Source organism: Haliaeetus leucocephalus, unplaced genomic scaffold (genome assembly GCF_000737465.1).
Source record: "Haliaeetus leucocephalus isolate CR32 unplaced genomic scaffold, Haliaeetus_leucocephalus-4.0 Scaffold450, whole genome shotgun sequence".
NCBI lineage: Eukaryota > Metazoa > Chordata > Aves > Accipitriformes > Accipitridae > Haliaeetus > Haliaeetus leucocephalus.
Window position 1 is genome coordinate 20,504,457 of NW_010972886.1, and position 144,179 is coordinate 20,648,635.

Genomic DNA, 144,179 nt, shown 5'->3' on the forward strand with positions numbered 1-144,179 from the left:
CTGTCCTGCGATGACTGCCTGCGTGGATGTGACGGGCAGCTGCAATGATCATTGTTGCGTCCGACCTGCACACCGGTGCAAGTATTTAGCATTTTGGTCTGCCCTTACCTAGCTGCTTGCTCTCACCCTCCAGGCCGGCTCCTACCTCGTCCCAGCGCAGGGACGCTGTGGATCGGGGCTATCTCACGTTTTCTGCCTACGAAGCAACAGCCGTGATACCGGAGGTGGGCTGGAGCCCCGGGAGGGTGAAAGAAGGCAATAAATTGTAAAATAGTAACAGCTCTGAGCTCATCCAGGATTTCCAGAAATTGCTCTAATGCCAATAATTAACAGAAATAATGCTGAATAAGCCTCCCATGTGTCGGAGCTCGAGGAGTAAAGGACTTCACTGAGCTGGAACCCAGGAGAAAGAAATATGGAGCTGCTCTTGCATGTTATTCTGTAATTAGGGCTTGCTGCAGCTTTGTCCCCGTCCCCTGCGTGATGGAGTGCACCCATTTTCCCTCCGGTGATACGAATCGAGGGGAACAGCCACCTCCCAAGTAGTCCCTGCTTTATAGATATAAACAAAAATAAAACAATAACTTGATTCTTTTAAGCATGAGGGGGGAAAGAAGGGAGAGAGAAATGAATATGAAACAGAGAGCCCAAGCATTAAATCAGGGGATGAAATGCCTGCCAATGTTTTTTTAAAAACAAACCAAGGAAATGAAAGGGCTGCAAGCAACCACCATACCGAGACAATAATCGCTAATCAAGTCAAAGTTTCACTCTAATCAGTTCAGTTGTTAAGGGGAAAAAATAGAGCAATGCTGGGCTTGGAGAATTACCATTCATTACTGTCTCCTGCCTGAGGATTTCATCAGCAGAACTGAGCCGCCAGGCTTGGGAGGAGCCCTGCTCAACCGGGCTGGACCTTCCCACACCTCCTCCCACCATGCTGGACTCGGGACGAGGTCGTGGAAGGAAGCTGTGACCACCAAGGGACATTTCCAACCAGGAGGAGATGACCAGATGTTGCCACTAAAAAGCAAGTGGTCTTGCCTGGCTTTGCCAATGCCTCGGTGAGGGGCCAGACCTTGGCCGCCACATGCTGGGCTGTGCAGAAGAATGAGGGGTGTAGGTGCCATGGCTTTCCCAATCGCTGCCTGACCCAACCTTTGAAAAATCCCATTTAAGGTCTTTTCTGGAGTAAATCCATATTGATTTAATAAGAGATGCGGATGCTTTCACTGCTGAATCCCACAATCTTGGGAATTCAAGTAGCTGTTTTGAGAGATCAGCTGGAAACTTGCAAAGACCAGCTTGCACTTTCTTTTTTTTCAAATGGCCATGACCAGCACAGATGGGCACAGGAAAGGGCTCTGACAAACAGAAAGACTTTTTTTCCCACTACAGAGGAGCATAGGCTGAGGGAGAAGATGTGAATACCAGTGGCAAAAATGCAGGCTCCCAGCTCGCTCCGAACACCAGCCAAAGCGCTGTGCAGGCAGCAAGGGCATGCTTTTCAAAACCACTTTGGCAGCGTGACTGCCTCTGTGGAAGGCAAGGCAAGCTTTGTCATCAGTTCGAAGGGAAGGAAAACTAATCCAACAGAGAGTGCTTTTCAACATCCTAATCCTGTCCTGTCCCATGAGCAACGTCCCAACAATTATCTTCGTGGCACAGACGGTGACGGGGCAGGGAGACTTGCCTGCACCAGAAGGGGAATAATTTTCAGAGCTGTAATTTCAACATACATAGTTTCAACGCCCAGCCCCGTGCTTGGAGCAGCATCTGTGCTGTGCTCAACTGCAAAACTGCTAAGCGCGAGGCTCTCTTCGAAGCAGCACCCTCAGCTCTACTGCCAACTTACGGCATGTCCCTAGAGCAAGTCACCCAGCGTCCCTGTGTCTCTGGGTCCCTCTTTGCAACCTGGGGTACAAGGGACCAGAGACTGCAAAACATGATTGCTGCGAGGCAGGGAAAAAGTAAATTGCACAGACCATGCCAGGAACTGGAGCATTAGGCCTGCTGCAGAGTGGCCAATGGGCTGGGGAAGCACGTTAAAATGCAGCTAGCCCCCGAGCAGGTTTGCCCTGCCTCTAGCTGCCAGCAGGTCCTCGCATGTGCACACACGAAAGTTCACCCCTTTCCTTTCCCGCCCGCCTCCAAGATGAAACAGTCCATCTGGGAAGGCGGAGGACAAGTTTTTTAGATGTGGCTTGATTTATAAGAAAGAAAAGAAATTATTATACTCTCAGTGATTTACCTTCCCTGTGTTTTACAACCGGAATAAATTGCAATGCTGAATGTTGCTCTGGAGTTATTAGTTATCAGGGGGAGCAGCAGTGCCATGAATCTTGCCAGCTGGTAACTCATCCCCGTGGCACGTTGCAGAGACACTGTGCCGGAGGTTTAATTGGGGGCACGGTGGCTTGTTGGGGGAGGAAGGGGCAATGTCACAGGTTGGGAGTGTCAAGGGAATTTAGGGGTACGGCAGGCAGACTGAGACTTTGTTCACCTGTTGCAATTCCCTAGTTTGCCAGTCTCCTTTCTAGCTTTCTCTCCCCATTTCTCAATACCAGAATTGAGATTCCAGGCTGCAAAGTTTGCAGTCAGGCAAAACGTGATGACCCAGGGCTAGGTTTTGTAACTTACTGAACCAACACCAGAGGAAAGAACGAACCTGGCCTAAAGAGGAGCCTTGTACCAGAAGATGTCCTGGAATTGCCACATTATCCAGCAGCCTCTGGAGCGGTTTTTCACCTACCCTACTGAGCACATTAGCTAGAGGAAGGCATGCGTTGAGGAAGCCAAGGCCAGTTCCAAGTAGCCCACGCCCTAGTTCAACACCCCCCCAACATTACAGCCACCCTCCAGCCTGTGATGCGCAGTCACAAGCCTCCTGCTTGTTCCAGCATCCCGGCTGCAACAACCGCCACCACCAGCTGCTTTAGCAGCACAATGCACCAAGTCTTGAAATGGATATTTATGAAATCAGGGAAACTTCTTCTGGAGTCCCGTAAGCACGAGGTTAGCATTTTAGCCTGATGAACAAAGGTTCGTATCCTTTATGCAATTTATCTTAAGCAGAGACTCTCAACACCGGGCGGAAAAAACCCACAAAAGCTTTTGTAACAAAGGTGCTGGGGAGTGCAGCAGACTGAACTGTGAGCCCAAGAAGGTATCTTCTCATCTGTTTTTCTGTGAATTCTGCCAAGTACTTTGAAATCAGTAATAACTCGTTGCAGAGAATTTCAGAGCGATTATATCTTGTTCAGAAAAGTATTACTATCCTTTTTTATTTCTCCTGCATCTTTTTTGAGGTCTCTCAGTCAGAACTCAACGCACATTTCTGGGTGACAATGAGCTGTTGCATTAAAACATTCTATTTCCAGGGTTAGGATTTTTCCCTGCCATATGCTTTAAAGAGTGCTATATTTCCTGGCTTTTTGGATTATTGGTACAGGGGTTTCCTTTAACATAGATGTATCTAAGCTTCCTGAGCTGATAGGGTTAACTCAGAACACAGAAATGTGTGCAAATAGCTCAGGTAATTGCAATCTCCGTTCATCATTTTGCATTGGGCAAACCAAACGTCGTCTCCAAGCCAGGTGCTTCTTCACCAGGCTTTGGTAGACACCCTTAAAATTTCTGTATCTTCTTTAAAGTTGCCTATTCTAGGCAGCCGTGTGTCATCTGCCAATTTTGTTCCTTCACAGCTTATTGCTTTTCTAGATCATTAATGACTGTATGGCATAGTCCTGGATCTGGTACAAATCCCAGAGGCACGCTACCCTTAATTGTCTCCAGCCACAATTTATCTACTATTCTCTTTGATGCCATGGCCAGCAAAGCAGCAATAAAAGCAGTGTCCCAACAGAGAGGCTTTCCTCCAGGCTTGCAGGGAGCTGCAAAAACAACGCAAAGGCAAAGAGCCGCATTCCCGACAAAACCCTTCAGCGAGACAGATGAGCGGCTGCTTTCAGAGAGCTCAGCAGACGGAGGCTGGACTTTGAAAGACAAGAAATAACACGAAGAGTCAAAGGCTGCTATGAACCGATGGTGGTGGCATCGGTACCCCAACTTCAGGGGGGCAGACCAGGCTCAGCAAATGCAGCTGGGGTTTGATGCTGGAGGCAGATGGGCAGTTGAAAGCTGCAGCCTGTGCCCCTGTTAGTGAGGGTGAAGAAAGGGAGGGAGGTGAGGACTGGTGATAGCAGCAGGACAACTGGCACAACAAGGTCAAGGGATCTAGCCTGCGCACAAAACCCCAGGAGGAAAGCTCTGCGGATGGACGAGATGAGTGAGAGACATCAGAGAGCTAACTGAAGAGCCCATAAAAATCAGAGAACTGTGCACAAATATTCCCTGACTTCCCAAGGTTTTGCTTTTTTGCTTGCAGTCTGCAGACCAGAGCAAAAGTTCTCTGATAAAGTGATAATTTCCAGCCTAGAATTGGCTTACCAAGTTCTCGGTCTCAGTGCAGGAGCAGCTGTGCGCAGAGCACGGCGTCCTCTGCCAGTTAGCCCCTTGCCATTGCTGCTGGCTGTGCAGACCCTTTCCAAGCCATCATCAGCCCCGAATAGTGTGTTTAATTGTGCTGACTGGTCGCACGACATCGCTCTTCTTTCTTGACTGGTTCTGCAAAAACCGAGATTCAGTTTCCAATGTAGTTAATGCCAGACTACATTTTTATACGGATTTTTAATGGCTTTTCCATAGCGTGGCCTTCAGCACAAGCTGGAGCTCCTGCTTGCAAAGGCAGCAGGAGCAGGGCTCCCTGGGCAGCCGCAGGCTGGGAGACTGCAAGGAAGGAGCCCTCTCGTTCCTTGAGCTAAGGGACTTTCAAGGTTTCCCTCATAAATCCTTTCTTAGAAGTTCCCTATAAACACAACTTTGCCAGATGGGTCTTTAGCCCAGGGGAGACTCTTTTTGTGAAAACAGAATGGAGGTGGGGGCGGGGGGGGGGAGAAATTCCTTTCACCTCTATTTTTGGCTTTGGCAAAAACAGGAGCGAGCAATATGGTGCAATGATTATTTATTTTTTTTAAACCTTGTTTTCTGGCAGGAGTAATACCTTGTGTCTCTTGCTCTAGTTTAGATTATTGACCTGCTCTGTGCCTGCTGTCCAGCGCAGGTGACATGACAGCTCTGGAGGAATTGCTGTCTCGGTTAGAAATGCTTTGGCAAAACCCTGGCACCTCCTTTCCTCATGGGCTGAGTTTTGCCTGCAGAATAAAGCGCGTTCAGCACAGGAAGGCCTGCAGAGCTTCTCTAGAACAGCAGAGAGAAAACCAGTCAGACAGTAAGAAAGCGGAGGAGAGATTAGGATGTGCTCTGGGATAAAAGGAAGGCAACTAGCTTGGGACAGCACCAGAGACAGCCGGTACCCATCCAGTGACCCCATCCTCTGCTGTGCCCACTCCACCTGCCTTGGAGAAGAACCAGTTACCAGTCCCTTCTCTGCTGGGGTACATCCTGACCTCCGGGGAGTGAGGCCGTCCTTGGCCGCATTTGTCTTCGGCACCAGCATTTCTGCGGCAGCTCAGATGTGGCGTTGTCCCTCCTGGCTCCAAACCTTTCCTGCTGCAGACACCCCTCCATCACTGCGGAGGGCATGCTGTGACAGACGATACGGGTGCGCGGCGCAGCCAGAGGTTACGATGTCAAGATTGCATGTGCTGCAGGTATCTTCACTAGCAATTGAATTGGGAGCTGAAAGTCACCGGAGGAGGGAGTAATTAATGCAAATCCCCAGGGCTGGATCAATGCAGATACCGAGGCTTTTACAGTCACCCCAGAAGGTAAAAGCACTTACTGGCTTGCTTATTTCAAGAGTTCACGCCACAGAAAAGATCCTGAAATGCTATAAATACCTCCTGAGATGCTGGAGAGGCAAACGATGCTGTCAGCGTGACACGGAAAAGCCTGCAACAGGAATTGAGACCTGCAGAGCCTCTGCTCAGGGACGGGGACAGGTTTTCTCTGCATTTGTTTTGGTCTAGATTAAAAAACCCAAACAAACAAAACCAAAAACAAACAAATGTGTTTCTTCAGAACCAACCATACTGTCACTTTCTGCTAGATCCAGGCTATAGGCTACTGAGCTAAAATGAATCTCACGAAGAGCTTGCGGTGAGCGGCTGGAGCTGTCGCCCAGGCTGGGTACAGAAGGAGGATGCATGTCTGTCCTAAGAAGGTGATGGATATGGACACAAGACTCAGCTGAGGACCATTTAAGGGCCATAAAGCAGCCAGCGGTGCAGCTGACCTTGGAACTGGGATGTGCGGGAGAGATCAGCGTGTGCGACAGGAGGCAATTTTAGAGCCACAGCAAAACAGTGAGAAGGAAGAAGTCCTGTAGGCAAGGACATATTTGATTTCTATTATTATTATTATTATCGCTTACTAAAGGCAAACAACAGGCAAATGCAGCAAAGAGATGAAAGCACAGGGAAGAGGCAGGTTTCCCAAAACAAGGGTTCCTTGTGCGGCAGGGACCAATGCAACACCCATTTGCTATCTTCGTGCCTGTGGCTTTGCAAGGCTCTGCTATCAGTTCATAGCCTTCCTCCCCTCTTGATGTACCGCACCTGCAGAAATCATTGCGCGTGAGGTGCCACTGAACTCGAGCGGTGACTCACACACAACGACTGGGAAAAAACCCCATTTTTTTTTCCTTTTGAGTGATGATTACTGTCAAGAGAGTGACTCAGAAGTGACAGGCCAGCTTGTGTGCCTACTGTCTTTCGATACCTTCCAGGCTAAGAGTGGCCAGTTCACACATCAGAGAACAGAAAGATTCTCCAAAAACCAACACATGAGTTAGTGGAGGTCTGGAAAATCAAGTTGCTTTCTGTACTTTTTTCCACATCATTACCAGGAGGAAGGGTTATACTGACAGTAGCCGGCCTGTCTTGATCTGATAATGTCCACTAACCTCAATAATACCAGGGTGGAGAAATAGTTTGAGTTGCACAACAATGTTAGCTATGGCAGCAAGGCACGATGACTGGTAAAATCTCTCACCAGCATCATTGATGTGGTTGGAATAGGGGCAAGCTTTCAAGCACAAGATGGTCTTGTGTACCCAAAAGTCTGTCTGCTTTTTCCTGTAATTTCATCCACTAGACAGCAAACCTTAGCTTTTCCTACATGTTCCTAAACTTGCCTGTACTTACTTTCCGAGTCCATCGTGGTTACAGCAACATGACTGCTCTTCCCCCAGCAGCAGTGCAGACAGGTCTGGTCTTGGCCATCCTGCAGGTCAGGGTGTCTCCTTGGGATTGAGCTTTGCATCCACACAGATGCTGGAGCGGGTCAAGGCAGGTGCTGGCACGTGCACACCAGTTGCTGGTTAATGGGGCTGCCAAAGGAAGATGATCCCCACAGCTCACCTTGAGGATCTCCTCTAGGTGCAGGGAGGGAGATCATGGTGCTTTCTGAGGAGATCAGCACTTCGCCATCTGCTCAGGAGGAGACTGTGCATCCGCCTGAAAGCCTACCATGTTTCTTTTCTGTCAAAGTCAAGTGTGTTTAATTAAGGCAATCCAATTCAAGCTGGGACTGGTCAAGTTCTCCCCAAAGCTGCACAACAGTTACCAATGTTTTCATGGGATTTAAACTTATAACACAATAGCCAAAAACAAAGCAAGCTTTCTACGTGCTGTTACCACTACCTTTTTTGCATACAATTGAATAAATTACCTTTTGTTATGAAACATTAATCCTCTTTGCTAAATGGAATAATTCCCACCTCGGATGCAGTGCAAAGGCTGGAGCGCCCTCAGAGCAGACCCAGGGGCATCCTCTCATGCAGCGCAATTACCGAAGGATCAGGGGAGCTCATGCGCCCCGGGAGGAGAGCATGGACCTTGCAGGAAGGTCAAGATGTTCCCTGGTGCATCCTCACCTAGGGCGGACAGAGTGATTACGGGGGGGCATAGATCAACCTTCAGAGGAAACAGAGACAGGAGAGCGAGAGGGCAAGTCTATGTGGAAAGCGATTTATCACTGCTAATCACTATTAGTGTTACCAGAGTACCGAGAGCCGCTGGCCTAAGGGCCCCCCAGCGCCATGCACCACAAGAGGAGGTCCCTGCTCTGCAGAGCTCACGGTTCAGGTAGGTGGCACATGCAAAGGAAGAGCCATTCCATCGCTGCACGGGGGCTGGAGTGCAGTGACGAGCCTGTGGTGCGGGCAGGGTCCACCGATCCCAGCTAAGCACCTTAGCCTCAGCCACCCTTCTCTGGGAGCAGAGCGTTTCTTCCTCCTGCATAATTACACATCGGAGTTAATAATTACCCATCTAGAGAGGAGTTTTTCCCGTGTCTCCCTTTCCCTGGCATTTACAGGTTTGCTCTCCCCTAACACAAACCCACACACGCCTGGGTCCTGTGCCGGAGCCGAGTGGGATCCATCAGAAGGCAAACTCTGCAAATCTCTGTGCAAAGCGACAGCTCATGACAAAATGAAAGCAAGTATCTGTTCAGATCTGCACTTAAAACAATCCAGAGGGCCATTAGTATTCATCCCGCGTGATCCAGATGGAGTAATAGCGGCTCTATGAATAAAATTAAAATCAGAGAGCCAATGCTGCCTCGCACTTAGGAAGATGCTGCAGAGTGAAGGCCACATTACAGTTGGTAATGCCCAATGCTTCAGCAGGGGCTGGGCCCTCTACCCAGTTCCTTTGAACAGCCCTTTGTTTTAGGAATGTGCCTCTGCTTGCCGCCTTTCAAGGCAAGCAGCAAATTTGGCTTGAATCTGAGCCTGCCAGGGCATCACACGGCTTAACAACTCACAGCAAATGGTGAATCTATGATTTTTAAGGTATAACTGAGTTTTTAGGAGCTGGCTGTGGTGCAGGGACGGGTTGGCTGCTTGCGGCACTGTGCCGTGCCATGCAGACCGAGCGGCAGCCTGGCAGACTGTGCCATGCCGGAGTGGTCTAAGGGGCTCCAGCACAAGGGGGTGAGGAGCACTTCCCGAGGAAGATGCCTTCCTCACCTTGCACCTCTCGGCGAAGCTCCAGGGGCTTCCTCAAGCCTCCCCCTTCGTGCAGCAGCATGCACGAAACCCAGCTGCCCAGCTCTAACAAGTGGAGGAAGGGGTGCTCCTCCTGATGCTTGCAGAATGCAGAGGAGGGCAGGGCTACAGCAAGCCCAGCAGCCTGCAGAGAGCGTGCAGGGTCTAAGAGAAATCCTCTTTGAGCGGCAAGTGGGTGAAATCTATAATGTTTTTAACCAGGCTGCAAGTTTCAGACTATAGTTCATTAATTCAAAGAGATAGAATTGATATCCCTCCCCTTCCCATCGATGGAGTCAAAGGGTCTCTCCGTGTCTCCTAATGTGGCCATCGTATTCCGATAGCTCCGACTGCCTCTGCAGAACCGGATCGTTGCTTCCTCCAGGGACTCCTTGGAGATGCCTGTAACCAAACCACCTAAACTGCCACACGCTAACCCTATAGGCACCTGAACGTTACTCCTGTGGCCGTTCCATCTCCCTGCCTGACAGCTCGCAGCCGTACCAGCCTGTCTGCCGAGGAAACGGATCAGGGAGGAAAGTGCTGTGCAAGGAGTCTCCACTTTGATTTTAACGACACGGGGGCTGTGTGATTCAAAACACTGTTTTTTGCCAAGAGTCCCTGAGCACTATTATTCATGGTTGCTTATGAAACCCCTCATTAGCTCAAGAAGCTAATTGTTATTGTTGAAAAAATGAGCAGTGAATCTTCAGGCCTGGCGCTCTGCCACCCCAGGAACCCAGGCTTATTTACTGCAAGGCACGGCGTCCTTTTCTTCTGCAGTCAGAAAAACACTCCCCAACAAACCCATGTTTCTCCCCCCGCCCACTACCAACCGTTTTTCCTTTTTTCTTGCCTAATTTTGATACACAGGAACACGTAGGGTTGCTAGTGGATGCAAACCAGTACTTTGTGACTCGTTTCAGATAAACTCTTCTGGACAGTGGAAAAATTACCTCTAAAGTGCCCATGCTGGGGATAAAAACCGTCCTACATCAGAGCTTCTTGCCCATCTATGAGAGCGACTCAGGGTAGATCTCTCTTACCTTCCCCTATCAGCTAAGCCATCAGCCTGAAGAAGGTGGCATCACTCTGGGTTCAGAAGCGGCAGCCAGCATGACCACCAGTTAATAAATAGTACCTCCCATCTGGCTACTGGGAGAAATGAGGCTTCAGTCAGGAGGAAATTATTTTGCAGGTATTGTTTTGCTAACAATAGCAATTCCTGCTTCTGAGAATGCTATTTTGCTTAACACCACCTTTCTGCAGAGTGGCGACATGATGGAGTAATAGCCCTGGGATCAGTACGAAGGGGTCTGGCTGGTGACAAGAAAAACAGACAGCTGTATCCATCAGAAAAGAAAAAGAAAATACGTGCAAGGAAAATAAGTGCTCTGCATAAGAATCCCTTGACAACATGAGGTTTTAATCTTCAGGATTAAATGGTGTTTTGATTCCTTACTGCACAATAAAAGTATTTGCAGGGGAAAAAGTGTCTATTTTCTTCTCTGGAAAGAGAAAAGGTAGCTGGGCCTAGGCAATGCATTGCTTATTTGAAATAAAACGCAAGCATGTTTTGAAAAGTTATCTGGCAGAGGAGAAATCAAACACAAATCTTGCAATCCAGTGCAGAGTGCAACTGGCCAGAGCACCCCTCCCCTGGTTATCTGTCCTATATCTGCTTTCTGCTCAGGTGAGGGACAGTGGAGATCACTCAGCGGCTGCACAAATACTGAAAAATTAACTACTGATAAAAAAGTGGCAAGCCCAGCACAGGCAGCTTGCCCCGCACAGGGGAATGAGGGGCTGATCTTGCCCGAAGGACAGTGCCAGCTCTGCCCCTCCAGTCCCCCCCAGCTGCTGCTGGCAACCCCTGCCTGTCACCAACCTGAAGCCTTTAGAAACGACTTCCTAAAATTGTCCAGCAACCCGAGAAATCTAATTATTTGTTAACATTTTTCTGTGTTTGTTTCCATTTTACAGAGAGGGCCGTTGTATGCTGGGCACAAAGTGTTTATGCTGATGAATTATTCAAGTTCTGTAAAACTAGACATCATTATTCTCATGTGAGATAAAGGAGCGCTTGCCCATATACATGGATGTAGATATAATACCAGCTTTAAAAAGAATTACAGTTCTTGGTATTCTCCTCCCTAACAGAAAAACCCAAGATACAATGCTTTTTTCTATTTTCTTTTTTTTTAAAGCAAACACAAAGCCCTGCCAAGCACGCTCATAATAAGACGCCACTGTGTCCCGCATAGTCAGCCGATAGTAACTAACCCTTCATCCACCCGCATCGCTCATCAGCAACCCTCCATAACAAACCAGCGTGAACAACCACAGAGAGAAACGCAACCCTATGGAAGCTACGGAGGAGCTGCCTAAGGCTTTCTGGCTGCTTCTAGCTTTTTCACTGAGCTCTACGCTGATGCTTTATCTCCCTCCTCGTTCACGAGCCAGCCCACAAGCAGCAGCAGCTCACCTGCAGGTCTGCAGCAGCCTTAGCAACCTGACAAATGAGCAGTAGGCATCTGCAGCACCACGAGCAGACCCCCTGGGATAAAGCAGCAGAGCATGGCTGCAGCCCTCCGCAACCCTACAAAAACAAGCCGATACATGCCGTCGCAGTGGCACCGGCAATGTCGATCCAGCAAACCGCAGCTGACAGCCACAGTACCCAGAGCACCCCATCAAAGCAAAGCTGCATGGCAGCGGGGACCACGGCACCCACCCAATGCCCCCCCCGCTCGCAGCCTCCCACTCAAACCTCTCAATAAGCCAGGCTGCCTGTCAGAGGGCTAAGCTTCATTAAAAAAAAAAAAAAAAAGAAAAAACAAAATACTTCTAGAAGAGCACGGTAAATGAGAGCATAAGGGAAAGAGCTTATATTAAAAAATGGTAAGAAATCCTTCAGCTGCTGTCCTTTTCCCCTCTCCTCAGGGGTGATGGAGGGGGCCTGTGTTCTTATTGATCTGACCTGCGACACCCCTAGCAGAGCTTGTTAAAAAAACAGAAGGAGAAAAACAATGTTTAGCAACACAACATCTTGTTAACTTTGTAAGTCGGGGGAGCCTTCCCGCTTCTCAGCAATCATTCGGGCATCGCCTGCTTAAATAGAGCCAAACAGTATTGCTCTTAATAGGGTTATTAATAACTGTCACATTCCAAGAAGGTGAAATAATGTGCTTGCTTTCTTTCATAGATTAAAATAAACCTGCAGGGAATTGTCCGAGTCCTCCTACCCCCACCCTTTGTATCCCGAAGCCAGCGCAGAGGAAGGGCAAAGTGAGCGCACCATCGACCTGATGGTCATTTGGGATGGCCAAGCCCAATTGCCTTCACCAGAACCTGCCTTTCTAGAAGAGACAGGACTCGCTCTCTGACAACAAACACTGTATAACGATGCCTCCATTGTTGCTCTAAAAAAAAATGTATTTGCTGCTTTGTTGTAGTCATGCTTTTAGACCTAAATATAACTAAAAGCCAGAGAGAGGAGAGTGTGTTTAAGAGACTGTTCAGCTGCAGGCAAAAAAATCTCAGTCCCTATGTGTTAATTTAAAGTTTGAGGTTCTTACACGGATGCTGCTGAGACAGACATAGCTATGAGTAAATATGTCAAAATAATCTATCAAGTGGAAAGCCAGTCCCTGAGCTGTTCAACAGAAGAGGTAAATTACACAAAGATTATTACTAGATTTCCAAAATGTATTCCAAAAAGAGAGAAAGGAAAGAAAAGGACAAGGTTTGGGGGTCCTTATTAATGCTTAGACGGCTCCCATCCCTTTCTTGCTTTACAATATGTTCGGAAACAGTCGTTACTAACTGAGGTTCCCAACCTTTCTCACACCTTTTTAGAGCTCCAGGTTATATCGGAGCCCTGCCTTGCTTTCCTCTCCTTCCCTACTGCTGCTACCAGAGGAGTACGAACTGCGGTGTCTCTACATCTTCGAAACCGAGCAGAGACAAGTACGGACATGGTGCCACGCACGCCATAGGGGATGCAATCCTGTCCTTGCTGAGAAAAAGAGAGAAAAAGTGAGTGACCCTTCTTGTCTGAGCACTGGGATTCTTCCCTGAGTAGAAAGCAGCAGGGAGCTCATTAGCCACTGTTTCCCCAGTCTTAATCATTATTGCTGTCGCTTAGTCCTGCGGTACAACTGAGAGGCTGCAAAGCATGCAGGAGCCCTATTGCGCTGGGTGCTGCACCCAGCTGAAGGGCTGGGAAGCTCCTGCGTGGGCCATGGGGCTGGTCCCCTTCCCCTCTGAGCATCTCTGAACACCCATGAGCGTCTGCTTGCTGGTCTGGCCCCTGGGCTTCAACAGGAAGGATGCTGCAAAGCTCGATCAAGTTGTGCTGGGAAACCTGGATAAAAGCTACCCCCTCTGCTAGAGGGCTCTTAGGCACTTGCTAGTAGAAGTGCTAAATTAATCCATTTAATAAAGAAAAACCCTGCCTTAAAGAAAAAAAAAACAAAATAAAAAAATCTCTCTGAATAGTATTCCCCTTGAGGCTTACCAGTGCTTCATTTTCCATCACAAAAATAACGTACTGTAAAAGACTGATTAGTCAACCGATAATTGAGTTCTTAAATGTCAAAAACAATATAGTATGAATATTCAGCAGATCATGCCACTGAAACTTACCTGTTCAATCAACAATGACTAACAGTTTCTATCCCCATTGTTCTTTTCCAGAAATTATGTTAATTTGACTTTTCTGAGGTGATGAACAAGGCTCTCTTAAAACATACCATCTTGCAGGTTAATGTGTAATGTGCTGCTTAAAAGAAAACTGTTTGGAAGTCGTGCCTGACTTCCATCCCTTTGCATTAGCTTCATCTCGCAGTTCAGGTAGAGGGCCAATTGAATCAAAGTTGCGTCAAAGCAGACATAGTTAATATTTTGCCTTCTGAGAAGGAGAAAACCCAGCATGTAGATTGAAAAAAAAAAGTGACGTTTTCATGCTGCTTGAGGTTTAGTGCAGCCCAAGGGTCAAGGTCATGGCCCATTTCAGACATAATTTAATTTAACAGAGGAAAACACAGGCCACATTTAATCAAGGGATCCATCTCCGGGTTTTAGAGGGATGTGGGGTGTTATCAGAGCAGCCCAAACAGCTGGCTGCTCACTCTCCATGTTGGTACCGTTTCTACTTGCCACAATAGTCTAGATCCTCCTGAATACCCATTCTTGTAGCCAGAGGGGGTTAGCACCCCAGCCAGCATGTGAGCAAGGCTGGAAAGCAGCAGTGGCTGTGCCTGGCCATGGGTCTCCACCCCAATAAAACCTTTGGTCACTTCGGTCGCTCTGGTGCTTTCCTTCTATAAAGTCACCGGTGTAGCTGGGTCTGGCTGTGCATTTTCCTGTGGCACACTGGGGAGATGAGCAACCCAGGCCTGTGCTTTGGACACCGGCACCCAATACGCAATCTCTTGAGAAAACAAGGCCCTCAGAAGCCTGCAAATAAACGCGAACACCTAGGGTGCCGTGCTTAAAACAAAGAGCAAGCCCTGTCTCGAGGCAGCTCTTCGTTAGGGCCTCCGAGGACGTCTGGTGATGTTCCATGCGCCCTTTGTGCATCGCTTCGTCGGCTCCCCTTGAGCCCTTGCCAGGGCAGGGGGGGTCATTGCTTCCCCGTCTGGCAGCGCTGCCTGGTGAATTCGTTGTTCTCTCAAGATGCCCTTCACAGAGGGAAAAGTGTAAGCCTGGTGCACTGAACTTCTGTCACAGTTTCCCCACTTCTTGTTTGCAGGCAAGAGGACAGAAACACTTTGGCATCATCCAGAGATAATCTGGTGATCAGATGAACCTCCCCCTTGCCATTTACCTCCGTGGTTTCACTTTATGTTGTTCCGCTGTTCCAAATCTGAACATATTTACCTTCATCTTGCCCTCTTCAGGTTTTCTGTGCCATTTAGCTTCAGAGAACTTACCTTGTAGGAAGGAGCCTTTCTGGGAATAGCGGAAGAGCCTTGCGGTCGTGCCATAGGGCACTATTAAATAAAAGCACCTTCTCTGTCGTCGTAATCGTGATGGAACGGCTCGGGACGAAAACAAGCTGCGAGCATCAAATCTCACAAGGCTTCTCCAAAGCAAGAGCAGATACATCACAGCCTGGAATGCAACGTCTCAGTGTTCGTTTGGGACTGTTTGTTGTGCGGAGCCCCTGCAGGCTGTCACTGCTGCTGGGGATCATTCACATTGCTCTCGGCGGCCACTGGCAGAAACCTGGCACGCAGACCCTGCTCCGGCACAGCGAACGACCGCATGTTTAAAGACTGAAGGATTACGTCTTCCTAAGTGTGTTTTTAATTAACGCACAGATGTGTCATCCTAAAAGGGAGCTCGGAAGCCTGGCTCTCAGTTACCCAAAACCAGATTTATGGGCTCTATGTGAAGTGGTTAGCAAAGATATTTAAAAACAATCAGGCTCTCAGAGAGGCAGATTCAAGCAGCCCAGACTGCTCTCATTATGCTGGAGAATGGGAAAATAAAGCCATTAGGCTCACCAGACAACTAGGTTATTTGTACTATTTTTTTTAATGATTAGTTTCTTTAATAATGCCTTCTGCCTGCAGTGGGAGAAACTCTCTGGCGCGCTCTCACGCACCGAGTTACTGATGGATGACACTCCCATGTGACCAGCCAAACCCGATTTTAATGTTTCATGATGCTATTGAAATGAATAAAAAGGCAATTATCGTTTTCCTCCAGCAAAGCCTCGGATGCTGCCGAGCGCGAAGGGGCGCAGGTTCCTTTGTCCAGGACCATCACGCTCGACTCGTCCCCAGCACCTGAGCCCAGCTCAGGCTCCCTCGTACCCTGTGCCACGCAGGCAGAAGGTGAGAAAGCCCTTGAGCCAGGCCAGCTGGGAGGGAGCGGGCGAGCACCCTCTCCTCTCCTCTCCTCTCCTAAGCGCTCTCCCGTCGCCTCCCTTTAGCAAACCAGGACTCAATTTGCAGCATGCAATGCACCGCAAAATGATTTTTCCTTTGCAAGGCAGAGTTTTCTTCAAAGACGACGACTTTCACATAGATGAGGCAACTTCCAAAACTTCAACCTTTTAGGAAAAATAGAAAACTGGAAGTTTTGAGCATTTTTTCCCCCCTCAGTTCTTGCTAGCCCTTACCTAAGTCACTCGGGTGTGTTTGAGGCTGAACCTCCCATGCACGATGCGTTCGGAAGGCTTAGGAGAGATGAACATCCCGCAGCTGAAGCACAGGTGGCTGCATCTGGTTTGGGCCCACTCCATCCCTCCCAAACTTCTCCTCGTGGACCCCAACCTTGGTCTTGGTCCGCAAGGCAGCTGTCATCACCTAATGGGACACCACGTCGTGCCAGACCTGTTTATTGACTTCTCCATGGTCTGGACTGATTTCAGGAGCTGTGACTGCATATGATATATCAAAGACCTCCTCAGCAGCTTGCTCTGATGGGAGCCAGAATCTAGGGGGGTGTACTGGGGGGGAGTCTTCCTTTTTAATGCCATCATTTAAGGGGGGGGAAAAAAAAAGCCATCTGTAGAAATAGAATATAAAGGACTCTGTTATAACAGCAGTAATATTCCAACTGAGAGAAGCCAGAAATTCAGGTGAATTTCTTTCACTCTGCAGGTTTGCCACCTCGCACAAAATTCTCCATATTGTCATGGATATCACCCCGTCACTCATGTATTTCCTGCACGTCTCGGGGGGGGGGGGGGGGGGGAAAAAAAAAAAAAAAGGAAGGACTTTTTTCTTCCATGACAGGGTGAGAGAAGGTGACCTCTCCCACATGCACCGAGTTAATCACCATCGTGGCTTTCCTTTGCTGCCTGGACTGGTATCCGTAATTATACTAACATATTTTTCACGAGTACAATGGGAGAGAGTTTCGGAGGAACAGAGCTTCAACGGGGAAAAATTAACCGCCTTACTTCTGCCTGGATATAATGGTTGTTTATTCCTCCTGGCGGCACCGTAATTCTCAGCAGAACTGCCCGCAGAACAAGAGTAATATATGGTGCAAGCAACGGGCGGCGGGATCTGGCCCACACATAGTAGCTATTAAGTTAATTCCTTTTCCATCCTTACCCAGGCTCCAGAATGACAGCCAGATATTTTAGCAGGCATCCAGCCAGGCAGCAGTGCCTGCAGGAGAAGCAGGAGTTTGGCTGGTTTGTGCCCCGAATATTCCTGCGCCCTCGCTCCCGTGCCTCTGGGAACACCTGTCAGTCACTGGCACGTCTCATTGCAAACACAGGCGGGACTTTGCTCTTCTAACAGGCACCCAAAGGGATCCCCACAGTCTGGACATGCACACGACCTAAAAAATAGAAACCAACTGTATCTATAGACACCTCCATGGCCATTTCCATGGGTCGCCCGTGCAAAAGGGAGCTGGACGTTTTACAGACCCTGTGAACTCCACCACTTGCATGGGCGCCATCTGCTCCTTATGTTATTTTGGAGTGAAACTGTCTAAACCAACCAGGTAGCGATCACGTGTCCCTAAGAAGTTCCAAACGCTTATCCCTGAAACATATTTCAATTACTGAGGCAATTGAAATTTTAATTAGTAACACCACGGAAGAGTTTCTCAGTCGGCTGTGTAAAAAACATCCAAACCACCCAAAAATGAGACCCTTCATCGCTCCAACAGGTACCACCTTAAAAACTTCTGTCCTTTCCCAGCTTTTTAAAAAGCCTATTCAAGACACACTGGTGCCTAAGCCTGGCGCAAAGAGCAAGTCCATCACTAATGACTTTGATTTTCCCTTACGCAAAGCTGCTGAGCAAAGGCTGGCAAGCTTGAGTGTGGGGGCTAGAGCTCCAGGCTTGTGCAGCCCCGGGTGCCGGGGCAAAACACCCCCCAGCCTTAGAAACCTTCCTCTCAGGAGGATTAAAAACGGCGATCCCTATTTATAACGGGAGGCCAAGAGAGCAGCATCCCATCTCACCGACGCCGTGTCTGCAAGCACAGCTCTTTTTCGCCTGCTTTGATTTTTCCTGACTTATTTCTTTTGCCCGGATGTGTCATTGATCGCCTCGCCCCGGGTCCCTTTCCTCGCTCCCTATTGACAGGCTGGGGGCCAGGTTCTTGTTTTTGCCTTCCGCGGGTCTGCACACTGCCGCGTTCCTACCACAGGAAGCAGAAAACTAGTTTAACATCTCATTTATTTCGCAGATGAGAAAGTAATTCCCTGCTGAATGATTGTCCTGAACCAACAATTCAGAAAGCAGGAATTTACAGTGCCTGCCAGAGCCAGGAGTGCATTACTGTAGTGCTGTTATATAATGGAGCTGAAATATGTTTTTTTCCCTCCTGTTAGCCTGAAGAGAAAAGCCATTAAATATGATTAAGGTTAAGAGATTGCTAAAATTACAAACAGCCGCCATTCAATTATTTTCCTCTATAAAATGCAACACAGATTGGAGTTATTTCTCCGAAATGTGTTTTTAGAAAATAACATAACACAACTAATGTGGTTTGATGTAGCAAATCAGGTTTCAGATACTCCTCGTAACGCAAAACTAAAAGGTTCATAATTTAACTTAAAGTTCGTAACTTCAAGTCATCAGGTGCCTCCTGCATAAAAAAAAGTGTGTGGGGGGGTGGGGTGTGGTGTGTGGAAATCAATCCCACGCCAACTAATATTCTGTGGAGTCGTCTAAAGCCAGAGAGTCAATCAGTTTTATCACCCATTAAAGCAAAAGACAGAAAAATGCAACAACTTGGCATAACAGTCACACAATTTTTATGGAGAGTAAATCTCTCCAAGAGTTTCTATAATTTTTAATGCGACCTAAGGTGGGGGTGAGGGCTGCGTCTGGGCTCGGAGCCTTCTGCCAAAGCACAAGCAGTTCATAGAGAGAGCTGGTGGGCTGGCAGCGTGGCACGCAGGTTGAGGTCACGGGGAGCATCGGCTGCCCATTCCTCGCCATGCCCTGTAGTTAACGGACCAGCAGGCTTGCAGCGCCCTGAACAAGCTATGCTAAAATGTATTTTCTGTCAGCATCATACAAGGAGCTGAAATAATTGGAAAGTCAGAAAAAAATCTGGATGGGGATATATTAACGGCTAGAGACTGGTGGTTATTACGGTTAATAAAATATGAGGAATTGCATTATTCTGCTGAAAGCAACACAAACCCTGTGGGGTCCCTGGAGGCCGGCTCTGGAGCTCTTTCCGTCAGCAAACTTGGAGCGAGCTTGGCACAGAGGCCAGTCACATACAGCAGGAGGCAAAGCAGGAGGCGGCAGGGCTTGCCGGGCACTCAAGCTGCACTGGCTGCATTGCCAGCCCCGTCCCAGCAGCAGGAGAACCATCCTGCTCACCCGGCAGCATTCAGGCCTGGTGATTTCATGCATCAGGAGGATTCATTACCTTATAGATGCTAATTATTCACCTGCCAGCATTTGGGTGTCTGCAGGATTCACAGATTCCCACCACGGTTCTCATGAGACCCCAAAGAGCGAGCATGACACCCATAAAACCTATTTATTTCCGCTTGTCACAATTTACACATGAGGTCCTTTTGTAGCAGGTTGCAAAGGGTTAACGCATGAGAAATAGATCATTTGATGAGTAATTGCATGATTAGGACCCAACAGATCGATAATTTCTTATAACCGTATACATAATTCATTCTGCTAATGTGCTTATAATCATCTTACACGCACCCACCTGTATCTCACAACAGCTATTCATTGCTTTATCAACCCTACATAAACCAAAGCATGACAGAGAAAACAAACATAAAGGACACTTTCGAATCCATGCCAGGGCTCAGCTGAGCAAACACATTTACTAAGAGAAACCAGAAAACTCGTTAAAAATATTGGACCTCAACATATTGTCCTTATGAAGATGTTAGCAATGAGCAATTGACAGCTTCTCCAGCTAGGCAGCAGCTCAGCATCCCACTTCTTGCGGGAAACCCAAACCCAAACCTTGTCCATCTTCTTGGCAAGCCCTGGGGGTGTTCAGGACAGGTCTTTCCTGTCTAATTCCCTCCACCCCAAAACAAGCCTTCTGGGAATGCCAGCTCCCATCTACATTTGCAGTCCCTGTTTAGACAAGACCTCCATGAGGTCCACGCAAAGCGTTAAAATGAGCTCTGCCCGCTCTGTACGCAGGGTTTTAGCTGTGCGAGGGACTGAGAGAGCATTAAACGCAGGTGCTATATGAGTCCCATTCATCACGAAGATGAGCACGAGAGATAGGTCCAGCGTTACTGGACCCAGTTCTGCTGCATCTATCGTCCACCCGCAGTTGTCCCCTTCTCCCTGCAACGCTCCCTACATTAAAACGTCTGAGAGATTAATAATTTTATCCTGAATCAAGGAATTACTGATGGCCAGTGAGATACATCCCCCGCTAGTAAAGATAATACCATTTCTTGTAAAGCACACAAATCATGCTGCCATAATCAGAGCAGTTGGGCTTCCTATAGCTGCTGCTACGTAAACCAGGGCTGTGTATCTAATCCCCCTGTGTACCTGAGCACCGATAGCATTTCCACAGTGGAAGGCTTTGGGGCAGTGCCTGGGTTTTGCTGAGATACTGGTGTTTGTGTGGTGCCAGCTAGATCAGCTGGGGCATCCCAGTTACAGACTGGGAATTTCCAGTATTCAAGCCCAGCAACTTCTTCCCTTCCTTGCCTGCATCACCCTTGCACCCAACTCCATTCAGACCAGTCTGAAAACATCCTTCATCTCCCCTCCCTGTTGCTTGCTGCCTAAACAGCTATTCAATGCACATGAAATAGTAGATAACTCTTTATCTGACAGGTAATTAGCTGCAGAAAAAAAGCAAATTAAAAACAGAGACCACATTAATAACAATGCACAAGCACATATTTGTCTGGAGATGCACAATGAATTACTTTAATTTACAGAAAAAGCCTGGTTTATCTGCGAATGGGAAAAGATACATCTTCATTTCTGCTCTCGTTTGTGAATTTTATCAGCAGCTGGGGAGCAAGGCGAGGTTTCAGCTGCCCCCAGTCCCTCCTATCCCAGTCCCCAGTTTTGCCAGAAAGTGCCGTATCCACCGGTAGATGTTGACATCGTTTGTCTGTACCCATGCTAATGCTTCTGACGATAGTTGGAAAGGAAAAGAGTGGGTGCATCCTGACAACTCTTGCTATTTTGGGGAGGAAAAGACAAAAAGCAGCAGACAATGTGTAACCTTTGGCTGGCACTGTGACCCCTGGCCAGGTTGCTGGTGGGAAGGGGATGCTGCAAGAGGAGAGCAGATGGGGGTTGAAGTGCTCACTGCAACTCTGCCTTCCTTGTAACCGTTGTGACAAAACCCAGGGGTAAAAGCCATGCAAAGCAAGTGCTGTTACTCCAAACTAACTGTACAAACATTCGGGGGCAAGCTGCATTATGAAAAAGGGCAAAAGGAGATTTAAAAAAAAAAAAAAAGCGCATCATTGAGGCCTGGCATAGCAGAATTGCAGACAAAGCCGCAGGCTGGACTTTTCCTGGGGCAAGTGACTCCTCCTCGCTCAGGTGGCAGAAACAAGGTAGGACCATAGGTGAGCATTGCAATTTCCTTCAAGGCTCATTGCTTTTGACTTTAATATTTAATGTTGAATTTCAATTACATGACCAGTAATATTCACTTAATTAAAAGTACCATCCTAGCCTGGTGGACTACAGCTGGAAGGAAGGAGAGTAAAAAGAAGGATTAAGCATCACTTTGATGAGAAAGGAGCCTTGCCTTCCCATGTCCCAATGCCTTCCTCTCTCCCAGGATGCTGAGACAGTGCTGGGGTCACTTGTCCCAGGCAGGGCACCCCGAATCTCAGTGGGGTGATATAACTCAAGGAGGTGGGCATTCAGAGCACACCGGTATAATCTGGCTGTTGCTCTTCTATCCCTCACGCACAGGAGCTGCTCCTGGCAGTTGTTTTCGCTCACTGCAGTGTTGTCTCAGGCAGTATCATGTTCTTGGGCCGGTGACTTTTTCTTTTTTTATCCTTTCTAAGGGGGAGAAAAAAGCAGCTGGAATAATGGAGCTCCCCTTTGGCCATGGCCTGCACCGCAACAGACAGAAATACCACGGCACGCATCTCTTTACGAACCTGCTCCGAGCAAGGAAACCAGAGTGGATGTAAATCTCCAGGATGACAACAAGGACCTGAAGTATGAGTACCAGGCTGCTACCAGTGCTAGCCTGCCTTCACAAGAAGGGCTGTCCTACAGCAACACGAAGGTCTCCATTTCCGAATACTCAAGGCCATTTGAACCCAGAGAGTGAAAGTCAGCAGCTAATAAAAACTCAGGGACCTCATTAAGCCAGCGCTAACTGTGGCACGCAGCAAGCTGCCTGCTGTTTGCAGCATCCTGCAAAAAAGGAAAACACAGGATTCCAGAAAAGGAACTACCCACAAAAGCAAAGGAGAACCCAAAAGAGGAGCCGAGTTGCCCCGTGGCAATAGCGGGGCCCCAGAGGAGGGTCAGGATGCAAAGGCAGAGGGCTGGGCATGGGACCTTTAAAGCCTTTTTGCCCCAGGGTGGGTGGCTGGCACGCAGCACCCCACCCCCTCCAGCTTTTGATTGCTTAAGCATCTCTTTGCAAAGTGTTTATATCTTTTGCATGAATGTTTAATCAGATACCCTAGCACTCTTCCCAGCAGCTTTCCCCTGGGAAGCAGCCAGAACCGGAGTTGACAGCTCCCGCCTGCTTTAATGGGAAGGATTTTCTGGAAGGGAGAAGACAATTTGCCCCCAATGAGGAACCATAGCCACAGCCCGGACTGTGAAACACAGAGTGGGAGACAGGAGCAGAGGGCAGGGAGGAGAGAAGCGCTGTGGATGGAGACCCACCGCACCAGGTCTGCTCCACGCCTGCACCCCCGTGCCTCCAGCTGCCTCCTGTCCCAGGGTGGGTACCACTCCACTGGGGGGAGGGAGGGAGTGGAGGGATGGATGCCGTGAAACAGAGCAGCAGGTGTCCCCTCAGCTATCAGGAGGGAGGTGTGAGTTAACACCCTGCAGGGCAGGGCTGCGGGACATCCATCCCAGGGAAGGTGTATGAGGTCCCAGGGCAGAGGCAAGCAGCAGCACAGCATCGCTCCGAGTTCTCCTCCTCCCACTTACCCCGGGGCCTTCCTGGCTTATGGGAAAAACCATTACTGTAGGATTAGTCTTCCGTCTGATTCCCATCAAAGGCTCTGGTCACCGTGTATTTGCTTAATGCTAGACCTTTCAGGTGCCATCAAATTTAACATGGTTTGACAGATTTGGGATTAAACGCAAAAGCCAGACAAATCCATACTTTCATAGGAGGCCCCAGCGGATGCAACGGGACAGGCAGGATTAGGAAAAGAAAAAGAAAAAGAAAAAAGGGAAGAAGAGAGAGACAGAGACGCACACGAAATCTGGCTGCTTCTGCTCGCACCAGGAGTTTGTTGCCTCAGCTGAAGCAGAGCCCCTGAGCCGGCGGCTCTGCCTGCTCTCCTCCGTGCTCTGTGGGGACAGGGGTCCCCCCTCCCATCTCCTCCCAGCTGGGTGCTTCTTGCTGTTCTAACTGGCCAGATCCCCACTTTCTCCATCTCATTGTCTCCTTCAGTGCCCTGGGCGAGGTGGATGCTGGCTGTGCCTGCAGCGTCTCCCAGCCAGCACGCCGGCTAAGGCAGCGCCTTGCACAGGAACGGTTCTGTCTCCACGTGTATGGCTGGAAACAAAAATAATTAGCAGGCCTTGTCAGCTGCTTAGCCTTGCAGCAGCAGCTGGGGAATGCCGGGTATAAGGCTTGGGTTTTGACTCCGAGTTTATAAAACACTATCCTGCCTTAGCTGAACAGAAGCACAAAACAAGCATGTCTGAATTGCGTGTTTAATGTTTAATGGGGGGCCAAACTAGATAATCAGATAGTCCCTTCGGCCTTAAAATTATATGTATAACTGTGGAAAATGGTAATGGAAGATATTCACTCCCCGGTTTTACTTTTGTGGAAACCTCCCAAAGAGAAACGTTCCCCTGTGGTGCCAGCAATCAAGCATCCCGGCCAGGGGTGAAGCAGCAAGAGCTTGCGGGGACATGGGCTGTACCCCAATGCCAGCCGCACCACGCTGCCCTCACCGAAAGCCAGGGCGTGATGAATACACACCGGTCTAGGGGTCAGCACTGAGTCCGCAAAGTCTTTCCTCTAAGGCAGGGTAGGTTTATTTCTTTCCATTGCAGTAATGGTTACGGAAGGCAGGCTTGGGCAAGGAGTTCAGTACAACAAGGAGATAAGAATCTTATTTACTAGCCCAGGAGAACCTGAGATGTTTCTAAAATACCATTAGAAAAGAAACAAAAAATGTACTTTATCACTAAATGAAACTTTCTTGAGATTTTATAGAAACAAAATTTTGGAATTAACAGTTCTGCTTCTATCTTAGCTTTTTGTCTCACACCGTTCATGGGATCATCAAAACAAATGACAGGAGTTTTGTTTGGAAACTGCTGAAGATGGACATCCAGGTCCAAATCTTTTTTTAAATTTTGAAATAAGAGACATAAAGAAACAGAGTATTCATTCTGGTAAACTGAAAGAAACATCAGTACAGCAAATCCAGATTTAGTCATAGAGTCCTAAAAATAAATTAAATCAACATGAGCCTTACACCGTTCTGCCAGCACCGGTGGCCATCGTCCCTGCTTGCCATGGCAGCACTGTCACCCTGTTCAGGGCTCGGGGGGCCAGCTGACCCGCTCCGCAAGGCTGGCTCTGAGCACAGCTCCCTTCCTTGCAGTCCTGGGAGGTGCGTTGCCAGCTCTGCCCCAAATTAAAGCACCAAGCCGCTCCTCCAGCAGAGCTGGGACTAACGCTGCAGTACATTAGCGAAGCCGTGCCAGTTTTGCCATGTATCTGGATTATTCGTGCAAATCCCCAAAATGCTTTTGCAGCGTAAGTGAGGGTCCCAGTGCCGCAGAGCAGCCTGCTCTCGGCTACTTGGCAGCTCTTCCCATGCCTGGTGCTTTCTGTATTGTAAGAAACCCCCTTTGGGGGGAAGGAAAAACTCAGCTGTCTTTCATTATTTGCAACCCGCTGCTCACATTTTTGGCTCCAGCGGTGGCGGCTGTTAGTCAGTTTTTCTGCGCCACTTGCTTTGCCCTCCTGTCGTTCAGCGCCTTGCTTGGAAGCAGCAACTCCCCCCGGTTGCTTCGGCAAGTGCTGGAAGTGCCCAGATGCTGTTTCCAGCCTCCGAGAGGTCTGTCCTGCCCTGGTCACCCTAAGCCCCTGAGGCGGCAGGTGAAGCAGCCACCAGTTTTCCTTGGGAAGGAGCCCTCCCCACACCTCCATCCCAGTGGCAATGCTTCTGCAGAGCCGCGCCGCCCACGCCAGCCCACAGCCTCGGCAGACCTCAACCCTCCCTGAAATAATTTATCTGGAGTTGTAAACAAGCATGTCCATTCTGGGAGCAAATTGGAGCGATGGCCAGCCACTGATAGTAATTTCCAGTAATTAAATGTGAATTAATTGATTTACCGAGTGATGCACTTGCTTTATATATGGTGGTTTTATTAAGTAACTAAGGTTTACTAAGTAATTTCCAAGGCATATTTATTAGCACTGCATAAATCTGAGTAAACACGTTATTTTTAATTGGGGGAATAATTTAAAATTACCTTGTATTCAAGAGAATATCCAGATAGGGCTGTGGCTTAGGAGACTTTGCCCCTCACCGCCTGGCACCCTGGGCTGTACCACATCCCGTTTTATATATCCCAGGCAGTGGTACCTCATCTGCCCTTGGCTTACCAACTTCTGGACTGTGAACCGTCTCTAATACCAAGTCTCCACTCAGATTTATTTCCCACCAGGACATCCCTCGGTCGGCACAAGGACCATTCCCATGGCTTGTCCCGCTCTGCAACAAGCACTGGCACCAACACCACTGGCAGAGGAGCCATACTCCTCCATCCCCCATGTCACCCGCACTCCTCCTCACCTCCCCAGCTCACACAGAAAGACTCCAAAGGAATTTTTTTCTGTGTCTCACGATTAAAAAATTGGCTCCGCAATGCTTTATGCATGCATCTGTTATGCTAAAAAAACCATCCTTCCTAACCATGCCCACCTGCTGTCTTTTTCAATTTTAAGTATTTCTAAGTAGCAATCAAATCAGTATAATTTGTTCTTTATCTCAGAAAAACCATTGTGAAAGAAAAATGTGACCATTATGTTACATCAGGGAAAAATACAAGCCCTTTATTTTCAGCCTTCTCTCTGTTCTATCAGATCTCACAGTCGTCATTATGCCCATCGTATTTAATATTGCTCAAATGAACAGAGCTTTCTTTAATCACCACAACCTTTCTCCCTTCCCCGAGTTCCCCCCCTTCCCAAGGTTAAGGCTTTTTTTCTTTCTTTTTTAATTCAGATACATAAATACTCGTATTATGAATGCGTTAAGGGTTTCCAGGAGACAGCTCCGTGGATTTGTTTCGGGAGCTGGCTGCTATCAGCAGCATTACCATCAACTGCTATTGTGCAAGGAGCGAGGTGCCGGATCCCAGCAAAAGCAGGATGTGCCAGACAGAACCACCACCCACTGGCTGTTCCAGAGAGATCAAAATAAAAACCCGGGCAAATATTGACTCTATAATCAATTTCAAGACTAGGATTGACTGCTGAAATGCACCCAGGTTGCCGTGAAAACATTCCATTCTGTAGCTTTCAATAAAGCCTAGAGATTGGAGGTCAATGATAAATTATTATTTATAGACTCGCTGAAAAGGTAAGCAGAAGAGGGAGTCCATTACAGTTTAGATTAATCCCTTCACATGCCAAGAGCTGGCTGCGATGCGCACGTTGCGGCAGGCTTTAGGAAGATGTCTCTTTGATTTAAATAATGGGGCAGCGGAACTTTTCATCCGTAAAAGAACCACTAATAGGTGGAGCAGAGTGGCTGATTTTCAGTAATCTGATTTCTTGCATGTTTTTGTACTTGAGGGATAACGTGTGCTTATTTAGACTCCTTTCAGTTTATTGATTGTTCAAACATCTTCCAGGATCCCCCCAGGTGGGCTCTAACCACCCTCAACCCTATGAACACTGCTCTTGCGCACAGGACCAGCAATGCCATGTTGAACTGGAGCCCTGGCTTGATAAACATCCTTCACGTACTTCGAATTAGACATTAGAGGAGCTTCTCTGTGTCCCCCTGGACTGCTGCCTTGCTCAGCCAGCTAACTTTGTGCTCAGGTTGTATGAGATAGCTCCTGGGAGGGTGTCAGGGGGGTGATGGGGGGAAGCAAAGTTCCCACATTGGGGTTTGGGGTCACATAGAGGGGGACCACTGTGCCCCATCCCCGTGCAAAGAGGTAGCAGAGTGCCAACATCCCTCCTCCCAGCCACCACCGCTTGTTCTCACTCTTCCACGCTGCTCAAGGGACTTCTCAGAGGAAGGTGACAGCCGGTGTTGCGTGTCCCCTTCCCCGCCTCCCTGAGAATCGCGGCAGCTGGGGAACCTGCAAACACGGCAGTGGCCTCTTAGTAACACATCAGACCTACGTTATCTCAACAGACCCTTCCTGAGACACGGCCACAGGGGCTGTGTTGCCATCAGCACAGATGCGATGCTTTTGGCATCCCAGCACAGGAGGTCTTTGAGGAATCGGGTCTCAGTGAAACTTGTCCTCCAGCCTAAGGACCTTGGAGCAGCTTTGGTGAGAATTTATGCTAAAAATAAATACTGCCCTTTCTTTCCTTTTTCCCTTCCCAAATGCCAGCTATAAAAAATAAGAGCCATTTGCAGGAAAATCCCCCATCACAAAAGCTCCTCTCTCCCTCTCTCTCTCTCCCAGGAACAGAACGTTATCGCCGTTTAAGTGAGCTGTGAGCACATCTTCAATAGATTAGAAGAATGGCACACAAGGTTCAGATCATTAAACAGTAATCCAGGGCTGGGGGGTCAAGCATTTCTATTTAACAGCGTGCTCCTGTTGCCAGCTCTTTAGCCCGCTGAGAGATCAGTGCAGACTCGGCTTCTGAAGACAGAGATGTTTTGTTAGTGTTTGTCTGGTGGCCCTGCTTCTCTCAGTGCTGTGTACTCCAGCCCTGGGATATGCCATGCCCCCAGAAGGAGCTGGGGAAAACCCCACCGTTTTCCTTTGCACGCCTTTAGAAAAATACTTCCTTTGGCTCTGACCATGAAGGAGGGCATTCCAGCTTCCTCCAGCTCCTGCTCATTTTGGAGGCAAAACAGATGCAGACAGCAACCACTCATCCACCCCCAAGCCTCACATCATGGTCAGCCCAAAGAGATGCGCTTTCACCTAAACAAAACTGCAGCGTCTGCAGACCCCAGACCCGCTCTGAGGGAGCATTGCCTGGTCCAGGGGTTTCCAAAGGTCAAGTCAGAGTGGCACTCTGCCCCTGCAACGGCCAGGCTCTGAAAGCGACTGTGATTTTCCCGTCTTGACGCTTCAGCGTCCTACCTGAAAAACGAGGATAATTGTACTTTTATCCCCCAAAATATCTACTCACAGGAAACTTCAGGGCTTAGGCTCCCATCCTCACTAGAAGGAAAAGGGAGGAAAGGGATCCTATACTTCCAGCACACAATCTGGCCCTTAGGCCACTGAGATTGCTGTGTTTTCAGCAAACCAAACAGCAGAGCCTGTGTGATTTGCGGACCCCAAAGAAAGCACCCGAGGCGTTCGCTCATGGGAGGATCTACCACCACAACCAATAGAAAGGCAAGCAGCAACTGGGCTTCTCCCGTGCCAGGGCACAGCATCATCCTCCCCACACGATGCTGTTCTCCAAGGATGCCATAACGAACAACAGCCAGCCAAGAACTTTTTTCCCCTTCCAACCCAGCTGCGGTTCATACAAGCAGCAGTTTCTCCCCGAGCAAATGCTTGGGAGCAACCGTGGACTCAGCAGAGCCTGCCTGCTGTCTGAGGCCGCCAGCAAACCCTGTGTCAGCCATATGGAGGCAAACTGTTGATCCGCCGCGCCTGGGAGCGTGCCATTGGCAGCAGGCCCTGCCCAATGCTACGTAACTCTCCCAGCCAATTCTACAGCTTTGCATGGCAAAATGAAAACCCCCAACTCCAACTCCTTCAGCGACCACTTTGTGCTTGGGCTAAGGATGATGCCGATGCAGGGAATCAGGAGGACTGGTTTAATGCCCGAGGTGCCAGAGACCCTCTGTGGCTTGAAGCAAGCCACTTTTTGTTCCTCTGCATCTCGGCTCACCTCCTGCACGACGAGGGTGATTATGTTCCTAATTGCCTTTTAAAAATGTAAGCTTTTGGACAGGATGGTCCTAGTGATGCAGATGCCCAGAGCAGGGAGGCTCTGACCCAATTTGGGATCCCAGTAAGGTCACCCAGAGAACAATAACCATATTTCAGGTCTCATCCTCTGCGTAGGACAGTCAGATTATGGATTAGGGAGCTCTTCGGGTTTGCCTACGCCACCAGCTGTGGGGTGACTCGGCACACAACCCGGGCTGACCGCATGCTCCGGACTGAGGGGCTGCCGAGACCAAGCATCCCCTGGCCAGGACCCACACAGCAATCTGCTTGCTGCTTTGGCTTTCTGTTCCAGCACATCTTTCGCACATGCTCTCGCATCCAGCTCAGCTACACTTAGCAGATTCTAGTTTCCATAAATAAAAATTAAACAAACACTTAACGAGCGTCATGCATATTAATACCCTCCAGGTGAAGGTTAGCATGAGCTGTGATTGTGGCAAATCCGCATTTGATTAGATTGACTTGAAAACAGGGGAGATAAACAACCCACAAAAACCTAAAAATTATAGTAATTTATTCTTTTGACCTCTGTGAGTTTCTTGGTTTTATGCAACTTCAACCTCCTTCGTGCAACAGGATTTTTCCCTACTCAGTGCGCTTCAAAGCAGCAGGTGCTGGCACATTAAAAATGACTCCATTCGCCTCGCCTCTTGAATTGCTCACCACACGTACAGCGTGGCATCTGTATAACAAGTCAGAACTTTTGACTCAGCCATCTCGTAAAAAGCTCCTTGTGAAAGTGAGAGACTCGTTAGGAGTCCCTTCGCCAAGCCCGCAGCGGGATGTCGAGGCTGTTGGATAAGCAGGAGGTGTCAGGGATGGGAGGACCTGAAGCCTGATGCTTGAGCTGCCTTCTGTCACAAGTTGCGGCGGTTTATTTTGAACCGTGGTGCTGCTGGGGAGCCAGCGTGACGAGGCTGGTTCAGGAAGCGGCAGGAGGACTGCCCACAGCCCGAATACCTGCATCCGAGCAAGTGCTCTAAGCTACTTCTTCATGAACAGAGAAACACCCATGCCATATTTTAGATGCCTGCACCAAGACGAGACAATGTGCATCCCACAGAAGCATCCCTATCTCTTCCCTGACTTTAAACAAGTTCAGACATCGGCGTTGGAAACGCAGACCTCCAAGTCCTACTGACTGGAAACTCTTGGCTCAAGGAGCTTACAACCCAATGAGGCGCACGAGATGATACACTTTTTTGATGGGCTGCAGGATACACAGGCTGAAACAGCGGTTTGGATGGAGGCTTTCTTTCTGTAGAGCTTAGGTAAGTCCTGTCCATCCAGCATTCACGGTGTAACGGCATTTTTTTCCCCCTCTATAGATAGGGGAGAGTCTCTAACGGATCTATACCTTTGGGACAACCGTCCTATAACCCAGCTGGTTCAACTGAGGGGACCTCAGCCCAAGCACACATCTGGGGTAGTGCAGATGTTTTACAAGACCACTCACTGGATGGACAAAGAAGCTCCAAGATCCAAACTGAGTTTTTTCCAGCACAGCAGTCATTAATTCCCCCTTGCTCTAACCCAAACCCCAAAGGACATTCCAGCCATGTTGGAGAGCCAACAGCTGCTTAATAAAACTAATAAAGGCAACCTGGAAGGATCTAACATGCAGCTGGAAGTTCTCCACGGGGTCCCTGCTCTGCTGCTGAGCAAAAGGTGCAACCACTGTAGAAGCGCCAGCAACACTTTCCAATAGATGGGCAATTATTATTCATTCATTTCCTGTTTGTGGTGACAACGTTAATCACAGCGGTCTCCGGGAGAAGGATGCTAATGAAGATGTGATGCGGGCAGCAGAGTCCGCAGCCATTTCTCAATTCATTAGCATCCTGTCACTCCAAGGGGCGACCGCGGAGACCCACGTTCCCACCTTTCACCAAAACATGACAGGATAATAAAGCAACGCTATTTTCAGTCCTGGGGAAAAACCGAATGCGTTCCTTACGCTCAGTGGTTGGTACAACAAATGCCTAAAATGAAAGGCAAAAAAAGTAACAAAACCCCAGCAACCAAATGAGCAACGACGAAGAATCATCTTACAGCTCTGCTCACCTGCAGACAGGGTCCAGCAGCCGCGTTCCTTAGTGCAAAGCACCTCTATAGCCGTGGCGAGGAACAGCTAATTGTATGGAACGACCCTGAAAAATCTGTGTGGGCATCCAAGGGCAGGACAGATCCTGGAGGCTGACATCTGGGGCAGCTCATGGCAGCGGCCGATACCCTCGCACTGGCAGAAATGCTTTATTCATCAGTAAAGACACGGAAAAGAGAACAGGCATCAATGCACAGTGGGAGAAACTTGAATCTGCACAGGGGACTTGTTGACCCTGCATGGCATTTCAGTATTTCCCCTGTTAGTTACCCTACATAGTTAGTTACACAGAAAATAATCAGATGCCTTTTTCTAATTGCTGCCCGGTAGGGTGTTTCACATCCCATGAACCTTCTCTAGGACCAGAAGCACACAATGTTTTCACTTTATCCATTAAAAAAATCCCAACAAACCTAAAGTAACTACAAACTGATGCTGCTGCTTCAGTGTTTTATAAAAATGTCGAATACCTTAATGCAGGTGACACTGCAGCCACGCAGGTCGTGTGTGTTAACAGATCTCTGAGGGTCTGAGCCACTCTCCACCGACCAGATGAAGGCAAATCTCTCTTAATGTAGGTGCTCTACATCGTGCCTGATGAACACCACCTCTTCAGTGGGGCAGATTTATTCCAGCAGCTCGACATAATAAACAAGCCCATTTCACTGCTGAAATCAGAGCGGGCAATAACACCACAGTCTCAGAAAAGATGGAGTATGCCATAACCTGCTTTTAGGTTAGGAAATACAGTCCTCTGAACCATCTGATGGGCTCCCAAGTTAATGTGATAATAGATAAGCCAGGTTTTTGAACATAACTGCAAGCATCCTGCTTTGCAGTGTTCAGGTTTCTATACTATTTCTATCACCACGATATCTAAACTCAACTTCTATGTTCTGATCGGGTGCCGTACGTTACTAGCAAATATTCAGATGAGCCATGAAGCTCATGCAAGTATTCACTAAATCTGTGGAGAGAGAGAGAGAGTTTGTGCCGATCTCCATTCTCTCGACAGCGGTTTCATCATCTGGCCAGGAAATAACAGCAGCGCAGTATGAGCCATCACAGGCTCCAAAAACTGTGGGTAGCCAACAGCTGGCACAAATGATTTGTAAAATGTACCCCATCCACCCGCAAAACCACCTGTCCAATGGATTTGGGATAGACTATAAAACAAGGAAACATGCATTTGCAGACATTGGGAAGGAGTAACCTGATTTTCAGTTTGGGGCTCATTTTCACCTGGCTCTGTGACCCTCAGCAGGCAGGGAGAGCAATGAGCCACTTCTCTCTTGCTGTGGCAGAGCAAAGGTGCTCACCCTCCTCAAACAGGGTTTTTCAGAGACTCCAAGAGGCTGCTGCAATTGGGGAAGGTAACCTAAAGTCCTCTTTGCATGATGGGGGCCCTTGGAAAGCAGACCAAGCCTGCTGGAGTAGTAATGCAGGTCCGTGGGAACCCATATGCCCGCAAACTAGAGCATTCTGGTTAGGAAAATTAAATTACGCTTTTGGAAGGTGGAACAGTAGGCCTGCGTTCAAACAGCGGCAGCTGCTTTTTGCGAGACGCTCACAAGTGGTATGTTTGGCAGACACTGGTGTGACAGAGCAGCCAGGAGGTCCCTGGCCACGACAGCTTCCCGTGTCCAAAAGAAATCCCGTCACGTCTTTCCCTACTAAGAGTTGAAAAGGCTCCAGCAAAACGTGGCCAAGGATAAGGGCCCCCGGCACAGGTGCCGGCTCTGCGGCAGAGCTGAACAGGCAAGTGTTGGCAGCATCCGGAAAGCACCGCACGCCGCTCCCAGAGACCTCGCACTTCTCTTATTAAATTTCACTCCCTCGGATACCGCCTCACTTCCCTTTCAGCCTCAGCTGCAGCACAATATAATTTGAGCTGTGAAAATGCAGTCAGCACATCTAGCTGCTGCTGCCTGAACCATCCCCGATTTTGTCAGCTCTCCACAGCTGACAGCATTTCCTGATGTTAAATAGGTTTCGCAGATGAGTGGGGGCAAGCTACCAGGGTAAGGAATCACCAAAGGGAAAGGAAGACCGAGTGAGATGCAGAGAAAGCACGAAAGCAAGCGGGAGCACATCCCAAAGCCAGCCTGTTTTGAAGACATGACCGTGCCGAGACCTGCTTGCTTTTTTTCATGGTTGAGAGCAGAGCCTGTAGTTGGGGTAACGCTGTGCTCAGCCTAGCAAATTGCAGTAGCTTTTCCATCATTACTTTTTCCCCTGTTAAATCTAAGAGGGAAAAATATACCAACTGTATTTGATAAGAGCTACTTCCCCTGGAGAGGGCTGCGGGGAAACGCGCTCTCACAAACGAGCAAACAGAACTCCCCTTCCTTGTTTATCTTCTTTGTATTTTAAGCAAGGGCTGGGGAAAATGGAGTAATATTTGGCTGAATTCCCCATGCCTGTCAAAAACCAACACTTCATAAATATGTAATTGTGCCTATCTATCACCTGCTGGTGTTTTGGATTTCCAGGAGTCAGGGAATCATCGCTAACTTCTTCAGGGAGCTCAGTAATAAGCAGGAGGTAAAGCTTTGCCTTCCTTGATATTACTGCCCCAAGGATCCCAATTGCTCTCAAGAAGCTGGGAGCTCTGGGGACTTGGAATGCGGGAAGAAATTCAGTTTCAGTGAGTAAAATAAAATGGACCTTTTAGTTCAGCTTTCCTCCAGCATTTCAGGTAGCAACTACCTGAAGCATAAGTGACCAAAAAGGTTTTTTGGCAGAGTTTGCAGGTGACTAGCTATGTTTTCAGCTTGGCAGCACCGTCACTACCATCTCCATGGCGCAGGTGGGGAAACTGAGTCATTGCCTTTCTTCCTCATGTCTCTGGAGACCTCGCCTGGGTGGTACTCCTGAGCAGACATTGTGGAAGGAAGATGCTCTTACTCCTCTGCATCCTCTAGCACACACAGGGAGACTCCCTTGCCCATCACCGTGCTCCATCTGTGACCATGTTCCCTGCATCGGGCCACATTGCTCAGAGAGGGATGAAAGGTAGAAGTTCAGCGCCCACTCTCACAAAAGGGACCTCTCCTGCTCTGATGCACATTCCTCTTGAAAACACTCAAAAAAAAAGAAAAAAAAGAAAAAAATCTCATTCCCCCCCATCCTCCTCCTCCTCTCCTCCTGCTAGGCCAACTCGTACGAAGGTGCAGGTTCTTTTCCATATACTTTTTTTAAAAAAGACCACGCACTTAGATTTAATTAAAAGTATCTACGTAGGAATGAGATTAATTAATTCTCTTTCTACCCAAGAGCCCTCTCATTGTGTTCGCTTAAATGAGGTTTTAAAGTGTTGTCTCTCTGCCGTATCTGGGCTAGTTGTCTCCAGACAACACTTGGACTGTTATTTCAGCTCATGCTACGCCACCCTGGCTCTCTTAAAAGAAAATGAAGCGTGCAGGGCCAGCCCACTCTCTGCTTTGGAGGATATTAAGAATAAAGCTTAGGATGCATGTGGGCAGCTCCAATCTTCTGGAGAGGATCCGCTCAGCCTACCAATAGCCCATACAGCCTGGGACGCCAGCAGCATCCACTCAACACACCCATCCTCACATGCTCAACTTGGCATCAGCACAACCAGAGGATGCTGCGCCTATGAAGTTTTGCAAGGTTGGAAGGCAAGGGCAAGCAGGCATGCTGAAGACGAGGACTCAAAATGCAAAGAGAGAGCTGCAAAAGGCTTCAAAGCCTGGCTGGAAGCACAGCAGGGGAGATGCGGGGCAGCGTGGTCCTCTCCCGGCTGCTGCACTGCGAGAGACGATGATCAGTGAGAAGCACTCTGAGAAAGCGATGCGGAGGCAGCCTGCACAGCATCGCTGCCTCTGCCTGCTACCCACTACCATCAACCCCGACTGCAGCTTCTACATGTGATGCAAATAAGTAAATCAACAGCCTGTGAAAGGCCTGCTTTCCAACCTGCCATTTTTCTGAGCTGCCTGCACATTTCTCCACACAGGTCAAGCGCAAAGACGGTGAAGGGTGACAGCTGACAGAGGAACTCAGCGTTTAACCCTCCAAAATAAAAGAAAGGGAACAAAGCAGACGAAGAAGCTCTCCACCTTCGGAGAGGGAGGATGCGGAGAGGTGACCTCAAGCAACACTGCAAGAACAGACCTGGCTATTACGCACGAAGAGCGACCCACAGTGTGCTCCAGCCCATGCTCTTCTTTGCATCTAAATTCACCTGATGCAGAGGAAACATCTTCCTTCTAATTCAATGTCAGATGGAGCCAGTGGCACACCGTGCTCCCGAGGGAGCCTGGCTTCCAGCGGAAACCAAAGCAGAAGCAAAGTTATTTGCATTGATGCCAGAAGCCGTAGGGACAGCCCCCAGGAACACTGGGCTCCTGGGCTTACTTTGCTATTCCTGGCAGGTCCAGCAGCCTTGGCACCAGCCTGGTTCAGCTGCCTCCGCCGGGCACCGTGGGCAGGAGCACGCAAACCTGGCAGAGCTGAGAACCCTTTGCAGCAGCCGGGCTGCTCAGAGCTGTCCTCAGCAAAGTCGCCAACGGGCTGCAGAGCCCACGAGAGACCAGAGCAACATGTGGACCCTGTCTCCTCGGGGGTCAGTAATAACAGCAAAAGCTCACATGTTACCAGAAGAATGACAGAAAGAAATATACTGCGAACGGCACAGCAGAGCTCCCTTCAGCTCTCCTGCCTTTAGGCAGCAGCACTGAGCCGCCTGCATGAGTTACACTATTATTTATACCGAGTCTGAAACGATGTGGAAACTGCAGCACTGCGTTACCCCGTGCCCTGCTTTGGGTGTGTGGGGAACCACAGGAGAACATGGGTTACAGTGCTGCCTGCACTGACAGGCAGGGAAAGGGGCTCAGACCCCACCAGGTCCACCGTCTCTTTGGCACAACTTTCTTCTCCCTTCCCCCACCTGATTGCTTCAGTTTTTTCTTTCATGCCATTTTACAAGCTGCCAGTCTTCCCGCTGATACGCCAGCCTCAGCCTCCCACAGCCCAAGATTAATTGTTGGGGGAACAAGAGATTTCTCCTCCCGAACAAGGGGCTTCCCAGCCACGTCCAACAGTGCACCAATTAGGCTATTTACATTTTGAGTCAAGTACGAAACCATCCTGAGGCTCGTAAAGGCAGATGATCAGGGTGATCTTACTTACAAGCACATCTCTGTCAAAAGTGGGGAGCCAGACACTGTTGGCTGAAGGGAAGGGGCTAGCAACAGCACTGGCTGTTAGTGGGGATGCTCACTGATATTTCAGTAGAGAGATGGAAACACGACTACTTTTAAGAGACAGAAAACCACAACAAGTCTGTAATAAACTTGACCATAAAGATGCAAGCTGGAGCGTGTAGAACACCCTCTTGGTCCTTGTATCATTTACTGTGACGCCCAAACAAACACCTTCTGCAGGACACGACACTCTTGCTGCTCCAGGCTCTCCAGATCCTCCCTTCCCTTCCCTTGGCACACAGCTGGGCACAGCAGCAGCACCCAGGCTGTTTGTACACTGGGAGCACGACTGGAATAGGTACTGGTGAAGAAAATGGCAACAGCATACTGCGCCATCTGATGCATACACATGCAGCATCCCTCTCCCACTCCTCTCTTTTATCTGCCTTTGCCACCCGGCTTCAGGGAAGATGCTCTGCACTGGTGGGCAGGCACTGCACGGTGCCCCCACCACCCCCCCTTCCCAGGCATGGCCACGCTGCCAGGCCACCCGTGACCTTGGTGGGGAGCCCCACTTTTTCCTTCCTGGACAATAGGATGGCTCCCCAAGGCATACCCATTTTAAAACAAGGCATTTGCATCCCGCTTTCCAGAGGCGGTTCGTGTTTCACCTGAATTCCCTATGATAAATCCTTATCGGGAGTGCCCATGGCAAGTCTGTGGTGACTTTGTTCATTCACATTAGCTCTGCACAGATTAGCTCTTCGCAGCGCTTAGCCAGTTTATACAGATTTCTGATAAATGTTTTGACAGATTTTCCTGACTTTGGAGGGGGGAAGAAGAAAAAGAGTCTTTGCCTGCCCACGCTTCAGATAGAGCTTTAGACATGAAATATTCATTGCCTTTCAACCACGCGGGGTCAACAAACTGGTAAGCACTTCTATATCCCCAAATATTAGATCATTGTTCCTTCCAAGTCCCCGCTCCAGCAGTGGCTCCGGGGTCTTGCTTCCCTCATGCACCATCCCCAAGCCGCCCACCCCGGAGAAGACAGGAGTCCTCTGAGGGATGCTCTTCCACCTGCTTCTTCCTCTGCACCCCAAGAAGGACTGGAGGCTGTGCAGGGGATCTTTAAAACAGATTTGGGATGCCTAGGTAGCGCTTATCTCCTCCCGATTTCTGTCTCTGCAGCGTATATAGTAAATTCAGTAGATCACCTTTACCTTTGGCGCTGTCTCTTCCCTGTAACACTAATCTTTTATTCATCTCAGTTCTGAGTGAAGACTTTCTAGATAGTAAGGATGAGAATGAGAGCAGCGGGTATTTCGCCTTTCAGTCAGATATTGGGACTTTTGGTGCTGTCTGTGCACCACGCGCAGCCTCCCACCCGCACAGGACCCCGATGCCGGACTCGGGCTGGCGGAGGTCACAGCTGCATTGATAACGATGCAGGTTTCCAAGTTCCAGCTTCACCGATACCCTAATCTCTCCCTAGGAGAAACGGGGCTATGCAAAGAGAGGAGCGTGCCAGCCTGGCCTGAGCCACGGATTGCAATCTTCCTGTCCTCCCCAGACACCCTGGCTGGGGATGGAAATTTCCAATGTCCCTTTCATGCAACCGTTTACTCTCTGCCAGATTTATCTGCCTGCTATTAGCCTTCAGAGCTCTGATTTGTTTGCCTGTCATTTGGACAAATGTTGACGGGCAGAAACAAGCAAGGCTTTCTTTTTCCCCTCCCCTTTTCTTTTCCCCCTCCACACTCTCTACCGCCAGCGAGAGCATCAAGGGAAAAGGATGAACAACTGACCCATAAAATAAATACAAGGCTTACAGTTTCTGATGAAGATTAAATATTGTAGGAGTCATGACTAGATAAAAGCTAGTGGAAGGAAAAGCCTCAGACCTCAATAGAGCATTAAAAAAAAAAAAAAGCAGCATATATATATATTTGTATACACACACACACACGCACAAGAAGATGTCTTGCAAGTTTTATGGAGAGCTTGATAATCTGAACATGTTTCCCTCCAAGCAGACTCACCTCACAAGTGCATCTCAGACATGCCCCTGAGAAATTTCAGGAAAACAAGCAAGAAGCTGCACACTAACATCATGCTATCCCGCACCAGGAGCCGTCAGCTTCTGCCCCTGTAGCTGCACCCCAGGGATCAACCCCAGCTCCTCTCTGCTCCAGCAGCGTTCCCAGCACCCCATGACTGTGTGGGAGGACAGACAGCAGCCCCTGGGGTCAGGATCCCCATTTTGCTCACCTACGTATAGCCAAAGAGACAACCCTTGGAAGGAGGGCGGGGGGGGAAGCGCTATTGTCTCACTCTCTTCCTGCGTGCTGGAAGTGACTCGAGCCAGGCAGCAGCTCTGCAGGAGAGAAGCACATTGCCAAGGCTGGATGGAGTGAGCATGTATGGCTGCCCAGCAGTTTTGAGCAAGCTTGACATACGCAGGGGCAAGAGGAGAGCACTTCTCCTGGTTGACTGGACAAGCAAGCACAGAATGTACGAGAAAAAATTGCAAAAAATCTTCTTCATTTAACCCCAGGATAGACTTCTAGTTTAGAAGCCACGTTGTCCCTCACCTGCTGAGGGCTGGGGTGGGAGGTGGGCAGTGGCCTGTGGTGGGGAATCAGACACTCTAGAGACAACACCCTGGCTAAAAGAGCTTGAAGGAGGTGGCAAACTGTTCTCCTCAGGCAGAGTCACGAGATGGCCTCCACTGCAGAGCTGCCCATGTACAAATAATCATAATTCACACATGGTACAAACAGGCCGAGGTAGATAGCATGAATGCATTGACTACTGTAGTGCTGGGTAATAACAGCTCCTCCAGACCTCGAGGAATTTTAATGGGCATGCTCTGCACAATCTGCTTTCGACCTTGCTAGTCCCAACAGGGAAAGCCACTGCCCCAACTGATAACAACGTAAGGATTTTCCATTGAACATGCAAAGGCTCAAACATCCTCAGCAATTCCTGCTCCCTGCTCCTTGTTTCCCTTCGCTTTGCTGTGTAACTGCCTGCTAAAGCACTCCACCGACCCAGCTGTTGAATTTGGTGCTTGCCAGGCTATTGCAGATTTAATTTCCCTCCCACTACTTGCTGGTTTTCCAGATTATACGGGTCCCAGGTTTGCTTTTGTACATATACCCAGGCAAGCAACACACCACCGCCTGCTGCAACACAGCCACATGCAAACACAGTACCCAAAGGACCACAAGTACCTGATAAACAGGGAGGGGGGCTCTCCCCCCAGCTTCACAGAACCCCCCTGGCCATAGTACGCTCTCTCTCCCCCTCCTCCAAGGAGAAGCCCATCCAGACACCCCCCAAACCCTCTTTACCTGCAGAGCCTGATCCCAGCATGCCTCATGGGCTGCTGCTGCTTGGCTGAGCACTAAGTACCTGCAGGTATGGGTGGGAAGTGGCCCCAGCGGGGCAGGGGCAGGGGCAGGGAGGCAGGGCACCGCGGCACCGCGGCACCGCTCCAGCATCCCCCACACCATCATTGCCTTGGCTAATGCTGGTGGGGCAATGCTGGAGAGGCTGTTCCCACACCAGGGAAGACTTGGATTGCTCGCTGTGCCCAGGAACTGCCATTCACATGAAACCCCATTTTCCTCCCCTTGTACCAATCCTGCCAGTTTGCCTTAAGCGTGTGTGCATTTTCCCAGGGAAGAAGGCATGGTTGCTAGAACAGCACCTGCTCCAACTCTATTCACTTCCGCTTAAAGTACCCCAAATTTTAATACTCATAAGCGTGGGAGTCCATTCCCCTGGAAGGGTGCATCTGAGCATTTGCGGATAAACCTATGAAGTTGCTCAAAACCAGCCTGCTAACCATGGCACGAGCGAAACAGGTCAGGTCCCAGGGCACAGAAGTGCTGCCTTGGATGGTGATGCTGGCAAAGCTCTGCCCCTCAGCTGGTCCCGCTCCCCAAAGCATCAGATGTACCCCGGGCTCTCCAGCCAAGCAATTGGGCAACCACGAGCCAGAGAGTTAAAGCAGCGGCACAGAGAGAATTGGAGCTGCGCTCGGCAGCAAATTAGACATTTAAAAACTGAGGAGAGTGACTGGTGAAGATTAAATGCATTATAGATTTGCTGGAGGAGAGGCGAGTGAAAGAAAAGGTAGATCATTGACACCCCTCAGGCAACAGGGTGAAGATTTGTTTACGTACCGGTGTGTAATCAAGTAGGAATGAATGCAAGACACGGGGCCTTAATTTTTCATTTGCAATCAAGGCCACGTACACCTTTTCTTAGTCACGGAAAAACACTGCCATTCTCCTCGTTCCTGCTCAACAGCAGCATTACCCGGAGAAGGGAAAATTACCCAGACATAATCGGGCTGATTACGGCCAGGGAGTGGCTGGGGAAGGAAAGCTCCTGGGGCTGCAGGCAAGGGCTGCCTGACCAGCGGGTGCAGGCAGCAGCCTGGCTCCTCAGCAGGTCCAGGTCACCGTCAGAGCGATGCTCCAGGCACCGTGTCCCCTCCCGCCGGCTGGGAGCGAATGACCTGTGGTGGGTCACATGGGAGCTCTTTTGGAAGCATCACCCCCTTTACCCACTGCCCTTGGGTGCTGGGCTGGAGCACGGGGATGGATGAGATTCCTGTGATGCTGTACCCAGGCTGGATCTCGCTCCTGCTTTAAGAGGCTGTTTGCCGGTGCTGGGGGAAAAAATCATCCCAGGTTGTGTGAAGTCCCATGCTTGGCTTCTGGCTTCCCCAGATGCGTTGAAAGGACTTGAGGAAGAAGTGCTGATGCCAGGGTCCGGTCTGGGAAGCGTGGAAGGGCCTGCAAAACGTGAACACCTGGGGCATGGCATTAATAAGGGGCACATATGCAGAAACAGGACGGTGTCGGAGGCAAGCTTTGCCCCAGCCAGGGGGGCACTGGGCAGCATCTCCCGACCTGGCGGCAGCTGAAGGGGACCAGACACAGAAAATGGAAAGCTGACCACGAGTACAGAAATCCAGCGGAGAGGAGATGGAAACAGAGCGGGGAGCAAAGGAGCAGGGGAGGGAAAGCACGTGGAGAGTCGCAGGCTGGAGATTACCTTCTCCATCTTATTGAAATTCCTGTGCAACTGCCATTTTGAGGAGCTGCTGCCAACCTGTCGCTGGCGTGCAGACGGGAGCGGGGCTGCGGTGCTGGGAGGCAGCGAGGTGCCGGCCCCGAGGGAGGCTGGAGAGCGGAGTACAGAGGAGAGAGGAGGGTGTGTGATCAAATATTCCCTTTACTCCTGGCAGCCTTCCTATCTCCCGCTTGCTCGTTTCATGCGTGTCTGCTCCGAGTGTGCTCCGGCGGGCAAGGGGACGCCAGCCCTGCTCACCCTGCTTGTTGCGTCAAGGAGGCAGAGGCGAGGGCTCCCGGGGGAGGGATGGTGCTGCCGTGATGGATGCTTAACCCAGGGTATCCAAGCAGAAGGCTCTATACCCCACATATGAACTGTTAACAACCAGCCATCAACATCCAGGCGGTACAGGTAGCATTACAGAGAAGGAAAGGCAACAAGGGAATCCCACTTCTGTGCAATTTGCTGGGAAAGGGGAGTGAATCCTGCTCACCCCGAAGGATGCTGAGAGCAAGCAACCGGGGACTTGGGGGAGATGTGAGGGACGACACTGTTACTGTTGGGACACGAAGCAAGTCTTTGTTCAAGCCACTCAGAGGAAAACAGGATTTCCAGAAAGTGATGGGGGTCATAACGGAGCATTGGAAACCGGCAGCAGGTCTTTAAAATAGTCCCTACTCTTCCCCAGCGCTTTGTGTCTCCAGATCTTTTTAAACACTGGGGACTCCTTCCCCCTTTGTACTCTGAGATGGAACATGTTCCTTCCCTCACAGGGAGCGAAATGGAAGCAGAGAAGAAAGACTCCAGCCCGGCAAAGTGCTGAAGGGCACGAAAGTCTCTGTGACTACAGAGCTATTTCAGCAGGAGCAGGGGCTCGCCACCTTTCAGGGGCCAGGGCACGGGACAGCCTCAAGCAGCTCTACAAAGCCATTACCTGGGAGTGAAAGGGGGGGCAGACAGAAGCGGGTCTCGCTCCCAGCACAGTCCTAGGACAGGAGCGAAACCTCATGGGGCTGCTCAACACCCTCACTCTTCTGAAGGGGCTCGGTTCCCTTTTGAGCTGGAGGTCAGAGTTCCCCTCAAACTACACTCAGGCTGCCAGGCGCCGATGGATCCTGTCTGCCTTTGATTTTCTTCCATTGCTGGGTGAGGAGCTGCTGAACTGCATCTAACCACGTCCTTTTTCTAGCTATATTCTGTGTTCCTATTCTATCTGTAGTCTTTGCTCCTGTTCCACCTACATTACTCTAGGCCTATTACTTACAGTATTGCCGCTATCCTGCAAAACAGGTTAAGAAGCCAGAGTGGAAGAACACAGGCTGCAGGGTAGATAGGCAGAGCCACACGGGTTAAAACCGATATTAATTTAGCTAGGCCATGGCTGACAGGGGAAATGGATGGAGAGCTCTGCAGTCAGCGCCCGCACGTCTGTATGAGGCGTTGACAAGTTCTTCAGAGCAAAGCGAGGGAGTCCATCAGTCTGGCCGCCTCCAGGCACCTGAGTGGGAGTGGGATGGCGTAAAGGAGGGGGGAGGACAAGCCGGGAGGGGCAAGCGAGGAGCAGACCTTACAGGGGATGGGAAGACACCCTCACCGGACGGAGCACGGGGTCCCTCTGTTCAGCACCCCCCTGGCAGCAGAGGTGCCGTAGGAGCAGGGCTGGCGATGGTCCCCAGCTCGCGGCATCTCCGAAGGGTTTCTCTCTAGGAGAGCCTACACAGCGAGGGATTGCTCTGCTCTTATTTTGCTTCTTGTGGTTTTCCCACGTTCTAGCGGTAAAGCTGTCCTTCCCCCCGGTACAAATAGTTAGGCCTGCCGGAGTGCTGGGGCAGCTGTGGCGGTTTCACACCAGCCAAACCTCCGGCTGTCCAGACTCGAAGCAATGGCCCCCTCTGCCCACAGCCCTCCCCAATGGGGCTCTCCCTGGCCTCCCCTGCTTCCCACGTCGCCGGCACTTGGAAGACTTTGCTGGAGAGCCAGGCACCGACGGCACGGGTCTCGGGGCAGCCCCCGCGCCTCCTCCGCAGGCTGCGCAGCAGCCAAACACTGGCTGGGATTGCTCCAGAGGCTGGGGAAACTGCATTACTGCTTGGAGGGGCCACTGCCGCAATCAATTAGGCACGAGGCGTGCTTACCCCTGTCCCGCCAAGACAGAGACAGCCGATCGATGCCAGCCCCACCGCTGCAGGAGCTCGCCGTACCGGGATGGGGGTTTCGGGGGGAGGCTGGGGCTGCTGTTCGCCCCTCTGCCCTCAGCTGCAGAGCTCACTGGCTCTGCCTTTAGTTAGTTACTTAACTAAAGTTTGTTTATTTAACTACAGGCTTTTTATTTATTTGAAGTTTACCAAGGAGCTTCTGCAGTTTGCAAGACAGCAGGAGGGCATGCTGAGCTTTGCCCACCTGCAGAATCACCTTCCCTGTACCTTCCCTACAGGCTAAGAATCCACCACCCTGCTACCTACATATTCACATTTTTCAGGGAAGACCTTTGGCATGCAGCAGGGAATGCCTCTGCGGCTGCCTTTTGAAACAGGACAAGGCTAGTTTAAACTTTTATTGGCCAGTAGACCGAAATTATTTTCTCGGTTGTAGTAATTCAGATGTTGAAGTATTGGCCAGAGCATTGCTTTTTAGATGGAATTTGGTTTCTTCCCTTCACTGAAACCACACACCCAGCTAAAGTAGCATTCGTTTAAACTCCGCAGGGGGTAACGAGTGAGAGGGAGATAACCTACTGCAAATGGCTGGCAAATTGGAACCACCAGAACGATGGCCTTGGTCAGTGCAGAAGGCCAAGTCGCTCTGCCCAGGCTCACAGACTCAAGCAAAGCTCGTTCCAACTCACATACTGTAAACGTCGTGTATATGCTGGCTTCACAGCATACCGCTCGCTGTGAAGTTATGCTGCACGCACTCGCAAGACTTGATGCGCAGCCGGGACGCATTAACAGAAGGGCAGCTCTGGACCTTAGGGAGCCGGAATGCTGCTGGATGGGGACCGGCCCCAACATCACCTCCCACCACTACTTCCCTCCGACCCAGAGCGAGGACCCGGCACCGGGCAGGGGAGGACAGGGGACGGCGGGGGGGCCCGATCGATGCCGCGTGGAGCGGGTATTATCCCACGTGGCACGCCACCAGCTGCCGTCTAGAAAATGGGATTGGATCTTCAGAAAAAGCTATTAGCCCGTTGTCAGGACCCTCTGATGAGAACTGACTGGCCAGCGTGGATCGATCGATGCTGCCAGCTGCACGGTTGTGCCTCGCCCCAGCTCCCCGCTTCTTTTTTCAACAGTGAGTGTGTGTCAGTTGCTGAGCCCTGCATTCAGGTACTTTTTACCTGATGTAAGGTAAAGTGTCATTTATCACTAATTACTTCACATGGCAGAAGTGTTCAAAGCCTGGACTTTTAGCAACATCAGCGTGGCAGAAAAGGCAGTAATTATGCAAGTCAGACTCGGTTACTAATTAAAATAATTCCTCCCTGTATTTGCTTAAAAAAAAAAAAAGAATCCTATTACTTACCTAATAATTGTGCAATTAGGATCAAATGGCTTAGGCAGCTTGTGAAAACGTTAAGTTCAGGGCAAACACTACATTCTTATTTGAAGTAATGACCATTTTCTTAAATTTCATAAAAACATAGAAGTGCCCTCGGGTCTTTTTAATGAAAAAGGCTCAACAGCTGTAGGGTCACACCCAAAGGGAGTCGTTTCTGCAGTTGGTCACTAGGGATATTAGATTCACTAAGTCTGGTTTTTTTAATGATAGTCTTTTCAGCCTTCCAATCAATGTTTTTGCGTCTTGATGTCTGAAAAAATGCAAACCATTTTGTCAAGAAACAGATTCTGAATGTTACATTTATGGCTTCTCTTCATCTATTTGTATTGCCTAAGGAGGGCTAGAAGAGCAAAGAACCAAAGTGTCTAGGTACAAGTAGGAAATGGGAAGAAAACCTTCAAAAACCTGAAAGATGTGGACCACCGATAGGATCAATTTCAGACTTTGTTATTTTAACGTCTGAGAACACCTGAGGCCATAGGAAGCTCGTTAGAAGCTGAGACCTGCTTGGATGCTCAACGGCAAAGCCTGTTTGGCTGGCAAGCTCTACATGGCAGAGGACGAAAGGAGGGAGATTGGGTGTGAGATCCAGGACACGGGGAGAACCGCTGCAGCTTATTAAGGCCTAGCAAATGAACTCAAGGAAGTTTCTGAGCAGATTTAGTTCTCTGCATGGTGCGCAATAGCCGGACAAGTGGCTGATGCAATTGCTTGCAGTGTAACTGTACAGTGAGCTGTGGGATGCTGGCAGAAGTCTGCATTGCCTGAGAAGAAGGGTTAAGCCCCGGTCGTCCACGCAGACACCTCCTCACTCCCAGAGACGTTAACGCAGTAGAAATAAGAACCTTTTGAAGCTGCAGCTAAGTAAATCTGTGATCTTTGCAAGCAGCACTCCCTGTTTGGGTTTCTTTCCCAAACAGATGGATACTGCGGCACGAAATGGACAAGGTTATAGGCAGACGACTGGGGAAACGGCTGGGCCGTTCGAGGACGGGGATCCAAAGCCTCGGCAGGGGCCCTGCTCAGCACTCACAGAAGGGAAACAGCCTGAGAGCAAAGCAACCGCGTTGCCCTCGCAGCGCAGAGGCGCCGGCAAACCCACAGCTAACGAGGAATGGCCCAATTCGAGGATGGGATGAGCGAGCGACACGTGGCCATAAATAAATCATGAACCTCCAACACGCAGCTGATTTGTTCTCGCAAAAGCTGTGGCTGGCAGCAGTTTCACCAAGCAGCATTCACAACTGGATTCTTAATAGGCTATTAATGTTCAATCAGACTTTCACCCCTTCTACTCTGGAAAGGAGAAGCGGTCATAACCAAAGGCTCTCTGCCCTCTCCTCTGCCCAGCTCCTGCCGTGGCTGTGCTCTGCTCCTGGAGGCTTGGCTTTGCCACAGCATGCTGCAGATTGCCTCTGAGCATACTAAATTATTGAAAATTACTGCAACTGAGCAGCAGCAGCAGCAGGATTGTGTCTAGAGAGGGACCACAGCGTTAACCATGGCTCCAAGGCCTCGGGGAGGTGTGCCGACTCGAGCAGCACAACACGTCCAATTAGGACGTACAAAGAACCTCTCCCCTTTGCAACATGCAGAGAGGGATACTCGAGGCATCTCATGACAAACTGAGTGCAGAATAACTCCGGTTGTGGTTCAGGGAAAGGGGAACAAGGACTGGGTGGGAAAGCAATTCAACTGCATAGCTAATGCCATAACTTTGCTGTTGACACCACAAGGGTGTGATGCAATTAGCTCTGGCTCGAAGAGGAAAGCTTCACGAGCCGGCATCTGGGACCCGTGATTTTAAATTCTCTCATGCACTGAAGTAATTACAAAATCACCATGCTAACTATCAAAGTTACCTATGTTCATATCCGTTTCAGGGAAGAAAAAGAATAGCTGCTTTTTCTGGTTTGCCCTACAGTTTTTTCCTCAGTGTCATGATTTCTCCCAGAAAAATGTTATTTCTCACATAACTATATTAAATGCAGCGAGAGATGCTGGAGAGAGCTCAACACTGGCCTTCGAGCAGCAACAGCAGCCGCCTTCGGCACAGGAGCTCAAATACGTACAGCTCCTCGCAGTATAGTACAGTTTGTTTACAGACACTCGTTATGGCAGTGTATCTCTCAGTAGTATCTCGTCAGCGGAAAGCAATTGTTTTTCTCCTCCTCCTTTGTCCAAAACATAAAAGATGGATGCTTCTAATTTCAGCGCTGCAGCTGCCTCGTAACCTGATTTCAGGAGATGCGGCTAAGGGCAACGTTGGAGGAGGAACGAACGCCGGGTTCATCAATAGCTACGCTGAGACTGAGCAGTGGTGAAACAGCTTCTGCGTGGCAGTACTTGTCCTTGGGACTTGGTGTTTCAAGGCGAACAGACATCACATACTACGATTGGGAAATCCTGAGCATTTTAAAAGGAGATGCCAGAAAATCTGGCAACAGCCAGAACTGAATTGGAGATAGGCATGGGGCAAAGGAGGTCACATATTTCAGCACTCACCTACCCTCCCAGGATTTAAATATTTGCTATTAAAAGTTTGGGTACCGGGCTGCCCCCACAGCAGCTCGGGAAGATTGAAATACCAGTTACAGATCAATTTTCGCCTTAAGTAAACACCAATGCAGGATAAACAGCACTAGAAGATGCAATCGCAGCACTGCCGACCTCAGGCCGGACTTCTAGCTGCTCACAGCAAGGTTAAGCCTGGAGATTAATTAACCTGAGACGATATCCCTTATGGGAGATTTACAGCTATGGTGCTGGGCATGAGAAGCGGTGCCAGCATTTCGCTGCTCTAGGGGAAGACCCACAACCCATAGTGGAGCTCGCTGCCGTGTTGGAAGGGCTGCGGGCGGCGGGCAAGCCCACCTGGCAGAGCTGCGGCGGGGACCTCCCTGCACAAGGCAGCCCCTCTGCACCCTGTGGCATCCTCCTCGGCAAAGGATGGAAACCCGTTGTTGAAGAGAGGCAAAAAAGCTTTATCTAACGCACTGAAGATGGGGCAAGGCAGGTGCTTTGCAAGTGCAGACCTTCTCGTCATCAGGCACTCTTGCTTGGATCGTCATTGTCCTTGCCTGACTTTGGCAAGGAGCAAGGCTCTTCCCGTACCCTCTGGGTCGGAGCAGAGCATCCGCCGTCCCGGTCTGTCCGGCAGAGCGGGCAGGGGAGCTGGGCAGGGGAGGAGGGCAAAGCCCGTGGGCTGGGTGGGCAGTGCCGTGGTGTTACCCACTGAGCACCGTCTCCTCCTCCCGGCACCGCGCTGGTGGGTGAGCCGAGGGTGAAGGTCGCTACAATTGTGGTCTCCGTAACGGCAGGGGATAAAGAGTGCAAAATGAGCTTTAGTTTTGTAACATTAATTTTTTTTTATTAAGAAGACAGATATCTTATAGTACTTCTTTTCCTTTGTAAAAATGGTATACATGAACCAATACAAAATGTGAATGGGAGCAGATGGATATGTATTTTCTTACATTGTAACATCTTCCATGGACACCTTAAAACAGAACTGGCCTAAGGGGAAAAAATAAAAAGGCCAGGTGAATAAAGAACAAGGTTGTTTATCATCAGTTCTGCGTCCTTCATTTGTAATACTCCTTTAAACAAGGTTGTTCTTTCTTCACACTTCAAAATCCTAATGATCTAAAGCTGTACAAAGTAATACTCAACAATACATTTCAAACAGTGCACTGTATACTGAAGAAAAAATACATAAACCAATATACAACTAAAATTCGTAATCTCCTGTTTTTTATCCTGTTTTTTTTTTTTTTTTTTTTTTTTTTTCCAATGTGTGGGGCCGAAATTTTGCAATCTACCTGAGACGGAAAACACCAATCAAAACACATGAACCTGAGACATGTCAACATTGTAAGTCAAAGTTACATCGGTAACACTGCACTACGGTACACTTCCAAAACAAAGATGGGCTGCTCAAAACCAGGATGCCGATCCCGTGACCGATGACGGGTAAAAAAGCCCCCCCGAACTCCAACATGCTGACTGCTTCTCACCATGATGTGGTTTGGCAATGGTGCTGAAGGCTCAGAAAAGAGCTGCGCTCGACAAAATTTGCTCGGAAAAAAAGGGTATTTCTGCGAGGTTCTGCTCACAAGAAGGGGAAAGACGGAATACTGCTGGAGAATGGACTCGCTCTCTGCTGTCAGGCCATCCTATTCCCAAAGGACTCCCGCATTGTAATGGTTCTGCCAAAAACAACAATAAAAAAAAAGAAAAAAACCCCAACCCGCACGAAAACACTCCCCCCGAAACCCCTAAAAAAACCCCAACCTGACACTAAGATTAATGCTTCCCTTAAATAAATCAGCATACATTTTCCACATAAACACAGTAAAAAAAAGTATCGCTCGAAATCCAAGATTACTCACCAAAAAAAAAATTCAGCATGTATCATTTTAATACCGGCTTCTGATTGCAGTCTGCTACCTGTCACTTGCGATTCTAATTGACCTAGATTCTCCTTTTCACCTATGGCTTTGTAAGTCAGTTAGCACTGTCATTTTAGCACGAATTCCCACGTTTTACTTAGCGGGTAGAAAAAAAGGCAGTTTTGCTTGTCCGGCTGCTCTCCGGGTCTCCGCTCCAGCACGCGCTGGGGAAGGGGGGGAGGCGTTTAACCCGCCGCGTCCTGCAGCTGCAAAAGGAGGGGAGAGGACGACCAAAGCTGGGGGCTCGCAGCCTCCCACCCCCTGGCAGGGCTTCGCCTTCTCTAGCAAAGCAGGGAGAGGTCGGCCCAGGCAGGGAAGCGGGACGGGAGCGGCGTGCAAGGCAAAGGGCCAGAGCCAAAGTCCCTCCCGAGCCCGGCTGGGAGCAGTCCCCAGGCCCGCAGGGCCCGAAAGGTGGGCTCAGCATCCCTCCCGGGAGGATGACCCCCCGGTCCTGCTTCCCTGCCGCCAAAGAGCACCTTTGCCGAGCTCCAGCCTATTTCCTAGTCGCCGCCATCGAAAGCACCTGAAACACGGGCAGCCACAAACGGGTTCTCGCCGTTTGTTCATCCAAGCCTTTACGACGATAGAAGGAATGGGACATGGGCACACTGAACTGCAAGCTACGAAATCTAAAATGTGCTGGTTCTCTTCCGATGAGCTCGAGTTCTGAACGGAAAACGGTGACGAGAGAAAGAAAGAGAAACACCTTCAAAGAAACCCACCTACTCCAAGGGGTCGCAGCAGGCAACTCCGGAAACAGAACAGGGAAGGGGAAACGAAGAGCCACAGAAACCCGAAGGGAACTAATGCACAGAAGCCCCTCTTCTTCCCAGCCTCCCCCCGACCCGAACGAACAGAAATTAAACAAGGCACAGAATCTTCTGCAAATGACTTCACTAAACTAAATCCAAGCTGGACTTGGCCAAAAAAAGGAAACCCAAACAAACTGAGGTGTCGAACAGCAGAGTGTACTTTACGAGGAATATTTTTACACAGCAAATCCCGGACCCTCCCAGCCTCACGACTCTCCACCCAGTTGCTTTTTTTTCTTTAAAAAAAAAGACACAAGCTGGTTGCAACTTCCAATATCACTGTCTCTTTAGCATTTAAATAGGGCCAGTAGTAACCGTCCACGGTTGGACACCTCACAGAAACCAAGGCTGCTCTAGATGAAGTACTCTTTCTTTTCTTCGGAGTTGTTTTGTCCCCCTTCTGCATTGATGATGGCTGTGTCTGCGTCGGCCGCATCATCTGCTCCTTTGGCTTCGTGAGTGAAGTATGTACCTGGAAGGGAAGCAGGAGGTTGCATGACTCGTCGGAGGTCTCTGCAAGGTGCTCAGAGTGTGAGCAACGAAGCCGTGAGCGGAAAGGGAAAAAAAAACCCCAAAATGTAAAACACGAAAATACTAGGCTGGGCATGAAAAAAATAATGCCAGCAACAAGCCAGGCTGATGCCGCCCAGTGTGGGAGCTCCCTGCTTCGGCTCCTCCAGGAGCAGCCGGTGCTGGAGACCCCCAGGGCTGACCACGCACCGGACACCGATGTCCCTGCTCTGACCGGTGACGGTGCGTAGCTCCCTGCTGTGTCTTACTTGGAAAAGAAATTAAGTCACAACCATTTCCCCCTCCCAGAAGTGCACAACTATTGGTAAAATTGCATTTTATATGCTTTACCTAAAGGAGACAAATCTTTCACCCCCACTTTCTCTCCCTGCTAATGCGCTTTAGGTGGTGGTTTTTTTTTTTTTTTCCCTTTTGCCTCTTGCCTCAACGTTATTCACTCCATCCCGGCTGCGGTTGTGACCAGCCTCTCATCCTCTGTCAGCTTTTCCACATATACTAAATCAAGCTCAGGTCAATCAGGTTTTGCAGAGTGACTTCCAAATTTCAGTTTTAAGTTGCGTGCTGATGTGCTGGCTGCAAGCCTCGGGGCCAAGCCCAGCTGAGCTGGTGTAGCTCCGTGCATCGTTATACACGGTGACTGCCTGTAATACCCGGGACTGTAACAGGAGGTAGTGGGCAATGGAGCTCTTTGTGAAGAGCCAAGCATGCCCCATGATGTGAAACGCTGCTCCCGAAAGAGACTATACCTCGTTTGTCAGGTATCCTGCTGCCAAGGTGCCTTGGAAGGGATGGTGCCTCCGCCAGCACCGGCACCTGTAAGCCTCAGCAGCGGCACGTTGGGTTAAGTCTGTGTCTGGGGTAAACTGCTGTCCTCCTGTTCTAAGCCCCAGGTGCACAGAACATCGGTGGGCTGCTCCAGCCTTCCTCCTTCCCCCAATTCAAAGGGCTTTCGAGAGACATTCTTCCAGAGTAACAAAGGGGTCTCTCGCGTCAGACAGGACAACATCACGAGCAAAGAGACACACGTGCCGTGTCCTCTCATTTTCCAGTTTCGGTCTTTGTCTTACCTTTATGTCTGGCAAAATATCGCCCTAAAATGATGAGCAGGCAAAGCATTGCAAACACGACCACGGCCACGACGCCACCAACCACCGCATGGTCCACGCTCCGTATCGCCCCTTCCTCACCTGCACGAGAATCTGTTGAGATCAGAAGAGGAATAAGAATTTGGGACTTAATACAATGCACTCTGAAGGTTCTGGCTGCAGCTGCTCTCTGGATTGGAAAAGCCACCCTTGCGCTCTCAAAAGGAAATGGGGTAAAGCACGGAGCTATCTAGACAGATGAGTTCGGGCACGGGACCTTTGTCTGGAGCCGAACTGATCTGGCCGCTCAACTTGCAAGGTGTTTTCCACTATAAGCAGCAGCACTACGACTATGCACGTGGAAGACAACTGGGAGAGGGAGAGGAGAGGAGAGATGGGAGTCGGTGGTGGGTACCTGTTTTGGGCAATTTCCCTAGAATGCTCCCCAAATTTCAACCTCCCCAGGGGATGGGGGCACAGGGAATAGCAGTATGATATGGGAATATGAATCGTTAGCTCTGCAGAAACATCATGAACAAGTGCCCTGCTGAAAATATGTCAACTTCAGCCCAAAAAATTCCTTGACCAAAAACCAACCGGCCCAGCACGGTCAATGAGTTTGCAGCCGTCCTCTCCCCCAACCCAACAAGATTATGTCATTAAACACAACCTTTGCTGTTCAATGCAGTCCACGACATCCAGAGACACAACCTCTTAACCCAAACTATAAAAACCTCTTCAAAAGCAGATAGAGAGCAATAATGGTACAGTGCCTCCAATGGCTTTATTTTGTTTATTTAACTCCTCACCTTACAATTAGTTTTCTTTTATAAGTGCCTCTCCCTTAGGATGCCGTCACTCAGGAGAGGAATGACTTATTTGGTGGAGGAACAACTCCGAAATGAACCCAGAATGAGCTATAGCCATGTAAAATGAATGTATAGCAGTGTAAACAATTTTAATTTAGGAATGCAGCTACATCAACCCTCACTGCAATCCTAATGGCAACTGGGATTTATAACGTAGTAAAAAACAATTATTCTCCCGTTGATTAATACATTAACATTTTGGAATAGAAGCTAAACCATTGTCTCTTTTTTTTATTGAGTCAAGCGCGACACCTCCATTAAAATGATTTACTGGCCATACCTTACAATTTAAGCACAGCAGCAACAGAAACAGTAAAAATCTTTTAACTTTACATGATTTGTGAAGTCATATGTGAAGGATTTACCATTTAAATCTTTCACTACAAGAAGCACACGGCCTATAAATCTGTCCTGCATGCAGTTGCCCAGACACCTAAGAGAAATGCGTTTTGCCAGGAAGACTGAGAGTGCAAATGCAAGTCAATTTTTAAGAAAGATTTATCTCCGTCTCCCTCCAAAGAACAGAGCAAATCTCTGAAGCCTCCACCTCTAATAATATTTGAAGTTTATCGATCAAGCGTACAGATCCGTGACAGCTAAAGGTAATGGTGCTCTTTTGAGCTGCAACCTGATACAAAGCTTTCGAGCAGCAGCCCGGGATTTACACTTTCTATCGATATTTCCAATTCTGCTTCAAGATTAAGGACTGAGGGACCTAAGTAAATAACTCGTGACTGAGAGCACCATAAAGCGCCTTTTAATTAAAACAATTTAAGAAAAAACCCTGCCAGTGCTTCTTGGAGTAACTTCCAAAAAGCAGGAGCTCAGTCAGGCACAGGCAGTGGGACGCCTGGGCTGATTTGGGTCAGGGTGAGGGGCATGTTAAGGGATGCAACAGAGAGCAGCCCATCAGCGCCATGATCAGAAAGTCCCTTTCATCAGCTTAGCTGATAAGCTAAAAACTGGGGCCAAAAAAGATCCCCCTGCAAACCAAAAGCAACCCCTGCCACATCATCTACATCCCAGTCATTTCACTGCGGTAAGAGCATACCAGAGGAATCTGAGAGCGCGTTAAAGGGAGGGACTTTCTACATCATCTCCAGCAGAAACAGCCCGTACTGTGAACACTTCCCTGCATTTGCTGCTTTGGCAAGCAGCCGAACATCCCTGCTTGCCGATGGGAAAAATGCCCAGGGAAGCGCAGCAGTGTGCCAAGCAGACCACCTCTCCTGGGCAAAGACTCTGTTGGCTGCCCAGAACAGCAGCTGGGGAAAAATCAGCAATCCTGGTTGTTCTGGGTAGCTACCGCTCAAACACAGCCTTCCCACTGCTGCTTGTAGCTCGGTTAATCTGGGCCTTTAAGGACTTAGATCTCTGTAAAGCAAACGAACCCAGCTCATCCGCTGGAGCAGCTGCTTTAGACAAGTTCCACTCCATTTTTTTTTTTTTTAAGAAACTTAGCACCCAGTTCCACTCGGCTGCACTAAGGAGGAGACAGCAGCATCCCAGACTGGGAGGATGAATGTCTTGTTGACATCTGGAACAGCTGAGGGGAACAAACACACTGAGTTATGGCTCTATAATGTGCTTTGAGCAGGATTTTGCATCAAGAGGCATTTTTTTGTAATCACCATCAATTAAAGTTCTGGAAAGACAAAACCTTGGTGTGCTCCTCCTGGCAGCAGCAGCCGCTGTGCTGTCACACCGACCTGCAGCTGCAGAGCCAGCAGAGATGGGTTACTGGAAACTGTGCCGAAGCCTCGCACCCAACACATCCGTCATGGCTTCCCTTCCATTTGCAATCAAGTTGAGAGCAGGGAGACAGTGTTTCCCCAAGAAGGGACTTTTGCATAAAATGTGGCAAACCGTTCTGGCCAGAGTTATGATTTCGTCTACTGGGACAAGCAGGGCCATTTTTCTTAATTATTTCTGTTAAAAAAGACCTCTGCGAGGTGCCAGCCGCAAGTTTATTTTATGATGTGCATGGCTACATAGCTCAGCTTCAAGCTTGCACACTATGTAAAAATTAAATCACTTCTGAGGATGTCTAGTGGTTGCAAACCATCTAATATCAAGTCTGTGAGGCAGCTGACAGCGGTCTTAACTTGAAAGGTCATATATTGATATTTGTATTAGATCAGCAAGTAAAAGGAACAGCTCTTCTGCAAATGCGCGGGACGGGGATTCCCCAGCAGTGCTGTGTGCCTTAATTGCAGCAGCACTGCCCGACGACAAAAGAGATTCACGTGCTGACTTTCGCTCCTAACAACTTTTGACCTCAAGGCTACTCTATGGGGCAGAGCGATGCTGTGGCACACATACAGCCTGCTGCAGGCTGGGATCGTGGCATGGCTTGCTGGCGACAGGGAGCGAGAGCCTGCCAGCTCTGGGGACCTGCAGTAACATCCTAAACTCACCTCTGCAGGTGAAACGGGCAGGAGGACTGTCTTACAATAAATATGCCACATTTACAGGCATTAAAACACTTTGACTTAGCAAAATCAAATCTGCCTTGTATCTTTTCTGTGTTGCATCTATTTGCTCTCCAAAGAGAACTACTGACAATTTTTAAGAGAAACTCAAATCTTTGATAGGAATTTTTTAGGCCTCTCACGTATTTTTTCTTCTTTTTAAACAGGAAAGTAAAAGCGAGACACCTTGAGAGGCCAGAGACCACGACCTCCACAGCAAAGTCAGCGATGCCTGCAGCACTGCTAACGCTGCTTTCTCGCTCCAACTCTTAAATAAAGCTCTCCAGCGATGGAACTTCCCTAGGCAAGCTATTCCAGCGCCATCCCCTTTGCTAGATAGTGCTCCCTCAACACCTCCTCTCCACCTCATCAAACCCCATATGCTCCAAGGTAGTTACCCATGGTCAACCCAGTTCTGCCTTCCAGCACAGAAGGCAAGGCAAAGCCAGCAGCTTTGGAGCTTTTGGACAGAGCCCGTCTCCAGCAATTGTGGACACTGCTCCAAGCGAATCAGTTTGTACACTGTCAGTATGAAAGTGGCTGTTTCATTTTCTGTCACTCTTTACTTCTTTGGCAATTAAAAAAAAGTGTCGGGTCTACGGAGGAAGGAATCATTCCCTAAATTTGTGCCAAGGAGAGACTTGACCTTAAGAACCGGAATCTGCTTTAAAATGCTTTCTCCAATTCACAAGCTATTCCTGCTTCATATCTATGATTAAAAAAGAAATCACAACTTTATTACTGAAGAGGGAACAGACGAGATGGCAGGAACTGACAAAATGCCACATTATTTGCTAATCCTAATATGTTATTCTTCCTCAAGATTTGCTTTTCTCAGCACCAATTCAATTATAGATGCTACAAATCCTTCTGACATTTAATTCCCTCTTGTCAGAGAGTAGTAAATGTATACATGCAGAGCTTTCCCATTAAGATGTTAATATATATTGGAGCATGCTGGCCTTTAAATCGAATAATCAGAATTTTTCTATTAGGGTTTTGTTCCTGGTTTGCTTGCGGTTTTTTTGTGGGTGGGAGTGGAAGGAGGGAGGGAAGAGCAAGGAAAGGTGCAGACGTCGCTGCATGTTGTTCACAACATGCACACCTACGTGGCTACTCTGCAGCTACTTTGCACCTCAGCTGAACCTAATTTTGTGGGGTGGTGCTTTGCTTGATACCAAAGCACCTTAAAGGAAAACTGCAGCGATAATGGTACAATCCCCTTGCAGTAACTGAATATGTACAGAAAAAAAATCACTTTTTCTTTTAAACTGCTGTGACGCCTCCCCCAAGAGAACAGTACGGTTGTGCCCTGCAGTAGAGGGATGCCACAATTTTATATCATGTAGCACTGAACTCATCTGCGTGAGATGCAGACCTATATACAGCAGCAGAGAGCACCATAGTCCCATTTCAAGTGGTGGCCAATAAAAGACTTTGGTGGCTTTAGATTAGTTTTTGCTTATTATTTTGACCAACTGCTCACCTAATTGACAAAAAAGAGATTATACCACTTGAACGTGAACCCTGAAGTTTTCCTTTAAACAAAAAGTGCAATTCATGAAACGGTAGGTAGACAGAAAAGAAAGGCATTTTTTTTGACTGGTTCCTACTTGTCACCACACTAACGGAACTTATTCTGAGAGTCAGGAGTAAGACGTAGCAGATGTTCAGTTGGTTATCTTCCATGGAAGTATTGTCAACTAACATCTGCATTTTAAACCTGGAGGTTCTTAGCTATAGGGTTTTTTGCGGGGGGAGATGCTTTTTAAAAAATAAATGTGTTAACGATCACAAGCTTTCTAACATTTTTGCAGATGTAATTGTTTAAAAATAGCTTTCTGTGGACTGTCTCATGAGTATGAAAAAAGCTGGCAGATTTTAATAGCAATATCCTAACAATGTGGGTCAGCGCTTACAGCAAGGTTTAGCAGATGGAAGACTTTTCTCCTCCCAACTACTCAAAAAAAATGTTCCACTCAAATCTGTTTTAACGAGGCCTCAAAATACACACATATCAATCTATCTATCCATCTCTATGTATACTTTAGCTTCCACTCTTTTTGTAAGTGACAGCATCTCAAGATTAAGAGAAAGACTAGGTTGGACCTGGCTGGCTGTACTAGCTAGTATTTTAAATCTCAACTATACCCACTCTAAAAGCTTCAGACCTATCAGGGTCAAAGCACTTTTAACTTCAGTGGTCAGCCAGTTATCAGAATTGGGCCCCGTAAAGCTCAAAAAGCCAGGTTTGGGATGGCCTTTGTGAAGGGAGCCCTCTGCACGCACAAGCATCCTCAAGTGCCCGAAGGCCGCGGCTCCTTCCCGTGACCTCCTGCATCAGAGCTGCCCGGCCCCAGGGCTGAACTTGGCACCCAGCCTTTCCGTCGCTTCTAGCACTAGTCCTGGGATCATTACTACTTCAAAGGGTGTCTCTCACCACCTTCCTGATGTGCTCCAGCACTGTTGCCTATTAAGGCTCTCCATCTCCCAATACCAGAGGCGTGAAGCAAATGCAGCCTTTGGAAATGTAGCTGATCCCATTTTGACTTGGGTAAGTGCGTGTTTTGATCCAACACCTGCTGCGTGGGTGCTCCTGGCTCCTCTCCTTGCTCCTCACCTTCCTTCCTGCTTTACGTTTTCTAAGCCAATGCTTTGTAACAGTTTGGGGTATCTCTGAACAGCCCTAAACTTGTTCTACGCACATTTGTGCTGTAAAAGCAGAAAATTGATGGAGATTTTTGTGAAAACATAGCATAGACGTTACTTTTGGCATATTTGGATTTATTGCTGCACTCCCACAAAAATTTATCTTCTATTGCTGGGTGCAAATTAATTTCAAGCTCTTGATGGAGGACAACGCAGGCTGAATTTGCATGTATGCATATGTGAGTTTATACCCACGAACTCCATTGACAGAAGCTACTGTGCTTCCCAGAGGTTAGCATAACATCTGCCTCAAGGCAGGGAAAAGAAAACCTCCATCAATTTCTCTGAAGAATTCCTAACTTGGCGACCTTTTCTGGGCACGTTGTAGGTGCTAATGGCCTTAAGTCACGTGTGTGCATCTGAAAAACTGGTAGCCAGCTATCCCTCTTTCCTATGAGGCGGGAAACTGAAAGGTAGCACTAATGTTTCCTCATGGAATTTGCAGTTAATTCTTTTGTGGAAGAAGTTTTTCAAATGATGGAGCAGCACTAGAAGTTGGGGTTGGTGGGGGGTGCTGGTGGGCAGGGCTGGGGGAAGAACGGGCTGTCGTTATTTCAGAAACACTATAAAACACTTATCCCCGATGTGGGAGGACAGAAATCACTGCCTGTGTATGACAGGATGAGCAATAACATTATTCATTACTATATCGCGGCATTAAGCCTGCTACCCCTACTCTACTTTATTGATGGACTGTTAAAGAGTAGCGTTAACCCGTTTGTCGTATTGTAATTGAATTTGGTCTAATTTAAGCCAGAGAAATGCGAGAAGTTCATCCTTCTTCAATCAATAGGCTCCCCTTCAGTGACCTGTTTCAAGATCGCTTCATAAAAAATAATGTGCTTTGTTTTAATAAATTTCATGGCTGGAACAGGTGCTCAGTGCTTCTTGGCTCTTTCTCCAGACCCCTCTCTGCTAGAAAATGGAGCCCCACTCGCAATCGATAGCAATTGATTCATCAGCATCCCCCCTGAACAAAGGTGCTAATCAGGTTTTGATTAGTTAATCAAACCCCATGTGAAGGCTACATGGGGCCGTCTTGATTGTTCCCTATTCTACAAGAGGTGTACCAATGCTCTCGAGCAAAGCAGAAAGCCCGCACTGCACCAGAGGGGACTGGGATACAGCTGTGCTGAATGTGGGTAACCGGATTACTACCATCAGAGCACACAGCAGTGTGTATATACGTCTCTCTCCCTCTCTCTCCGCATGTTTGTGCATACGCACGCTCACAAATTTATAGGAGTTTGCCCTAGTGATCCCCAGCACTGCAGGAATTCCATCTGTAAGACTGTGTCGGGCTGGACAAGCACTGCAGCAGAACACGAAACCCCACGCTGCAGGAGCACATGGCCAACCCTTTCTGTGCCCTGGGCTCTCTGTACACGAGGAACCAGAGGAGGTTTGCGAGTGGCACGGACACACACAGCTCAACCAGGAAAAGCGAACACAGCTCTGGAAACTAGCTACCTGGACGGAAGGCAAGGGATGCATTACTTAATTGCACAGTTGGCAGAGCCTCCGTTGAAGCATTTAGCGGGACAGGAGTACCTGAAAGGAACAGCACACTGAGCAAACACCGCGGGAGCACCAACGCGTTCAGCATACCACGATCCGCCCGGGGCATGGGCAAGCACCCCTGCATCCCCATGTGCTCGTGGGTCGCTCCTGAGGGCAACTAGTGCCCAGTCCCGCCGGAGCAGAGGGCAGTGTTCCCGATGGAGAGCTCAGCTCCAGCACTCACCTGGACCACCCATCTGACAGGCCAAATGTGACGAGCCCAGTCCGCAAAGGGGATCTTATTTGAGTTTCCCGGGAGCCTGGGCATGGGTGATGGGATGGAGGGCAGAGTTTTGTTTGTAGGAGACAATGGCCTGGGGCTCTTTCTCTAGTGACACTGGCATATTTGACTTGGTATGATTACCCTTTGGGTGTACGTAAGTAACCAAGAGAGCAACAGGCAAACATTTGAAATTCTTAGGGGGAAAAAAACCCCAATCAGTAGTCAAAATGGATGCTCCAAAATGGGTGTATGGTAGCACACAAAGGGTGCATGCTCATCTGCTTGCTGTGGGCAGCAGCTGTGCTCGCACTGCATTCTGTAAAGTTTGGGGGCAATTTGGATTTGCGTTCGCGATTCAGAAAAAGGGCCACATTGAGCTATATACTTGGGAGAAGGCACTAGCCATTCAACACGGTCACAGCTTCTTGGTGGCGTGCTGCAGGTGGCTGCGCCGCTGGCACCGCCCAGGGACAGAGGCGCTGGAGGGAAAGGCAGGCCTGCTAGCAGACACCCATTTTGAGGAATTCCTTTGTGGAATTGTTTCCCGTTCTCTTCTTCATTCACCAGAAGGTGTATTTTTCTTTAAAAAATACAAATTGAAAAAGCAATAAAGCTTGTCAGAGCAAAACAATTATTTCCCATCCACATCGTGATATTCAACAGACACCTAGTACTTCTTACCTATGAGATCTGGCCCAGGCCTGCAATAACAATTATTAGTATTGCTCAGGAGTTAGAACACATACTGAATTAATCAATCATTTCTAACCTCTTGGCCAAAGCATACCTATAGTGGCTTACAGGAAGAGATGCTGCCGATTTGATGGGGTAAAAGGCAAGCGTTTTACGGAACGAGCTGAGGACTCGGGGGTTTGCTTTTTTGGTGTTAGTGTTTGCTCCATATTCAAACCCCCAAAGGGAACAGCGCTGGACCACAACCCTCTGGGGCAGGGCTCTTGCCAAGGAGGTGGCAGAGGACGGTGGTCCTGCCCCACAGCCAAGCGCCGGGGCCCGTCCCTGCTGCGCTGCCCGCTCTGGGCATCTTTACCGTGCGATACAGCCGGCCGGCACTTGGCCTCGGAGACCGCTCGCAGCGGGCAAAATGAGCCTGCGGAGATGCTCCGAGAAGCGGGAGACAAAAAAAAAATCCAGTGAATTTCTGAAAACGCTTCGAAACACTGTGGCAAAACATGAAGATCAGAGGTTTAGACGATGCTTGTACCGCTGACAGGACCCCTGTTTTGAATATACCAACTGCATCTGCCGAAGATGCTTTTATTTCTTAATCTGGATTAGCGGTAATTTGCAAGGACCAGCTCTAAGGATGTATTTATGTAACTTCCAGTCCAGTGTGGATGAAAAGAGGTTCAAACCATTTACTTGGTTTTGACTCGGCTGATAAAGCAGTTACCTCCTTTTTAGCCCCAGTTTGATGCTTGTATTATGAGAAATCACCAAGCAGCCGAGATTTAGCACTGGGTGTGTTTTTTAAAGACGGTTTCGCACAATACACCAGAGCTGAGCGTTTTACAAACATAAAGTTTCAACTCAACTGGTCTCCAAATTAGTGTTCAAAAAGTTACAGCACAGCAGCTGGGAGGCAACCTGAAATGGGAAGTCTTGCCGCTCTGCACACCTCCAGCCCCGCTTTCAAGGGTGCCACGCAGAAATGGGTGCCCAAATCAAAAAAAAGGGAGGAAAATCCCAACAGAAAACAGCGGACAGCCAAGCTGCGAGACCGTGCACTGGAGGAATGGCTACGTCACAGCAACTATACAATGCAACATGGCCAAGATGCAGAAATCAGAGTGGAACCAGTATCTAGCGTAGAAGAGCAGCGGTTTACCTATGTACTAGCCCTTACCTGAGAGATCCCCATAGTCCAGCTCCTCTGCCGAATTGGGCAACTGAGTAAAGCCTTACAAGTAAAAACAAACTCATTTTTCTCTGCGTTTCTCGAGTGACAAAAAACAGCACACTTAAGAACTGAGGATGAATTTCTTGGGGGGAAAAAAATAATGCGTCAATCACTTGCCCCCGTCTGCCGGTTTGGGCAGAGTAACTTGTATGACAGAATTGCAATGATTTCCTTTATTACAGACAGAAACATTCCTCAGTCTACACTGTTGGCACACAAAACATGGAATCAAAATCACTCATTCATAACAGCATGCAAAGACCCCCAAACTCTGTCTTTTAGTCACCGGGGGGCAACTTCCCAATTTAGCCCAGTTTGATTTCGGTTCTGTATACACAGAGCAATGTAAAATTTTCTTCCAATTTTCCAAAGTTCAATCTGTTTTTTGGTCATGTTGACAAGCCCGGCAATTTATCAAGTAGCGAATATTGCGGATCACATTTCAAAACTGTAAGGCATCTGTACGTGCAGACTGCGGGCTGTATCTTCTGCAAAAAAATCAGACAAAAACTGTTTTTCTAATTTTCCCAAGTTTGATGCCTTTATGGAAAAAGTATCTATCCTCAAAGCTGATAAAGCAGTTAGGCGAGACATGTTCTCGTGGCCACAGAAGGCAGCCAATGCTGTGTGTCAAGCTGTTATTTCCTATTTTGTTTGAGAGTTTGAGAAAACATTGAGGGGTCCAAAGGAGGGCAATGCGTCTAGTTGAGTGAACTTCTCAGCACAGGCTACAGGGCAAAACGGTGTCTGGAGGTCACAGAGATTGAGCTATTTAAATGAGGGATAGTACAGCATTGCTATTCAAGGCTGGTACTTGCGATAACTTACTCTTGCTGCTGGCTGCTAAAGCAAGTGCATTATCGAAGGGGAAAAAAAAAAAAATCCCATGAAGATACACCACCATCACCGGTCATTTGGAAACCTGGCATTGTAAGCTCGCAGGCTGGTAAAAATGCTGACTTTCTTTTAAACAGCAAAGATGGTAATGCAGTATAGTCGATGTACAGGCTGTCCCCCATTGGAAAGCAGCGAGCAACACATATGTATATATCTATAATGCCGCTCCTTCAAAATAAAAGTAATTTTCAGTGACTGTTTTTTAAATATATCAAGTCACCTGGAAGCTACAGTCGGAATTATCTTCTGAAGCGGGAAGCCCTTTAGATTAGTGGCAAGACTTTTGTTTGTGCGCCGCTCTCGGATTTCAGGGATTCCCCCTTTTTTCCTATAATACAATATATCAATATAATTACAGTTGACTCACAGAAGCATTGGACATGCAAACCTGGGCTCGGAAGAGGAGCCATTCAACTTTTATCTCTCTGAAATTGCTTCTGTAGAGCCTTCCCTTTCACTTAAGAGGAACTACATTTTCTCAATAATGAAAAAGGGCAACGTTGCATTTTTTATGAAGCAAAAAAAGTCTTTTTCAAAAGAAAATTTAACAATTCGACAACTCCGTGTCTACCTGCATCTGGTATACTTCGAAATGCCACCGAACAGTATTAAAACCTGTTGTGAGGCATTTTAAATACATGATAGATTACTTCTTGATTTTTCTCATTAAACTTTCATATCAGCTATTAAAGCCCCTTCTTTTCACTTCTGATCAGAATGAATTCAGTCTGCCGCAAGTCCCGTTCAATAAATGAAAGCTAACTTTTCACTCGCCTATCATTTCCCTGGCAAATAATAAATCTTGAGAGGGTGCACCCAGCAAGCCGAGCCACCTCTCCTGCAGCCTGACCCAAGTGGGTTAAACAACGACACCAGCACACTGGTTAGTGAGAGATTTCTATCACCGGAGCGCTGCTTTGTACTGCTTCCGGAGCTACCTCCATTTTTTAAGGAAAAGACAATTTCTCTTTCCTATCAAGCTGTAAATAACCAATTAGGGATTTGGCCTTATGCTGCGTACTCTGCGGCGCTGCACAGAGACAGGTGCAGAGAGCTTTGTGATGTTTTATTCAACTGCCCCAAGGACTGGATCTGTAAAATATATTTAGGAATGTTTCTACTACTAGGTGCATTTTTAAGTAGGGCATTTTCAAAAGAAAAAAAGGCAGTGGGACAGGCAAAGCTGCTTGATAATTTCAGTGCAGAAAGTACTGAGGCTTTTTCCTTCTACGCTGTCGCATTTGGCGAGATCTGCAAGCCGAGGAGTGCTCTGGCACGGCTCAGCTTTTTGCTTCAGTCAAGTAAAACTCCTTTTCGGAGACTGAGCGCTATCGGAAAAAGCAACAAGAGCTTAACATGGTAGTGTTAAATGTTCTCGTACAAAACCCTGCTAAGGCTGCAATTAAAAATTCATATGGGCCTTCAGGGAAGAATTTCCAGCTTATAAAATAATTTACCTGCTATATTACGGGCAAGGCATTTTCTTGTCACTCTTCATTCACGACTGGGATGTTTTCCTTATTTTAACCTTCACTCCAGACTTCCTGCTTTGCCAGCTTCAGAAGAGATTTTTTTCACCCTACCTTTTCATGAGGACAAGCAGGAATTCTGCCTGTGCTGAGGCAGCAGCGCCTTCTTTCTGCCTCGGTGGGGGAGCTGAAAAGCAGCTCTGAGCTTCCCCATCGCCGAGCGCATGTACATACATACAGGGCTGCCCAAAGACAGCTACGCAGCAAGCGTCACTCCTCGCAAGGGGCATTGCCCGTGGTCTTGAAAAAGCATTTGGGAGCTATTTAATGCTCTTTGCTTACAACAGGGCGGGGTCAAAATTTGAGAAGAAGTGGTGAAATTAAGTCATGGCTTTTGCTGTAGCAGAAGACCGTCATGTATAAGGTCATGGCTGCTTATACATGTCCTGCTTGTGCAGGGGGCAAAATGCGAGCCAGGCATCTCACCCAAAGGGTTCCCCCAGGGGTAGCAGCCCTACAAAGGCTGAGCTCCCCAGCTGGCCGAGGAGTAGTGGCAGCTGGGAAATTAAAAACTTGGTACGTCAATTTTGAGGGGGAGAGGGGCAGGAAAGAAGAAAAGGAAGGGCATTGCAGAAAAAGTGCTTTCTTTCCAGGTTGAGCAGTGGCAGACTCTCAGAGACATTACTCTCCTGGCTCCACCAAGGTCTGCCCGTATTTCAGCTGCAAATAGGCAGGGAACTGTGATTTCAGCCCCGCTGGCACCCTGACACCATGAAGGGCAAAATGAGAGGGAAGGAGGGCTTAAGCTCGGTAAACCCGGCTTAGTGCGGTGCAGCAGAAGCACAAGCCTTCCTGCCGGCCATGACCATGCTGTTATTGGAGTTCTGGCAATGAACAGTGCAGAGAAAGGAGAAAGGGCATCAGAAAATTTACAGTTAAGCTCTCATTTTTCAACAAAAGAGTTAACAATGTTCGTGCTTTAAGTCACTCATGCATCGCTGCCGTCAACTCCATTCCAGAAGGAAACAGGAATGGCAGGGGCTTTGCTACCGCTTTGACATGCACACACATACAGGACTCCTTCCCCCCCCCCTCAGTCCTCTAGGATACACTCCAAAAAATTAAATGACTCAAAAATCCTTTCCCCGATTGAAGTATTGTGCTGGTTCCACACTAGCCTTACATTTTGTTTTCTTTGCTATCAATCTCTTTTTGGTTTTTTTTTGTTGGTTTTTTTTGTTTGTTTGGTTTTTTTTCCTTCCCCCAATTCATTTAAAATTGTTTTTGGAGAAAATCCATTTGGCTGTAGTTCATGCCCATGCATTTCTAGTCATTCACAGACATGCTCACTCCCATTGGACATTGGTAAAAACAAATGGCCAACATACAGAAACACCTGGTATACTCCATACACACTCCAGCAACACAAGCTTGGAAAGAAACCCCAGAGTCTTCACAGGAAAAGCACCCCACAAGGGCAAGCGCAGGGGACTTCAGAACAAACCAGCTGGGTTTTAAGGCAGGAAAGTTTGCGGCAGCTCGTCTGACTGCGATGGCTTGTCATTTCAGCTGTCAATCTCCTCGCAGCAGCAGTCCTCCCCCACGGAGGGAGGTAGTCCTCGAGTTAAAAACATGCTTTTTGTGGCTTTCCCCAATACAAGTAAAAATGATGAAAGCCATCGGGAATTGCATTAAAGAAAGGGGCTGCGCATCCCCTTCTGCATCACCCATGCTGCGCCACAGCTCTGCCTTCAGTGATGGTGCTGAGCCTTCCCAGCTTACCTTCACATCAGAGATTAACCCAAGCTGGGCATCAGATAAGGCTCACCAAGACATCTAGAAGTGACGTCAGAAGTCATGTCAGTGCCATGGCTGCCTGATCTTTCCCAAATTTAGGGATCAACATCCGTACCTGTGCATTTCTAGGGCTGTCTGAGAAAAACGGGAAAAGATGGTACTATTTTCTGATACCGCAGAGGCCACTATTCTTTTGCCTGAATACATCTACCTTTTCTCGGCAAATTCTAATACTAAAGGCAGAGTATTTTGGCCAAATTGGAGTAGTGCTGAAGACTCTCCCTCTACTCTGTCTCAAAGTGCTGCTAAAGTGGGACACCTTGCAACCACAGCTGCGTGGTGCAAAGTGCTCGCTACGACCAGAATCACGGGGCTAAGAGAGTGGAAGGGGGATGGCGCCTGGCTTCCTTTCAGGCTGAGCCCCGCATCTCTCCTGACTTTCCTGACCGCTCTCAGACCACTTCTAAGAAAGCGAAGCGCCAGGCTGGTACTTTGAAGGAGCAGTCGGACCCTTACCACCTGAGTGAGCGCAACTGAGCAGACCTGCAGGGAATTAAACTGTGCTACCATCTTCAGAGTCAGCTCTTCGAGGCTTTCCCCACAGCTTAACAACAGGGTGATTAACATTTTGCCTTCACCTGACTTTCATGAGTGTTACCGTAGTGCAGGATGAGACGTCTCTTGGACTTTTATTACCTTGCCATGACTTCCGTTGCAGTAACTACAAAATTACCGATGTTGAATCTTGATATTAAACAGACGTAGGGGGATCGGCAATGTATAGAAAACAGCAGTATGCCTGAAGGCTTCCAATGGTTATGTCAAGTGGGGAAACACATCCAAGTATGTAAGTTATTTGGGACAAGAACTGCATGTCCCTCCACTTGATACAGGGCAGCACTGCCTAACCGTCACTTTACTCAGTCCTCCCTCCATCACTGCCCAACATAGGCCTCATTGGGAGGAGGCAGGAAAAAGAGGTGGTTGTGCATTACGGATTTCTGTCAACAAAAGAAACAGTTGATTTCTCAGCATTAAAAGAAACTAAAATAGCGAACTCAAATATGGATTAGCCTTAATGAAAATTGTCAGAGGTTTTGGTTCTTTAGCTGAGAAGTGAGCTGGTGCCAAAACCCGGTATGCTCAACTTCCAGCCTGAAGTGACTATTTGGGCTTGCTTCGAAAATGTAGGAAGCTAAGGAAGCTGTCAAGCTGTTAGCTAGGCTGCCTTGAGCAGATGAGAAGGGTTAGTTTGCTAGACTGCTATGCTGATAGGAAAGTGTTGCTATTTGTTTTCCAAATCTCCTTCTGCAGTGTAATAACGCCAACTTCACTGCTGACCTCCAGGGCGAGTGCTCCTCTGTGGAGCATCCCCGGAATACCAAACGCTGCCCCACACCGGCGGACCTGCTGGACGTGCTGTCTTATAAACTTAAAATGAAAGAAAAACGCTCAAGATTTCAAGCAGCTCAAAAAAATTAAATTTGAATTCCTGTTTTCAAAAGCCGGATTTCTTTTTCATGCGTGAAGCGATTACCCCGGTAATCAAGATGAGTGGAGAATCGCTCGCTTCCTCGGCACTGCTTGTACATGTTTCCACGGGCCTTGGGGGATCGGTGCTTGCCTGGCACTGGAACAACCAGCTGTGGAGCTCACAACAGAAATGACAAGACCAGACAGACTTTCCAGCCTTAAAAATGATGTTATATTTATGAGACCAGTCCACCTGAAACATGTTTTTCCCTTGAAGACTACATTTCCCTTTTTTGCTTCCCCTTCCCAGGCTTGTCTTGCCACTCAGCAGCGCTGAGAAATAAGATAAACAGGAATGTGATACCAACCGTGAACTGCCGGTTCTGTCGTCGCCGTTGTGTCTACACACGGGAACAGAGGATTGGAGGAAGGGAAGAAACAGGAGGAACAGCATGCAAAAAAAGGGAAAATGGAAAAAATGGAACAGATAATATATGAGCAAGCTTTCAAAGAACATTGCGTGACAAGCAATAATCAAATGAAAGGCAAAAAGCATTTGAAGTGAGTTGCACTGTTTAGAAGACATGCCTCCAGTTCAAAAGCTATGAGCCTGAGGAAAACAGTAAATTTTTCTTTTTCCAGGACCTTGCCAGAACAATTACTGGTGGTTGCAAAGTCAGGGGAACAGGAGACAGGGGAGAACACCGACACCAACGCTTTAGTTGGCAGGGACCAAAACAGAAGCTCAAGACCAGGACAAAGAGCCAACACTTGGAAAAGTGTTGGCAAACGTTTTTATGCATTCAAACATTGCCTTCACCAAAGCGCTAGGGGCCAGGGCCCAATTCATTCCCACCTCTTCTCCTCCTTCATTCAATGCAGGGAACCTCCCAGCACGTCAGTAGACAGCACAGCCTCTGAACCCAGACCATTTCAGAGGCAGCAGACAAATGCTAAAATTGAGGAGACTGCTAGAAACCTCACACCTAGCACTGAAGGCATGAGTGGCCCTCTGCCTCAGCTACACTGAACCACGCACCTGTAAGATGCACGGTTCTTTCAGCGTAAAAAACCTTGTTCTAGAATTGGCAAATGCAGACAGACATTACCAGTCCCTCCACCGCAACAGTTAACTGGCTAATGCTTACGGGCAATTAAAATACACTGGACATTTTTGGTCGTCAGTCTGAAGCTGACTTTACTCCATATGTATCATGTACCGCTGAAAATTTCTTGGCGGTTGGTGCCTTGCCGACGGAGAGATGCTTCCTCTCTTCACAGGTGTTTGCAACAGGCAGTTGTAAAGACTGACCCAAATCTGAAGGCTTTTTCTGACAGTGTCCTGTGTTACTTCCTCTAAGCCAACCGCTCTAAATTGTATTTATTCACACTACGCAAATTACTGGCTTATTTAGCAATTGAAACACATTTACTTTTCAACTGGTTCTATGTATTTGGTGACATTGGTTGTTTGCTTTAGCAGGCTGGCTCCTCACCACATAACTGTAACTCTGCAAATCCCTGCCGACCCCCTCGAGCCAACAGCAAAGCCCAGGTTTTGCACAACCCTCCTTGGTTCGATGCAGGCAATGTTTAAATGAATAAAATTGTATGAGTGAGTGTAGAGAAGTGCTTTACTCTGCGTATTTCTGCAAACCAGCCTGGAGCTTGAGTTTTGTGGCAATGACAGACAATTGACATTGGCGTTTCCCCTCATTAACATGCTGTCCGGAGAACCCTAGGACAGGTAGTCCTCCTGCATATTCAGAGACAGCAGTGGAAAAAGGAGGACCCGCTCCTTTGCAATTTAGCTGAGGACAGCCCAGGCCTGAATTTCTGAAGCATCAGTGAAGACAAGAATCATACAAGGAATACACAATACTTACAGATACAAGGTCTACATGCTTTAATTATGAAAGCAAAACAAATAAACCCTACACAATTTAACAAACTGCACCGAGATTGGTGTAACAGATTATCAAGCCGTCATTAGCCTGTTGCCACTGCCAACATCGACTGTTCTCATCTTGGCAATCAAATCTAACGCATGCTTAAAGGCGCTCACACTTGTTCTCCTGCTGGGAGCTCTGGTAGAGGCTGCAAGGGAAGCCTTCCAAAGCAAAAGGGAGAACGAAAGCGGGGCTTTTCTTTGTTTTCGGGCAGCGATCCCCAAACGATGCCTCGTTTTAACCAAGCAAATGGTGAAGGGGAAAATGGTGGTGAAGGTGGGGGGAAAGTCGTTGTTTAGAGAGGGTTGTAAGACTGAGTATTAATTCCTGAGATAGCATCTTGGCATCTATAAATAGTTTCAATTTACTGTCTTCCTGAAACAAAAAAAGTTACGTCAGCTTTGACACTAAATAGAGAATCTGCTGAAAGCAAACTTGTATTCACGTGCTGGAAGAGATATTAGTCAAGAAACAGTGCAAACTGGACAGTGCATCTCGCTTCCCCGTCTGGGGACAGAGACCAACAGGTTACAAAAAATAAAGTTCTCAAGCGGTTGTAAGTGCGAACAAATATCCACGTCAAACAACATGTTGGCTGCAGCTGGAATGACAAAGTTATGATTAGCAAATGGTTTGGATGGTTGCAATAGGAAACACAGACCAGTTAAAGTTTAGAATGAGTTTTCTGGAAGTCCTTTTCAATCCCAGAGTCTTCTTTGAGAAGAAGGATTGTATACACACAGTGCTCCGAAGAGGAATAATCTCACATTAAAGTAAAGCAACGAATGCCCCTCGACACAGGCACACTACTACAGCGGTTGCATGGCAAAGGAGAGAAAAATTGTCACTGCTGCTTCGGTACAAAATTAATGAATCCACATAAAACTGCGTACACCAGACTCCACTGCTGTTCTGCCTGACGTAGAAAGGAACAGCCCCGGCCCTGCAATGATGCTGCTAAGACAACCTCTAATTTTAAGACGGACTGGCTAACTTTAAACGTGCTTTCCTGTATTCCAGGTATGTGCCATTGACTTCTATTGTACCTCCAAGAATAGCCACGTTTATACACCAGACCAAACATATGGCACCCTGGAGATTAGGCTTCTGCCCCACGTCGTAGAAGGAAAATCATCTCTTCTCCTCAAATAGGGACCAACAAGAAAGTCCTTGATATGCTTCTGGCTTAACTAAGGTTGAATGAAGCCAATGAAAGGCTTTGCCATCACCAAAAATCACCATTCTGGGTCCTGAGCCATAGGGATGAAGAGCAGTCACGCTGTCATAGAATCATAGAATGGTTTGGGTTGGAAGGGACCTTAAAGATCACCCAATCCCACAAAGCTGATGTTTATCATTTAAAACCGTAAGTTCGCGCTGAAAAGAGAGCTGTTTACAGGACGCGGGAAAGCAGAGGAGGTAGAAAGCACATAAACAAAGAGGCTCAACGTGGTAGTTTCCATCTTAAGATAAAGGCTTCTCTTCCTGATTCTAATCAGTAACACAACAAAATGTGCTGTATGGGGAAAAGTAAAGCAATGCAACGGTCTTTTGAAATCTACTTGTACATAAATTCACCAGAAGACTGGTTTATAATTAAAGAAGGTATCCAAGAAAGGAACCATTACCCTCTGTAAAGCTGCACTTCTCTCTCACTTGTGATTTCTTTTTAGCATCTGTCATAAGAAGAGAGTTTAATTTGGCCAGCTCTCGAATGAAGACACTAAGGCACATCGTCTCGCAATACAGATGGTGCTATCTGCCAGCTAAGAAAACTCGAACAACACCCAAGTTTTAGGCACTCACCACTTCCTTAGGTAGCTACACAAGAGTGCGCGTGCACACACACACTCAGACACATATATACACATATTTATAAAATTACTATGTGAAGGCATCTGGGCAACATTTACTTGAGTTACGAGCTCCATTGCTAAGCCTCCTCATTTTTTCAAATGGATTCTGTCCAACTTCAAACTGTTTGCAGAGTGTGACAGACTGGGCCCTTTAAACCGGTCCATAATTAGTCCACAGCCTCAAACAGAACAAGCACGATGGCAGAATATTAAAACCCCAGCAGCAAAATTAAATTCACCGACTTGAATGCTCGAGCTGCAGTGCTGCAGCCTTACAGAAACACAATACACTGGAGCTTAGAAACACGCAGCTATTGTAAAGAGAATTACAACAGCACATCATCAAAATAACGGCAAAATACACTTTTTTTTTTAAAATTTAAAGAGGTATTAATAAGTACAGATATCCATTCAATATATCACTTTTTAAATTGCTTTCTGGACTGAAAACAAAAGCCGATCTGACTTGTGGAGCTCTTATTCTTCCTGGTTTTCCAGACTACTTCACATCTACTGACCAGGGCGAGCATAAATTCCTTCATGCTGCTGTTTCAACAGGGACCAGCATGCAGTATTAGAAACAGGATTTCAGCTTTGTTTCAGGTCCTTAAGACTAGTAAAAAGCACTACAAAAATCCCATCATTCCCACTGAACAAACACCTGCTGGACATCAGCAGAGAGCTTACATTCCAGTAACACTGCCAACAGCGGTCCGAGGGGCAAAGTTGCTCAAAAAACACGCCAAGCGCAAAAGCACAGCAAGCCTCTCCCTTGCTAAATGCTCCTCGGAAGAACGGATGAAAATGTACTTTGCATTATGATACTCTATGATGATCCTCTGTAAAGTGATTCTAGCTTGCGCTGAAAGCTTTTGTGTACAGGCGTGTTGCAATGCACCCCAGAGACAGTTTGATTTGCAGACCAGATGTTTCACAGAAATAATCACAATCTGTATGGAAGTTGCATGTGACAAGAACGAAAATATTCCGAAATGAGCGCTGCGGCTCTGGCTACGCCTTTTGACATTTCTCCATAAAGATCTGCGAGGATTTGGGTTTTATTTAAATCCCAACCTTGTGAACGTCATACCTGCCCCGAGTTTCATGCAGAAGCCAAAACCACACTGTGCAGGCAGCGGCGTTTGCTCCCACTGCTCTGCCGAAACCAAAAAGACCATGGGTTCAGATGGTGGCCCGCCACGCTGGCCGGCATCGTATGAGCCCCATGCAAGCCCTGGCCCCTTTGGTGCTCTACCCCCAGCCAGCCCGTGTCGCCCGAGAGGGGACAGGTCCTCTGCCTGGCTGTCTCTGCCCTTGCTCTCCTGAATGTACATGTTTTCTGCCTAGCAAAATGAGGGTTTCTGCTCCGCTTATGCTGCCTTGCCACCAGTAACAGGAGACGTGACAGTACCGTGTCTGCTACTGACCGGACACGGTACTAAAAGGCTGAATTTTATTTCATTTTATTTTCTGTAACAGGCCTGTCAGCTAGTCTGTCTTCTCTTATTCCCTTTAATGCGGTCACATCCTGGACGGAAATGTCAGAAGAGTGCCGTATCATCTTTAAATTGACTTGACATTTTACCAGGGACATGCAGAAGCTTCAATGGAAAGCAAAAGTTAAATAATAAATAATTTGGGGGAACAAATCACTGGGCTGAGTCCCTGCATGGTAGCATCAAGCACCTGGACACGCTGCAAGCTGGCAGCAAACCAGGAGTGCCCAGTGGCTCCTGCTGACCTGCCCATCTCCCCTTTTGCTGCATGGGCATCTCCAAAGGGCTGCTCGAAAAGTGGGGAGAGAAAGCTATGAAAGAACCCTGATGGCCAGGTGGGAGTGGACCACCACTGTCTGATTTGACTGGGAACGAACCCATTTCCTACGTGGGATTAAGCTGCATGTGACCACCACCACCACCACCAGCAGTAACCTTCACAAGCAACCGCACCCAATGAGCTGCGCAGCCTGCGATTCTGCTGGTGCATCTGTACTTGAGTAATCCCCACGCTGCCTCTTCACCTCCCACAAACCTACTGCAAGGTAATTTGAGCAAAGAATGACTGTTATTGCATTCTTCCCGCCCACTGCCTTTTTGGATTACTGTTGGAATAAACCCCATGCAACGTAGGTCTTCACACAACCAGCTGTAATCAGAAAAGAACAAACTTCTACTGAGGATAAAATCATCATTTTCCTTCCTTTGAGGAAGTTTTCTGGTGTGTGAATCCAGGCTTTGAAAACCTGCTACGCTATTTCTTCTCAAAGACTTCACAGGTCCATGCATTATTATTTCTTAGGTAGCTAAGATGGCGCAAAACTGTGTTTTTTCACGGAGCACCCAGAGCTGGCACCCAGCCAGCCTTTGCCCAGCTGACTCAAAGCCATTCACCCTCGTCCAGCACTGGCATGGCAGCACTTGGCCACTTGGGCGAAAAGAGAGCTCGGCTGCTCTGTGGCCCCAGTCGAGATGTGGTATTCGGACTTGGCATCAATGAACAGCTCTGGGGCTCGCTGACTTCCGAACACCGCCAAGTCAAACAGAGCTTGCTTACTCCTGCTCATAAAAATCTCCGGCCTCAAGAAGGAACAGAGGGTGTTTCCACAACACAGCCTTGGGGCCTTCCAGCTGAGTTTGTTGGGGAGGCTCCAGCATCTCTGGGAATTCTGAAGCTAAAAACTGCTGCCTGCAATGTTTCAGCTCCCTCGACCCCCCCCCCCCAAACCCTAAGGGACCCGGGGGCTTTAAAATAGGGTCTAAAATGGCATTAAAGAGAGGCTGTGGTGGTATCTGCCAGCTTGCCGTTAATACTGCTGCAGGATGGACAGCGGGGGCTTTGCAGAATCAGTAACATTCAATGCAAGCCTTGAAATACTGGTAACATGCACGCGCGTTGCACCCCCAGGTCTCCACCGAAACTGTTGCCAAGACACCTGCGTGATCCATCTGCAGCGTAAGTGTGATAAATGCAAATTTGCATGTACAAACAATACTGTAGATCCCGGGGCGCGGAGGTGTATGTGCTAAGCAAGACCAGAAGGCAGCAAAACGATGCCTGAAAAGGCAGGCTAAAATGCTCCACTCTGCACTGTGCCCAAAGATGAGGGCTTTGCTATTATTAAGAACCTTTATCTCCCAGGAAACAACAGCTGTCCAAAAGCAGCATTTCAAGCAACGACTCTAGGGGTAATTCAAATTATGCAGTTTGCTCTGCTGTATCATATTGTACATCTTAATGAACAAAGCCACAAGGACAATTTGAACTGATAAAAAAGGGCTTGCCAGCGATAACAGCTGAAACGCCAAAGGATGGTCGGAATATCAATGCAGTTGGAGGATACAAGAAAAAGATCAAACTGTCATGCAGAAAATCTTTTCAAGCACCTACACTGAAGCAAAGCAACAGTGACAGAGGAAAAGCTTTAAAGGTCGTGCTGTTTTGGAAACTTTACCACTGTTCAGCTTTTCCTTCTGGAAAAAAGCAGCAGGTTAGCTTTTCAGAGAGCTTCCCCCAAACCTCCCTGCTGTAAAACCGCTTTATCGGCTCAGTGTGCCTTTGTAGGTCAAGCCTACGGCAGCAGCGATACAGGGTTGGGATGTGTCAAGCAAGAGGGGCCGAAAAAGGGACCCTTCGCTCCAGGCATGGACTTGGGTGGGTTTGGGGAGGGACTGGGAGCGCATGGGGGAGCACACTGCACCCTGCTAGCGGGGGAAGTAACGACCGTGCTCCCTCATACACCTGCACATCGCATTCCCTGTCCTCTCCCCATTTGCTGCACCTACTGATCTGGCTCATATTTGCTGAGCAGCGTCTATTACCGCTCACAGATAAACTCTTTGGGACAGGATCGCATTTACGTGTCACGTCAGAACACACGTAGAGTAGAAATACTGCGCGTAAGCAGGGAAGAAAGATGACCGTCATTGGAACCTGCACAAAAGGAGTAACTTACCAGGCACGTGGAGTAGCAAATGCAGCCCTCTGAGATCATTCTGCTGGATAGTCTTAGTAGGGGAAAATGAATCCAGAATAAGTTATCTCCCGTAACTCAAAAGGACTGCTTCCAAGAATATAATTTTCTAGGGGCAGCTGCTAGAGATGATGGCATACCTACAACCCGAGTTTGAACACAGAAACTGTTTCAGTGCAGGCCTCCCTCTCCTCCTTTTTTTTTTTTTTAAAATTAAAGCAAGACAATTGTTCATCAGAACTACTCTGTGGTTTCAGGGGACATGAACCAGGCCACTCTTATACAAGAAGTAGGGGGAAAAGGCAAAATAAAATAATATGAAGTCCCCCTCATCCTAAGGAATGGTTTTCAACGCGGCTGGCTGGCAGACGACTCACACCCCGCCTGCCAGTGGAGACAAGAAACACCCCGTCTGCTACCAAAGCACTTATGTCACACTAGAAGAGTATTTCAACGTTTTGGTGATTACGGGAATTAAGGTATCGATTGTCTCTTGAGGCTTTAAAAAGTGTTTCAACACTACTATGCTATGTAATTCTAGAGATTATGTTAATTTGACCTAATTTTTTCCAGCTACCAAGTCTCTTAGCTATTGAAGAGAAAAAGTTTCTGCTGCTTCATACTGCCTGCTTGCTGCCTGGAAAACATACACATGCGTGGCTCTGCACAAAGAAGGGAGGCGAAGCCTCCGCTGTCCTTTGTGGGAAAAGCACACCAAACTTGTGGGCAGAAGATGTGGAGACTCACATCAAGAAGACTCAGCATTCGGTCGGCGTCAGGGAAGATTATAAACATTTCTCTTATTGGCACAAACTAATCTTCTTCCAACTTTCCATAAGTGGTAACTGCTTGAATCGGTGAAAGGCGTCAAGGAGGCAATGGAGACCCACCCAGGTTTTGCCAAGAGGATGTCAGCAAGCTTTGAGCTTCAGATCTGCCATCATTGCAAACAAAGCTGAGAGAAAAACATAGGACAGCCACACACTCCTGATCCCAAGGGACTTCTCCTAGGCTGATAAAAAGAGCAACCCACAATTCTGCTTGCACAAGAGCTGCCGGTCAACACATCTTTGTGTGCGTCTAATCTTTTCTCAGTGCAGTCGTACCTCCCCCCAGTGCAGCACCCTCACAAAGTGCCGTGCTAATCCTCAGGCCAATGGTTTGCTCCGATGGAAAGTTACGGAGGAGAAACAGCTGGGAAAATGCCACGCCAGAAGGTCCTCCCTTCCCGGAAGACCATCATCACCCCTTCATCTCCACGTTCAAAGCAAACCCACAGGAGGACTTCAACAGTGATTTCTTACAGCTAGAGCCACGGCCTCGAGGATCACTGCCCAGCTGTAGCTGTGGGGGTGTTGAGCAACTCCTGGGTATCACCGACTCATCAGCGAGGCACAAAGCCTGCTGGGGCCACTACCAAACCCGGGCAACACAACAGCAGCAGCTAGACCATAGCTGCACCTGAAACCAGCTCGGACAGGGGGCCTGGTGATAGCCATTTCTGACTTTAAGAACCACCCGCCTCCCTTCCTTATTTTTAGTATGAAAAAGCTAGGAAACTACTGCGGAGGAGAGCCTAGAAGCCCAGAGGCTACTGAAAATTCACTAGTTGCAATGCTTGCAGCGGAAGAGCAAACAACAAAACTGCTATTTGTTATGAACAACCACTGCTTTGGAGCCTGAAATGGCAGGTGAGGATAGCGTGCACGCTTTGGAAGCCAGTCCTAGGGCAATCCCGCAAACAACAGGCTGATGATGATCCAGTTCCCGGGAAAAGGACAGTCATTCCTATTGGCAGGCACCGACGTAAACTTAACGGGATCTATGGAGCATCAAGACAAATTCTTCCTTTTAGCCTTCCCAAATTCACTGAAAGCATTAACAAATTACCGTAAAACAAAAGAAAACTGTATGCGTGTCCATTTACACCGAGACACACGGGACCGAGTTTCTCTGCAAACGGCTCTTAAGGAGACTTTGACAAAGCCTGAAACCTACTCTGAAATGAAAGCTGGTTAAGTTAAGAAATTAAAAACAGAATTGAAATAAAGCGATCAAACCGCAAAATGGGGAAGCGTTCATGGTAGAGCATCTCAAGCATCCAAACTTGGGTGCCTGGAGTTCGGTTTTATTGATAACCACCTGGAAAGAGGAAGACGGAGAATGGCAACGTCTGGACAACACGATGGTGGATGGCAGACAGCGCACACGCAGTGCGCATTAAGGCACGTTGGGAGAAAGGCTTCGATTGCTTGTCCATGCCAGTGGAGTCTGACTTGGTTGCAAAAACCTCAGAAGGAAAGAAGCCACAAAACACCCCGAGCAGGACAGTTAGAGTCAGCTGAGCAACTTCATAAAAGCAAATAAAATGTGAAGGCATTTACACAGGGGATGGTTTACAGCAACAATAAACATTATGCCATTAGCTATTCAATGGTCCGTTCTCACCTTCGGCTTGTCACCTCTACCTCAAAAAAAAAAAAAAAAAAAGGCAAGCAAAAGCAAAAGCAGCAGTTGAAATAGAAAAGATCAGAAAAATGACAATGCAAATGATTACAAAAAATCAGAAAGGCCTTCCTTATGAGTGGAGAGAGTCCGGTCTAGTGAGGAAGCATGACAAATGTGTGTAAAAGAGAGAGGAGTCTCGTGATCAGCTGGCTGTTTTTATTCACCTTTTCCCGCAAGACAGGGAAAAACTCAAAATGCTAAAAGCCAGCTCCTCAAAAAGGGTCCTACAGATGGTGTTCGACTCAATAAAAAAAGACTGGTGGAATTCAGTTTTCTGGGAGAGGGAGGTAGAGGGCTTACCACAGAGAGAGACCAAACACCTAGGCATGAGAAAAAAGCATCTTAAGTCACAGGAGGTGAATTAAGTTACTGAAGACCAAATGTCCTGCTTCTGCATACAAATTGCTCAGAAATTGATACTGAGGGGGTTGAGGCCGAACCAACCGCCCGTATTACGTGAGCTCTAAGGCTGTTTGTAGACTTCGGTGGAAAGTACCCAATATTAGCCACCAGTAACTGAACTGATAGCTTTTTCTGCCATGGCAATTCCCACGTTTCGGAAACATCTGCAGTAAGGACTGTCCAACTCGTCGAACTGCTGGACCAGGACTCGCGCTGTATGGTGGGCGTATTTGAGAAAAAAAATATATGCAAGTGATTGTTGTTTTTCCCCAGGCTTCATGCTCTGCTTACATACATAAAAGACAATAAACATTCAGGACATTTCCAATGGTTATGAAGGTACCATACCTGTGATGGTGGTAGGGATGGTGGTGGTAGTGGTGGTGGTTGTTGTGGGAGGAGGGATAGTTGTGGGGGGATCTGGATAAAATATAAAAAGGAAAATAATAAAAAAGCAAATTAAGAAAAAACAAGCAGAACACAACAGCGGTCAATTGTGATCAGAGAAAAACAAGGACGCTAAGAAGCAGCACGGCTGTCGGATGCCTTTCCTCCTCTAAAACCAGATGGTGACTGCCCAGCTGGCTTTAAGGACAGTGGGCCAGATCCTCAGCAGCTGGACATGGCTTCGAGCTCAACCCACGTCTTGGGAGCTGTGCACAGCCTTACTCTAGCTGGAGAATCTGGCCCCAAAACTCTCCCCCCTTTTTGCCTTCTACAATGCTAAAACAAAATAAATTAAAAAAATAAACAAAACCCAGCATAAATTAGTCAATGAGAGAGAGAGAAATGGAATGGGAGAGGCATAAGAAAAATAAACTGCACGCTTTTCATGACAAAACGAACAGTTTACATGTACAAAGAGAGACACGGTGGTGCTTTGTTGGTGTTCTACATATACATTTGAAAATCCAGGTGGGAGGTTTGTGTGAGTGGCTCTGCTGTGCATAACAGGCTAAATATCAACAGCACATGAATATATCTCACTTTCTTCCCAGAGCTGTTCACTTCGCTATTCTTCCCCTATGAATACATGGCAGCAGGATGTAAAAACTACTTCAAAGATAGTAATAATAGAAGGAAATGAGAACATTGTTACTTAATATAAATTTCAAGGTATGAAGAATTTCACCAAGATCTTTTAATTAAAAAAAAGGTCAGTATTTTTCTGACCATTTCAGCTGAATGTTCTTGGTTTTGCTACTAGGGCAGTGGTAATGAGAAACACGGATACGGTGATGTTTCTCTTTGTGACTGATAACCATTTCTCGGACATACATGATCTGTTGAGACTCAAACCGCTGCTGCTCTTCACAGCATGTATGTTACGTACAGGGGCACATCCTCATCAAAATTATTGGGCAGGAGAAGGTAGATATGAGAAGATGTAAAAGAAAAAATATGTATCAATGCCCAGATGATCAAACTGAATGCGCTAAGTAGTTGGGAAGACTTTGAACTAGGGATTCATTCGGCAATAATAGAGCATGAAACATTTCATGGGCTTTTGATTTTAGGATTTCTCTACAGCATGTCAACTTTTCATCACCAACACATCTGCTACTCTTTTATCTCCAAGCGAGCTCTCTCAGATTCCCTAATTAAGACATCTGAACTTTAATTATATGCTGCACCTTTATTATATTCCATACAACTTCCCAAAAGTTAAGAAACATTACTTCGGAGTTCGCTTCGCTGTGCAGCACTTATTTGCAGTTATATTATAAGCGGTTATTGTCCTTCCCCTACATCCGAAGCATCCCAGTCCCTACACTTACGAGAGGGCACTCCTTACCCACTCCTAATACATTTGTTTCCCCAGGAGCAGTGGAGACTGAAACAGCTGAAGCACAGCAGAACCACGGGAAGAAAGTCCTTGGCCTTTCACCAAACTGCATGGGGATGATGCCATGCAGCAGACTCTTCCTCGATAAAAGCAAAATAAAATATTGTGTGCTAATTGCACTGGAAGTTTCTAGCAAACGTGTCTGCCCACTGCCATGGGGAGGAAAAGCATGAACGAATTTTGAAAATGAACATGCCTTCGGAATGTGCCAATTCACTTAGACATCCTTATACCATGTGCGCAGCAGAGGAAGGTGTGTTAAGCACAGCTCAGCAGCAGTTATTTTGCAAGCCCTGGCTGCTGGAAGCCATTTGCACGTAAAACCATTTAACTGCATGGGTATGCCTTTGGTATGGGGACTACACCAGCCCTGCCTCTTGAGGAGGTGTGCCAGACCACGGCTCTGCTGTGGCTACCACTGCTCCCCGATGACACCTCAGGTGTGGAGTGTCTGTAATTCCCCCAGTTCCCAAGTTAACGTGATTTGCGGGAGCTCTGCACCGACAAGCGGTGAGAGCTGGCCCCGTCGGCAGTGAGGCAGAGGACAAGCAGCGAGGCACATCCTCCCACCAACTTTCACACTACGCCTACAGAGACGTGTCTGCAAGGACATGGATTCCAGTGGTGCCTCTAATATTTGCTGTCTTGTAGTGGGGAAAGGTGGCAGGGGCTGGAGACGTAAATGCTTGCCATTGACGAGTGAGGCAAGACCAGCACACTCTGGGCATGCAGTGGAACTTGCCTTCAGCGACAGCTCGAGTTAGGTTCTGTACCCAAAGGCTTCAGGTGACGCCACAGCCCAACTGCTTCCTCCACACCAACAGCTCTGGACTTCTCCTTTTGAAATTCAGGGTTAAAAGGATTCTTTATGCCGTCCAGAGTGCCAGATCCTACCAGGACGCTCCCGAACGTGCAGAAACTGGACGTGATGGGATGTAAAACCATTATCTGCCCACGAGCTCCTGACAGACCACGAAAAGTGGCTAAAATGTCTGCTGGATGCCTGAACTAGAGTCCACAGGTTTACATCCCCTGGGAACCCACATCTGCTTTCAAATAATACTGGCTCAGGTCTCCTCCCATGGATTTAATCCTGAGGGGGAACAGCACTGCACAAGTCCTGTGTGGTCTAGTTCTCGCCCACATCCAAAACGCAGAATAACTAACAAGTGCAAGAGTTGCTACAAGCTCTAAATCCCAGGTCACTAACATTGGTGAGGGTTCATCTAGTGGTCACTTGGGCCAAAAGAGGTACCTAAAACTATACGAGGAAGGAAACCACCTCATCTACAACTGCTTTATGGCAGTAGGATTCCCCAAGTTTTAAGCTCATGGGGAACTGCCTGTGCCCTATTTCAACTTCTTTATTCTCCACAATGTTAGTTGTTTCTCTAAACATGGATGTAAATGAGGTATTTTTTTATACCATGAGCATACCAATTATTCCATCATAAACGCGTATCTGACTTCATTTTGTAAACTGGAGTCTTTTGGAGCTGTAGGCACTAGAAAACTACCCGTATGATGTGGTAGATGACTTCAATTTCAGCTCAAAGCTGTAGCTTTGCTATTATCTTCAGCCTTAGGGCAAGTTTCTAAGACTGGGCTTAAAATCACTCATGTGCAAGCGGCATTTGGACAGGCGAGATGAGGTTCTCAACTATTTGTCTGGATCAGAGCAAGTACAAGAGAATTTGGACTGCAGAGCTTCAAGCGGCTGATGCATGGAATGAACTTCAAACCAAAGCACGTTACTGTCCCATCCGAGTAACAGGCAATACCCACCACGAGCTCAGCCCAGCCACGCAATAACCACTCTTAACGGATAAAGTTTAAATACGCAGCCCAAGGGAATTGCTCATAATTAAACTGGGGGATCACTCTTGAAGTGCCTACTGAATCTTCATTATATGCAACGCCTCGTGAAAGGAGCACAAGGTTTAAAGCAATGGCAAAATAATGCAGAGGAACGGACGAATTAAAGTAGGTACTTAATAGCGCTTTAAAAAGATGCTGAGGCATGTTTTAGTATCTGCTCAGCCGCCACAGATAGGCTTAAGGCATCTCATTCCTCCAGTTTATTTACTGGTTTGTAACTATCTGGGGATGCTGGCTGATTCTTCGGTAATTTAACTTGCTAACGAAAGACTGGGAATCCGCCCCCCACCCCCAGCCCCAGCCCATTGCTGAAGACACTTGAGAAGCTATTACAAAAAGGAAAAGGAATTATCGGAGAAGTCCTAGGAGAACTGTCAGGCCAGAGAACTTCACAGTTCTCCCTGTGTCCCTGCTCTGGCTTTTCCTTGGGCTTCACCTGACAGCACGTGAGTGCCGCGGCAAGCCCACAAGCACAACTCCGGAGGAAGGAGCTCACCGGACACTGGAATAGGCTCTGCACCCGATGCACGACACCGAGAGTTACAGAAGCAAAAGAAATGGTTTTCCAGCCCCTACCCCAGCCCGGTATAACGTAGACGTGTTGGGAGCTCTCTGTAAATCTTGCGTTAAGCAAAACGTTAAGTTCTGTCAAAGCTTTCAGAGCGCGGTATGTTGCAATTATGTGTAAATGAGTCTAGAAGAACGGTGGTTTTTCTCACGTACCGTATACAAACAGCATGTAATCCGCATGTGATTTCCCCACCGCGTTTGAAGCCTCACAGCGGTATGTACCATTATCTGTTTTGTTTAGGTTACTAATGAGAAGGTTTGAACCAGACACTACAACGTGTTGAGGCATCTCATCATCTACTCTTAACCACCTCATGTCCGTAGGCCTACAGAGGAGGGAGAAAAAGAAACAAGCACATTACTATTTTCCTATGGTAAAGATGGCATCTTCAATAGTTCATCCACAGACAGAAAGCCCAAACCAAGAAAAACTGTAAAGAAATAACACATACTTTTTTGCACTACTCAAGCCCAGATGCTGTCAGGCTTCCTCAATTTAACTTTATTTTAACCCAACAGGAAACTGTATCCAGACCTTAAATTTTCGGAAAACACTGATGCAAGCAGGAAGAAAGGTCATTAGTGGTTAATCATTCGCTTTTTCCGTAAACCTGAAATCTTTGAGGCTACGGACTAAATGAGCATCCACAGGGTACTCTGAGTGCAGATCTAGACAGCGTGTGGCAGAACGAGTACATTTTTGTCAAATGTGAGCCCTTCCACAAAGCTAGGCGATGGACCTGTTTACCTCCGCAGTGGCCGTGCCGCTCACTAAGAGCACTGCAGATGCTAGAAGAGAGGAACACCTTTCTCCTCTCCCCCAGTCCCGCCTGGCCAACCGGCAGCCTCTCTCCTGCATCCCTTTGCTAACAGAACCAAAAGGAGTATCAGGTTTACATCATTCAGGGAATGAAATAGGATGTTTTGTTAGAGCTAGTAAAGAAAGCGAGTGCTGTGGGGCTTGGGAGTGTCTTTTTTTTTTTTTTTTAAAATTCTTTTATTACTACTATAGTCTTCAAGCAGCAGTAGGGGACAGGTCAGGTGCTCCTGAGACAGCCATCCCCAGCAAGAAAATCACAGCTTCTTTCAGGGTGACTCAACAATAAGCTCTTAAAAGGGGAGCTTTAGGCAGTCCAACAGTCTTCAGCCTGCCTAGTTCCAAAGTTTGCAAGTTGGCCTTTGCTGGGAGCTCGTGCTGCTGGAGGTATCTCATAGCTCGGGCTTTGCCCAGCGCCCAGATAGTAGACTACTATCATGAGGTAGAAGCTGCTGAAGTTTCAACATCCCAGCCACAGTACTGGGATGGATACAACACTGAGCAAAACCAGTTGGGTACCAGCTGCCTGCTACAAAGCTGACATCTGGTTTTGGACAAGGGCTTGGCGCTCTCCTCCCCGCTTCTGAACTGTCAGCACACAAGCCACGGCATGGGCAGCAGAAGCTCTTGCGAGAGCAGAATTGCAGTTGAATCTCAATAAGGGTGGAAAGGGTTTGGATGCTCCCGGCTACGGTTTTCGAAGGGCTACTTCTGATTTGAGTGCCGAGACTTCCCACGCTGCGCGCACTACACAGCAGCCTGTTTCTCATAGACGTGTGTCACCCCACATTTCCTAAAAGCGATTGTTTCAGTATCTTCCCACTTTTGTCATAGTCTTGGGGGGGCGGCTGTGTCTGATCTAACAACATATTAATACCAGAATAGAAATTTCTACTCTCTGGTCTTTTGTTCTCCTCTGAGCTTCCCTCCCCCAATGGTTATGTTGCCAAATTTTGCAGAGAAATGATTTTGGTTAACTGGAGAAACGTCCCTGTTTGTCTTAAACCTCTGTAAAGGATTTTATGAAATATCTTTGTTTTAAAAACATCGAGCTCAACACAGCCCATTATTTTCCTGTATCTTTTCTTCCACTTTGAGAGACACAGGTGAAGTGACCTACATAAATGAATTCCTAGCACATTACTAGCATCACCGTAACTTTAAGTGGCATGCTGCTGGGGAGATGTGTCTGTCTTATTTAACGTGTGTACGTCTTATTCATAGCCTGGAAGAAAAAAAAGTAAAGAAGCCTATTCATTAAATTCCCAGATGATAGCAAATGGGAGGAACAGCAGTTACTCATGAGAGGAGGAATGCAAAGGGGCTTTGACAGACTCTGAGCAGGGAATAGATACTAAAATGGAACTCGGCAGGGGACGTGCCAGTCTCTAATGTACGGGGAAGGAGTCAGCCTCGTGCCGAGCAGAAGAAACTGGGAAGCAGGAATCAACAAAATAATCTAGGAGAGGAGGTATACTACCGTGGAGGATAACAGTACCCCAAGCCTCCTCGCTGCTCAGCGCTCACACCCTGCCTGCTGCTGCCCACAGCAGCAGAACTGTCAAACTAGATGGCTTCCAGTTCGACTATACCTGCAGGAACTCCTTAGCTCTGGCACGCTACCAAGGAGACACTGACAGGTTTCAGGGATGTTTGCAGACATCTTATGAACATGACGAAAATAAAAAAGGATAGTAAATACTTGACAGCCATAAATCCAAGTGGAAGAGGAAGTATTAAAAGAAAAAAAAAAAAGTCGACAAAACTTAAATCAGAACAACAATGGAAGTGTGGATGAAAATCTACCCTCCCTTGCCAGGATTTTCCTGATGCATAAATTTCTTTGACTACATAAGAAAGCCTCAAGGGCATGGCCAGAAGAGGAGAAAGAATAAAACTTGCATTTCATAAAAACCACACAGGGCACCAAAAAGGGAGGAAAATCATCTCAGAGTCTATACAAGCAGAAAGACAGACTGCCTTACCTTAGGGATCCATTCCACTTTTACAAGTGCTCCGTTCTTTGGTGCCAGGCTTACTTCTGCGTACTGGCACCTCATTGGGATTCAATACGCAGGCCCCTGACCTCGCTCTTGCAGATTAATTGCAACTGCTTGCCACCCCTGCCATTCCCTGGGGGAAGAGGCGTACAGTTGTGGGGCCCTTCCCTTCTGCACCTGAGGGCTGGCTGCATGGTGGCCGCCAAGAGCTCTCCTAGGAGCTCTTTGAGTGGAAATCCCTCAGCTGTTAGTTATATGGGAATAAATGCAAATCAAGATAGACGTCTTAATTGTGCAGCAGATGCTCAAGTGCAGAAAGCATCTCTCTCTTTCACACTGTTACGTCATCTTCGCAGCAGAGAATGGCATATCAAGCGTCTGCAATGGCAACAGAGGCCAACCAACGTCCGCGTGCTTCTGCGGCATGACCCCGTCACCGCCGGACAACCTGGTCCAGCCTGGGGAAGCGTCCAACTTACTGTGGTTTTCCAAAAGCTGCGCACGTCAGTTCAAGCGGCTCCCCTTCTCTGGTGAGGCCTTGCACCGGGTAATTCTGAGAAACCCGCACTTGAGGCTTATCTGCAGGACAAAAACATCAGTTCGTAAGCCGTCGCGTCACAGGATCGGACCGGATCAGATTTGCGTGCGCCCACAGCAAGAGGTGGTCGCCGCCGCCGCTCTGCACCGTCTGCCTGACCGTTTGCCAGGCCTGAGCGCGGCATGTGCTCCCAGCCGAAGTGGCTGGCAGCAGGAGAAGGTGGAGCTGGCAGCGCTTCGCACACCGGCCGGAGCGCCACGCTTCCCCGGGAAATACGTTTTGCTGCACCAGAGTTTATCTCTGAACTCGCTCGAGCTCGAAGGAACTCATTTGCCTTCATGCCGAGGTGACACCAGAGATATCTGTGGTGCTCAGAATTGATAGGTTTTACTGTGTATCATATATTACTGTATGACAATGCTTGGTGTCCACGCTATTAATGTGTTGGGCTTTACAAGAGATGCTTGTTAGAAACACCAAAAGAAGTCACAGCTGCTGCTGCTTTTGTTTAAACAAGAGGTTTTATTTTGTCCAAACGAAGCTCTTCTAAATCCTAAAATAAACACAGAGAGTTAAAGCATTTCTAGTTAGGGAGCCAACTCAAAAACACTTTAGCAAGACCCTGCAGGGGAAAAAAAAAAAAGCCATACCACAAACCTAGAGTCCACAATTAAAAAATTCATTACCCCCTACAACTGAAACACAGATTAAAAACGCCATCTAAGCTGTAGCTAAAATGTTATCAGTGCAAGAAATCAATTCAATGCTACAAATGCCATTAAGCCATATATATTTTTCAGGAATTTACTCAACTGTAAGGAACAAAGGCAGGCAAAAAATCAGTATGCATAAAAGTTGAAACCATTTAAATGTTTCTATTTCCTTTGAGAGTAACTGCTACCAAAAATATTGGCTTGCTGCATTTTATTAACTGTGTTTAACTCATTAACATGCTTCCTATGGAATAATAGAGATTAGAAAAAAAAACCCATGTCAGGATTTAACCAATTTAAACTCTCATAATTTTCAGTAATGGAATAAGCTACACCGGTAAATCCTCTCCTGAGATGACTATACCACAAACATTTTATAAACTAATCCCCATTACAGATGCTCCTCGCAGCTATGAAACTCGGGCGTCTCTGCTGGCTGGAAACCACGGCAGACGTGTGGGGAGTGCGAGGCTTCGGGGGTGTCATGTGTCTGAGGTGCAGAGTCCCAATTCCACTGGAGATGCGGGTGACTTCAGCGTGCCCAAAAACACACCTAATCCTTTGCACGTGTGAAATGAAGATGTGGAAGCGACCAGGGTGAGGTCCAGGCGTGAGCTGAGCTAAAAAAGGTCCTTTGTAGGAGGGTGAAAGAGCCTCCGAGTGTGCCCTCGAGCCAAACCCCGGAGGCAGACCCATTCCCGGCGTACCCGGGCTCCCCCATCTCCCCCATCGCGGCAAGGCGCGGGTCCAGCCAAGGCGGTCCAGGCCTTGGAGCCCTGGGAGGGACGCAGCACAAGCATGCACAAGAAAAGCATGGGAAGGCAAAAAGCAGCACTGAAATACTGCACTAAGCTTGGTCTCCGCCACGAGCATTTACACAATGCATAAACGCGGGAAGACGAGCTAACCCGAGTATTATGCAGCAAGTAAATCACAAACAGCATCTCAAACGCTGCGCTCACGCTCACCACTCTCATTCACAATTCCCACCTCCCTGGCCATCTGCTCACTCTTTATTACTTGCTTTGCGGCAGTACCTACGAGCCCATGCCAGAAACATGGATGCTATTGTACTCTGTGCTGTAGAAAGAGCAGAAAACCTTTTCAGCCCAATTTACATGGGAACAGGACTACAGCACCCTGTGATGAGAAAGCTCTGCACAACATCTTCTGCAGCTTGCCTCTCCTGTTGCTCCCATCCTGTTTTCATTAGATAAATTTCAGTATTTCTAATGAGCTGTTTACCAGCTGACAATTACTTATGGAAATCAAGAGGAATACACTGAAGGCTCGCTGTACTGAGAATGAACTGCAGACTAAGTAGGCTCTCCCAAAACTACAGGAGGTAAGCCCTTCCCTTTCAGCTTTCCAGCCCTGCAGTCTTCATGAAACAAATGAAAGCAGCAAAGTGAACCCCTACTACTTGGATCTGGACACCACAGAGATGTCACCTGTAATAGAAATCTGGGCTTTATTAGCACACGTGCACGCACTCGTGAAGGCAAGAGCATTCCCAATGGAGTTATCGCAGTAAATGTTCCTCCCAAGCAGGACTCACCAGCATGCCAGTAATTACAGCGGGCACTTGTGAAAATGCTTCATGAGTCTGAAGGATTTGGAAGGATGGCTGGGCACTCGGGAAAACTGACATTCTCATCAGGCTTATGGTATACAAAAAAAATTTCTCTTACACTTCAACCAAGAATTGGGGGGTGTGTGTGCGTGTGCCTTTTTTTCCAGGACATGCCTGTAGAGAATCTTAAGTTCTACTTCTGCTGCTAAGAGTCCCATCTCAAAGTCAGTGTATTTTCTTCAGATTATGGACTCTGGTAGCAAAGCTTTGCAAAATGCCGAGCACCGTGGGATCCTGAGCTCTGTTCCTACACAGGACTGTGACATTTAGTAGCCTACACTGGTAAAGGCGTGATGATTTTCAGTGCCTGGACTTGCAGTTTGGCACCTATTAGCTGCTTTGTTAAAAAGGCCACATTCTAGTCGCAGCATCTGCGGCTGTATAATCTGGGGCAATGACTATCTCGGATAGTGAGCCAGGGCGTAAGGCAAGCAGCGGCAGAGTTTTTACTACCAAGCGCATTCCAGCAGCCTGAAATCCTCGACTTGGAACTTCATAATATCATACCACTGGATTACTACATAAAAATAAACACTTGCATCTATGCATCTAAGCTGCTACATACTCTACCAGTAGCCAATTAGATCTAACAACCCAAAGCTATTTCCTAGCATGCCTCTTTCTAGCAGCTTAAAAAACCCAGCCTAGTAATTTAATAAGGCACCTTTATTAAGCTAAATTCATTCAAAAGCTAAGAGTGATATACAAGGTTAAATACCAGTAGTCTAAAGGTTATGCTGTAGCAGCAACCAATTTGAAAAACTTATTACAAACCCATTCGGCGTTTGATGAGATTTCTTTTACAACAGGCACACTGTGTGTCTGCAAGCGGGGGAACCACAGCCTTCCCGGAGGGGACAGCACGTCCTGCTCCTCGCCCCGCCGGTCAGTCACGGTGCGCGCCAGCCCGACCCTGTGCTGAAAAACGCTCCTTCCCCGCCTCCCCGCCAAACAACTCTACTGTAATTTCTCAAGCAACAGAGATGCTGAAGAGTCCTCCAGCTGAGGCGTCGTGCTGAAGCGGCAGGTGCTCGATGGCTCAGACGGAGCCCAGGCGACAAGGCAGGAGGGCGCATCTCCCCCCCCGATTTCACCGGCCATCCCAGGCTGCACCCACTGACGATGCATAGCTTTAAAGCTCTGTGGTTTGGAAGCTACCAAGACACTCAAGTTATTCTGCATTTGTCCCAATTCTTCCTCTTACGAGCTGCTCGCCCAGTTTTTGTGCCATCAGCAAAAAATTATTAACAGTGACTTTTTAGGAACTTCAAATGCTTTGTGGGAGCACTGAACAGGATCGGGCCAAGCACCCAGGCCAGTGCAGTCACTCTAAAAATACCATCGTTTGCTGATTACTCCCTAATGACTATCCTTTGAGATCTGCCAGTTAGTGATTTCTTAATCCGTTTAAATGTGCGCTTCATTGATAATACTTAGATCTCATTAATCGGCCAAGATAAAACATTATAGCGAGTCCAGTGCCCTACAAAAGCCTAAGCCTATTATTTCTACCCACTTCCTTTCATCAGGCCAACCTACAATCTCCAAGGCAGGCAAGCTCACCATCTCAAAGCCCATCGCCGGACGGATTTGGCAAGCGCGACCTCTTCATGTGCCCAGGGTACCATGATGCTCCGGCTGGGTCAGCCTCAGGACCTGCGCCGCACACCCCCTTCCCACCCCGCCGCTCCTCCACGGGGCTGCACCCAAAACCAAGCCAAGGGCAACTGTCCAGCCCCCCACAAGCGCCTCTTTCCAATGGCTGGCATAAGCTCTGCAGCTCCTAGAGGTGTGCAGCAAGTGCTCTGGAGGCAGTAGTGGCACGGGTTTCTCTAGCCACCCACCCTGTGGCTAAATTCTCAGACATCACAGCCAGCAAGGACGCTAACATGCAGTAGGCATGACTGTTATCTGGGAGTATGACCTCGCGCCGAAATAAAAAGCTGGTTTTCTTGGGAAAGGCAAGAAGGCACATGAAAGGTGGTTACATTCTCGCCCTCATGCCTCTCCCCTGAAATACAGTCAGAATATGCATAATGAGGAAATGACATGCAGTAAATGTAACTGTGGTCGTATCCAGTAATTTCACTGTGCACAAGAGCTACGAGAAGCTGCTATAGAAAACCTGCATTGCACTCGAGGTACACGTTCTTTGGGGCCATGCCAATCATACCAGAGTGGAATCATCACACCACAGCAGCTCCTGGTCCTCCAGCAATCTCTGTGCAAGTGATATGGCTCCTACAATGCAGCAATCTGTCCACTCTAAACACAAAACCTGCACCAAAACAGTCATTAATAACACAGGAAAAACATTTTGGGGAACACTGCTTCTTTTCTGAAGCCCAGGTGACTCCTAACCCTTGCCAACCACCACCACCACCGGACCAGTGAACCCTTCCCAGCCGATGCCCTCCCAGCTGAGCTTGGAAGACAGCCGAAAGCTGCCTTCCCACGTGCTGCTTTGGGGGGAAACTGCACAAAAACACGAACGAGGAAGACAAGCTCTTGAAAACAGGCTGGAGCTCAGAGAGCTCTGCCGCAGAGCGGGAACAAGCACCGTCTGACAACGCTGCAGTTCTCCTTGGCGGTTCAGCTGCTTACGGAGCGGCCACACAGCAAGAGGGGCTACCCAGGACCTTGGTACATTTTCAGCACAGGATTTCTCTCTCTCTGCTCCAAATACAGCTAAAGATGTACATTAAGCAAATTGCACATGACTATACATGGCCGCTTTCTTCCCGGCAGACAAAGACATGCTCCTGCAGTGGGTCTGGGACAGAGGTACGGCAGCGCGCCGATTGGTGTCTTTTGCAACGCCAGACTGTTTGCCAGCAGAGAAAACTACAACATGGATTCTTTCAATGATTCAGCTGAAAATGCTCCTGCCTGCACTGTCACATTAGGTACTGAGTCCAAGTTTTAAAATCCATTTTACGATTACTGTATTAATTCCTGATGTGCACCTCTTGGCAAAAATGATGACAGATGGCATCCTCAGGAGAAGGATCCCACAGGCCAAGCAGAGTTCCTGCCCGCTTTAGGTAATTCCAGCTTCAAAATCACCCAGATAATACTGCATACATCTTTCTTCAGAGGGGCACTATTTTATCCAGCTCCTCATCTCTGCATAATTCCGTGGCCCAAACTAACTATTCAAATAACCTGACTTCTGGCAGTTTCCGTATCTTACCACACTGGCATGCTAGGGGAAGAGCAGGAGCAGTACGTTCTTCAATATCAAAAGAAGTCAGTGACATTAACATTTATACACAAGAGTAAATACAGCTGTCACCTTTATTCTAAAACCAAGAAGCCTGACTTATAAGGAAATGAAGTCTGTGTCAGAGACAACCCAGACCCAGCAATCCTGGGTATCTTCTGCTCACCTTTTGCAAGGACAAAAGTCTGCATTGCTGATTTTCAGCCAAAACACAGAAATCTATTAAATGAATAGACGCCGTGATTAAAATGATGAATAAGCGGATGAGCGGCAGTTCACAACTTGTCTGGAAGAGCCTTTCGACCCCAAACACGACTTTGCAAACTTCGCCCTCGACTAAAGGGATTTAAACACTTAGCTTGTAGCAGGAAAAGGAAAGCCAAAGCCAGACAGGTATTGTGGTACAAACCCTTCCCTGGTAAATATTTGAGTGCACGTCGCTGCTTAATGCTTGCGAAAGGCAGAGTCCAGGCCGTACTGTGTGCTCCTCACTCCCAACAACATTCCTCCGAGAAAACCTTATTAATGAGCTTGCAAACGAGCACCCAACTGGGAAATGTCACAAACAAGAGTGGCTAATGCCCCAGAAAATCAAATAACTGAACACTTGGCTGATTGTGGTGCTTTTCATATTTACTAAAAGAAAAAAAAAAAAAGCTTTAAATCAAAGTTTCTGAAGGGGTCAACACCTCACTGAACAAAACAAGTCATTTGTTTGTTTTTAGAACTCTCCAGATGATAAATTACATTGATGTTAATCACCTCACTGCATACTATGCAATTAATAGCTGTATTCGATAGAAATGTAAGGATTACTGGAGATGCAACAGCATACATATATGGCCAATTTTGAACATAACTGGGCGCAAAAAATTCTCCCATCGTATCAGCAGAGGCCATAACAGATTCCATCGGTGTGTATTTTAAAAGCACACATGTAGATATTATAAAAATGAATGTGCAATGAATTATAACTTTGAAAAGCAACAAAAACCAGCCCAGAGAAAATGCCAAATCAAGCCTTCGACACTTTCACTTCCAGTATCACGTAATGAGATAAGGAAAAGTACCACAAAGGCTGAACTTAAACGCCTCCGAGAATATCTGGTTCCATTCAATTCCTTAATGATATTTTAATGCATTTTGTTGCTTCATTTCCTTTCTAAAATTACACTCAATGCGCTGGTCTTCCAGCCCTCATTGACGGATCTGAATCACAAAAAGAAAGCAACTCCAGCCAGAATCAGGGGATATTTTCAAGCCAATACCGTGCAACATATTGTGGCCACCCATTGCACAGGGTTATACGTTCACTGGCGTGGCTATTAATCATGCATGAAAGTGTTATCGTTACTGTGAGTACATGGCACCATTTGTCAAACTCTGTTTACTTTTGAGAAGCATTACCAGGAGGGATTCATACATATTACAGAGTGCTTGTTTGCAGAGATTTCTTTTAATGACATACCCTACATTCACGTGGAAGAGTTTATCTCAAAACTTTATGAAGGGTCAGGCTGCGCCACGTTATACATGCGACCAATAGCTTACTCCACGAGTAGAACAAGTTAATATCCGTCACAAACCTGTCTTACTCGCCGTTTTGCTGACTACAGCAAAGCAATCGTTCCTCTCAGAACCCACGCTGTGAACTTGCCAGTTATTTTTAAAGCTTAGCTTAGGGTATAGTAACAAGCGATCGGTACGTATTATGACAGCTTATCAGATAATGCAGTATGCCTATTATTTTGCTGCAGCACAAGCACCCCCCACACAAGAGAAGGAACGAGAGACCCAGTCCTCCCTCTCAATCAGAGACGCGACAGTCTCGGCACCCGAGACGATGCTTGGAAACAACCAGGGAGAGAACAAGGCAGCGGCAAGAAAAATCAGGTGTAGCACAGTGAACAATTGCCTTATTAAATCTTGGCTGAGGCGACAGAAGGTTCGGTGCTGCACATGTGCGTGGGGTACGCCGGTGCTGCAAGGTTAACCATTACGACAAACCCCGCACTTTCACCCTGTGAAGAGTCTGAAATTGCTTGGCCTGTCCCCCCCCAAGAGCACTGCCTGCTTGCTTCCTCCTGGCTGAGGAACGCTGGAACAACCCCAGCCTGGGGGGAAGGAGGCCAACAGCCATTTAGAAACATCTTCCTGAAGTGACTGAGAAACTTTAACAACCCCAAAGTCTGCAATTTTCTCTGAACTACAACACAGAAGACAATGTTCAAATGAATTGTTTTTTAAAACAGAGTGAAGTGGGTCATTTTGCAGACTTAAATTTCTGCACCTTCCTTCCTTTTTTTTGCAGAGGAGAACACGTCAATAAAATAAATACACATTTTGGGCAACACCTCCAAATAAGCCGAAGTACAAACGCTCCAGATTGTCAGTGACACTTAAGGTCCTCACCTACCAAAAGGCATTTGACATAACCCAGCTTTAAGAAAATCACCTTAAAAGGAGAAAAGGTAAACAGTTTGGAGGGAGAATGAAGGAACCCCGGGGGAAGAAACACCTTCCTCCTCCTCTCTGCCACCCACCACCCTGAACCCACACCCTGCCTGCACCCCAGCTCTCCTGGGGGAGCCTTACAAAAACCACCACCGCAGCCCCAAAGCAGCGTGCAAGGAGTGGCGGCTGCATGTTCTTCTTGGAAAATGGCTGGGCTAACCGTAGGGAGGGTAACCTTGGAGGACGCCTCTTTTTGTTGCAAGCTCGCTCGCCTCCAAGGGCACAAACTACATGTGGCTCAGGGTCTGTTCCCTTTTGCAGGCTGCATTTGGAATAGTTTCCCGTCATGACAGATGTCCCACCCCTCCCTTCCGCACTTAGCAAACTGTGCAGGCTTTTTGTTTTCTACTTCTTTTTTCCTTGAAAAAAACCCCACAACTTTTGAGGTGCATCTTAAGAAAAATTATCTCTCTGTACTCTGAAATTTAGTCAGACAAAAAATACCTCATTATCTGAGAAGGCTCCATTCATCATCCTCCTGTCCTTCCCCAACACATTTCATGCTTGAGTTGGATACAGTAAGTGCAGAGAAATACAACATCTGCTGAGAAAAAGATTTTCCCGTGTCCTGTTGATGTTCCAAAGAGGAGGATCTGGTGAGCCCTCGCTGGCATCGGGCAGGACTTACAGGGAGAGAATGGACGAGCAGAGACTTGAGCAAGCAACACAGCTAACTGATCTAGAGCGACGCCTCTCCGGCTGCAAGAAAAGCAGTGACCACCCGCCGTGCGAGCACAGGACGAGCAGTGAGTGCTGATCGCCACCACTTTGGAGATTCGGCAGCTGGCATGCCTGCAAGGTAACGTAATGGTCAGTGGAAGTGCCCCAACAGCAGTCTGGAGGAGTCCTTCCCTCTGACTGCAAACCCCGTAATCTAGAAAAGCAACTGAGAACATATCAATTAGGCCTGACTGTAGGAGTCCATGTTTCCCAAGCAGCCAAGCCCACGTCCGCAGGAGCTCTTATCAAGTTGCCTGTCTGCGAAGACAAGAGGATCTTCCTCCTGCTCATGCTCTCCCATCGGCCAGGAGGTCATCAGCTTGAAGCAGGGGAAGCTCAAGGGTAAAAGTTTGCTCTGCAACTGCCTTTTCTACCCCGAGTTCAGGTCCAACAGCAGGTCTTAAATGCAAATGTCTGGACGCACTCCAGCACGTGAAGACCCGAAGCCACTAATTGCCGGGAGCTGCAGGGTTATGATGCATGACATGTTCTTCTGCCGGTACTCTTCTCTCTAGCCATCTGCTGCTGCCCACTGAAGGAACTGACTGGCCTAACATGGGTCAAGCCCCCATATATAAACGTAATTACTTTTAACAAGCTCAGAGTTTAATTCAGACCAGAACATAAAACCAAACTGGCACCAAAGCCCTTTCCTTGTGCATCCCTCTCCCCTTCCGAGGAGGCTCCGCGCTAGCTCCATTCCAACAAAGAGCTCCAGAATAACCCAAGGGGACACCAAGATCAGTGCTAAGGGCAGAAACCCGTGCAACGGATGCCACAGGAGCCTCCAGCGCATTAGCCAAAGGTTGCATGCGTCCTGCAGGACATCCAGATCGCTGCAGTTCACGTGTGCTTTGCCTTCATTGCAGGGGGAATCCTGTAAAGGCTGCAAACGAAAGTAGTCAGGAAGGGATTTATTTGAGGAAGAATGAAAAAAATGTTGATTTTTTTGCAGAAACAGGGCCGTCTCCTACCCCATCGAACGATCAGGATGCCAGAGGAATTTCTGAAAGGAAGCCTGAAGGTAATCTCATGCCATTTCAACCAAGGGGAAGAAACCCGGCAAGTTTTCAATACCTCTGCATAATAGGGGAGATGCTTCCCCCCCCCCGCCCCGTTAAGTATTTGATCAAGCCTCACAAAGGTGCTAATGTATTATTAAAGCTAATGGAGCTCTACAAGAAATGTTAATGGACATGAAGTTTGCATAAATGAATTACACATTAGCACAGTCACAAGAAATCTAGTATCTGCCCATTTAGGTAGTATCTGATCGTTTCTGTTTTCCTCATTACAGGAACATTACTTCCCACTAGTTTCAGAGATATGAGAATTGTAACCAAGATGTTCATAATGAAACTACATAATGAAGCAGATGAAATAAATTAATACAAAACTTCCTCTTCTCCTTTTAATGTAATGTTATAGTTGAAGTGAATCTACAGAAATAAGCGCTTTCAATCATCCTAGCACCCTGGTTTCTTGGGGCACCCCAGCCTTGCCGTGAGGCCTGTCTGACTTTGCTTTTGGGAACCATTTGCTCAGTAGAGGTGTGCGTATGCAGCAGCTCCAGCAGCTCTGTCATCTCCACCAGCTGCAAGTCAGGCACGGCTGCATTTGGGACCACAGGTATTTCCAGGTACCTGCTCATAAACCTTGTTCATGTCATACACAGTAGAGCACTTGATAAACAAAGTGAAAAGCATTATTAACACTGAACATGTTAGGAGCATTATAGAAAATAGGTTGGCCTTAATCAGTGATGTTACTACATAATCCGTGTTACTCTGATTTAGAAAACCAGTTGTTGCTGTATGTTCACAATGTACAATACTGAGTTCCTTTCGCACAGTACCAAGTTTTTGCCAGCAGAGCCGCAATGGTGGCCAGTCGCTTTGATGTGGTAGTAGAGGAGCGCTTTTCAAAGAGGTAAGTAGGTTGCTAAGAGAAAAATGCTCAGATTTAATCTGTTCTGACAATTATAAAGCCCAGCCAGGAACCCTTGATGGCGCAAATTCTATGTAGAGAAAGGTATTTCTTAAGAGAATGAAGGTATGCATTTATCATTTCGCCAAAGGGCTAGGAAAAGTCGTGGCTTCACCCATGAAGTGGTACCCAACATTTTGATTTCAATTTTTAACTAACAGGACATAAACCTCACCTACACTGTAATTTCATCACATAGTTAATAGTTCCTGAACTCCTCAGTGAGCAATTTCATACATCAAAGGAATTAAAAGTTCTGCTACTCACACATGACTTCTAGGTAACGCTGTGTCTGCAAGTCTTTGACAGCAGGGTGATCCACCAAGCAGATGACAGGGACCCCATCGTCCTCCCGTCCCACCTTCAGCAACAGCTGACTGGTCACCGTGTACATGTCAGACCACTGCTCCACTTCTGACTTGCCTGCCGGGGAGAGGACAGCGAGAGCAGAGTGTGATCATGGGAGGGAGTGTCTGCTGCACCCATGTCAGCTCCCTCCTTTCCGTGCCCAGGTGACACGTCCCCTTCGGATAACCATCCTCCCTCTGCAGCCACTGAGGTTTAGGGGAGGGGGGTGTAGTCACACACCTCGCTGGGAGGTCACTGCCAATTGAAGTCCACGCTACGCTACCATAAGGATTAATAATCCCCTTCCACCGTCCCCAAATCCCCAAACTCTGAAATCGATGAGCTACAAATCCCCTCCCACTCTTGAATCAACAATTAGTTAGGAAAGTGATTAAACAGATTAACTTCATTAAAAGTAGTATTGATAGGCGGAAGCATTTCAGCAGTGCTCCATGTGAAGGAGAGAATAGCAGCAGTGGTTGGAGCAAAGCACAGTTCAGGACTGGCTGCCTGGAGGATGCCATAACACGCAACATGGAAACAAGGAGGAAGACAAGACAAGATAGGAGAAAAAGGATTCTTCCGGGAACTCAGCGAGTGCTTGCTGATAACGCACCTCCACTTTGTTTTCAAGTGGCTTTTTACTTAAGAATTCACAGTCAAAACATTAAGAGTAACTTTTGTAGCAGAGGTCTTTCAAACCCCAAATATTTCAGTATAATATACTAAAGTAAAACAGAGGACAGCCGCAGAAAGTGACACCCCTTGATATTTAGAGGAAAGGCTTTCTGATCAGCAACGCCACACTTTCCCACTATTCACAACCTGCAACCAAGTATTTCAGTTTCCCTACTTCTGTTTTAAAAAAAAAATAAATCCAAAGAATCAGCAGGGTGAGCTGGTATTGCAAGAAGCTACTGCTCAGCTGAGCAGTCTTCAAAGAGAAAGGAAAGCTGGGATTCAATTGCCAACAGAAGAAGAAAACTCCATCAAGAAGCTGGACAGGTCAAGCACGAAGGGTCAAATACTACAGCACTGCTGCCCAGCAGAATGGGGAAGGAACCCCAGAAAGGGATCACTGGAAGATCTGCACGTCGCATCGACAACCGGTGCTGGGAATCAGTGGGGCACCACTTTGCATGGCAGCAGGTCTGCATTCCACCTTTATCAACATATCCTCAGCATGCGTCCTGCTTGGATGCTCGTAGGTGTTGGACTTAAAGAGAGGATTTTATCTTGCCCTTGTAGGGGGGTGGGTTTGACATAATGAGTCTGGACTTCTGCAGAGAACCTTTTGGTGTCTCAGACTGGGTAAAGCACAAAGGTGTTGTCAACCAGGCTCACATCTACACGCAGACTTAAACGAACAGCACGTCACATGCAATCAGAGTCAGTGACTTGAATGTGCAAATACTGGGAGCAACCAGACTTCAGGGAGTTGGAGAAACCCATCTTGTATGAATATTCAACTGAACACAGAGAAAACGCTCTATAAACAAGAGAGCTAGACGTGAAGGTGACTTGAAAATCTTTACGGCCCAAAGCACAGATGATCCGACTCGTACCTAAAACAGGGCAGAAAGCTACATAAACTGCCGCAGGGATAAATTCAACGGACAGCTTTGGGGCTCCTCAAGGTCACCTGCAGTTACAAAAAGATTCCTGTACCCTGTAGCCTGGCAGGTAGGCAGAGGACCAAATGGAGCTCAGCCCTTCTGTGTTAGAGAATAATCTGTCTGCCCACATATGCCTTTGTTCCCGAGCTGGCGTTCAAAGCAGCTTGCTCTACTTTTTTTTCCTTTCCATTTTTTATCTACCCCCCCCAAACTGGCAGCAGAAAACAAGTACCCAGCATTACATAAATCATTTCAGCTATCCGAAAAAAGCAAGTGACTGAGAAGATACATCTACCGGTTAGCTCTTTGTTTCCTTTGAACCATCTGATGGTGGTGGCTGGTCTGCTGGCCATGGCAGTGCAGTTCAGCTCAATCTCTTCTCCCTCAACGGCGATTTCTTTCTGGATATCAATTACCAAATTGCGTGGTGGGACTATAACGAAAAAACCAACACAACACACACTTGATGAAAAAACATTTTTCGATCACTAACACAAGACAAAACCTTCAGGAAAATCTGTAAAATCTACTAGACGAAACTAGCCACCAGCATTTATTTGATCTTCCCATTGATCAAATCCTTTGATAGGCAGTTTCATAGTAATTGGAGTAAGCACTCTCACTCTCCACCTAATAATCATTGTAGTTTTGCAAATTATTACTTATCAAATTTGTAAATTTCTGTTCTCTCTCCCAGGCAGGCACCATTCCAGGGAAGAGCTTTAGTCTTCTGTGCTAGTTGGTTGTGTGTGTTGCTATTTAAAAATACAGCTTGACTCCATGCACGTTTCTTGGCTGCTGCTGACAAGAAGAGGAAACACAAAAGCTGACATTTGGAAGTGTATTACTTACCGTGCCTCTAACCTCGCAAGGCAATTTTTCTCCCTGCTGTTCAGCTTCGAGCCTCCGCCGCAAGGAGCGGAAGCAGGCCAGCAAACATCAAGCTCATTTAAGACGCTCAAAAAGCCGCCGAGCACAAGCCCAGAGTGGAATGCCTTCACCTCTGGAACAACACTGTGTTGCCCATCACACTGCCATAAACCAAATACAAAACTGCCCCAGAGAGAGGAGAGAGGCAGCTCTGCGCCCGGTGACAGGCACCTGCATTACGGGGCAATTCCTTGAGGATGGTAATTTGCTGTTCTCCCCAGACACATATCTTCCTATCAGACAGAAAGCTAGTAAGACTATATATACTCAATGAAAAACAATCCCGTAATACTCAGAAACAGGCTAGCACTACAGGGGGACAACCCCCACTGCAGCGCAACCCAGCGATGTGACCCAGGCTTAAAAATGATGACACTGACACAAGGAATCTCTTCCCCAGGAACGCACCCATGGCTAGTGAGGCAAAAAACCCGAAAAAAATGAACATCAAGTGTTCGTACAGCACAGAGCTGCAGTTTCAGAAAAACCCCAGAACCTCCAAAGGAAACTCAACCTTGCTGTGATCAATATGATTAAGCAACTGCATAGTTCAAATGTGACTAACACGTTTTTGAGCTAATGAAGAACAAATATGTATAAATACCATCCAGATGATCAAATGGACTAATTAGTCACTTGTGGCTTTTCTCTAAAAGAACAGAACGGGCTACATATTTGAGATTTTCACATGTTCCAATTAAGCATGAATGAATCGACATATCCTGTTACAGAAGACATTAAAGTACATGGGAGAGAGGGGGAGAAGCACACTGCTAAAGCAAATGTGAAGCTTTCTCCGAATACAGACTACAAAGAAGGATGCCTTGAAACTTTGCTCCGCTCTCCAAAGTGAGTATCATCAGAAGCAGATCAGCAAAACTGCTCTTTGATAGACCTTGAGAGATACCAAAGTGTGAGCGATGACCACGAGATCTTTGGCAGGGAATGCACTCCTAGGAGGACCAGCCACATACCAACACAGAGAACCGCTCCTCCGCCCCAGCTCATTTTTAATTCTAATTAGGGCGTCAATAATATGGAAGAGAGGAAAGACGCATTATCCTTGGCGCCACGGTACCCGATCTCTCCGTACTACTGCTAGCTAAGATAAAGAATCTCCTCCTCAGGCTTCTAATAATAAACATCGATCGTCCTTGCCTGCCCTGTGGACTAAGGTTTGGCCAGAGCACGCAATGGAGGTGAAGACAAAACACCCACCGCTTCAGGGATGTTGGGGAAAGGCAGGTACACGCTGGCCATGCTGCAAATCCTTCTCAAAAAGAACTGAAGTATGAGGCAAGAAAACAGACACTTTCCCCTGAATTCTGAAGCACGATTCATGTTTAAAAATAACAACAACAAAAAACCACAACAAAAAAATGTATTTCGTCTCCCACTCGAAAGACATGCAGTGCTGGCTTATAGGTGAATAAAGGAAGTACTATTATTTCAAACGCCTTCTTAGCATTGTTAGCAGTGAAATGAAATCCAACAAACTGTGTTTGTGTGTGTATGATTAGAGAGAAGAGCTGGAAGAGAGCTATGAATACTGGAAAGTGCACTAAAACTTTGAAGATGTTGATAAACGTAATAGCTATAGTAGAACTGCTTATAAACATTATTTAAACAACATATAAAACCCTAAGAACCAAATCTCATTAAATAAAAGAAGGAAGATTGAAACTAATCAGCGAGTGAGATCTTACATTAAGTCACCCTCCGTGATTCAGGTTCTCCTATTAATAGAGTCTTAAAAGCCGCTGCTAATCTGTAGAAACAGCTCTAATAGCACGAGCTGCTATTATTGGTAACCGCATCGGTCTTGCGGCTGCACGTGCACCGCAGTCTTGCAAAGCCCGAGGGAGTGACAGAAAGGCAAGAGCTCAGCGGGGCTGTGCGTGAGCGTATTTCGGGGGGGGGGAGGGAGGGAGAGGGGAGGGGGCAGAATTAACTTCAGCTCCGCAAATAGCCGTTACTAAGCAAATGGGCAAACTTGTGATGTCAAATGAGAGCTCTTACATTCTCTCACATGTGAAACAAATTTTTGCAAAATTAATAGGAAGCTATCACTTTCCATTAGTCGAACTCAAGATTTCTCTGAATATATAAGTCAGCTGACAAACATGCAAAAACTTACACATCTTCACAATGGCAGGAGGTTCACCAGTGATGCCGTTAGTAATATTTGCCCTTAAGGAATACCATAGACGGGCAAAGAGGCTGTCATTCATCATTAAAATGTAATCTCTCAAATCGCCAAGTTTTGGAAGAAAAGATTCAGCATGTGATCAGAGTAGTCTGATTATGGAAAACACAAAATTCATAAACCGAACAGTTCTACCATGCTACGAAGCATTCATGTTAATTTATTTTCCCTCTGCATATCAGATAATTACTGAAAGATGTTTTCTACAGCTTTTACTTTCCAGCTGACTTTCTTGCTTCACTGAATGAGACGCAACCACTGCCACTTATCTTCCCTTCTTCCTAAGAAACGTGCCTTCTCTCACCCTAAAGAAAACAGGTGTGAGACGGAGGAGGGCTGGTCTTGCACAGCTCCCGCCGTTCTGCCAAGCCTTGCGCTGGACAGACACTCCTTCCAGGACGTTAGCAGATCCAGACTTGCCCTACAAGCCTTTCCAAGCAACCCGCCCAAGTAAAAGAGAGCCTTGGAAGTGGAGAACACCTCACGCTTACACGTCTGCTTATTCTTTGAAGCCAAAAATTGCCTGCAAACAAGAAGGGGAAGACCCAAGAATCACACTAAATATGATGTAACCTACAAAGAGAGGCTCAGGGATGCCTTACAAGACAGGAAGGCAAGGCAAGGGCTCTGGCATGCCACTGGACAACCCACTTGGTATCTGCTGGCAACCCTCGAAAATCTTGTGTCTGCAGGCTCGAGGCCTAAGCTGCTTTGAGCTGCTGAAGAGCTGAGCTGGCCTCCAGTGGGAGAGCACTCGGCGTTCAAACCCTTGCCGTGTTTCATCAGTGGAGAGCTGTGGCTCTCTCTGGGTGGCTGGAGCTCCCCGAACGCCACACGGAGCCCCGTCCTGCTAACCCTGTGCGTCCAGGGATTACAAAGGTCACCACGAGCACCTCTTTGGTCCTTACCGAGCACTGTAATCGTGGTATAGATTTCCTGGGGGGGGTCAGTGTAGAGCTGGCAGAAGTACCTTCCTTCATCAGAAATGGAGACGTTTGTCAGGGACACTCGGAGCTCGCTGTTGGAGAAATTCACCAGCTGGAACCTGCTGTCCTTCAGCGCTGCGGAGCAAGCACACCTTAGTGACTGCTGTGAGATGCAGCGTCCCCCTCTCACCGCACAACAAAGTCAAAGGTCTACAAAAATAGCAGTAGCGTCTAGACAAGCACCCCACGGGTTCCTGACTGCAGCTTCCATCCCGCTTCTTACCTTTACGTCTGGACCTGTAAAATATTTCTGTTCTCAGATCAGTACAAAGAATCAACAGAAGCAAATCCCCAGGCACAGTATCAAATCTTTGGACATGGTTTTATTATCAGATGGCTTAGGGATGTGTAGGTAAAATGCCTATTGTGAAAATAAGCAGTAAGCTGACCCGTGTCTGACTGTACGCAGTCAGTGGACAGTGTGACAGATAAAAGAATTGGGAAAAGTATAGTTTAAAAGTTGTTTCCTGACCACAGTAACGGCTGCCTCAATTACTCTAAGAATTTGGAAACTGAGGATTTTCAATCTTACCAGGCAAACACAAGGGCCTTGAATAGCGGCACAAGCGGAGGGAGCGAGCCAGTCCCGGCATGTGCACATCGTTAGATCACACAACGCCTCAGAAGAGAACATGGTTTGCCGTGCGTTTCCACAGTGCTGGGCACAACATAGCACTGCGTCCCATCCCCGCAGTGACATTAACGCAGGTAATTTAAAGCATTTCACTGCAGCTACCATGCTCCGTGGCATTGTTGCAACAGGAAACAAAGCCAGACTCATTCGCTGGAGATTTTGCTTTGGTTATAAAGAGGCATAGATCATCTTGAAATTTTCAGTCTTTGAAGCAAACAGATTACCTCTGAGAACATTGCACTGTCTCGGCATTGCCCTATTCAATTTGTTTGTGTCAGCTAAATATTTGGCACTCAATTGCAATTCACCCTGAATTACTACAATCAATTCCTATTGCAAAGTAAGACAGTCTGACTTTTAAAGGGGACCATCAAGGTTTCCATTAAGGAGAAAGATTATGATTGCCTGTCTCACGTACCCTCTAAAGAATTGACTAAACTTTAAGTGTCTAGCATTGCATTAGAAGAAGAGATCTCCGCAAATGCCTTCTCCCGAGCACAAGCGAGGTGCAGGAAAAGTTGTTATCAAACAAGGAAAGATGCAACTTACGTCTGAAATCTCTGAAATAAATTGTTTGTCTGTTGGGATTCAGGAGCTGAATCACCGAGTCGTCACTGTTCTTGACGCGGCAGCTGATGGTGGCGACATCTCCCTCCACCACTGTCACATCTTCTGTAACCAAATTCTGACCATCACCTTAAAGAGAGAGCAAAGATGAAATAGCAAAATGAGAAATTATGTCAGCAAGTTTCGTTCAGGAACGAAAAGCACCACCGCACGCCCAGCGCTCCTGCAAAACGTGCCCAGCGGCACAACCCATGGGCCGCTCTGCCAACATGACCTTGGATTTTTAACTGACCAGCCCAGCTGAGGAAGAACTTGTCTTTTCTGCAGGGGGCATCTTGGGCAGGCAGTGGAGGAGTACCAGCTGAAGAACCCCTAACCCTGGGTCCTCCATCCAGCTGGGGTTATACGGAACTGGGACCCTCAGCCTTTTATCTGTCCCCCGTCCCCCCCTGCCCCATCCAGTAACTAAGCAAACAGACCTTGCACAGCCACAGTTGGGTTTTGCTGGGGCTGGTATTAATTTCACTGAACAGATACCATTACCTGCACGACCAACACTCAAACCAGCAATGCTGGGGAATACAAATACGGATCTCGCTCCCCGAACTGTACTGGCCACCACTAAATTGAAGAGGAGTAATTGGAAAGGAGCTCTATGATGGGCACAGGGGAAAAAGGACTACCGTACGGCTAACTGTTTGTAAAACGACCGCTGTATGGCCTCATCAAGGAGCATGCTTTTTACTGCAAAGAAGCCATTTTATCCCAGCACATCCTCTCTGCTGTATTTGGAAGCGTGACCAAAGGCAGAGGATGAGGGAAAGATCTCCCCAGACGCCACACGCCCCTCCATGCTTTAATCTTCGCACCAGCCTCAGGGGTGCGAGTTCCACGCCACGCGCATGGGAATGGCAGAAATTCGCTTCCTCTCTCAACTGATGAATTTTGTTAAATTACCTTGAAAGAACAATTCACTGTAAGAAGCACTTATCCTTTGACTCGAGCAGATAGACTTTAGGGAGCCAGTTTTTACTCGCTCTGTGTAATCAGTAGGCACTATTAATGTCCAGAGGCAGGAAAAAAAGAATTCGATGCAATTATGCTGTGGGAGCCTTGTAATCATTTACAGGTCATCACCTCGAAAACTCTTCTCCTAATGAATCGAATCATTACATCACATGCACGCTGAGAAATCTGCTTCACGTGTTAAAGAATGCACGGGATGAGAATTTGAAAAAAAGAACTTTGTGTTTCAATTTTTCCAAAACTACCAGGAAACTCATCAAGATTGGAAAGCAAGCTGGAGGAGCATGGAGCCAAGGCAGGACCAGGAACACCATACGAGGGAGGGACTCCAGCCAGGGGAATGCTAACTGGAGTCCCTTTCGGTAACGACTTAGGTCTGCTCACAAACTCCACGGCCATTACAGACCAGGAGGCAAAGCAAAGTGGGAGAAATTTTGGAACTTTGATCACCAGTTGGCCAAACGAAGTGAGGGTATGCAGACACCTGGCCAAGGGCTGGGTGGCCAGGAGAAGCCCTCTGCCGATTAGCAGCTGTCTTGGCACAGCTCCCAGTTTAGCCATGAAAAACACAAAAATGCAAGGTTTTGATAAAGTTTGTACCAGCAAATCTGGGGATGTTACTGATACTCTAGTTTTTCTCTCGTCCTGCACTCTCTCCCTTTTTCTTTCTTTCTGGCTTGCATTTCTCTTTTGACATGCCTGGGAAACGAAGGTTTGACAAAAAGTTTGCATCGTTTGGCAGGAAGGAGATCGATAAATCGTCAGACACCTTTCCACACCGGATGGCACTGAGTTGAAGCCTGGGCACATTTTTCTGCCCTCTTGGTATAAATGTCATTTCTCCAGATTGACAAACTTTAAGCAGCAGTGGGAAAAGTTGTTACCGAACCAAGTAACACCCGTACCTTCTGCACTTGGGTCCTGGGCCCCAGACCCCTCACCAATGTACCAAACAGCACAGACCCCAAAGGCTATCAAAGGAATACGCATCAACCGCCCGCACTGCATCTTGCCTCGCTAACAACAAACCGCGGACGCGTCACAGCAGCGCAGAACTGATCCTTAACAGCCGCAGTCAGGCTCCAGCGTGAATGACATTCAAATATCTCAAAAGCAGTGCAAGCAGAAATATTAAGCATTACTAACTGCTTCTGGGGAATAATTTTATCAAACCCATTCAAAACAAGGTTCTTGCACAAGGATCAGCTTGATATGTTCTCATAAACGCAATACTCCCTACAAATCATTAACAAAGCTATTAAGATTCGATTTCCATCTAAGCAATTATTGCTAGCATATTTTTTTACATTTACTTTAAAAGACTCAATCCTATTTTCAATTCATTAAACTGTTCCTTGCATTTACTGAATTTTACATTGGCTTAGAAGCCTATTTGAATTAATAAGAATTACAGTAGAAGTAATTTAGAAATAAATTATTTGAAGTTCAAGCCACTGAAGCTTTTCATGCCGGGATGCTGCTACATTAAGCCTGCTGACTGATGGCTTTAGAAGTCCAGCATCTTGGTCCAGGCTGGCATCAGGATCCCTCCCAAGAAGGCATTTATTCTCCCTGAGGGCCTGGGGTTAACGACAGGCAGGGTGCACGTAAGGACACGCCAAATCCATGGCCCGAAGCAGCCGGCATCTCCAGCCTCACAGACTTGGCGTATTTATTCTGAATCAAAGGGCGTCTAATCCGGCCGTTGTCTGCAAAGCTCCTCTTGCTCTGCTGACCTGAATTTGCTTGCTTAACTGAAAGCACCAGACCGTACAAGTTAACGCTTTTGGGTATCTGTATTCCTATCTGCTCCCGCTTACCAAGACAAGAATGTTATTTCCGTGAACAGCATCAATTACAAACTCTAAATTAAATAAAACTGCAACGTGAAGTGAGAACTCTTTAGATCCATCTTCAAGTCAACATCTCAGGAAGTTTCTTGGTAAATATTTACTGGCAGTATATAAGTATTTTGAGGAGCATTAAAGTATACACTTTTACAGCATTACGGTATGTTGTAACAGAAAAGGGAAGTGCGGTGGGGAAGGGGAAATGAAGTTTATGGACCCAACGTAGAATCACAGAAGTTGAGAGAAGCAAAGGGAAGCTACTATTGAAAACCAACTTTACATCACCTGCCAATTAGCAATACTTTGGGGGAGAGAGGGCCTGAGTAGACCCAATGGGAAAAATCCCCAACAGAATTATACAGGATAGATTCTCATCTATTACCTGTCAATGGACTATAAAAGCCCGCGTGCGTGGTCCGCATATTAGACAACAGGTCCCTGTTGGTAGGTCCAATACAAAGTAGAAATCCTCTGCCCAGCATTCAATGTGTGTAATAGACAGACTCCAAGGCCTGACTTGGAGTCTTGCTCACCTTGATCTTGAGTGTAAGACATTGCTACTGAGGGAGGAAAAAAGGAGGGTGAAAGAAGCCAGCCTCAGAGGACGGGCTTCAGGGAGAACTGCCATACACATGCAACACATGTGTACAATCTTAATGAGCAAGTACAATAGCTGAAACAGATATCTGCAATGCAAGGGGAAGGAAAAAGTGCTACGCATGTTCCCTTTGCTACCCAAAGCAACTCTCTGGCCTTGCTTCCTGAATCTCTCTGTGCAATGTAAAAAACGACATCGTATTTTACACTTACTGCGAGGGGGAATACAGTGGAGGGATGCAACGCTTGAAGAACGGCTTTGGCTAGAACCTATACAGTTTGTTTTTGCACTTGTCTTTCTGCCTTAGACCACTGCAGTCTTTGCTTTTAAGGCTGCAAAGACAGACATACATGAGTAAAACGTGTTTCAAACAAGTTCCTCTTAGCTGGGCACAGCCCAGGGACCTTGGCTTATAGGCAGTGGTCACATTTAAAATCAATTCTTTCTCCACTTGTAGCACACCAGGATAGAGTGAAGCGTCAGGGAGAAAAGAGGGAAGGATTAAAAATACGTGCTTGTGAGCACAATTCTTCAATTTCTAACAAAACACGAGCCACAGGTACTCTGTCATGAGCAGCAGCACTGCTAATTCAGTCTACAGGATACTGCCACAAATGCTTTCCAAGAAAGAGTCATTTTCGTGATACCTGAACTATGTAAACTCATAAACTTCAACAAAATTCCTCTTAATAAATTGAGTCAAAGGAAACAAGCCACACGGATACACAAACTATTTGTTCATGTGCTCGAGGAAAAAAATGACACAATGATCAATCCACAGAATGAATGTAATTTGAATGTCAAAACTCATCTATCAATTGCAGCTACCTAAAAGCAGTGTGGTGGTTAAATAACCAGCCAAAGTTGAGATAAACATTGAGCAGGTTTTATAAACACCTAGCAATCCACCTAGTCCAGAAGCTTTGTCTCCTTGCAGTTACTTCTCTTTACTGAGCAGTTTCTATGCTCTCTTCATTCAACACAGAGAGAGCATCCTCTTAAAATAAACATCACGAACTGTCTTTTCAGGAAGACTACAGGAACCAAAGAGACTTTCTGCCATGACCGGATACAGGAGCCTTTCAGAGTAGGAAAAAGATGGAAATCAAATCACCATTTAATTTCTCTGCAGATTTGCTTCAAGGAGAGAGAAGAGAATTGACAAGGCAGTGCTGGAAGGAGTTGCTGGAGCTCAGTGCATCTGGTCTCAACGTCTTGAGTGACTGTTTTCAAAAGCTACAGTCGTCACACTTGAACTTTTGAGAAGAATGGACAATCCATGCTAATTGTGCTGGCAAGAAAAGGCAATTGCTTTTTACAGAGTTAATTTCACGACATCTTTTCACGGGTGAAAGAACGATAGCAATTTTAGATCGGGCTGCCTCCAAAACATATGTACACGTGCGAGCACACGACGTGGCTCTCATCACACGCGAACGCTGCTGCAGCCGAACAGGTCCCACCCCAGCGATGAAAAGGATCGGGTCTGGATAGTAATGCTTAAAACACATGCAGTAAAAAACAGTCTGCATTCCTCGATGTATATTCATGGTATATGGAGATAGGGATGTTGTCATCACCTGGCAGAAGCAAGCTTATTGTGAAAACCTCAGGGCGAAGGGAAGGCAGGAGAAAAAGCAGCCTGCTGCTACTTACAGCCATGCATAAATCCCTAACAGAAACCCTCTGAGGCCACGGAGTCCGGAGCCACATGTGGGCATCTCTGAACTTTTTTTCTTTTAATTTGATCCTCACCCTCAGAGGAAAATCTTTTCCACCAAGATTTACAGCTAACATTTTGAAACAGCAACTTTCTCTTCTACTGAGATCTAATTACCAGTTTTGTGACCCCGAGACAAGCATCTCTGAGACTTCCCTGCATTCAAGTAGCTCTTATTCCCTCTTCAATGTCTTCTCTGTGGCCAGCAACAGACTCAGCGTGGCCGGGATGCAACTCTGCTTCCCATGGCAAAAAGCTCTTCAAAAAAAGTAACGGTGGCAAACCAAGTTCTAGAAAAGAAATCTCATTTTCAAGTTTGTTCTGCTGTGCAGGCCTGTCATCTTCCATACGCTGCTGTTAGGTTTTGCATGTGAAAATCCCTATTTACTGAGTACCGAGAGCAACAGCTACTTTCCAGCAAGGTGTCGCACTGCAGGCTCAGAACCAAACTGAGCAGACCTTGCTCAAGTCACATGAAGGGAAAGGGATATCACAGCTCCACTTCTCTCTCTGAAACAGAGACTACAGCAAGTTGATATGGTAACGCTCACCTTGTACGAGTATTTTTACTTTCAAATGTAACGTATATTATTCTTTCTTTAGCACTACAGCTAGGCTTAAAAGAATTGCTTTGAGAAAGGATGCTGCTGCTGATCCTGTTGATACCAGTGTTGGTATCACCCAATGGTGCTAAGGGCATCAGTTCCCATTTAGGGGGGGGAAAAAGGTGGGGTAGGTGCAATTAACATTCACAGAAACTCTTCCCAAAACCTTAGTATTGCAGATCTGGAAAAATACAGGTAGTGCCAATCGTTAATGAAGTGCATTGCCCATGAAGGAACTACTCCTCGGTGACGTGCAATGCCTCTACTTTCCAAGCAGAGAACAATCCCGGGCAAAGGTTTATCATTTCTCAGAAGAGGAAACTGAAAAAGATGGAGGCACCAGATTAAAGCTTCCTACTCAGTTATCACGACACTGGCCTTGCCACATATCCCCAAAAAAGCCGGGGTGCTAGAGGACGCTTTCTCCTCACTTGCCCTCAGCTGCATTCGTTCCACACTTGGCTGCCTAAAGGTGGGTTGCTTTTCCCCCAGGCTTCACCATCAAACCCAGGGTGAAGACCTTGTGCTCAGTTTTGGACGACTAGTCAGGCAATCCACATGGATCCCTACTGGTGATTCTGTAAGCGGGACTGGCGACTGCAAGGCTTCTGCTCTTTGCAGCGAATTTCTGTGAGTTTCCCTGACGTTGTCTGCAGGGACAAAACCACTCCTGCCACTCAGCATCCTCAGCGCCAGCTATTTCATCTTCTTGTCACACGCTTTACGCAACCTCTGTAATCGCAGGGACCTATTTCCCCTCTTTCTCGGTACATATTTTAGCAAGCGCACACACGTGCGAATGCTTTCAGCACCTTTCAGCAGCGATGCACCCAGCGAGGCAGACGACTCCTCTCCCCAGCCCTCACCAAGCTGCAGCTCACACTTCCCTGCTGAATTACTCTCCGCATTTCAGAGAGAACGTGCAAGATTGTGCTAAAAATTACTTATTGTGGGGAGCATGTTTACGTTATGAAATATACGCTTCAGAAAAATATACTGCAAATTCAAGCGAGTTGTGCACAGCTATTAAATTTGTAGAGAAAGAAATGCTATAGCCACCTTTACGGCTTTTCTTGCTTAAAGAGTAAGAATAAAAGATGACAATAGCTCCGAATTATTGACACCAGAGGCTGTATTTACTTTAAACATTTGTGAATTTCTGCATGATGAAATGGCATTGGGGAATTCTTTCTACTGGTTTGTAACGAAAACGGTACAGAGATGGAAAACTGATGTGAAATACTGCTACAGCAACGCAGCCGGCTAGGTACTGATAGCCCAAAGGAAAGCAGCTCCTCTGCTGAATCACGCTCCCCCTGAATTATTAAAAGGCTCGGCATTACTGACTCCAGAGGCTGCCGGGAGCTGGGAGCACCCCGCTTCCAACAGACCCCTCCGGAGAAGAAACCCTCCAAATCCACGCATTTTCCGAAATGCTAACTGAAGAGTGCACTGACGGGGCTCTGCACACATGTGGGACATCACTCGACAAGAACCAACTACTCAGCCCGCATCCCACCTAATGATCGAATTAAAGTATTTCTTTTGAGCTGAAGAATAAAACCGTTTTTGCTACGATGAAAACCTACGCGCTTTTGGCCAAAAGGTTTTTCAGCCTAGAGCATTTCCTGACTTCCCGGTGTCCATCAGCGCTGCTTCGCCCCCTCCCCTCCCATTCCTGCCACTACCAGTAACCACATCAGCGCAGATTTATGATCTGTCACCTGTGTTGGGATTAGATGTCGTGCTTGTCTTTCTATTACCCAGATATTGACAGATAAAATTCCATGGCCATACATCGCCTGTCCCTTCAAAGGTTACCGTCAGCAGATGCTGAGGATCAATACCGATCTTACCTGTCACTGACCTGGGGGGGGCATGGCAAACGAGGCTCCCAGGAACCAGGGAGGGATGAATTTGGCACAGCTTGCAGCGTTGGTACCCGGTTTTGCAATGAAGCCTGCTGTGCTGCAAATCTCCATTTTTTATTCCACGTTTCTAACCAAATCTTGTGACGAAAGCAATTTATAACAATTCCCAGAAATCCAGTCTTTCAGAATACGATCGTATTTCAAGTTAATGGGTTTGGACCATTTGAAGGAAGAATCCTAGGAGTCACGCTCACCATGATGGACCTTCTGTTGTCTAAAAGCACAATTTACATGTTTTGCTGCCATGGCTAAGTTGGAGAGCTGTATGCCCGTTTTAGAACTAATTTCTTAAGCCATTGGACAGTTCTTAAATAAAAGATGTTACTACTGCAGCATTGTATTTTATCTATCTACTTAGGGATGCTCAAACACTTTAACTTTCCAGAAGAATAGCTTTCAAGACACAGAAGCAGCTGATCTCTTGTTTTTATTCTGGAAGTTGACGGTTCATTGCCAAGACAACAAAAGGTCACTTATTAAAAGACTGTCTTGCTCTCATAAGGTCGGAGGTTTATCAGAGCATCATCCAAAGGACATCTGTGCGAGCACCGCTCCTTGGCTGCCGTACGCAGGAGACACAGATGATCTTTTTGTGGAAGGGTTTGAGAAAGGGAGGCAGGATAAGGGAGTCCTCCCGAGAGACACCTGTGGGCTCTGAAGGGGGCTCTCAGGGAGCCTCACGCTAAAAGGAAGAAGCGAGGAAGAGCGTGGAGGAGCGAGCAAAAGGGCAGCAAAGGGTACCGCTGTGCACAGCCCCAGCAGAAATGTAAGGCGGGTACCTCTCACTCGTATTCCTCCTTACACCCAGCCGTCACTGCCAGCCACCATCCACCAAGGACATCACCTAAAATCCAACGCTTCAGTCTCCCTACCACTGCTTGGAAGCAGCATCAGCAAGGGAGAAGTAGTGTGACAACATAATATGGTCCCAGCAGACTGCTGCCTCCATTCAGTATGTTTAAATAATACTCTATTAGGATCAACACTCATTTATTATTAATGTCACCCTAATACGGAATTCCTTATCTGCATTTTATCTTCCAGCTACATCACTATCAAGGACACACACAGCCTAAATCTAAGGAAGACAACCTTGATTAATCCAGAGTTTAAAACACACACGGCATTTCCTCTCTCTGTCACGACTTGTTCCATCAGGAGCTCAGGTCTGATGTACAGCAGGTTGCTGCAGGTAAGAGGAGGGAGCATTGATGAAATATTCAGTTTTCACAGACAATGAGTGCATTCAGCACATTTACATTATCAGAACAACATTATTTAACAGCACCTGCTGCCTTACATTCATTTCTGTCGCTGCCATGGGGGGCTAAAGCCGTGGAGCCTCTGCTGAAACCCTAGGCACGGAAGGAGAGAATTTATGTGTTTGCAGGTTTGTCACCTGCACCGTCACCTCTATTTTTGTACTGTAGAGGCTGGCAGCAGCCACATGCTTCGGTTTGAGCGTGGCACTGGTCGCGCTCTGAATTGGCAAGTGTATCTTTGGAGGAAACTCGCCCATCTGCTCTCTCTCCACCTTTCCCTGCAGCCGTCAAGCCTCTGCTACCATGGGCATAAATCAGGGATGGTGGCTGGGCAGCAGATACGGCAAGGGGGACCTTCTCTCAGCGCACAGCCACCAGCGGAGAGCACTTGCAGGGGTACAGACCACCCCACTCCTCCATCTCCGAGATGCTCCTTGTGATCTCCAAGCGTTTTGTGAAGATGCTGCTGCTGTTGAAGTCTGTTTTGGTACACACTCAATCCTTAGATACTACAGCATCTGCTCAAGGAGCAATGCCCACCCTCAACCCCCAGCAAAACGCCACCACGGACTATTCAGAATGATGGGATTTTCCAATAACGAGAAAAACTGTTTCAAGTCAGATGACGGGTTTCATTTTACTCTAATGAGCAGATCTGTCTTATATCCATACCTGTAACCCATCTCTTGCAGGTTTCTTAACATCCTCTTTTTTTTTCACTGTCAGCAGCATCTGTCACAATGCGCAGCTTAATAATCTCTTTTAAAGCCAAGAAATCTTTATTTCCATAAAGCACCCAAGATGAATTTTTATCAACATCAGCCCAATCTCTCTCCTAAAGAAAGGATCTCCCTTAACTGCCTGCACGTGTAAGTTAAAGCCGTTCCAAAATCTTTAGTTCCGCCACTGCAATAGGCAAGAAGTAAATGACAAAATTAATAACAAATGTGCAAACCAGTAGAAAATGTCCTGAAGCACAATGGGATAATAGATAATAAATTGGAATACAGTGTTTTTCTTGGGATATTCTGGCCAATTCCCACTCTTTGGCTAAGACAGCATGCAGTCAGCTTTAAATGACCACACTTTACTTACTGCATTATTCACAGAAGTAATCTTGTAAGCCTTCAATAAAACACCCGCAGAACTTTTCTCCGAAGTGTTTACCATTACATAAAATCAGAAGGCAAAATATTCACCAGCTTGAAGAACTGAGAGCTTGTACATCTCAGCTACCCTTCCACACACACACCCACCAGATGCTGAAGGCACAAGGATGACTTCTCTTCCGTGGACTAAGCTGAGTTTATATTTTGCCCCTGGAAATTAATTCCTAGTTTGCAGTCATGGGAGAAAAGCCGATCCCGATTCCCAGTGAAACACCAGCTTTTTGAGTCGCTTTGCTCACACGCGTTACCTGCCCACTCCTCATTTTTTTGACGAGAGTGCAGACATAAATGTCACGATTCTGGATTCTGGTCCCCTGTCCCGTCCGAGGATGTGCAAAGCGCCACTGCTCTCGGCCAGATCCCAGGAGAAACCGTCCGCCCCGTGCAGCTCCGGGGGGGACTGTCCCTTCCACAAACCTTTGCCTGGCTGCATCCAAACCTGGAGGGACAGACGTCCTAGCATGAGCTGTCTGCGCGCTCTGCTTTATGTCTGCGATGGGGAGATGCCCGCGCTGCAGAGGAAGCAAATCTTTCGGGGGTCAGCGTAACACTAAAGATTAAGAAGCAAGATGCCTCCTGCTTTGCCAGCCTCTAGAATTCAGGTGTTTAATATTTTCTTGGCCTTTTTTCCCCATGATAAGGCAAAAAATGCTGCTACTGTCTTTTACAGCAAGAGCTGGGTTTCTAATGGAAGCGATTGATTTCAGTTGCTGGGGGCTTCCCCAAAATGACAAATACAAGTAGGGTCAATAAAACAAAACCAAGACCGCCACCACGAGCTGGGAACAGCAGTAGCGCAAAAAGCAAAATATAATCACAAAATGCTCTGTCTTCCCAAATACACAGCCTAATTCTGGAAATCTAAACCACTCTCTGACGTGCCTACCCAAGGATTACTGGGACCTTAATCCGACGGAGCCGACGAAGAGCGTTACCAGCTGCGCACGATCCAAGGGCTAACCGAAGCGGCAGCCCCCACTGCTGCCTGCCCAGGGCTGGGCTCTACCGCCAGCTCGCTGAGCCCTTCAAAGGCAGAGCAACGTTTACGCTTCCTGGCTTTATAATGCAGCGTTTTCCTGCCCATTAGGAATCCCCAGGCCCTCGCAGATTTTGCAGTTCTGCTGCAAAGCTCACATTTATGGGAGAGGGAATGAAGGGCAGGTCCTCAGCCTCAGCAACAGGATGCTCGAGCAGCGCGGTTTTGTTCGCCTGTTCTTGATACCTGCGTGTTGCCACGAAAGAGCCGAGGAAGTTTCCGCTTCATGTCCTTGCTGAAGTTATTCTGCTGCTGTTCAGCGTTTGGGAAGCCCAGCTGGCAGGACCAGCCAGGTCATGTAAATGCCCGCGCCTCACCTGTAGGCACATCGTTTGATGAGGAAGGGGCACTGTCTTTAGGAGTCTTTTCCTTTCCTTTCCTTTTTTTAAGGGTGTGTTGTCCCCTGCTCCCCCCACATTTTCTTTTTTTTAGAGATCAGAGACAAGATCTTCTGTCAAAGAGTGACAGACACCGTCAGTGAGGGCTATGCACTCCCCACCAAAACACAGGGGGGAAAAAATCTCAGCAGCAGCATTACAATCAAAGCGAGAACTCCTTCCAATTTATACTTCCAAGAAAGGATAAAATGGTATGTTATAACAAAAGCCTTTAGTCTAGATCCCAGATCAGACACGATGATGAATGCTAGCCTAAAGGGCAACGTATTTGTAAGTTTTAAGTCTCTCGCAACACCAACTGTCCTGATTCATCCCCGCGATAAAGGCAGTTCCGAGAGCTATTTTACCATATGTATTATTTCACAGAAAAGGAAGAAAAAATGTGGAATCGGCCCTCAATCTGCCACCCATCGGATTTATAAATGTTAGTAAAAGACCAATGCTAATGTCTTTAAACATTAATCTACCCGCTGCAGATTCTGCACGTCCCCCCTTTCGGCCTCCACCCGGTAGTTCTTCCATGCTAGGGGAAATAAAATGCGTTTTTGTGGTGGTGGTTTTTTTTTTTTTTCCTCTTCATCTGTGGGATTTGCTTTGACTAAACCCATGAAAAGAAGAGAAAGGGCAGATGCTCCTGAACACATTACTGCCTGCTGTCAGTGCTTTGCCAGCTGAGTGGAAGGCACAAAGCTCTGATCCAGTGTTTATTTTTAAAGATGCAGCTTGCCTGATACAGACTCATTCTTCATGCCTTATTTTCAGTGGAGAATCTGTCTGTTTGCTGGCTAACAGGACAAAGGCAAAGTTGGAAGGAAGGGAAAAGAAACGGTACACTCCACGCCAAAATAAAAGCATGATTTTCTAAACTGCGTTAGCCCAATCCCCCTTACTGCCTCTGGAGTTAACAGCAATGAGACCATGCAACCAATACAGAAGTGAGAAGGAAGAAAACATCTTTGGATGTGGTCCTCATCCCAGCTTCCTCAAATCAGCGGGCACAGTCTGCGCCCAAACCTCCCGAAGGCGGTGAACTGAGCACAGCACGCCATCTGCGCTGCCCAGCCCTAATGGGGACCCAGGGCAGGGATGGGGACCCCGACTTAGCAGTACCCTACCACGCCGGGAGAGAGAGGCAAGGGGAGAAAGGCTCAACCCCTCTGCTCGCCCGGCTTTCCAAAACCAGCCGGAGCCGCAGGAGCCCAACACCTCTGAAGTCCAAGAACTCCTCTCTTACCAAGCACTTTGTAAATTTTATCACGTATTTCTTAAAGTTGCAGTTGCCTTTTAAAACTAGATTGTCTTTAGTTTTTAATTAAGTCTTCACCTTTCTACAAAAACCCATAGGCCTTGAGGTTTAGATTGTCATTTTAAACAAAAGTAAAACGGTAAACGCCTTTTACATGCAACACCATTAGATATAATTAAGCAATGGGTAAAGCATACATCGTGCTATAAATGTCATTTAGTTTTACTGTTAAACTCATCAACATTTATCAAAACACTGCCTCAAGAAAGAACGAGACAGCTACGGCTAGTGACTTCAATTCGCTGCTGTCTTTGAAGCAGCATGCTCCAAGGCAAAACTGCAGCAAGAAAAGCCTTCACATTTCCTATTTTCATCTTTTTGACTGAAATGTTAATTTTCCACTAAGTTCCTGTGTATGGCAGGACAGGCCATGTGTAACTATTGTGCACAGACGCGAGGGAAGGGACACTCCTGGAGAAGCCCCACATGCAGGGCCGGGATGAGCAACCTCAGACAAAATCCTGCCGACGACCCTGCTGCCAGCATTTCTGCTGGCTTAACACCTGCATGGCCAGCACTGCTCCATAAACCCATACGAGGAGAGGCAGAAGTTATTTACTGGACTTTGGTGAGCGTCTGCAGGAACCAGCATCTTTTGCTTTTGCTCAGTAGGATCCTGTTCTGTTCTAGCACCTTCTGCTTTCCCATGCTCTCAAGCTACACTGCTCCGGCTGCCAACAGGGAGCACGACGTAAAATCAAAGCCCACAGCCAAGGGCCTTTATGGTGGTGGCAGGGTTGTCACCACCACCTCCGCCACTGTCACAGCTCCGTGGCATATTGGGCTTGCCTGGCTTGGACGAGAGAAGCTACGTAACGGACACGCACCGATCCCCACAGGCTTACTACGGAGCGTGCTCCCGCTGCAGCAGGTAGGAAGTCTAAGATAAACGACGTTTTTGCGTCTGCTTTCTGTTTAAGGGGGTGTTTGAGCTACCACCAAAGGGATGTGAACTGTAAAGAAAGAAAAACACAAGCAACGTGTGTTACCAGAGACCGCTGTGCCTGTTCTATTTTAAAATCTCAACATTTCTTGTCTTCTCTGGAGAAGCATTAAAACATGCAAACTGAGCCCATTAGAAGCAATTTTCAATTTACTGCTCCTCCTTGATATTCACATGGTAAACACCAGCAGGTATCAGCTCCATCAATAAGGATCGCAGGCACCCAGTTGACTGTAAACTATGTCGAGCTCCCCGACTTTGCAGCTTTAGACAGAAGAAAAGGCAAAAACCAGAGATTTGAAATTGATGTTTCATCATTACCCATCATTAAGAAATTACACTGTTTTACAATTTCAGAAGTAGCAAGGAGTGAGTGCTGAATGTTTCTGCAAGGATTTATTAATTCTCCCTTTCTGCAGCTGTGTAAAGGAGCGGTTGTAAGCGGGTGAGGTCCTCCTCCTCTTTTTTCCCCCTGCCGCCCTGATCCGCCTGGCATTACAGCTCTGCAGCAGAAGCAACCGTCTCTTTGCTCAAACGTCTCCTTCGCACCCGTGTTGGCAAGGCAACAGGCATCGCAGGGCTTCGGGGAACTCACTCCCGCGTCTGCGCCCACAGAGGGGAGAAGGGAAGGACCGCAGCAATCAAGCAATGCTTTAAATACCCAAGTGTTGGCTTGCTTTGCATTTGTACCTTTTTAGAAAGGTACATTCCTTTGAAGCCATTCCCGGCATGGGGCTGCTGCAACGCTTACAAGGAAGAAGCCGGCAGCCAGTGACCAGTCAGAGCAGCTATGGGAAACTGTTTGCAGCCCTTACTGGAAATCACAAACGCTAGTATTATAATCAGGCTTTTGCCAGGACTCGAGCAATTGCTATCCCAGCCATCTGGCTTATGCAGTTGCCCATGCCACCTATCTTTTGACAACCATTTCTGATAGGAACGCATGCTGTGGATAGCAATGGCCATGAAGCAAAAGTGGTATTAGAAAGGACCTGAGAACAGCGAGAGCCACAAGGTGCTTGCCATCTTTGGGAAAAAAATGAAAACCGGTGAAAATGTCCAAGGAACTCATTCTTCCCCCACTTGTTTTGCCCTTCTGGTTCTCAAGCAAGTGTTTCCCACTCCTTACCGCAGTGTTTTCCCATGCTGGTGGGAAGCCCTCGGCTGGCAGTCCTTGCAAGGGATGTCCTTCAGTAGAGCGCAGACAGGGAGGGCAGCAGGAGGACACACTTTCTGTGCTGCGCATTTGCCACATGGTTAAGCTCAAAGAGCAGGCTTCAGAGATGAAAGGAGTTCGGTCAGTATAAATTTGTACCCCCTCCCAGCAATCCTCCTCTTGCCCACCCTGCAGCATGAGGACTACTAGCAGATAAAACGCCTGTCTTCCAGCCCACTAAATTGCCCTTAAAAAGGAGGGGGGGTACAGATTTACCGTTAGAGCTAGCTAGAAGTACAGCCAGGGATCTCGGAAACGGACACCACATCCTAGCACGAATCCTCCAGGTCACCTTGTTTTAAAATTGTGTGCAAATACAGAGAGACCACTCTACTAAAAATCTATCTTCTTAACTGCTTGAAACTGAATTTAAAATGCATGTATGCAGCACTCCTATCTGCTCACTATTCTGAGTTTCTCCTTTGGCCTTATGATAAAAGAATGCAGGAAATTATAACCAACCTTCCCCCCAGCCCGGAAAAGGGAATTAATTACTGCAAGCACAAAGTCAGCGCTATTCCAATAAACCAATGCAATCCATTCAAGCGCTGAAAAGCAAGGAAAACATCCTAGAGGCTTGATACCTTGCTAGCCATTCATATCATGTACCACCGTGGATATTACGGAACAGCTGTGCCCAGGACTATCACAAAGCCAACATTATCTCTACCGTTATTAGAATTAAATAAAGCCTCTCCTTCCCCGCATGCAGCACCAATGAGGCCAGGATTACAAAGCAACCTCAAAAAACCTGCAGCTTCTTGCCGTGCCTGGCTTCACGGTAGGGTTTACTTCTTTTAGCCAGGATTAGATGATCGCAATGAATAGTGACAAAGTTCCTCGATGTGACAGGACGCAAATACATGCTCAGTGCCACCTAAAGCTGCCTGGTGCTGCAGATCAGCTCTTGCAAACGCTCTCGAGGAGCCCACCATGGGCACGAGAGAGGGATGCTCAGTTGGAGGGACTCACTGGTTGCTCACATGCAAACACCGGCTTTTCAACCCGGGGTCGTGCTGAGGTCCTGCTTTCCCCTCCCTGCTGCTCTTCCCCTTCCTCCCTACCAAGTCCCACTTTCTCTGGCACAAGCCTGGGTAGCACTAGCAGCCGGAAGAACCTGATAAACTGCTTTTTTGCTGCAGTTTTGCACAAACCTGCTCACTCCTGCCAGGACTGCCCAAGAGGGAGCGGCCTCTTTGCCCTGCAGGTTTCATGAATCCCCAGGTCAAACTGTTCAGATCACACAGTACAAAGCTTGCATTGACTGCTGTTGAGGTGGGGATCCTGCATGGGGGTCTGGGCTAGAGAGAGCAATCTCTAGCAGCCATTCAAAGGAAGCAAGCAGATAAGAGTACATAAACGGCCTCCCCTCTTTTTATGTGTAAATACAGTAATTGTATTATTTCAAAATCACACCCTCTCGCAGCTTATCCTCATCTTCCTATCATCAAAGCTAAGCACACTCCAATCTTTCTGCTGACATGTCACAAGAGAGGCATGAGACCTTTTACAGATGTTGCTAACAGCAGCTGAAAATCTACCAGACATTTGCTTAGCATTTCTTGAAAGAACAATTTAAATTATACACATTCTTCACAATTCTTTCCTCAAACCCCAACAGTTTGAAGAGATCTCCCTTTTTTTGCCAACTTTTAATGAACTGTAGGACTGGCCCTCTCGTACTTAGCACATCAAGGGTAAAATATTTAAAAACAAGACTCATTTTCAAAGGAAGTACTCTACAATAAATAACTCAGTAGCATGGTTGTGAAACTCTTAAGTTTTCAGCAGTTGACTGTTTTATTCAGGAGCTGCGCTTGCATCCGAGAGCAAGAGCAATTCCCCCCCTTAATCACTTGCGTTTAAAAACACTTTACAAGACCCCCGCTAACTTACAGTAAGGTCTGTCAAGAACACCCTTCCTTAAAATCCAGAAACCCCAACCCTTCAGGAACACTGCTGTCAACAAACTGTATGATGCACCATATTTTGGAGCTACAAACACTAAATACAATTCATCGTGGGCATTTTTCTAGCAAGTCACCGAAATTACAGTCTGGCTCAATCTGGCTTTTAAAAGCATTTTATAAAATCTAAAATGGCCTTTTCTGAAATGCCACTTGGGTAGCTTCTGTACAGAAGTTGGTTTTGGTTTGGGTTTGTTGTTTTTCTCTTCAAACCTGCCACAGATGCATGTTACTGAATTATTTTTCAGTAAGGTAGTCTGGCTGTTAGCTGGAAGAGTTACACTGGTTTGCAGGTATTATACATCACCAAATCCTTGCAAGACACTCACAGGGTTCCGCCTCCAAAGTTACGTTAATAACTCACCCAGACTTGAGCAACAACGTCCTCCCTGCAACAAGTGCGAGGTGCCAGCACAACTCCTCTCAGCAGCTCACTTGAAATGCATTACCATGGAATAACAATCCTGTGCATGGAATTTATTAAGCTCGGTTGATGAGACAAAACACTCTGGTTCTGTGGAAAAACACTTTGACACAGACACCATATGCTTAACACTGAAAATGAGCTAGGCCACTTCAACCAGGACAATTTCGTTTTCCTATCGCGTGTATTTAATTTGGGAGCAGCTCATCTTCCTGTCACTGCCCTGAATACGGAGATCTAAACAGTGTGCCTGGAAATGGATCAGCGAGCATGTGCTTTTCTCTGGCTGGGGATGAATTATCCTTTACCTGCTACCCAGAGACAGCCACAAGCAGCCTTTGCAGGTTGATGAATGGCTTTTTAGTTTCGGTTGCGTTCGAGAACAAAACAAACCATCATGAATCATAAGGTTTTATGGGTATGCTGTTTCGAATAATTTCCTAAAAAAACCGAATTACATTCTGCTCATTAGCAAACCTTGCTGCACAAAGCGAAGGATTTTGAGAGTGCACAGCAAGCCGATTACACAGAGGTTACATGACCAGGATGTTTGTGAGCGCTGGTTTGCAGGATGGGAAACGTTGATCCCCCAAAGCCTCGTACCAGACATTTTCAACATGAAATTGGGAGTTTGCATTCATTTACCCTGAGTACCGCAGTGGCCTGTAGAGCTAGAAGGACGCACAACATTATTACGGAAGCAGTACTGCTGCTGTTATTTCAGACTGAACCGCAATATACGCTGTACCTGTCGTCTTACTCAAAATCCCAGCAGGATGAGTTTTTCATGCTGGCTCAGAGGGGTTTTTTGGTTTGTTTTCTAAACAAACATCAGCAAAATGTGCTCTGATAGGCAAGTTACCCACGTAGATGCAAACATGCCCGTCTTGGGGTAGACCCGGCAATAATGAACTGCAGAAGCCAAAGGGATTTTTATTCACGCTTCACTTCTTGTTTGGTACCTACCAAATTCTAAATAAAACATTCAGAACAAGCAAGCTTTAAAATACCTAAGTACAAACCCAGGGTCATCAGTAGGTATACATAACAGGAGGGTTGTTTATTTACAAAATCTACGTTTTTTAATACACTTTCTCACCTGGAAGCATCCTGCTATTCCACCAGCCACACACTTACATCAACTTTGCATTTCTGCTCGGGATTATCTGTGAATGGGAGTTGGAACCCAGTAACGTCAAGCCCAGCTATTTGCAGAGCTCCCACATTACTCTAAGCTGCAAGATTTTCCAGCTGGTTCTGACTGATATGAAACAAGAAGGTTTTGGTGCTTCGGGACTGGACTCCACCTGTGAGCAGCATCCCAGGCATGGCTTGCATGTGGGGCAGCCTGGCTGCCTTCACCCTGTGTCTTTGACAGCCGCACCCCGACACTTTCTGGCAGGGTGGAGAACGGCTAGTTTGGTGCACACTAATAAGCCGAATGAGACCTTTGCCATGAGGCATGGAGGACGGCCACCAGCCTACGTGACGTGGTGCCCATCGCTGGCGTTCAGCCTCTACTTGTTATCCTGAGTGCTGCTTTCCAAAGACCTGCCGGGGTGGGGGTGTTAGTCAATAAAAAACTCCGCTGTCTCCTGCCACGTCACAGCTAATGAGGATGGTGCTGGACGCAGAGAAAGCAAACCTTCTTCCAAACTACTGTGTGACCATCTTCCTACGATGAGACCCGCTCAGCTGAGAAAACGACTCGCCGTACTTTTCTGGTCAGAGAAATGCTCAATCGTGCCTCATGCCCATCGCCAAAAAATCATTAACGGCGAAATCCAAAAGAGCTGCAGCTTCTCAGCCATTTTCCCTTGCTACCACCACCCTCCCCCCCGGCAGGAGCTTGAGAGGCACAACCAGAGCTAGAGGGAACATTTCAAATGGCGATCCCAATTAGCAAGCCTACATCTATTCATGTTAAAAGGTTTTGCAGCTTTCATTGAAAGTTTTGCTTTTGTCTTCCCGCCGTCCCTTCCCAAAGTAAGGGCTCATTACTGATGTAGACCAGTTTTGTAATTGGTTGGGAATGCGGTTCTCGGCACAATACCCCGGAGAGGCTGCTTTATGAGGTCTCCTAATACTACTGAAGAATGCCGTGAAAACCCCAAACCCAGATGTCTGGCTCAAAACCAGGAAACTTGGCTGGCCCGCTGAGATTTCCATTGCGCTGACATTGTACTGCTGCAGCACTGCCAAAGCATTGTACTTATGTAAGGGCGGCATTCACAAATGAATACTGTAAAATAAAGAGCGTAATCGCTACTGCGTTCTGCCAGCTCTGCTCGCAGGAAACAAGCGGTTTGGCTTTCTGCAATAGTCCTTTACCAGCACCGAACTGCAGCTTTCTGCAGGTGAGGCTGTGCAGTCTTACCACAAAAGGGAGACCATTCTTCTTAAGAAAAGGTATAGATAATGCACATGCTCATGCCTCCTAACGTCACTTTGATGTATCAGACCTCAATGCACCATTTAGCAAAAGACAACGCTCTGAGACTCTGAGCGTTGCTCTCCAAATGCATTATTACCGTTTCCAGATTTTTGCACGCAGTCTTTGCTGTTTCATAGCTCGTATAGTAACTAGGAAGACATTCAGCATCTTCACGTAAAACGTTTTGCCCAAGTAAAAATGTGAAGGCATCTTTTGTCCACAGAGAACGAGCAGTTGGAGCATCTTACAATAGGACAGGGTCAGTAAACAGCCTGCTGAAGGGAAACTGGCTGTCAGGGCTAACACCCAGATGGAGCTGAAACTGGGGCAGATGGGGCAGCGTTGCATGCCTCCTCCTTTGCCAGTGTCAGAGTCATCAAAGCTAAAGGGCAGCCTGTCAGATCTTTGTCCCGGGAGACCAACAGGTACTAAAGAGAGGAAAACCGCATCATGGGCGAGCACATCGGCTTCGTGGAGATAAGTAATGGCAAATTTTGCAAACCAGAGAAACAGGTCAGAAAACGGTCTGAGAACCGTGGCGAGAGAATTACTCGTGGATCGACATCCCCTCCAGTAATGGTCAACAAAACAATACAGTGGAATCATCCACGTTAATTGCTCTCACATGATTTAGAGCACAGTTTGGATCGAAGCCACATCTTCCAGTTTCTGCTTGAACTGGAAGATAAGGGATGACCAAGGGCAATGAGAGGAGACATCACCGGAAAAGCACCTATTTCTCCGCAACACATTTTCACCCTGTCAGAAACACGCTCCTGTCTGACCGTTCAGGACAGCCGTAGATCGACTGTATGATACAACCGGCAGAACATACAGCATCGGAGAGTCTTGCTACAGGAATTTAAATACTAAGGGTGTCTACAGTCGCATCGCTTCAGTGCCAAAAGCACTCTAGGAACATAAAATAAACACAGTGAAAGCCTCTTAGCAAGGCTGCCAAGCTGGAAAAGCCAGCCCTCCATTTAATTAACGGAGCCATGCAGTAGCAGGGAGCTTCCTCTGCACGTCTGCAGGATGCATCAGCCCACCTGAAGAAAATGGAACTGCTGTCCACCACAAATAAAAGGATTTTTCTTAGGTCAGCACATTTGCTGCTGCTGGTATTTTTGCCACTTGTGCTGCAGTTTCCTGAAATCTCCTGATCCTGGGAGTCCCGCTGCCCACCAGAGCTGGAAGCAGGGGGCAGAAAAAACAACGTGCAGCTTTGGATTTGGCAAAAAAAACCCCCACTCCATATAGTAGCGCTGCAAGGCTTAGGAAGCTAAGAGGACGTACAGATGCCCACAGCAACAAGTAAAGCAGTTGGTCAGCTAGTATGAATCAACACAACCCACGCAAAACGTGCCGATGCATCACAGACACGGCATGCCACCTGCAACGTGCAGGGCCTCTCCAATCCACCTCTCACCGGCCTCAAAAAGCACCTCCTCAGCAGCACAGGAGGTGAAAAAGCATCTCCTGGGTCAGGGTGCAAAGTCAACCTCTCTGAGCCTTCTCTACTGTCCCATGGGGCAGGAGCACTTCAAGCCTGGCAACAAAATGAAAAAAGAATAAAGTAGAATTGCTAGAAAATGAAGGTACAGAAAGTCCTTGGGGTGAGGCTCCAGACCACAGGAAATGTACCTTTTTACTCATTTGAAACAAATCTGAATTTTCCTTCTTCATCAGCTAAGATCCCATCATTGCATCCCTTCCTTCCCCAGAGGGGAGTTTACAGAAAGGAACGTTTTCTGGAAGTAACACCCATGGCGTTTGAAAGATAGTCTTTATATGAGAAAGACATCTTGGATTGGGTTGCTAAAAGCATCAGCCTGCTTATCAATCTAAGAGCAGCATCTTTAAAGGTCACAAATGGAAAAAAAATCAGAGACTCATTCTAATTCCTCACAAACAGGAGCTCGTTTTTCACAAATCCACCCTGCCGTGCTCAGTAACATGACCTTTCACTTACAAAGAGAACAGCGGATTTCTGTCTCTCATGTGTTAACCTCCCTTCTTTTCCATAAATTAAACAGATATGGCTTGATACCATCATAACATGCTTTTCCAGCAGACCCCTAAAGTTTCCACAAGCTGTTTCGGTTTTGGTATTGCTGAGGGTCTCAAGCCCATGCAATCCTGGGCAAACAGAAAAAAGCAAACCTTCAATGAAAAATGCAGATGCACAAAGTTTGTGGGCAAAAAACCTGACCATTAACTGCCCAGAGGTTTAACATGGCGTGGGCAAACAGGAAGCTGCTTTAGTACAGCCACACGCCTTTCTGTGTATAACCACAGAAGTCCTGGATGCCAATCCAATCATCATTTCGTGTTTGTTAATACATTACCAGGATGATATGGGTTTCTTGGAATGGAAATTTTTAATGGTACTTGCTATATATGAAGACAATACAAAGCAAGGAAACTTGACAATGAGAACAAGACCTGTCTCTCAAAACCTTTCGTTTTTTCAACATCTACCAAAAAACCCCAAATCAAAACTGGAGTCAAGTTGGAAAATATGTGGAAGAGGAGCTGAGTACAATTTCGAGGACAGAGCTATTTATGGAGTCCTCTGGGGAGATCATAGCATGCCTTTTTTTCATTCCTAGTCCATTTTAACCACTCCAGGCTGCAAAACCCAAACCAGAAGCAGACCAAAAAGCTGGAGTCACTTTTGGGGCAGAGGTGCTAACCTGTGTTTCCATCCAAGGAGGCAAAGGAACAGTTATCAACGCTTACGTTATAGTACACCCACAAACAGGCTTAACGTGATTTGCTTGGAAAGCCATGTATTTAACATAATTGTTACATTTTGGCAGCTAAAAAAATTGGCAATACGAATATAGGTTGATCTTATACTTTTGTACTTACTCATAATGATCTTTATTGGTTGCATGATCTTTGCCTACTTGTTTGCACTGCTTCATCTCTTTTACAGGAGCAGAACACACGACATTTACCACTGCTGCTTTGCAATTATCTCTTATTTTAGCTGAAGGTATCTGAAATGTCAGCATGGGATTCCACCCCCACCCATTGCTGCCCAACTTCATTTTGGCCAGAAACACTCACGCATCTCCACCCTGCCTCGCAATTTCTCCTGCGTGGCAAATTGGCTTGAAAAGGAGCTCACGCTGTCCTAGAAACCATCCTTCGGTGTGGAGATGATCAAAGGTGTGCTCCTGAAGGATGAGAGAACCTTCACTGTCCCCTGGCAAACTTTTTATTCCAGGTCAGCGCATACTTGTCTGGACACTCAGTGGAGTACCCGAAGTGAAGCTTTGGCTGTTCATCTCGCACGCATGTGAGGGAGACCAAAAAGAAGAGTAACTGTCAACTATCCTGTGTGCTCTGTGGGTCTGGTGTGAACATGATGCACGCTTTTTCCCGCTCTGACATGTACTGTCATCATGCGACTAATACCAGTACGATTTGCCAATTTATAAAGCATTGCAGGAGCAGCACGCAGGGCTGCTGACTTCTGATGACTTCCACAAGCGTGACAACAGGATTTGACTATTAGCCATGAGGTCAATTGGCTTCCCGTGAGCTGAGTCAGATCCTTCCTACCACGTAAACCTCCAGAAGGACTCCTTCAACTTACATTTTTTAATGTCAACCTCTCACAAAGTTACAGGAACTTCAGACTTGCTAGAGCCAGCTGACTGCGTTTCGGCTGGGTCCCTGCTATGAAAACAGAAGTGCTGCAGTAACGAGAATAAAAAGTTCCCAAGTAGTCCAACAAAGACAGGGTTATAATACATGAGTGTGTTTCTCCAGGACTCCTGCTCTATAGTTGACCTCCACTGGGCATCTCCCACTTGAGGGTCTGCGGTACCTGTGAGCGACAAGGAGAAACAGCAAGGCAGCAGAGACAGACACACCTACAACCACAGCTATCTGTCTGAAGTAATTAAAAGGCAGACAGACAGACAGACGTTCAGTTCCATGGTAAGGAACAAGACAGTGCGAAAGGATTGCTTTGATCCCTTTACAGGTTGATGTAACAGAGCCCTAAGCATCCGTGATTGCTTCTGTCTGCTTCCATCTCCGGCAAATGTTCAATATAAGAACAACAGGGGAACAGATACAAAACTGGCAGAGAAAGCAATCGTGCGAAGCAGCGTTGACCGGCAGGTTGCAGGGCTGATGCTGTCCTGGTCCCTCCCAGTTCTGCTGGCGAGCAGGTTCTGTACAAATATCCCATATTCCTCCTATTGCCAAAAATGGGAAACTAGCAGCAGCCTTCCCTCGATCATCCTCACAGAGGAGGGCGGTGAGTGGGTTCTGCTGAGCTATCAGGACCAACACTATTTGAGTGTTTACGAGTGATGAGATTAAAGCTCAAGGCAGTGCGTAAGGGGGCTGTGGGAGGAGAATAGCTAGCATTTGCATCAAGTTTTGTGAGCTCTCGAAAAGAGACCTGGCAGATGACCATGTTTCTCTCCACCCCCAGTCTTTGGGTGGCGAGTTGAAGATGAGTCAAAGGCTGCGGTCAGAGGCGAGCATCTTGTGTAACGCCCATGCTCAGCTGAGATGGACCAGCAACATCATCTTTCCCGAGTCATCGGGCGACCTCATCTCAAGACCTAATTCTGTTCTGTGTGTTCATGAATTATTGATGGCTGCTGCTGTATCAATAATAGGCAGGCAAAGCAGATCAGAAGCAGTCCGTGCTTCGTGAAAAGGAGAAAGCAACACCGGAAAACTCAGTACAAGAAGAGAAAAACTCTCACTTTACAACTTTCAGTGTAGTTGTGTATTTCCAGCAACTCCCTTCATCCATATCTTTATCACCATTATATCAGCTCCGTGCTTTTAATTCTAACTTTGTCTGGAAAATATTTCTGCGAACAGCCTTTGTTCACCACCCACCACTGCAAGGCTGTTGCCAGCTCCCATAGCGGTATCGCAGACAGCATGTGCCTGATGAAGAGAATGGCATGTACCTGTCAGTCTTTGTAAGAGAAGCTATTTCTGGCTTGGATTTACATGCACAGCCTCCTGCATATTGCTTGAAATCTCCATTTTAGAGAAGAATCTGATGTTACCTGAGTGCTGGCAGGTCAGGCTGTATCAGCACGCTGAGAGCAAGCGGACAGCACCAGGACGTCCATGGCTTGTGTTGGAAAGGGCTAACTGCAACGCTCAGCTCACGGCTCATTTCTTCATAGATTTAATTACCTCAAAAGGCTTTCCTCTTTGCGCTTGCAAAAAAGTATTTCCCATCTTAAACTAGGGATAATAAGGGCAGTAGAGCTAAATCTCCAATCGATTTAGAGACAACGCAATGCTTAAGGAGAGCTGATGAGAAACTAAATAAAAATGCTCTTTTGTGTTCAGACCCGTTATGCTCAGACGTTTCGATTCTCTTTTGCACTTCAGAGCTCCAGCACAATGGTCCGTCCTGGGGAAGCCTTCTGCACCAGACTTTTTGATGTACCTTCCCAAAACATGGCCTTCAATGGCTAAACACCGCACAGAAGAAACACAACCACTCATGCACGCCTGCTCAAAGAAAGTCTAAGGACAAATACCTACTGCAAACCATGCTCAGCCTATGCAGAGCCTCAGCCTTCCCCAGTTACTAAAAATAAAGATCGAAAACACTAAAGATTTTGAAAATGGCAAAGGCCAAAAGCGAGCCAAGAAAGACTCCGTACGTACACGTATCCCGTCTGCATTGCATGCTAATGCAGCGCTGCTTCTATTGAGATCCAGAGCACCTGCCCACCCCAGCTTCAGGCGTGTTACTGTATAATTCACCGTCACGTCCCCACACCGCTGTGGTCTGACAGGCTTCTCCTGAGGTGGGACTGCACAATGCGGCCTCAGCGAGCACAAGGCAGCCCTGGAAGTCCCCGCACAGACTGAATTCGGCCTTTCTGATGGAGGTGGTGGCGAGCACCAGGACATGATCACTGCCACCTTCCCCAGAACGATTCTCTTCTGAAGATGGAAACAGACTCCTGTCTTGAATTCGCAATGCTTTAACACAGGCAAAGGAAAAATTTGTTTGCGCATTTAAGCATGGGAAAAGTGTGCAGAAGGAATCAAAGCTGGCAAAAAATTAAAACACTTTAAAGCTACCTCTGTAAAGAAGCAGTCAAATTCCTTTCCGACCAATAAACATGATTTCAGATTAGCTACTCTAAGTGTACGGTAGATGCAAATTTAACAGTTTTATTTTTATCCCAGCTAAATTAGGTTATAAACAGGGAAACGAACATCTCAGCTGCTCCAGGAAGAAAAGTACCAGTTTTGTATCAAGTGAAAATTTCTGAAAACACGTTATTGCAAGAAGCTGTACGGGACTCTGACAGAAACACAAGCATTCACAACAGTTTTTTTCCCCTGCCTGAATGTTTTTTTCCATGTAGAAAAACACCGTTGGCTTGGTTTATATTTGACCATTTTTTTCTACAGGATATATTCACTAAAGGGAGTTGCTTAACAAGGTGCCCCATTCAGCACCTGCGACGTCCTGGGTTCTCCATCGCACATTGCACTGACACGCCTTCAGGATGCTAACATAGGGGAGAACAGTCAAGAGGCAGATACACACAAACGTACACAAGAGAAGCTTAGATCTGGAGACCCTGAACCAAAGGACAAGAACACCTTCATGCCTGGGCGGTGAGAAGATGATCCAGAGCTCAGGCACAAGGGATAAGCTTGAGATGTCTGTTCTTGCCTGCCTGAAGGAGGCTAACAGACATTTGCAGGGACTAAACTGCCATGCTGAAACTGTGACTCAATTCTGGGATTAGCCACTATCGGAGCAGAGTGCACAAACGTGCCACCTTGCTCAGCCCCTGCCAGCCCAGGCAGGAGTCACATTGAAGGCTCAGCTTTCCCAGACACTATAATGCTTGAGAAATGAGAGCAGATGATGTCATTTTACATTTAGGTATCACTTGAAGCCTTTCTGACACCCAGTTAAAACAGTCTTCAGCCCCCAAAGCAAATGTTAAAAGCATAGATAGCAACAGCAAAGTCAACTTGATCTCCTTCTCTGGTGTCTCATCGCTTTCCATCACAGTTGTCCAGTCAAGGCGTCTCAGCTGCAAAGCCCACCCTCACTCTTACTGTAATTTTGGCTACCACACGGTCCGTGATGGCCTCACCGCAAACTCCTCCTGTTCAAACACCCGGTAAGATAAAACCGTAACACTGACCTCAACGAAACCTGGATGCCTCACCGGTATCTCCGCTCACAGCATGCATAGGCAGGCCAAGCTCCCGAGAGCCACGCCGCTCTGCACTGACCACAAGACCTCTCTAAGCAAATTTAAGGTCAAACTGCCAACTGCCGGGCGGGGAGGCACCGCCGCAGCAGCTGGGGCCGGGGGAGAACAGCAGCCCCTGCTAGGATACACGAATGCACGGGGAAGACCTACACAGCTAAAAGCCTTCTTTTCTTGAAGCAAACATGTTATAGATGGCAGAAATAAAAGCCCCTGCCCTTGCTAACCGCTCACTTGCAGCTAAGAATCACAACTGGCAAGCCAGAGAGCTGTGAGAAAAGGTGATGTCTGTTGGGAATCTAAAGAGAGCCGATGCGGTCGCTTCCACGGATTCCCCTTGGAGATACAACGCAGCAGGAGTTACAGAGCTAGCAGAGTTGGTATTCGAAGGTGTCTCCTACCCGCAGGATGCTGCGCAACCCTTTAACAATGGAAAGGGAGAAGATGTGTTTTTTCACGCTACAGCTAAATAGTAGTAAAAATACAACCCTGAAAAGGCCAAGATGCCCATGTTATGAAACTAGGAAAAATGTCTTTCACAGAATAATGATTCCCATTTTATGGAGCTATCATAACTTTGCGTCCACCCAAGCTTAGTCCTGTGGCTCACGTGTGGCCCTGGAAGGCACGATGTCAACTCCTATTTTAAGAAGGACTCCTACACACCTGCATCGCATTCAAAACCCATTCCCAGCCGCGGTGCTTCTCGGTGCAGGACTCAAGGACACCTGGAGCGAGGCAGCCCCAGGACGGCACAGCTGAGCAATGGCGTGTGATGCACTGCTTTCGAGGTACTGACATCCATGGTCATGGCCCACTGGCAGCACTGAGCAAACATAGCAAGAGACCTCAAAGCAACAGCGACTTGGTGTGAGCACTGCTGCCCCCTCGCCTGGGAGTCGTGCAGTCCCTTCCCTCGGTTTCCTTACAGATACTCATGTTTTCACCAGACTTCATCAACATAATGAACAAAATAGGCTTCTAAAAAAAATCAGCCCTTCCAACGTACAAGGCAAGAGATGACATTAGCAGTGCCGGCAGCATGTCGATTATGGGCTAACACAAGCACTGTAAGTAGAACTTCAGGTTGCTTCGATTTCCACTTGGGCAAGTGCCTTCAAAAAGTTTCCACCCTAGGAAAAGTAATGACTTTTGGTTTTTTTAGTACAGTAATAATTCTCTGCTCCATTTCCACAAGAGCTACTTCTGTTTAGTAATGGCTATAAACTCTGATCCTTACCAGAATTTGCTGGCTTGCCCGCACCAGCTTCATTTCAGGATGAAAGCCGCAAAGGTGAACGAGTTTCCCAACTGAAATCATGAGACCAGCCTCAAAAATAGCATCGTGTTAACTCCAGTAGTCAGTGAAAAGCCTTAAAAGGAATTTAGTTTATGTGAACTCTTTGAATCAAATGACTTCACTTTTTATCACCTCAAGTAAGACTGAGTAGCAATAGAAAACTCTTTCAAATGCAGTAAAAAAAAAAAGTCCAGAGTGAGATTCTGGATGATTTTTAGTGCACTTCATTTGAGTCAGACGTTTCAATATCAGAGCTGGAACATCCTTAAAGTAATTGCCAGTTTTTCCTCCCTTTTTAAAAAGGAGGTGGAAACCATGCAGTCATTCAAACGGTACAAGGGGTAATGTTAAATAGAGGACAATTTACTTTCCATATCTTTATAAAACTGTAAAAACAACAGTCGAATCTACAAGTGCTGTGCTCACACACCAGGTTATCGGAGGGGAAATGAACACAGCCGGGTGACGTTGTCCCGGCTCAAGCGTGTTCCTCTCCTGCTAGCAACAGCACTTTCTGTGCGGCTCGTTTTACTGTTCCACACAGAACTGGCTCCCACCCTCCTGAAAAGGCCAGAGGCCACTGCAGAGGGGCAGGGCTGCCATTCCTCAAAGTACGCACGCAACTGCGCATAATTGTAGGTATCTTTTTCTTACTATGACATCAAAAATGGTTGAAACCTAGCTGTTTGCACAGAAGGTGCTTTTGAAAGCCAGGGACTCCCCGATTTCTATCTGGAGGAGAGCTTTAAGACATGCTTTTACCAAACTAATCTGCATTTACGGAGCAGCTGGTGTTTCTGGGACAACCCGGTATTGGGCAGCTGTTTGTCACCGCTGCACACCCAGACGATGCCCAGCTTCCTGAGCGGTTAATCCCGGGAACGTCAGCAGCTCACACAGGAATAATTTATTCCTTCTTCTATTCCAGCTGGGACTGCTCTTTCAGCCCTCAACACCACAAAATGTTTACGGGCTGGAAGAGGAATCATCCACCGGTTTTAAACCAGAGGACGGCAACAAAACCAAATAAACCCGACTTTCTGCTGCCGAGGCGAGAGCGGATGCTGATCAGCACCAGGAACGCTGCATGGCGAACGCGGAGGTTGTTGATGACTCCTTGTTCTTTCCCGCAGGCAGAGAAGAGCCCGGCGGGCGGCTGGGCAGGGTACGCGCGCAGAACAAATAATTAGGTTTGAGCATTCCTTCTCCTGTGGAAGCCGAAAAGTGGATTCCGGGGTAAGAAAAGAGGAATAAGGGCATCCCTGGGGCCAGGGAGCCGTCGCCAGCATGGCCACCCCCCCTGCCGGGAGCATCCCCCTGCACCGAGCAGCACCAGAGACGCTTTCATAAGGGATCTGCCGGATAACACCTCCGCTTTCTACAGGAGACTGACCGAGTCTACAGGGATATTACGTGCAAATTGTCTGGTTAGAATAATAAAATAGCAGGTTCCCTTTATAATGTCGGATGGCACAACACGTTCATTTGTGATCCAAGCCTTCGATTTAAAGGAGGAAGAAAGGATCCTCGCCTGCCTGGAGATAAACTTAAGTAAATAATGTTTGCCATCAACTCCAAATGAAGAATGACAGTTAAATTTTATAATCATCTTCACAGCTCCAGGACTTACTTTATATTTTCTCAGGCTCATGACCCAGGGGTTGTCATAGCAACTAGGAAATCCTACCTTATCAGCCTCTTACATTTACATTCCTTACGGCTGCTTCCCTTTATGAATTAAATCCATCACGGTCTTCTATTCTCCAAATAAGAAGTTCTTAGGATTATCTCGCAGAAACAAGGATCAAATGCTTTGATTGAAACACTATGCAAAAGCTAATTCACTGGTGGTTTTCTTTAAGGGAAGATTGACTGTGCTACAAATAAATGGCTCCCATCCAAGTTTGCAGTTGGCAGCCTCTCTCAAAAAAAAGTTGGGAGAGCAAACACGGGTTTTGCAGTATGTACATGTTGGTCGAAAACATTTCTACATCTGGATAGCAAGAAGAGTATCTGCTTGGCTGAGAGGTCGGCAGATGAAGAGCTTCCAGGGCACCGATAAGGTCACCCACCTTAAGCGTGTGTTTATGTGCAATTATAATTACAATATTATAACCTACAGTACGATTACAGCTATGCAAGTCCTCCTTGTTGTGCTCAGGGCTATCATCGGGTGGAGCAGGTGTTGAGCCCAAGCACAGCATCACCACGAGGCAGGCAGGACCGGACTGGGGGGGAAGCTTGGCTGTGCACGCAGATGAGCAGCAAAGCTGCCAAAGGGGGCAAATCCTGCACATGTCCCTGCTCTTCGTGACTTTAATATGTAAGCCCCAGCCGCACGGTTACCTAAGCAGACCTTCTGATTCAGTTCGTTATCTCCTGTACCTTGACTGCTTTATGTGGGTTTTCTTAAAAAAAACAGTTTAAGAATGATACAGCTGTTTTCTCAAGCATGAAGAAAATGAATCCCTGAAAGCCAATTAGCTGCCAGCCAGCCCAGCTCCAGGGCTCAGCATCCCGTCAGTCAGGGAAGCACACCCATATGCGGCCCCTGCTCATTGAGCGCGTCCCAGCTCCTGGCCCATTCCAGCGAGCGATCCAACTTCTGTATTTCATTTACAGAAAGGAACACAAATTCAGCACTCCAGGGAAAGAAATCTAAATAAACCACCAAATACATGTATGTCCATCAAGCATGGGGTGGGTTTCGGACATTCACCAGAGCCCGTATATTCAAGTGGCACGCATCAAGAAATCCAAATGTTGTTGCACGCGCGTGTTGGCTTACAGATGCTGAGACAATCAGCCTGGGTATCTGTTTAGTTGCCCTAAATACACAGCTAAGCATGGCACTTGCGTTCAAAGACAAGATGCCATTAGGAAACAACAGAACCTCTGTTATGCAGGCTTGGGGGAGGGGCGTGAGACCACTGAATTGCTTCAATTCGATTCCTCTGCGTTCGATGGGCCCAGAGTCAGAGCACAGTTAAGTATTCACACAGAGCAGCAGCAACAACGCTCATCTCCATCCTAAACAATACAGAAATAAAATAAACTTTAATTCCCAGAATGTTTTCTGCAGGAGTCTTTTGATTAACTGAACTCTTATAAACTGTAATGAATTTCATAAACGCAACTCTACAGTTACAAGACCTACAGGCATCAAGAGTTTAATTTAGTTAATGTACTTTTTATTCATTATTGGTCCTCCACAAGAAGCTGATCACCAACTTCTAGAGTGCATTGCTTAATTATCCATGCTGCACTTCTTCAAATGAGAACTATTTAAGTTGTCTGTCAATACAGCATGCAGGGCGGCGGCTACGATCGATTGATGCAGTGAGAGCAATGCAGCTGGAATGCCAAAGACCAGCAGCAGCACCACACTGTTGGACTGAAAGACCTGTGGAGTATGCATGAAGCAAAACAATGGTAAACTCATCTCAAAGACTTAAAATCCTTTGTGGTTCCTGTGATAGCATCTTCTCTATTTGCAGATGGTGAGCCGACTCCAGAACTCTTCTTGCATGTGCTGTACATCTTAGTTTCAGTGCAAACAGCTCCTGAACGTCTTGACCAGGCAGCTTTAAGCCAGAAGTACGTATGGGTTTTTGCTTTATCTCTTTCCTCCATATTGCTATAGGGAAGACAATGGAAACGTGCATTCCAGTCAACTGCCGGCTCCCTCAGTCCCTCAGGAAACGCGTGCTGAAATCAGAACTGGTCCCTCAAGAGTGCTGCTTACCTACACATACCTAATGAAGTTGAGATTTAGATTAGAATGCATTTGCACCGGTATCGCCTCAAAGTCAGCAACTCAATAAACACAAATTATGGTTCCTTCAACATACATGAATGCAGATAAAAGCTGTATTTACAAGGAGAAAAAGCCCTAGGAAGCTCTAGGACTGACCTAGGACGCTGTTCTGCAGAGAGATCTCCCCCTCCGGACTGAAACTCTGCCCACTGACATCTTCATCAGCTGCAGGGTTTGACCGTCTTATCTTTCTGTTCTCAGTAGTGGAAGCGATGCTGTATTTCAGGGAAAGCTATTACAATCTGATGGGTGGTTGAGGATCTGTGCATTTGGAGCCAGGTCTGCAGGGATGGTGCACAACGATCTGCCTTTGGTTTCAGACAAGGGCAGTTTGAGCCCAGAAAATGCAGCATACGGGACCTGGTGAGACTCTGCCTATCTGCCTTCTGGGCAGAACAAGGGCAGAGCAGGTGTGGGATTTGCCAGCGCCAGCCATTCGTTGGCATACCTTTACCAAGATATTCAAAATCAGTGGATCAATAATTCATTCTATCATATGATAAAAGGTAATGCACTGTTTGAAGTCAAAGCTTAAACAAACTCCACTCCAGTTACAGCACTGTGAGGTCTTACAAATTTCAAGATGCTCAGTGCAATGGTGAAAGGCGGAAAGACGCAGTCAGAAGGGACGAACACATCCCTGCTCCGAAACCTCCCGATCCCTATTGGAACGGAAACTATTTACAGCTACGACTTAAGCCAAAAGCCCTTTGTAAAGGGATGCTAATTCAATATTAAGTAACATAAGTCAATATTCTTGTTTCGCCTTTCATCCTTTCAGCCAATATAAACTAATACAAATGATAATGACATGTCACCCGTGACCTCTTAAAGGCACTCCTTATGTTAGCAGTCTAATATTTATTCTCCCCTTCAAGCAGATGGCTCAAGTCGAGTGAAAGTTTACTTTGGGCAAAGGAATACCGAAACTGCATCAGTGCAATCCTCCTAACATGCCCAGAACAGCAGAAGCACATTTTGACACCCCTTTTTAGGATTATATGCTGGGATTTTCAATACAATCCAAATGCTTTGCTTTACCAGCCCAGCCTGTAACTCAAGCACGCGGAGCAGGAACATGGAAAGCCGATCCCAAAGGGACCAGATCAGCTTTGCCGCCATTTCTGGACCATCTGCCGAAGGTGTGTCAGAGCTGGAAATACAAAGGGCACTGTAGCAACCAGACACCAGCTTTCTAGATTTGTAAGAGGCAAAGGTAGCCTGCACTTCTTTGGGCTCCCCATCTGCCTCGAGTCATTTAGGAGAGCTTAAAAAGATAAGTGTCTAAATAAAAATCTACATTCACAAACACCTCACCAGCACAATAAGCACCAACTGTGAGATGGATGTGAAAGGGGAAAATCAAGTATCCCCGCCTTCTCCAACATCCACCGAGTATCACAAATTCTTTTGCAAAGCCGGTAGCCACAATAGCGGCTTGTTCTTCGCATAAAAGGCCACAACAGCGCACAAGAAACCCCGCTGATACTTAAAAGGCATGGATCCAAGGTCAGCCAGGCTCAGAGCCAAGGCTCCAGCAATAAACCATCAGATCTGTTCTGAAGTGGGGAAAGTAAAAGACCTTTTAATTGTAGAGCTCTGTAAGTCTTTCATATTAATTTAACGTTCACCTTGAAACGCGAGCTTTCTTCAGACCCTCAGCAGAGCACGGAGGACGGGGAGAACACCTTCAGAAAGTGGAATACTTTTTTCCCAACGCTTAACTGCACGATAATCAAGATTGTAACAGAAGAGTGACAAAATCAACACCCAAAAGCCAGCCGTTGTTAAGACGGCCCACCCAAAGCTCCTACAAGCCTGCTCATGCCTTCAAACCCTGCCCCATCCGTTCCCACAACGAGCGTCAACACCACACCTGGAGATCCATACGTACTACAAAAATAGTTGCCGTGGGAGAGACTTTGTTCGTAAATTGAGTGAGAAAGTTCATTAAATGATAAAAATTCCAACCATGCTACCGGGATGTAAATTGCATTCATACCCAGAGCTGACATCTTAAACAGTTTAATTTAGGTACAGCTCTTAGCAGCGTTGGGTGTCTGCAACAGAAACAGATGCCTTGAATCATTTCAAAGTATGCTCCTGTCAGAAATGTCCTTTCTGACACCAAAATCAATTTCCTTCTCCTTTACTAACTACTTTTCCAAAAATAGAATGGGAAAAGTTGCCTCAATTTTATCTTTTGTAAGTGGTACAAACGTGCTTTTAAGCTTTAAGGAAGAAGATGGTAGCACGTAACACGTGTGACTGCAGTAATTAGTACTATTTTGATAGAGCAACTGGCAATGAGGATGAACCTGATCCATCTTCATTATGGAGATCTATAAAACCTTTGACAAGCCTCATATAAAAGGCAGACAGGCTGCTTCCTTGCGTTTACACCGGTGTTTCCACACAAGACAGCACGAACCACGGCAGCGCTAACACCGGCAGCGGCAGAAACGCACCCCTCCGAGCCCTCCCCTCCTCTTGCGCTTCTCCCTCCCCCTGCACACTTCACGGAGCTCTGCTTGAGCAAACTGAATGTACTGGGCCTGAATTATTTCATGCTGATGGACAAATGAACACCTCAGCAGTTCCAAAGACCTTGCTGTGCATATTTAAGCAGGCCTTTTCAGTACGTTTGCAAATGCAATTTAAAAAAAAGGCACTGCTATATAGTGATGTGGTTGCTAAAAAAAAAATAAAAATTATTCGATCTCTAAAATGACACACCAACAAAAACATTTCCTTGTTCTGCAAAAGGACTGCTTTTAACATGGAAGCCCTCTCCTGCCCAGACTGCTGTGGAGTAAAGGCATCAGAAAAAGTGCTGCTCTTCCTCCTAGCTTGGAGTCAAACTCAAAATGGCACACTGCATGCCTTTAGATTTCTAACTAGCACCTTGGACTTCATCCACTAAGCCAAGCAGCCTCCTTTTCAGCTTTGCTCTTCAGTAAACCTGAAATCTGTCCTGTTCCCATCTCTCCCACAGGCTCCCTCACCTTTGTTTCCACCGGTAAAAGGCAATGATCCTGACCTCCCACGTGAAAGTACTTCAACAGCCGTCCGTAAAGAAGTACCGCCTGGGAATTTGGCTTTCTTGTTGCTAACCAGACTCTGAAACATCAGAAGAGGGACCTGGTACCTGCAGTTCTTGGGAAAGCCACCTGCATTTTAGGGACGATGAGACCCCCGACCCTTCTCTCACACCAGAAAATCTGCTCATGAGCCCCACAAAGAGCCAAGAGGAATAAATCAGAAGGTATTGGGTCATAATGAAAACATGGGAAGCTCCTGAAAGTGACTTGCCTAATAATGCCAGTGTTGGCATCATTACTATTTTGGCTGCAGCAAGCCCTTCCTGACCCTGAGTCCGCGGACAACTCGTCTATCACCGGCTGCCTCCCTTCAGTGCTTTAAAATGCTCAGTTAGTTTAACTCTTGCCCCTCAACACACAAATATATTTTCAAGACTGCTTACCTACAAACATACCATGCCAGACTTTACAGTCAACAGTTAATGTGTACACTAAAACATGCAAACATGTCAATGTTTCCTAATGCTTTTTTTTTTTAACCTATGCAAAGGAAAAACCTGTAATGGTTTGTATTCTAAAAGGAAAACATGATGCAGAAAAGCAAGCTCGAAACAAGTTAAGCTACAAAAATATAGCCCAAATAAGCTCATATTCCTGAAAAATGGATTCAGAGGTTCACAACTGAACAATGAATCAGCTGGCTAAGGGCATCTGCATATCAAATTAACATGGTCGGGGAAAAAAGGGGCCTTCAGCAGCCATAAGCAATAGCGCTCGCCATCATATTTTAAGTTTATTTTTCCTTGTCTGACCAGTTCCCATAGGGCAGAAGGCTAATGATGGCACTTCATCACCAGCAGCAGCGGGTATTTACATCCATCCTGCAAGCGTGACAGCTGTGTCACCGAGTCCCCAACCATCGCCACCACCCGAACCAATCGTCTGGTGCGAAGCCGCAGGATGGAGTGCCCTGCAGTCATTATTCACCAAGCACTTTCATTAACAAACTGCCCTTAATTACAGCGGTAATTGCAAAATTATTTCATAGCAGCAATTATTCTTCTCAGCCCAATCCAGGATACTTAAGTGGGACATTGTCTCCGAAAATGGCATAAAGCCAACTCATCTACAACCAAGAATTGGCTTTAATTGCATTGCACAGACCCGAAATGGCGCACCCAAAACGGCAGCACCAGAGGAGGCGGGGAGTGCTCCTTGTATGCACCAGGGGAACAGAGCCCCAAAGTGGGACACCCTGTCCCACTTCAGTTGACCACCTCGTGACAAGGGCTGACGAGGAATCGGCTCATTAAATGAGCAGAAAGGTCAAGAAGGGTCAAAGGCCCTTCGAAACCCAAATTTAAAGCTTTCCGTGCATAACTGTTGATTTTCAGAGTTTGCGACTTAAAGTTCGATCCCGGATCTTCTCTGAACAGCACAAGAGCGAGACAAACGGGTGATTTTCTCCGAAAAGACTACAGCTATGTTAAAAACTCCTCATAGATCATCCTTGTAACAACTTCACAGCCAGTAAGTGAATCTATTTCATTTTGATCATTTCAAATACTCCATTAATGAGAAAAATTGAGGCATATTAGTCAGTGATCTAAAATACCATGCAAGTGCAAGTTCAGTGCCAGGTTGCAAGCAATTCACATCTCTGATGGTGTCAGGGGCAAGAAAAGGGGAAGGTTACGATGCGTCAGCGGGAGAAACTGTGACTCCAGTTCACCGCCTGGCACCCTGCTCCAAGAGCCACAGACTGCCCAGATTTGCTCGATTAATTCCACTCTCTTCCTTCCTTCTGCTGCTTTTTAACGTTCTCTGGAGTAAACATGGTAGCTGCAAGCATGCAGAGAAACACCTAGCATACAAAATATCATGCAAAGTTCTCCTGTAGTTACCAGGTTGGAGGGGGGAAATCCAGCAGCAAATAAATCTGCCATGAATTCGGCTCTTCTGGGTTTCCTGAGTCTAAGTGCCTACACGCCAACCATATTACAATGCATTTTTACTGTCTGACCCCATTTATGTATGTAAATACTGGAATAACACAGTCTTTGACACTCTGGGTGTACCTGATCTGCAAAGACATGAGTTGGCTGCCAAACTTCTGCGTTACCGGTTTGGGTTTCCCGGCCGTTGCGCTTCTCAGCCTCTCCTTGCCGTGCTGGTAACAAAGCGATCTCAGCAGGCTGGTAATTCCTACAGCAAGGTGTTTCTAAATAATGAGAGCTGGGGGTGTTTTGCATCTGTATCATTTTGGAAATTCTAGGGTAATTTATTTGTCAATTTTATTAGAAGAACGCATCAAAGACTTGCCTCCGCTCAGGGCAGTTAATAAACCAAGAGTATTTCCCCGCAGAATTTCATACTCAAACATTGTGGGTGAACGCGAAGGGGAAGCAGGTGACTCCACTTTTATATACAGGCAGCTGAGCCGTACGAGGTGGCAGTTTGTCCAACATCACCCAAGCACCTTGGCCAAACAGGACTGAAAACACTGGCACCCACTTCATGAAATGCTGCAGAAAGCAAAGAGGTGCAGGCACCCGGTTGATAGCACAACTGATGACAGATATCTAGCTAGACACATGTTCTCCAATATCTCAAATATTTCAAATTACAATACGCTTACGACCATGGTGTTACTGCACTTCTCAGTCAAACCAGAGACATTCAATAATCACCCAGAAAAGCACCATCTGTTATGCCTTATTGCTTAATTAAACTAAAATACAGAACTCCTTAATTCTCACAGCTCATAAAGATAAAGGTCATCACACTGCTTTACTGTCAGGTATCCTGTATATAAAATGCGGAGGTTGGAATGTCTTTCGCCCAGACATCACTAAAACACCACACCATCCACCCGGCACACAAAAATATAATTCCAGCAGCGTGACACCAGATCGATGGTGTGACTTTTGGACTGACAGCCAGAGCGAACGGATTGCGAAGCCCCAGACATCATTTGCTCCTTCGGCACGAGTGTGCCAGTGGCAGGGCTACGGTGGGCACCCCCTTCCTGCTGTCCATACCCCTCCTTGTTCTGGCTCTGAGCATCTCGAGAACACTGGTCCAAAGACTTGGAACACCCAGACCAAAGACCATGCCTATCTGCAATATCCCAACTAAAAGCTTTTGCACAGGCTACCCCGCTGTTGGTTTTAGTGTTGATTTGCACGCAATCACAATGCCAGTATTTGAAAGTTGCCAAGTGCTTCAGTGTGCTACATCCTACAAGTCCTCTGTAGAGGGACACCCCAATTAGAAATCTGTTATACTGAAAAACTATCCTGACATTCACATTAAAACTACTTAAGTGCACCCAAACGGGAATGACCATTCAACTATAGTGGTGGGGGTGGGTGGAAACAGACCATGCTGCTCATGATTTCGAGAATGAAACGGGAACCGAAAGGTTTGCCGTAGAGAAGCCACAGAAGAGTTGTCTGCACTTGCTTTCTTTTTCTTCTGCGTTCGCGTGCAGAGAAAAGGGGAACAGAGACATAAACACAGAACACGGCTGAAACAGCATGGCTTAACCCAACTGTCCTGGTTTCAGCTGGGATAGAGTTAACTGTCTTCCTAGTAGCTGGTATAGTGCTATGTTTTTGAGCTAGGTATGTGAAGAATGTTGGTAACACTGATGTTTTCAGTTGTTGCTAAGTAATGTTTCATCTGAAGTCAAGGATTTTTCAGCTTCTCATGCCCAGCCAGCGAGAAAGCTGGAGGGGCACAAGAAGCTGGGATGGGACACAGCCAGGGCAGCTGACCCAAAGTGGCCAACGGGGTATTCCATACCATGTGAGGTTGCATCTAGTACAGGAACTGGGGGGGGTGGGAGGGGGGGGGGGGGGAATCGCCGCTCGGGGACTAAGTGGGCATCTATCGACAGGTGGTGAGCAATTGCAGTGTGCATCGTTTGTATATTCCAATCCTTTTATTATTGCTGTTGTCATTTTATTAGTGTTATCATTATTACTTTCTTCTTTTCTGTTCTATTAAACCGTTCTTATCTCAACCCACGAGTTTTACTTCTTTTCCCGATTTTCTCCCCTATCCCACTGGGTGGGGGGCAGTGAGTGAGCGGCTGCGTGGTGCTCTAGTTGCTGGATGGGGTTAAACAATGACACCAACCCAAGCCGCACTGCCAGTGCGACCCTCTGGCCGGCTCAGGGGCCAGGGCAGTGCCAGAACCATGCCAGCACCCAGGCACTGCCGCCTTCCCCGAGCCCAGCTCGGCATCCTCAGCGCCGGCTCCAAGGCAGACAGGAAAGGTCCCATGTGCCCCTTCAGCAATCGTTCCTCTGTGAAAAGGGGTTTCCAGCACTTTTGCTCCTCTGAAGCCCCTGCCCAGCCTGTCCACTGTGACAGATGTGAATAATCGACCCTGGCCCTCTTTTCCCGTGCACGGGCAGCAGATCGAGCCAGCTCCCATGCCGCTCGCCTACGAACTGCCCTGGCTGGACCACGCTCAACACTCCCCTTTCCCCACAGTTGCTATTTCCGGAAACCTTCCAGCACCATTCTTGCTCTCCTTGGAAATGTCTGCTTTGTCTTTCAACCATGAGCCCCAGCAGAAGCTTCACTAATGCCAACCAAAATTCAATTACTAGCTTGTCAGCTTTTGCGCCTTTTCTTTTCGGGCCCTGGGTTACGAGGAAAGGTGAATTAAAACCTGTCTAATGGGTAAGAAGTCTTCAGACTGCCATGGCACCTTTCAGGAGCATGTCTGAGTGCTTCATGCAGCAATGGAGACTGATGAGATGCTTTTCAGAGCTCCTCTGAAAGATGAGGACTAACAGGCAGTATTGTGTGATTATTTTTTTTTTCTTGCTTTCTGCTTCCTGTAGGTGGAGGCAAACTCCTTGCTGAAAAGGGGAGGACGTACAGAAAACAGAGCTGAAAGGTACCTGCAGCAGCAGCAGCTGCGAGAGAAGCACCCGCGCACCCCTCTGGCACTGATGACTTCTGCAGAAGAGCACCCTCACCGGTGTCACCCCAGCCGCA

At 47.3% G+C, this 144,179-nt stretch overlaps 1 protein-coding gene across 1 annotated transcript; it reads right to left on the reverse strand.

Moving 5' to 3' along the window:
- Positions 1 to 50,164: 50,164 nt before the first annotated feature.
- On the reverse strand, positions 50,165 to 105,004 carry CADM1 (cell adhesion molecule 1). Its single transcript, XM_010575089.1, has 12 exons — positions 104,998 to 105,004; positions 103,853 to 103,999; positions 102,592 to 102,744; positions 98,843 to 98,980; positions 96,851 to 97,006; positions 85,736 to 85,835; positions 82,593 to 82,765; positions 78,494 to 78,565; positions 67,829 to 67,861; positions 61,771 to 61,824; positions 52,057 to 52,188; positions 50,165 to 50,930 (listed from the first exon to the last, which is right to left on the reverse strand). The coding sequence occupies exons 1-12, from the start codon at positions 105,002 to 105,004 to the stop codon at positions 50,812 to 50,814; spliced, it is 1,284 nt and encodes a 427-aa protein (XP_010573391.1). The 3' UTR covers positions 50,165 to 50,811.
- Between the last annotated feature and the right edge of the window lie 39,175 nt (positions 105,005 to 144,179).

Excerpts from the sequence above, each read along its gene's own strand:
- CADM1 (XM_010575089.1), bottom strand. Across the intron at positions 102,745-103,852 it reads TTATTTCAGAGATTTCAGAC|CGCTGAAGGACAGCAGGTTC; the intron begins GTAAGTTGCATC and ends CTTGCTCCGCAG. Across the intron at positions 78,566-82,592 it reads TTACATGCTGTTTGTATACG|ATCCCCCCACAACTATCCCT; the intron begins GTACGTGAGAAA and ends TATTTTATCCAG.